At 45.8% G+C, this 144,179-nt stretch overlaps 2 protein-coding genes across 5 annotated transcripts in view; one reads left to right on the forward strand and one right to left on the reverse strand.

Annotated features, from left to right (window-relative positions):
• Positions 1-9,943: 9,943 nt before the first annotated feature.
• NFYC (nuclear transcription factor Y subunit gamma) lies at positions 9,944-80,180 on the reverse strand. Of its 4 annotated transcripts, none has more exons than XM_066269504.1 (10): positions 79,110-80,180; positions 40,011-40,123; positions 32,376-32,447; positions 30,952-31,065; positions 27,132-27,227; positions 21,927-22,100; positions 18,244-18,402; positions 14,489-14,596; positions 12,125-12,184; positions 9,944-11,150 (listed from the first exon to the last, which is right to left on the reverse strand). In XM_066269504.1, exons 2-10 carry the CDS (start codon positions 40,113-40,115, stop codon positions 10,719-10,721), a joined length of 1,320 nt encoding a protein of 439 aa, XP_066125601.1. In that variant the 5' UTR covers positions 40,116-40,123; positions 79,110-80,180; the 3' UTR covers positions 9,944-10,718. The 4 variants fall into 4 exon arrangements, with proteins under 4 accessions (XP_066125601.1, XP_066125605.1, XP_066125604.1 ...); XM_066269508.1 differs by having other exon boundaries at positions 9,944-10,838; positions 79,110-80,161; XM_066269507.1 differs by lacking the exon at positions 79,110-80,180 and adding an exon at positions 78,628-78,782.
• A 24,833-nt stretch (positions 80,181-105,013) lies between these two features.
• Positions 105,014-144,179, forward strand: part of RIMS3 (regulating synaptic membrane exocytosis 3) — a 39,983-nt gene continuing 817 nt past the window's right edge. The window contains exons 1-8 of the mRNA XM_066269509.1: positions 105,014-105,292; positions 120,672-120,846; positions 126,234-126,487; positions 131,861-132,002; positions 134,809-134,921; positions 137,099-137,200; positions 137,542-137,681; positions 139,037-144,179. The exon at positions 139,037-144,179 is cut by the window's right edge and continues 817 nt beyond it. Of these exons, the coding sequence (XP_066125606.1) occupies positions 126,265-126,487; positions 131,861-132,002; positions 134,809-134,921; positions 137,099-137,200; positions 137,542-137,681; positions 139,037-139,249 (933 nt within the window). The 5' untranslated portion in view covers positions 105,014-105,292; positions 120,672-120,846; positions 126,234-126,264 and the 3' untranslated portion in view covers positions 139,250-144,179. The remainder of the gene's footprint in view (positions 105,293-120,671; positions 120,847-126,233; positions 126,488-131,860; positions 132,003-134,808; positions 134,922-137,098; positions 137,201-137,541; positions 137,682-139,036) is intronic.

Here is a 144,179-nt window from a genome sequence, read left to right on the forward strand (position 1 = left end):
CTGCCCTCACTGGTAACTGGGGAGGGTTTCTGGACCCCAGGCCCCAGCTATAGATGGAGTGCCCCCGCTGAATTAACCCATCCTCTCTCTCTATGAGCTGAAGCTAGCCCACCCTGGACATGCGACAACACTCTCCCAGATTCTATGGGAACTAATCAGGGTTTGTGGGGGTGAGACTAAGATCTGGGGACCTGAATGATGGAAAGGAAAGCAGTTGCAAGGAATCTGGGAGGTGTTTCTTGGGGTCTTTTTGAGGCTCTTCTTCTGTGGCAGAAATGGCATTTGAACCAAGGTTACCCTTGTCAACACCCAGAATATCTGAAATTGGGTTTGTTCCAGGAAATCTGATCCTTAAGCTCACCCCACACCTCCAGCCCATTTAGGGGGCTGCAAAAGTCCCTTCCTCTCCCTGTGAGGAAACATTAGTGGGGAGTGGGCCTCTTATCATCTTTCCCAACTCCAGCTCCACAAAACCCTAACCAAAGGCAGCAGGAGGAGGAACGAGACTGGGTGCAGCGAAAAGAATGGAAGTTAGATCTCAGGAAGGAGTTTTATAAGGTACAGAGAGGCCAGTTTCTCCTGCAAGTGTATGTGTAATAGAGGGTCAGGGCCACTCCTTTTTTTTTCCCCCCATTAATGGGGGGGGGAGGCATCAACTCGTTTCTCTTAGTTGTGCACTCACTGGTTACTTCTCCTATGTGCCCTGACCGGGACTCCAGCCTGCAATCTCAGCAGGCTAGAGTGATGCTCTATGCCAGGGGTCCCCAAACTTTTTACACAGGGGGCCAGTTCACTATCCCTCAGACCGTTGGAGGGCCGGACTATAAAAAAAAACTATGAACAAATCCTTATGCACACTGCACATATCTTATTTTAAAGTAAAAAATAAAACGGGAACAAATACAATATTTAAAATAAAGAACAAGTAAATTTAAATCAACAAACTGACCAGTATTTCAATGGGAACTATGCTCCTCTCACTGACCACCAATGAAAGAGGTGCCCCTTCTGGAAGTGCGGCGGGGGCCGGATAAATGGCCTCAGGGGGCCGCATGTGGCCCGCGGGCCATAGTTTGGGGACCCCTGCTCTATGCACTAACTCACTCCCTTTATTTATTTATTTTTAAAGATTTTATTTATTAATTTGAGAGAGAGAGAGAGAAAGGCAGGGGAGAGGGGAGCAAGAAGTATCAACTAGTCGTTGCTTCTCATATGTGCTTTGACTAGGCTAACATAGGGCTTTGAACCGGTGACCCCAGGAGCATTCTAGGTTGAAGTTTTATCCACAGTGCCACCACAGGGCAGGCAAGCTCACTCCTTTTTAAAGTGGAGACACAGAATTCTTCCTAAGGAGTGAGGGGATGGGAAAGATGGTTCTAGGAGGCCCAAAGTAGTTTAGTTGTGCGTGTGTGTGTGTGTCTGTGTCTGTGTGTGTCGGCATGCACACGAAATGGAGAAAGTCTGGTTCCACCTCAGCCCTTAGTGACAAAGACACTTTTCCAAGCTGACAGCTGTCTCAGGCCTTCTCAGTCAGCCTTGCTGCTGGAGGGAGTGGGGAAGGAGGAATTTTGTAATGTCCCACCCCTTCCCCTCACCTCTTCCTCAGCAGCTTTCTTCCTACCTCCAGCCCTGACTTCTCTCCCTGGTAACACTGCCAAAATGTTCCTGTCCTGCCTGGACTCACTCACTGTCCCACCTGGGAAAGTCCCTTCCTGGCTCTGGGTCTCAGCTTCCCTATCTGTACACCAAGAAGAGGCAGGGCTCCAGGATCTCCTGTAATTTATCACTGTCACCATCATCCATCAACGGAGCAAGTATTGATTGAGAAGAAGGGTGGGGATGGCGAGAGCTCCCATTTGTAGGGCATCAACTGTGTACCAGGCCCTGGCCCTTCTGGGGCCTAGTGGAGCCCTTTGTACTTAAAAAAGGCTGAGGCTGAAAGGTATGGGGATTCACCTAAGGATACACAGCCAGTGGGTGTATGACCTGTCCTCTCCTCTGGCTGGCACCTGCCTACTGCACATGGGGTCCTGGGATCAGTGCTGGGCGCTGAGAGGAACCTCAGATGGCCCGATCTTTGTTCTCTAGACTCACTCCTAGCAGGGGCAGAGACTCCCAGGTCTGAGAGGGTTGAGCTCTGCAAGTGACTGGGCCAGGGGCCAGGTTCACACCTGCCATTAACTCCCAGTGTGACAGGTCAACCAAGGGCTTTCCTGGAGGGGGAAGGGGTGGTTTAAGTCAGTAGTTTGCAGGCTTTATTGGCAAAGGAATCCTTTTTCAGACAGCATCATAAGGTAGCACCCCAACATGTAGAAAGTATTCAATCAGAGGTGCTTTGGTTAAATTGGGGTGAGCATGTCAGGGTTCCACCTACCAGACTTCCTCCTCCTCCCCCCTCCTACCCATACCCCAGAAACCCCCTGGGTTTTCTTACAGCTCTTAGGGAGACATCGCAGGCAATGGCAAAGGGAGCCTTCCGGGCACAGAGATGGGGAGCGCTTGCAGAGGTATAGAGAAGTACGACCAACACTGTCTGCAGCTCCTGTTGCTGAAGCCCTGCTAAATGCTAAGCCTCATGCAGGGGGCTTTATCTGTCTATTTCACCATCCCAACAACCCTGTGAGGTAATACTTGCTCACACCCCATTTTACAGATGAGAAGACAGGCTCAGCGAGGAACTAGTACAGCTCTCTGCCTTTGTGCCGCAGGGTGCGTGTGTACACACATGCACGCAGGTGGGTGCGGGATGAAGAGATGTTATAGAACATGGGGAAGAAAGAGCAAGCTTGGCAAAGTGGACACAGTGGGTCTTGAATACAAGGCTGAAGGGTCCAATTTGGCCTGATCGAAACGAGTGAGCTTGGCCAGAGCCTGAGCTTGGGCATGCCGTACGGGCTGGGGCTCTATAGGAGAGAGCTCAGTGGGGTGGAGTGGGAAGTACCAGCTTCCAGGGAGGTTGGCAGTGCCAGGGGCAGAAAGAACACTGAACTACAAGTCAGCTGGACTCCCTGACTCTACTTTGGCCTAGCTAGTGACCTTGGGCAAGTCATTCCACCTCTGCCCCACCTTCCCTGGCTGACAGGAGGACTGAAAGCAATAATGCACAGAAAAGTCAGAATCATGCTCGGAGCTGTACAAGTGCGAACACTTGATCTTACTGCTCTTCAGGTGTGTGCGCAGTGGAGAGGGGCGATGCGGGAGGATGCCCTAATCCGCCCACTCTTCTCCATTGGAGGAGGGGATCAGAGTGGAGGGTGTTCATGGAGTGATGGCATCACATGCATTGTTTACCTCTAGGGACCCACCTCCACTGAGAGCAGGAGGAGGAAGTATGAGAGAAGGATCAGGCCTGCTTCCCTGTCCCAGTGAGGCCAGAGAAGACAGGAGAATTAGGCCACCCAGCAGGTGAGCGGTGCTGGAGGGGCACCCAGCTCTTTCTCCCTAGAGCTGGACATGCCACTGAGCTCTCCCCAGCCCAGGCCACGCTGGCCTGCTGGGCCAGTCAGTTCTGAGCCACAGGACGAACGTGGGGAGGAAGCGGTGTCACTGAGCTCAGCGAAAGTGAACCCCCATTGATTCTCAGGGCTGGAGGGGGGCCCAGAAGGAGACACTGAAGGAGAAGGGAGTGTGGAAATGAAGGGCAAAGGCATCCCTCCTTGCACTGCTCCTCTGCCTTCAGGGCGCTTCTTCCTTGATCCCTGCTCTTGGAAGACCATGCAGAAGGCAGCACGGCTGCGGTCCCACTAGGGGCTGCCTGTCTCAGTGACAGCCACTGGCACAGTGGAGTTGGTTAGAAAATGAGGAGGAAGGACTTTTCTGGTTGCTGAGAGAGCAATGGACGAAAGCTTCCCTGCTCCCCACCTCCGTGGGGGAGACCCAGATGAGGACTCAGGATGGGAGATGGTGTGAGTAGGAGGGGCTGACGCCTGAGTGGCAGGGAAGGAGGTTCAGACAAGGGGTGAGCCTTGGTAAAAGAGAAGTTCAGGGAAGAGACTGGGGGCCGGAGGTCCAGAGAGGGGGCAATGGCAAAGGGAGCCTTCCGGGCACACTTGATCAAACCAATATTGAAGTTCCTTCTCCTTAAAAATAGTAAATGTTCAAGATAAATGCTGGATAATTAGAAACAACAACAACATAGCCAAGCTCAAAAACAAGGAGGAGAAATCCCTATGGCCAGAAATAAGAGAGAATTCCAGTGGTGAGCAGTATTTGAAGCTGTACTTCTGAGGAGGGATTCAGCCTTCCAGCAAAATGGGAAGTATGTTTGCAGACCCCACCAGTGGCACAGCAGGCTCCCTGCTCAGAGCAGGGGCTGGGAAAGTGCCAAAAATAGGACCAAAATAGCTCTGACTGCTAGCTACCTGGCCTGCCTAGGCTTTGGGTTGAAAGAGTACCCATGTGAGTATGACACGGCAAGGCTGTCCACATGGGGTGTGGGCTCAGGACTGGATATTCACACCCTGAAAAATCGTAAGCCAAGACAGTAATATAAAAGCAAGTTTTGGGCTGGTGCACTTCCACATGGCTAGGGCAGATACAACTAAGAAATCCCTTAGGGTGGCCTCATTATCCCATGGCACAGTGAGAAAAATGTGCTGAAAATAACTATTTCAAGAATAAACTTTACAACATATAAGAAGAAATACAGTATTTTGAGAGACAACTCTCTTGGGAGAATTCATACTTAAAGACCTAGAGATAAAGAAGCAATCTAAGAGAAAGTTTAATATAGTTAAAAATCTTCCAGAAGATAAAGGAATAGCATTTACAACACCAGAATAGAAAGGTATCAAAAAAGGAACATGTAGCAGACATGACAAAAACTAGAAATTTTATCTTTTTTTAAATGAATTTTTAGATAGAGAGGAGAGAGAAACATCGATATTTTTGTTCCATTTATTCATGCATTCATTGGTTGATTCCTGTATGTGCCCTGACCGAGGATCAAACTTGCAACCTTAGTGTAGCAGGACAATGCTCTAACCAAGGTACCCAGCTAGGGCCAAAAACTAGAAATTTTAGAAATAAAAATAAAAGTCACTGACATTAAAAAAAAATCAGATGGGTTAGCAGAGTAAAGACAGCTGAAGAGAGAATTAGTGAATTAGAAGCTAACCCTGAGGAAATCCTTCAGAACAAATCACAGAATAATAAAGAGATTAAATATATGAAAGAAAAAAGACATAAAAGAATGAATGAAAAAAATCTAGCATATACATGATTAGTTCTAGGAAAAGATCTGAAAAGAGAGACTAAGCTCTTTCTAGAAATAAGACGTGAATTTCTAGATTTCAAAGGCCCATAGACTGCCTAGTAAGACATCTTTAAAAACAAAACAAAAATATATCTAGACACCTTATAGCCAAAGTGTAGAATATCAAGTATAAAAAGGAAATTCTAAAAGCCACCAGAGAGAAAAGATAGCTTATCTACAAAGGTCCAATAATTGAATTGACAGTCAGCTTCTCATCAGCAACAACAAATGCCAAAAGACAACGAAATGGTGTCTTCAGAATGCTGAATATAGTAAATATAGTAACTGTGGACCCAGAATTCCACACATTGCCAAACCATCATTTAAATACAAGCAAAATAAAGACATTTTGACACAAAGAAGATCTTAGGAAGCTTCTGTCCCACAGAGCTTCACTGAAAGAGACGCACAGGGCTTGGAGGAGGGGCTGGGAGCTAGAACCATGATGGGGCTCAGTGGAGGGCCAGGGAGGGGAGGAGGAGAGAGGCTGGGTTCTGTTTCGGACCTCTCCTCAGCACCAGCCAGCCACAGAAGCCCAGCCCAGCCTGGCCCAGCTGGAGCTCAGCTCAGGTTCTCCCCTTGAGTGGCAGCCTTGCTGTCCAGCACACAAGCCTAGGGGATAATGCTGCCAGCCCGGCTCAGGGGGCCTTGAGGAGGCCACACTCAAGTTGTTCATGTGACCAGGCACTTGACCTTTACCCTAGAGTCCTCTCCTCCTGGGAGGTCGGAAGCCACCTTACAGGGGCCTATGGATAGCTGGAGAGGTAGGACGAAGGCTAGGTCCCTACCCAGGAGTTGGGAGAGGGGTGGGGGCTCTCATTCTCTGTAAGAATCATGAACAGCAGGGACAAGACCAATGGGGCTGAGCCGGCTGAGACAGAAGGCTTCTTGGAGCATCCAGCTCCACCTAGTCAGCTGGTGCCTTTGGGTAACTTCTTAACTTCTTTGAGCCTCAGTGTCTCACTTACAAAATGGGGAGAATACCTATTTAATGAGGATGCGAAGATGAAATGAGATAATCCATTCAGGTTCTGAGCTTTAGATATATTTTCCTTCACAGAATTTTTTTTTAATTCAGTGAGAGGAAGGGAGGCAAAGAGATCCCACATGTGCCTGGACCAGGATCCACCTGGCAAGCCCACTAGGGGGCAATGCTCTGCCCATCTGGGGCATTGCTCTGTTGCTCAGCAACCGAGCTCTTCTTAGGGTCTGAGGCAAGGCCATGGTGCCATCCTCAGTGCCCAGGGCCAACTTGCTCCAATTGAGCCATGACTGTAGGAGGGGAAGAGAGAGAAAGCGAGAGAGAGAGAGAGAGAGAGAGAGAGAGAGAGAGAGAGAGAGAGAAGTGAGAGGGAGAGGGGTGGAGAAGCCAATGGTCACTTCTCCTATGGGCCCTGACCAGGAATCAAACCTGGGACATCCACACGTCAGGCCGATGCTCTAACGCTGAGACAACTAGCCAGGCCCAGAAATTTCTTCAAAGAATAATCTCCATCTAATTCCACTCTAGCATATTATCAGTTTTCAAAAAAATTGTTAAAAAAAGCAACAGTGAGAGTTGAGGTGGGAATGTGTGCGCTGTTGAAGGCTGTCAGCAGGGAAGGTTCATGTTCATCTACTTAATCATCAGTTACTGTGACTCTTTTGGTGCCAAGCCCTATGATGGGCTCAGGAGGCGCAGAGATGACCTTGAACTGGAGGAGAACCATACATAGGAAGACAGCCCGAACCAGAAAATTCCAAGAGTGACAAGAAGTCTACCTTTAGGGCCTAACTTGTGCTTATTGTCTAGCTCTCCTCATCCCTCTCCCACCTCTGCCCCCAGCCCAATATAAGCTCCATGACAGCATAAACCTCACCCAGTTTGTTTTTATCTGTCTTCACAATATCCAAAACAATGTCTGACACACAGAAAGTGCCAAAGAAATATTTGCTGAATGACTGTATTTGAGCACTAATAATAGAGACTGTAGAAGTTGCTATGGGAGCATCGAAGAGGTCTCTGCTAACTCTGGCCCAGGAATTGGAGGTTTCTCAGCAAGGGCCATTAAATTGGACCTTGATGGATGTATAGGCGATCAATAAGTAGAAAAGGACACTCCAGGCATTGGGGCCAGTACATTCCGAAGACATGGGAGTAAGTTCAGAGGCCAGCAAGTAATTGAGTGTGGCAGGAACATAGAGTGCAGGAGAGGAGTGGAAAGACAAAGAGCTGGGGACACAGGGCCTTGAATGAACTTAGGCTGTCTGAAAGTTCTTATTAAAATCTAACCACATACTTTGATGTAATATTCTAGAGAGGGTAGTTTCCAGCCCTCACTGTTGTCCTAGAGAGGCCCGTCCCTTCAAGTTAAGGGTCTTACCAGGAAGGGGCCACAGATTTAGTACCCATTGAAAAAGGGGCATACTCCCCCTAGTTCCCAGAATTGTCTCAAGTGGATGAGGTTGGGACATGGCATCTCCCAGGAAACTTGGGTGAATGCTACATGCTGCCCCCTTGTGGCTTCAAATTGAGCCGCAGGTAGGCCAGCCAGGTGGTCTGTTTGTAACGTAGGTGCCTCTAGTCTCTTGCATCAGCCTCCAGGAAAGTTATCCCAACCAGCAGCTGTTCACAGACAAGATTCAATCGCTTCCGTTATTCCACATATACTAAAGGCTGGGCCAATGGGTTTGAGAAGGCAGAGCACAGGGAGTCAGTTCATATTTAGTAAAGCCTTGTCTTCTCTTACACACAGATACACACACACACACACACACACACACACACACACACAATCTTTGGCCAGAAAGCAGCTGTGTATGCTCAGGGGATCAGGAGACCAATGTGTTGGTTTCAGCTCCACCCCTATTCATGGAGTAACCTTGGGAAAGTCACTGCACTTCATCGGCCTCCCATGTCCTCCATCTGCAACAGGGATCATGATCCCTCTTCCTGTCTCCTGCAGGGTCACTGTGAAGATCATCCGGAGGACAAATGCTGCAAGTGCTAGGAAAAATGTTTAGAGTGCTCCGGATGTAAGTGGATCGTGCTGGGTATTAGATAGGGGCTGTCTTGGGCTGCACTGAAGTGTTTGTTTACACCCAGATGGGCCCTGCTGGCGGGGAAATTTAAAGGGAACGTGCTCAGCAAGGAAGCTGCTTGTCGATCACAACTGATCGAACATCTCCAAGTAAGAATGGAAGTCTGCAGTAAAATGGAGACCCAATGACTGGCCTGCGTTTCCAATTACGCTTGGATTTTCAGAAATGAGTCAAAGAACAACAAGGTGGGACAGTTCAGTGGCCTTAACATGGTGGTTAGCCAGGAGACGAAACAGCTGAGCTTCTGCCTTTTCTCGAAGGCCAGGACCCCTTCTGTGCCCTTGACTTCCCGCTCCCTCTCCCCATCCATGTGGGGCCCGGCACACAGCTATCAGTGAATACTTGCATGTCTGGGTACAGCACTGGGGAAAGGCCAGTGACCTCCTTGAGAGAAAAGTCCTGAACTAGAATGATGGTAACTGCATTGAGGAGGAGGGACACTCAACGTGGGAGTCAGACACCTGTGGGCTGCACGAGGCTATCTTATGGGGGAAGGCTGACTGACTTCTTACAGTCATAGTACCTACCATTCACCTACCCTAATGACACTGGAGATGGACCATGGCTCCCAAGCCTTAAAACTCTTCTAATTATGTAAGTCTTTGCAGCCAGAATATTTCTTGTTTTCTATGATTCCTACTCAACTATATTCTTTCAAATTGTCATATTTTAATATTTCATTGTGTATGTTTTCAAATACAAGCCATCCTAATTTTTCTTGTGGAATAAGATGAAGAACTCTTTGGTAAAATACAAAATAAAATAGATGACATAGATGCCCAAGCACTTGCCATGGTTGACATCAGGGGATATTTGGTGCGGGAATTTATGAGGGCATCAGGGTCAGACTTGAAATCCTCTAACATTAAAGACTCTTCCCCATCCCCGCCTCACACCTTGAGACAGTTCCAAAGAGAAGGGAACTGCCCAAGGTTTTATGGCATATTACTGTCAGAGAAGAAATAAATTCCTACTTTTCCTGGAATCCAGTTCTCTGATCATCCCAGACAATGAACCTCGTTCTAGTTGAAAGGATGGGAGGGTGAAGGTAAGCAAGACAGCTTGCCACTGGCCACTATGGTCAATGAATTAGAATGCTGTTTCCATTCCTGTTTCAACTCACAGAATACACGCTCTGGCTGTAGACCTCTTGTGACCTGCTGACTGACCAGGGACTTGGGCTGCCCCCCCACGGCAGATGTTATTAAGGGTATGGCCCCTGCAGGCAACTCAAAGTGCCAACCTGTGCGAAGGCTGGAGAGCAGGGATTTACCTGGGCTCTGGTTTGAAGGAGACAGCTTTCTCAATGACAGATGCTCTCTTGACCCTCAACCAAACAGGACACAACTGAATCTGGTCCACAGAGGTAGCCCAGGAAGTACAGTGAGGAGGGACCTCTGAGGAGCAAATAGATCCTGAAGTTTATTTTTAAAATCAGCTGAAGACTTCAGTTTGAATCAGATATGTAGTCTAAGTTTCCCTTTTTTTTTTCAAAAGGGTCCCCTTTTTTTTTAGACATTCAACCTGACAGCAGACAAACCTTTCCAAGCCTTTCCCAAGCAAAGTGGCCCCATGAATGCTTCTAGATACAAAAACTCAGACTCTTAATTATCTAAAATGAGATTTATTGCATGTCATGCTGTCTGAAGTCCATGCAGTAAAGGAGACTAGCATGGTTTTTTTAATGCATTTAAAAAATAAAATAAAAAACGGGGAGGCATGTAAACGCACAAAGTTCTAGTCTCCTTGGGTCCCTGGGAGAGTAGGGTTTGGGAATGAAACCGTCCACTCTCCTTGGCGAATGAGTTCATCTCCTAAACGCAAGGAATGTTTCCATGGCCTCTGGATGCAAATACCGAGCTCTAGGGCAAGAGCAGGGACAAGGACAAAGGACCACTAATGAAAACGAAGCTACACACATTCACCAAATTTAATCTGAGGACAGAACAAGGTGGAAATCCTGCGGGCAGCAGCCGTTCCAAGCATCAGGGGATAACATACACCCATTAGGACATGTGCTGCTATAAAGTGGCGGTAAGAACCAAAACCAGAAAAACAAAAGAAATCTCTCTTCAACCACACTCTTCAAGAAAATGCCATAAATACGTTATTTAATATTTTCATTTCATAGCATTGGACACACAGCTCAACATACTGAAATAGTGATTCCTTGGAGAAAAAAATAGAAAAAAAGTAAATAAAAAATATTGCATCTTTCTGCTGGAGACTCTCGGCCCCTAGGCGGGGTGCAGCGCACCAGTGTCCTAGCCCGCAGGAGGCGCTGAGGTCGGCGGGGTCCTCTGGGGAGGAGCGCTGTGCCCACTGCCTGGGGCTGCATGGCAAAAATTGTGTTGGGTGTCCTTGGCCTTGCCAGCTCAGGCCCTCAGTCTCCGGTCACCTGAGGGGCCTGCCCGTCGGAGGGCTGGTTGGCCGACTGGATGAACATGGGCTGGGCGAGGTCCTGGCCGGCAGGCATGGTGACTTGCTGGATCTGGTAGAGCTGCTGCGAGGGGTGGAGAGGAGAGAGTGAGGTCACCCCTGGGAGAGGGGCAGGCAGCTCCCTATGGGCCTCGAGTTGGCTGGGGGCCCCGGATACTTCAACCACCACCCACTGCAAGGCGTCAGAGGGAGGAGGGGATGTGGAGCTCTGCTGGGGCTGGGAGCAGCAGACACAGGAGGCACCAGCACGGTGTGAGGGGGTGTGTGTAGTGGGCGGGGAAGAGGTGCAGGGAGTTGCATTTCCTGTGGCTTTCACTTCTCTGGGCTCTGCCTCTCCCGTTAGCTCAGAGCCTCGAGCTGGCTGCACGCTGTTCCTCTGTGACAAACACAAGCAATTCGAACCACTGTACCAGCAGCTTGGAAGTCAGCATTTCCCCAACTCTCAGTAATCCTCACTGGCAGGGGCAGCAGGATTACCCCTCCCTGCCTCTCCTCCGAGTGTCTGGCTCAGGTGGAGGCTACACTGAACCTGCATTTCCTACACGGGCCCTGCGGAGGAGGTCGCCTGGGATTAAACACGTCCTAGAGCCAAGGCCTGCGATGGCTGAAGCAGATGCTCACACAGCCACTTTGGAAGGTTAGGGCCAATTGGATATTTGGTTTCTAGGTGTCTCAAAAGAAACCAAAAGCCAAGCCCCCTTGTCACAGGAGCCCTGGCATGTGAGCCAAACACCTGATGCTGGCAGGAGCCAGAGCTGGGCGACGTAGCTCCTCTCCCTTTGGGCAGCAGAGAACACAAGCTCAGGCATGTCATCTCGTGTCCTCAGGGGTGTCTGACCACAGATGAGGGGAAAGGCCGAGGGAAAAGGGAAGATTCTTTTCTCACAGGGTTTAGAATTACTGAATTCCAGGAACTGAGAGGTTAAGAGGTCACATGTTCTCTGCATTTCAACTAATCCACGCTGTTAAAAAGCAGCATGGCTTAGAAAAAAACTACATATAGTTCTAGAGGAAAACGGGAGACCTGTGCTCTAGTCCTGATTCTGCAATGAACCACTGAATGAGCATGGACAAGGGATTTCCCATTTCTAGGGCTCAGTTTACTTATCTGTAAAATGGAGATTTGGGCTACATAATATCTAAGATTATGTTCAGCTCCCACAAGTCTATATATAAATCTACAGGATGGGCACCCTGATTTAAAAACTGTACTTGTTTTAACAAGTTCTGTCCACTCATTGTTAACACAAGACGGGACAGCTGCCCTAACCATCCAAACTCACAGATGTCATCCCCTAACCCCCACCCCCAACTCCTCCCCTCTGCCCCTGCCCAGGCTGGGTGTCCTACCTGTCCATCTGTGAACTGGCTGAACTGCTGCTGTCCTTGCTGGACTTCTGTCTGTGTGATCTGTAGGAATCAAGATGGCAGAGCAGGCAGGTCAGCTGCAGGGTCTGGCCCACCAGCCCACCACCCAGAAGAGGGTCGTGAAGAGCAAATGAGACAATGAAACAAAGTGCCCACAAGAAGACATGGTATCAAACAGGTACTTGATGAGTGGCAGAAACGCAAGGGCTCCGCCCCACCCTCTAGCACTAAAGGCTGCTTTGAGTTGGCACCACACACAGGACCCTGGAGCACGTAACATTAATGGCCGCCTATTGCCCTTTCTCCCCAAGGTCTTCCTGGGGCCTGAGGCTCAACTCAAACAAACATCTAGCTCATACATGCTGACACGAGTGGGCATAACACTTACGGATTACGCAGAAACCCTAAGAGTCTTTCAGCCAGTGAAGGCAGTTTGCAAAACACTGGGCAAAGCAGTGAGTGGTCCCTTTCATTCTTGGAAGGTGGGCTCCAAACCAAACCCGTCTCACCCAGATTATCTGACTGGAATATGAAACACCCTGGCGAGCAGGTGGCCTTGGCCCTCGGAGCACTTGTGGCAAACCTATGAAGTACTTTTTCCGACAGTGGCCACATGCAGCCCTCTGGGCCAAAGGGGACGGGGGGGGGGGGGGGAGGTTAAGGAAAATACTTATTACATGTACTTAAAATCTTAGGTGAGGATGTTAGAAGAAATTTACTGACATGTAAAAATGCATCATCAAATGCCAGCTACTGGAAACCGCTTGGCAGACTAGAAACAAGACTGAAGCATGCTGGTGTGCATATGTGTACCTACGGAACATCTACTAGTAATGTCCTCTGTATACCATCTCCTGGAATCGTTACAGCCAACCTGCCAGGACTGTCCTATCAAGTGTCCTCACGATGGCCAAAAGCAACCCATCAGGCCTACCATGAGGCTCTGAGGAACATGAAGGGTACAGTTGTGGGAGGGCTTCCTACAGCTTCCTTACTACTGTTCCTTATTTTGGGTTTCTCTCCTCCTACCCGCCTATCAGCTGCTTGAAGGCAGAAGCTAAGTTTTGTCTTTAGACCTCCCAGTGCAAATTAAGTATTTAAGATGTGTCTGCGGAATAAATGAATGACCCTGAGACAAACAGAAAATATTCCTCACAGATGAGGTTAACCGTGCCCTGTAGCCAGCAAGACTGCCCTTTACATCAGCTGAAAAGGAAGTTTCATTTTTCTTTAAATTCCATTTACATACTATTTACTCGGCATTCACTCGACAGACACTCACTGAGCACCCACTACCATGCAGCTGTCAGGATGAAGGTCTGTTACGGACTCGGGCTACCCTCAGGAGCTCTCTTCTGAACACTCAGCTCTCCCACCTCCGGGCTTTAGTTTCTGGATCCAAAACCCCTCTCATTTCCCCCACCCCAGGTCATAACGAGTTTTTGGATCCCTGGTTAAAGTCTTTTTCTTTTTAAAGGGGAGGGGGAGGTACCCAAGGGTGTGCCCGGTCTTGATCCCATGTCAGTGAGCCCCAAGGAAATGAGGGAAAGCCCAAGTCCTTATGAGAGCCTTTAATGACCCCAGAGACAATCTGGAACTCAGAAGCATTATTTTGGCTCATTCCTCCTCTTTTCCCAAACAAGATCTTCAGAGACCTGCTCTACAAACTCCGCTGTCACTGCTGTCAATAGATACATCATCAGAAATGCAACGGGGCCAGACAGATCCAGTTCTTAAATGACTGCTGCTTTCTTTGGGTCTGAAGCAAAAGAATCCATTAACAATGCCTCCCCTTGACCAGCTGCCCCCCTCGCCGGCAGATGATGCCCACAGTGCCGTCTCCATGCCCAGGGAGAGGGCCCCTTGGCACCTGTGGCTCACACCCTGCAATACCCCAGGGCATGAGAGGAGATGAGGGGGCAATCTCTGGTTCAGGATGCCTGAGGAGGTGGGGATAAAATCTAAGTAAGCTTTCTGAAGGGCACAGGAAGTGCCAGGACACAACAGCTACTCGGTTTTAAAGTTTGAAACTCAGTCTGACGATGAAGCAGTTTGTCAATCACTTTCTCTGGTTAGATATGCATGCAGACCCATCAGGCTTTCTTCAAGTATCGCAGAGACTTCCCTGCCTTGCACTTCTTTGTCCATCCAGAATAAGATGATAAGAGACACACTTTGAATAAAATTCTTAAAAAAAACCCCACCTGTCCCTTGGGGTGTGGGATAGATATGCAGAGTGTGAAGCTGGCACATGCTGAAGGATAAGGTGGCAAGACAGCCATGTGCTGAGCACTCCCTGCCGGCCAGAAGCCAGCTCCTGCTGGTCCCCAGCGCTGGGGCACATACCTGTTGAGCATTGGTGGCAAGCGTCTGGATCTGTCCCTGCACAACTTGGGTGCCTGACACAGGCTGGGCTAGGCGGATGTACTGCAGCTGGCCCGCATTCAGCTGCACCTAGAGCAGGGCAGACAGACAGACCACAGGAGACTGAGTGCGACTCCCGCAGGTGAACTGCTCCTGCCCCCACCCCACTGAGCCCTCCAAAGAAGCCTACCCTGAAAAGTTCCTTTTCAATACAGGTCAAAACAAGCAAAACCATAACATCCCCACCCAAGTCATGCAAACATAAAAAAGCATATGCTCCCTAAATGGATTTTGAAAAAAATCCCTGAGGATCTTGTCACATGTGTGGGAACAGCATGGCTGGCTGTACCCTCCACATTCGCTGGCTCTTACCTGTTTGCTCAGTTTATCCTAGGATTTTATCCTAAGGCTGACTAACACGATGAGACTGTTTGTACCTTAAGTGTGGGCCTTCTTCCCCTCCATCTCCACACTGCTCCACCCCCCTCCCAGAATGGCTGAGCTAATGCTGAGAGCAGCTTCTGTGTCTGCCAGGAGCAGGGAGCAGATGGCTGTCACCCCGCACCACAGCCCTAGCACTGCCCATTGCCAGGCTGCACATCATGGAAGAAAAAGCTGGCCTGCTTTACTATCTCTGTCCCCAAGAGCCAGGCCTAATGGGGGACTGTGGGACTTTTAGGATCTTTGGTGATCAGCACTAGCTTCTGGCCAAACACCTCCCAAGGGGAAGCTGAATCAATAAACCTTTCACAGAAAACCCCATCATGGGAAAGCAAAGCTACAAAAATGCCCTTAGAGTCCCTCATGCTTAAGATTAAGTCTCAGATAATACAATAATACCACATGCCGCATTTAATTGTGTGCTAAAAGCCTTAACTCAGGCTCTTAACGCTCCAGCGTACCATGAAAGTTTTAGTGCTTTGAGTGTGGGGATGGAGAGTGGACCGAGGCAGTCACAACACAGGAGAAACTGTGGCCCAGCAGAGGAGAGTCAGCAGAGGACCGCAAACATCCACAGAGACCTGGTGCTGAAGAGGTTCCAGACCAGCAGACCTGGTTTCTCCCTCAGCATCGGGCGCCCAGACACCACCCTCTCTGGCTGCCCAGGCCTTCCTTTGTTGCCAGGGTGAGCTTGAGGCTAACAGGCCTCTCCGTCCTGGAGCAAATGTTCCCCTAGCCTTCAAGAGTTAATGTCACTGAAGGGAATTTTACTTACACGAGGAAAATGCTGACAGGAGGAAGCCGCACTCCTGCGAGTGATGTTAAATCAAACTGATTCTTTGAAACTGCTAGCCTCAAAGAGGACTGGGACCACCAAGAAAGACTAATTCTGAAGTTTTGGTAGACCATTCCAGAAATGTCCGCTTAAGGCAAGATGGAGGGCCTCAAAATCTAAACCGGTTAAGAATTGGTTCAGAGGAGACAGGGCACAATGTAGTGACCAGCAGTCCCTAGTTCCTGAGAATATGCCAAGAGGAGCTGCCGGGAAGCTGCGATGCCAAGCCTCAGCTCCGACCTCAGTCCCACGATGCAGCTTCCGGCGACAATAAGATGCTTGTGGGGATGAAGGCAGCTGTATGGAGGCTTAGGAGACCTGGTCCGCTGAGACTGACAGTGTCTGGTCCCAGGAGTCATGAGAACCCCCACCATGGCACACAGGATGAAAGACTAGAGCCTTGTCCCAGGGGTGCAGGACGGTGTACTGACGGCTGTCAGGATTTTCCACGTCCTGGCTGAGAAGAGCGCTTTGCAGAAACTCAAATGTGATTGAATAGCCAGGAGCCAAATAGTTCCAAACAGTTCTTAGAAGCAAACTCTTCTTTTAGGCTTAGGTTTAGACATCTGGTGAGATCCCTCAGTCCTCTACCACAATGATAGGTTTGGGGAACCTCAAAGTCTTTTTTTTTTTTTTTTTTTACAGAGACAGAGAGAGAGTCAGAAAGAGGGACAGATAGGGACAGACAGACAGGAACGGAGAGAAATTGAGAAGCATCAATCATCAGTTTTTCGTTGCGACACCTTAGTTGTTCATTGATTGCTTTCTCATATGTGCCTTGACCATGGGCCTTCAGCAGACCGAGTAACCCCTTGCTCAAGCCAGAGACCTTGGGTCCAAGCTGGTGAGCTTTGCTCAAACCAGATGAGCCCGCGCTCAAGCTGGTGACCCCGGGGTCTTGAACCTGGGTCCTCCGCATCCCAGTCTGACGCTCTATCCACTGCGCCACTGCCTGGTCAGGCCCTCAAAGCCTTTTTATGTTAATTACAGAGCAAATTAGCCTACCCTCTGGGCTTTCAAAAGAGAAGAAAAGTTTCCTTCCTGAAGGTCATCACTACTATAAGCATGCTGATGGGTTTAGAAATTCAGACACCTGCCTGAGAACAGTGAAGAGGAGGCCCTGAAATCCCTAAGAAATTTGTGCTAAAGCTCTGTGCCCCCTAAAACCACCCAAGTAAAGCTACTACAAAGTGGGAACCCTTCTTGGGCTTAAACATACTTGTTTTGGTGCATCCACGTGAATAAAAACCATTCAAGAGAGGTCTTGGGGTTGGTGGCTAAAAAAGTGAGGCGAGACCCCTAGAAGTGATGGGTAATTTTGTATGTGTGGCGGCAGGGGCAGGAGAGAGGGGGAGAGAGTGCGCGCACGCACGTGTGCGAGAGAGTGAGAGGAGACAGAAAGTGGCACAGACACAGAGACACACTCATCCCACTGCCCGAGCTTCCTCCTGGCCAACTACTCTGTGAATAACAACAGCTCTTAAAACAGTTGAGGATACTTTTTGAGCTTTTTTCATAGAGGAAGTGATTAATCAAGTGCAGGTGAATATTTAGATCTGCCTACATTTCATTTACAACAGGAAGGGCGAGGAGCAGGAAATAAAAGGATGCTCCGTGTCACTCACTTTCTACATTATTTTAAAAATGCACTGACTGATTTTAGAGAAAGATGAAGGGAGGAGACACAAACAGCGATCTGTTCCCATATGTGCCCTGAGGATCGAACCAGCAACCTCTACGCATCAGGATGACACTCTAAAAACCGAGCTATCCAGCAAGGGCTCTACATTTTTTGGTGGTAAATGACCAATGTATAAATGACAAGTATTAAGACAAACGTTTTTAACAAACGAACAAGTACAAAAGTCCAACAAATCTAAGAAATGAAATCCCTCAAGGCACACAGGAAGCAGCAGTACACAGAGGAGGAATGGCTAAGTTAAATGAAAGCCAGAAATACACTTTGCTGCAGGCTCCACTGGGAACTGACTCATGAATATGCAACAAGTGTATTTATGGCCTTCCCCATACCTCCCTCTTATTCTCTGCTACTCAATTCTCTTATTCTCTGCCTCACAGGGCCTTTGCGCCTCGGCATGGAATAGTGATTACAATGATTCCTCTGCCAAAGTGGAATGAGGGGAAATTAAGAGGAGTTGCCTCACAATGTTAAACTTGAACCTGGATTAAAAGTAAGCAGCATGCAGTGACCCGAGTTATAATGTGGGGTAATGGAAGTACAGGTTTCTATGTATGTATCTATGTATGTATTTATGTGTTTATTTTTGTCTGTATGTATATATCTGTGTGATAAACACAAGCACACAAAATATACACGTGCGCGCACACACATATACACATAATATTTTTTATTGTGTATGCACATATATAGATATAAACTCTTTTAAGTATTTCCTGTTTAACACCAAGCAGAGTGCCACACAGGGAGGGCAGGACTTACCGGGATCTGCTGGATCTCTCCCGTGTTCGTGATGATCTGCTGCATCACCTGCATCGTCTGTCCAGTGCTGCTCTGGGCCTGCTGGGCTTGACCTTGCGGCTGCGCCTGGACAATCTGCACCTGCTGACCTTCTCCAACCTGCATGGTCACTGGTGTGGTCTGAAAAGAAGAGTCAGGAGAAAGTTGGTTGAGCTCTGGCTCACAGTCAATAGTCTTACCAAGGGACGAATAACGAGTGGTTACCTAGGGGCAAACCCTCTCCATGAATGCCTGAACTGATCTCAACACTTACAGTGACACAGGTTACAGAGTCCTTCGGGCTCAGAGCACTGGGAAAGTTACTCACCAAAATAAAAGGTGAAAGCCAAACAGATTTTAGGCTCCTAGTACAGAGTATTTATTTGCCTAGGCCCAAAGCATCTCTGTGCTTCAAATGCAGCAACTCTGCACAGTGACTTCAATGACAGAAGGCACATATGGCACAAAAGAATCAAAAGCAACCATGACAGATCACTTGAAAAATGGCCAAAAATCAAGTCTGGAGCAGGTGAATTTGGAGGGTAAACTAAAAAAAAGTGGGCTCAGTATGAATTTACTAAATTCAGGATCCTGGACTCCTAAGGCTGGCAAGACTAAGGAAAATAACGTGCACCCCGTTATAGGAGCAGAACGACCCCAGCCCACCCCGCCAGCGGCTGCTCTGCATCCCCGCACAGTTTCCCACAGGAGGCGCAAATGGGTGAACACACTGGACACCGGATGCTAGGAACACCTACCTTAACCGAGGCTATCCCTGAGAACAGGATCTAATAAAGCAAGAATTTTAACTTCCCAGAAACTGGAGTCTCAGATTTCAGTACCTTCTGTCTAATGTGTGTGACCTGGCAGATTCTGCATCTCTCACACACACCCAGTGCAGTGCAGTCCCATGACACTCACTCCTTTGAGAAACTAGACATGAACTGTCAAAGGGTCAATCATTTCGTCAAATCTCAAAACTGTAGCCCCAGATGTGACCTTTATATCATATCTTGCTCATCTGGTGGTGGTAGGGGTGTGTGGTAGGGGTGGTAAGAGGAGGGTAGAGCCTTTACACTATACCTGTACCCCAAACCCCTGGTCTGGATATGCTCCCCCCCTTCAGTAAGAGGAACCTGGGAGTCCCAAGGAATCATGGGCTTCCGTCAGTGCTGCGGCTCGGATGCTCCTTACTTTCTGACTGCACAGGTCTGGTATGCAGCTAAAGTTACAAGGCAAGGGGCTGTGTCCTGGGAACTACAAATGAGAATCAAGGGATTACACAGTAAGGAGAAATTACGACGAACTGGAGAGCGGGGAAGAAAGATGACAGAGGGCCCTAGGAAAAACACAAGCTGTGGAGAAGAATAACAGAAAACATCTCCTATTCTCAACTGTAATTTTCAACTCAGCCTATTTCCCAAGCCTCCAGGAATAAATTTCCAACTTTATGACAGAAAACACAGGATTCACTTTATCAAAATGTGTTCCTTCCAACTTTAGTATGTATTCTGTTCTGCAAAGGTTATCTGCACTCAACTTGAAACAGCCATTACTACAGACATCCAGAAAGTGTCCCACAGCACAAGGCCACCCTGAACCAGTAAGACAGCAATACACCAGCTGGAAGATGCCGGGAGGGATGCACCTCACCATCCTACAAGCCTCATCAGCTCAGTGATGAGCACGTCCAGGTGGCAAAGGAGAGGACACATCATATCCTCGCTGACTAAAAACAAAATGCACACTGGCAACTCATCACTGTACTCACTAAACTCCTTTTCCTGAGAGGGTTTCCAAAGTATCTATTTCTAATCACTTCAGGAAAATGAGGGCTTGTGTTAGCATGGCAGCTGTCAAATCATGTATGGTGCGCCCTGCTATCGGGGCACAACAGCCCTAAGCTTCTTAGGAGGATCAGCCAATCAGAGCCATTCCTTAGCAGACTCCCTTGAAGCTGGCTTTGTAAAGGGATAAAGCCTTTGGCAGGTGAAGCTCTCACCACTGCAGAGGCACAAGCAAGAGCTGAAGAGGGTCCCCTAGGCATCCCAGTGCAGTGAACTTCTTGAAGCAGGGACTGGGCTACAATCATCTTTGAATCCCTCCCACCTAAGCATGGTGTCGGGCAAATACCAAGCACCTAAAATTGTTAGATAAAAAAAATGAGCAGAAAATAAATAATAAATCCAAAAATCATAATTACATTTAAATCTACCACCACTCCACCTTTCTTTCCTCTGGGCAAATCCAGCTTCTCACTAGAATACACAGGCAGTCCGGGATGTGGGCTCTCTTTTCAGAGCTGCCCAGATGTTCCCCCATGCTGCACCCTTTCCCTCCCTGCGCAATCTCTCACCTCCAAGCCTGTGCTTGTGCTGAGCCCTCTACTGGGAGAGCCCTCCTTCCCCTTTGACTGATTACCATTATTCCCCATAAAGCTCATATTATTCCCTTAATTGAACCTTCTCTGACATCCTCTTCCACCACCACCTTCATATCTTTCTTAGGTTCCCCGTTTAATGTACTCCCATAATACCCTCTACACCAGTGGTAGTCAGCCTGGTCCCTACCGCCCACTAATGGGCGTTCCAACTTTCATGGTGGGCGGTAGCGGAGCAACCAAAGTATAAATAAAAAGATAGACTGAACTATAGTAAGTTGTTTTATAAAGATTTATTCTGCCAAACTTAGCAAAAATCTGACATAAAGTACTTTGTCAGATTTATTATATGCTTTAACTTGCTGTAACTCTGCTTTATGAATTTTATAAAGTAAAGTTACTTCCCTACTTTATAAATCACCACTACTGTGGAACCAGTGGACGGTTAGAAAATTTTACTACTAACAGAGATACAACAGTGGACAGTAGGTTTAAAAAGGTTGACTACCCTTGCTCTACACAATTCTAATATCTTACCTTTCCCACACGGTGGGATAATCTTTAGGTATTTATAGCCCCAACTAGATTGTGAATTCTTAAAAATATAGGGACTGTTTTATTCATGCCTGTGTCCCCAACACATAGCATAGGACTCTACCTACAGAGGATAATCAATGTTTAATGACTGGCCAGGCATTTGGATTCAGAGCTCAGAGAAGAGTTCTCTGTAGTCCCTCATGATTCCCAACAAACATGGATGTTACTGCTTTCCCAACAATAGTATTGGAGAGAGAAAGACTCCTCTGATTACTATATAAAAAGAGGTCACCTGACACAAGTATGGTAGGACAGAGAAATGATGGAGAGAAGGGGAGAGAGGTATGCGTGCCTGATGGCCCCTGAAGGGCACAAGTCCAATGCCGGCAGAGACACACAGACAGCAGGCACCGCGTCCACTTGAAATGCCTTCTACAAAGACACCACTACTCTTCATGGCAGCATTAGACAGTTTTTCCTTCTAAAACTGTTTAGCTCACAAGGATCCTGAAGAATGTCTTGTCTACTATACTTTCCTCATCTGACCCATGAGGAAACCAGAGCCCAGAGAGATTAGGATGACAGGACCCTTCGGGGGCTGAGTCTGGGGGGGGGGGTCCGGGTTTCCAGACTTCAAATCCAGTGCTCTATAATGATGTGAGTGCCTCTCTGCCCCGGTCAGGCTTTCACCACCCCGAACCTAAGAGGCACTATCCTGCTGGGCGGGCACTCTCTACAGCTCACAGACCTGGCCCTGCTGAGGCTGCGCAATTATGATCTGCCCAGGCTGGATGGTGGTTGTGGAGCTGGTGGTCTGCTGGCCTTGCTGCTGCCCCTGGACTTGGACGGCTGTGGGCTGCTGAGCCAGCGTGAAGTAGTACTGGACGGGCTCGGCAGGAGTCACAGACTGGCGCACCTCCTCCTGCGGGGTAGAAGGAGAGGCAGGTAAGAGAAAAAGAACCAACTCAGCAGCCGCCAGAGTGAATTTCCATTCTTCCCCTAACGGGCTCTGTGCAGTTGCCTGCTGAATGCTGAGCTCTCCACATTTGAAGCCAAGGGAAAGTGGAATTCGAAGAGACCAGTTGTGCTAAATCAAACTAAAAATAACAGATTCCATAGGCTTCACAAAACATATAGCCAATTTTCTGAAGTACAGAGTTATCGCCCATTGTGTGATGAGTTGCAAATGGGCAGACAATTCCCTTTACTCAAAGCCAGGCACTAGCAGCGCTTGTCAGTCAACGCTGTCAGGCCTGTGACCTGAGGACAGTGCTAAGTGAGAGCACTGGAGATGATGCACAAACGTGTCCTCGGGCTGGTTCCCCACCTCCCAAATAGGCAGCACTCGCCTTATGTTGTTCCCACCACCTCAGGAGGGACAGAGCAGGAGAAAGGGACACAGGGCTTGTCCGGGGTTGAAATTTCAAAATCAGATGTTAGGATCAAGAACACCAGTAGGCAAATGTCGAGCTTTTCACAGCAGGTCGAGAGCTCAGTGGTCACTGAGAGCCACATCTAACCAGTGTGACATCTGGTTCTGGTCGTACTTAGCCACAGAAGCGCAACCCAGGGGGCCTGAGGGACAGCTCTCCGCTGGGGTGCTGCCTTGGCTGACTAGGGAGGTCGCACTCTGTCCGATCTGCCGGGTGAAGAGACTTCCTTCTTCAGCTGACGTTTTCCATGGCAGAAGGAGTAAACAACCCTCTCCCAGCCACCTTGAGCTCACAGCTGAGAGTGTAGGATGTTTACACACACTACGGCATGGTCACAGCCTGAGGGTCCAGGGTTGGTTGACCCCTGACCACTGACACAGAGATCGGCATCTGCTCCGGAGGGCCCTGTGACACACGGTGCCCCTGCCTGGGACAACAAAAACAGCAGAAACATACAACTTGGGCTGGCTAAACAAAAAATTAGCTAAATTTACTCACTCCTTTGTTCTGGGTTAAGTTTGCCAAGTTCAAGAAAAGAGGAAAAGACACTTATTCAAGGTATAAACTTCGAGGCGGACTGCCTCAAAGCTTCCCAAAGTGGCAATGACAAAGTTGGTATTGACTCCTTCCCTCATTAAGGAAGGTGCTCTAATCTGTGCTTACACGGTCCTTTCCTCTTTATACGTTTTTGTCCTGGTCAAATGCCTGCTTTCCCTGTTAGAATATAGGTAAAACCTAGCTCTCTCCTGCTCTCCACTGTCCCTACTATTCAATCCCTTGTAGGCACCCATAAGCCCCTGCTGAGTGAATGGGGTTAAAGAGCCAGTCAGACAGACACAGGAAAGAACAGGCACACCGTGTCTCACTGTACTTTGCTTTGCTTCCCAGGTGTTGAGTTGGTTTTCTTGACAAACTGCACCAGCAAAAAATATTACAACTCACTTTACTGAGATACTTGCTTTACTACGGTGGTCTGTAACCAAACCTGCAGTATCTCCCAGGATGCCTGTACTCTTTATTGTGGTGGCCTGGAACTGAACCTACAGTATCTCTGAGGTATTCTTGTACTTTTTTTTAACCCATGTTGGTAGTAGAACAAATTCTCTTGAACACAACATCTTTTACCAAAAGAAAAGTGTCCTTAACCCTCCTTGCTACCTCTAGGATTTTGTGGCCTAGTGTGGAGAGAAGCTCATACGCCCTGTAGAACAGGGCTGGGGGTAATCCCAGGATCCTAAAACTAGAACTGCTGATATACAGCCTCTGAGAAACTTGGGTCTCTTCATGACAAGGTTCCCGGATGGCCATCCACTCAGTCTAGGCACACTTGCAACATTGTGGGTTTCAGAGCTAGTCCTCAAACATGAACTAACTTTTTTAGGGTAATGTATTCTGTGCTTCAGACCCAAACAGTCTGAACCCTGAAAGTGGTCATGCTGAGGCAGGAGGAAGAGGAGAAGGTCCTCTCTTATTTGCACCTAGTCTTGGTTACCAGAACAACTTAACTGTGACAATGTCACCTCCACTTCAATTCCAACTTACCACTATTGTAAGTAAAGGTCAGTCCTGTCAACTAGATCTTGGCTGTGAAAGGGATAAAATACTGATACCCTCCCTTTAGCCAAGAAAGTGCTCTTTTTCGAAGCTCGTGAAATGACTTCAGTGTATTTATTTTCCACTGAGATCTCCCTTCCCACTTTATAAAAAACACCAATCACTAAAGTCCAGACCTGTCTTGAAAAAACTCTCAGGTGATAAGAAGGTACTGAGAGCCTCCCCGGAACAAACCTATGGGAAGTCAGGGAGTAGAGAGACATTGGCATTTCCTAGCCCTGGCCTGTGATTGTTTCGTATCCAGTGACCCCTGGCTGCAGCTGATGTACAAGTGAATATGGTCTTTTTGCCAGACAAAAAGCAAACCCTTTAAATACTCCTTTCAGAAGCCAAAATACTTTTTGCCAAAAGCTATCAAAGCAGGTAGAGAGCTTCTCCTCTGCTGCCCACTACAGCCTCCTCACTTGTTTACAAACCAGGCAGTGTCCAGGACACTCAGTCTAGTAGAGGTGCCTAGCTTCGCATGGTGACGGAGGCATGACTGCTCTCAAACCCCTGGAACAGAAGGAGGCATAGCTAAGGCTCTTCAGCGCTATGAAGACACGTTCGGCCAATGGAGGTCAAGCTAGCAAGGGAATGATTATGCTTAGTTTGAAGAGATGAGTGAAGAGAAAATGGTATTTCAATGGGCAGAACTTTCAACTCATAGCTTTAGTGGGGTAGAAGTCAGGTCTCAACTTCTGCTTCCAAAGTTTTTACTTGCTTCCCTGAAGAACAAGAGAAATTCCCAAGCACCTTTGAGAAGTCAAGGGCCTTAGATCCCCAACTCAGTATCTGTAGCTCGTTCCTTTCCCCAGCAGGGGAACATCATTCCAAGTGCCAGAACAATCTTGGAATGGCTGGATAAATTCAAAACGGGGTACTTGCCCAGCTTGAAATGTGGCCTCCCCAACCAGAGGGCTTGCTCTTGGAATGTGTTCAGAAGTGGAGACTGACAGACAAAGCCAGAGAATGAGCAGCATCACCTTCTAGGGCCATCACTACAGTGTCATGCAGCTAGCCCCAGACTGGAAAAAAAGGACATTCACTTCAGTAGCAGAGTGAACTGCTGCCTCCTTCTGAAAGGGTGAATTTTGGAGAGTGGTGCTTTTAAAGGATTTAAGGAGGTACCCGCCAATTTGGAGCTTGGGAAAACTTCATGTCTACATAGGAGTAAAAGTGCTACCTTAGAATTTCAGACCAGCCTTTGGCAATCTCAGCCTTTCAAAGGCAGGCAGCAACTGTCTCAAAAAGGATGCCAATCAGTGGCTTGAACCCCTAAAAAAAACTGAGTCCAGACAACAAGAAGCTGTTTCAGCTAGACACTTTAAAAAGAGACGGATAACAGCATTTCAGTGAAGGTAGGGTGGAATAAGGAGCTGTAAGACACTAAGAGAACCAAGGACTGAGCACTTCGGAGGAAGGGGCAGGACATGACCCTTCTCTCCAAATCCTCTGGTTCAGCAGGAAGCCCACAGAGGACAAGCAGGAGTTAGCACACAGAGCAGGAGCAAGGCCTGACTTTGTTACACATCTCACCACCTTGATTTTAAAGGTGGCTTCTAAAACAAAACAAATTTCAACAAGAGAGCATGTGTGTCGCCTCATTTGTTTTGGAGGAAGAGAAGTGGTCTGAGTTCTGGTTGTAGTGACTCCTCAGAGGAGGGAAGCACCCCAAGAGGAGGGACTGAGCCCACGGGCACTAACCTGCCGTGTTTCCCAGGCGAGGTGCAGCTGGGGACGACCGTGGCAGCCTGCCGCTGTAAACATCCGACTGAAAGCTCCTCTGAACACCTTACAGCTTCCAGTCAAGGATGTTTACAGTAGCAAAGACTGCCCAGAAAGAACGAAGACACAGTGAGGCTCCCTGCTCTAGTAAGGAGGTGACAAGAGGGCTTGCTAATCCAAAGGCCCCCAGGCAGGGTCAGGATTACAAATGTCCTTTAAGATGCCCACTTCTCCTACACTTCTGGACTGGTTATTAATATGAGACAGCATGGGATCGCTGAATGACTGTTTCTAAGGATAATATACTATGAAATAATTCATTAAAACCACTTAAAATTTTATTAACAAACCAAGGTAAGCAGAAAAAGGCATCGCTTTGCCCCTGCCAGACTCTGCCACAATTCCCCAAGTGTCTCCACTATCACCCGGCAAGTCATGCAACCTGTGTGCCTGAGACTGAGTTACACAGGACATGGGTCTACTACTATTGCAATTAAGAGCTGAAAAAAAATAATAATTGGTGTGACCTTTGGAGAGGGGCTGACGGAGACAGGGAAAGGCAGACAGACGGACATTTACATTCTTTCTCATGATTGCCTAGAGAACAGTTTAATGGTGGTTCTCAAATTTGGTTGCAAATTAAAAGCAGCTAGGGAGTTTTAAAAAGTGCTGATGCCTGGGCCTCCCCCTCTCAGCTTCCAATTCAGCTGGTATGGGGGGGGAGCCTGGGCACTAGCATTTTTAAAACCCTAGCAGGTGATTCTAATGTGTAGCCAGAGTACTACATAGAGAACCACAATCAAGAGTAAGAGAAAACCAAAGTCCACTCACTCTGCAAATACTGCTGTGCACACAGAGAGGCCATTTTTTGAAAATCTAATATCTGTAACTTGCTGGGCATGTTTTCCCATCCCAGATTAAGAACTCTGATAGAATTCCTAGGATACCTTGAAATGAGCTACACTTTTAACTGTTTATAACTAAAGTCTTTAATTTTCACTGAAATACTACCTCAGTGGCACTGAGTTAAAAGTGTCCATAAATGAGAAACAGAAGATGTTAAAGATGGATCTGGTCTAGAGAAGGAGAAGCAAAAGAAACAGCCAATGATGTGTGCTGAGAGGGAAAGGAGCATTATCTGACACCCACACACACGGTGCTCTTCAGTCAGCAGCAGCAGCTACGCCTTCCCAGCTCACCTGACGCTTTGGCGGTTTCAGCTCATCTCTTGGAACAATATCGATGAGAAAGTCAAACTGATCAAATTTTGTAATTGCCATGGCGATATCATTCCTCTGTAACAAGGAAAACAAAAGGTGAAAAGTTAGTCTGGGAAGAAACTAGTTCACCTGGCTTTATACCCTCCACATTATAAGAGAAGACGATAGCTCCTAAGCCAAACTAAGTGTCCATAAATAATAGATATAAAATATATATATATATATAATATTATAAATAAATAATACCTTGCCTCTTTGGTTCACAAGTAGTTAAAACCTTTTTTGAATCTCCTGGCTGAAATCTTAACTCATTAATTTTTGCAATTTTTTTCTACTCACTGGTCTGTAGCTTAGTTTCCACAAAACTGTAATTTTTATTTTGAAATTCAAAATCGCAATATTAAATCCATGGTTTAAATCTTGTTTAATGTAATATAAATACTGGATGCCTGAAGTTACTAGATAGAGGCTCAGGTGGGCAGACATCGGAGTCTGTGAACTAATGATATTGAAACCAAGGCCCACTCTGAAGGGAGTTCTTTCTGAGATTGACACTCCCTTTCTTTAAACAATAAAATTAGAGTTTCTTCTTTTTTTTTTCTTTTTTTTTTTTGTTTGTTTTTACAGGGACAGAGAGAGAGAGATAGGGACAGACAGACAGGAACAGAGAGAGATGAGAAGCATCAATTATCAGTTTTTCGTTGCGACACCTTAGTTGTTCATTAATTGCTTTCTCATATATGCCTTGACCGCAAACCTTCAGCAGAAGCGGACCACGTAACCTCTTGCTCAAGCCAGCAACCTTGGGTCCAAGCTGGTGAGCTTTATGCTCAAGCCGGCGACCTCAGGGTTTAGAACCCGGGTTCTTCCGCATCTTAGTCCAATGCTCTATCCACTGCGCCACTACCTGGTCAGGCTCTTCTTTTTTTTTTTTTAACTAAAAACCAACATACTAACACTTTATGAAAATTTTAAAGAAAAAAAAAAAACAGAAAAAAAGGACTGAACTCTAGTGAAAGATATGCATGTTGAAGTATTTAGGGAAAAGTAAACTCTGACATTCATTTAAAAATAGAAGACAATTGATACAGCGGGACAAAGAGATATGGGGATAATATAAGTAAAATTTTAATGGTAGGATCCAGGTGGTGAGTGTGCAAGTGTTCACTATAAACTCTGTGCTTATATTTCAATTTTTTCATAATAAAAAGTTGGGACGGTCATCCTACTAACAAAAATCCTTAGCAACCTCTACGTATCACATCTTAAGAGGTGACTCATCAGACAAAATAGAAGGGGATGGAAATTTTCTGTTTTTTCCTTTCCTTGTCTGTGATGGCCCCAAGCCACTGAAATGCAAAACTCCAGTCCACCATTCTTGCCAACTACCAGCTTGATAATAAACCCATCCTACCGAAGCAGGGAACATCTTAAAGCTGCCAGGACTAATTTAAGATTAGTACGATATAGTATCACATTCTTGATGATGTCACCTACTCAAAGCTATCTAAATGGCTCATCTAAGGATGGAATGAGGGAAGAAAAAGAAATAATAATCACCTCCAAACACACACCAAAGTGTTCTAAAGTATTTTGAAAACATATATATATTTAGTCTTTTTAACATTTTTAGTTTGTCCTTTTAAAAAAATGTTTATTGTACTGACTTTAGAGAGAGAAGAAGGGAGAAACGGGGAGAGGGAGAGGGAGACGGAGAGGGAGAGGGGGAGAGAGAGAGAGAGAGAGAGAGAGAGAGAGAGAGAGAGACAGGAACATCATCCTGCTCCTGTATGTCCTGATCAGGGGTCAAACCAGCAGCCCCTGCCCCTTCGGGACGATGCTCCAACCAACCTAGCTATCTGGGCAGGGCAATTTTGCCTTGTTAAGTGCTAATTTTTTACTGAATTATTACTATTATTCAATAAAATACAGGTATCTAAAGTACACAGCTGGATGAATTTTAATAAATATATATACCCAGGTGACGATTATCTAGATAAAAATATTACCCTGCCCCACAATCTGAGGTCACCACAACTTTGATTTCTATCACTATGGACAGTATATGTCATCAGGTGCTACATAATTTTTTTTCTCTGGTTTCTTTTGCTTAACATAGTGGTTTTGAGCTTCATCCATGTTGTTGTATGGATCAATAGTTTGTTTCTTTTATTGCTGAACAGTAATTCATTTTATGACTATATCAATTTTTTTATATATTCCTCTCTTGGTGGATACTATTATAAATAAGATCAGTATGAACATTTTTATACAAGAATGTCCACACTTTTGACTGTGTAACTAGGACTGGAATGGTTGAATCATAGAGCAGGGATATGTTTAACTTTACTAAAAGATGCCAAATAGTATTCCAACATGACTGTACCACTTTACATTTTTGCAAGCAGTATATGAGTTTCAGTTACTCCACTTCCTTACCAACACTTGGTATTATCAATTTTCTTTTGGATTTTAGCCATGTTAGTGGGTATAAACCAGTATCTCATTGTGGTTTTAATTTGTATTTCCCAGATGACAAACTATGTTATGCACCTTTTCATATGCTTGCTGATCATCTGGAATCTTCTTTTTTGAAGGGCCCATTCAATTGTTTTGCACACTTTATTTTTTAATCTTAACTGATCTTTTTTTTTTTTTTTTAAGTGAGAGGAGAGGAGATAGTGAGATGACCCCCACATACATCCCCACTGAGATCTACCCAGCAACACCTGTCTGGGGCTGATGCTTGGACCAATAGAGCTATACTCAGTACCTGGGGCCATACTTGAACCAATCAAGCCACTGGTTGCAAGAGGGGAAGAGAGAGAGAAGGTGAAGAGTGAGAGAAAGAGAAGCAGATAGTTGTTTCTCTTGTGTGCACTGAGTATCAAAGCTGGGACATCCATACCCCAGAGAGATGATCAATCCAATAAGCCAGCCAGCCAGGGCCAATCTTAATTAATCTTGAAAGTAACTTCAATTGGCTCTCTACATCTACAAATCTTCAAGGCAGCATAAGGAAGTTCTTAATGTCTAGCTGCACTAGAATGCAGGCTTCCCAGGGGTAGGGATTTGTTGTTTTGTGTATTAATCCCCAGAGTCTAGAAGAGTGCTCGGCATATTGTGGGTGTTTAATAAGTATTTGTAGAATAAATACATGCATTTTCAACTTTGGAGGTAAGAGGAAACAAGAGGAGAAAACATAATTTATTTTCTTGGCTATGTTTTTAAAATACTGTCGCTCTCTTCTATCTGTCACACCCTTCCTCTTATGTGGGAGAAGCCTTTCCTCCAAGAGCTGGGACCTGGCTGTTGTGGGGAGAGCCCCTAGAGCCAAAGGCCAAGGAGTCTTCATACAATATGAGTGGTGATTTGTTGGATTAAAATAAAAAGAGAACCAAAAAAAAAAAGAGAAAAAGGATTTCCAGGAAAGCTGACAAGAAATAAAAAGGCTAATGAGGTTAGTAAAACAGATTCTTCCTGGGATTGTCCTTTCCTGGAGCCTCCCATGGCTTCCAATCATTTATCTGGAAACAGAAATATCATGCTAGCCTCTTGTTCATAGTGAGGGCTCACCATGTGAACAGTTCAGTCACTGAGTTGTGAAAACCAGGCGAGAGATGCAAATTCTTGTTGGGGAAATACTATTATCGCTATAAGGTATCCCTGCCTCCCAATAGTAGAGGAAGATGCTAATTACACATGTCAGCTTGACAGAGGCTAAAGAAGAACAATCTTTAGTCCAAAGCCATGCAAGAGAAGCAGTCAAGGGCAGCTGCTTGCCCAGTTATCCCATTACCTGTAGAGTCCGGCGCTTATTATCCTCTGTGTGGATCCAGGCTCGAAGAGTCAACTCTGTGATAAAAATCTGGGCTGCCTTGGCAAAGAGCACAGGGGCTTCTGCACTGATCATCTGCAACACACATAGGCCCTCCCTGTCAATCATCAGTAAGTCATTCAAATCAGTTAGTTTGTCCCTTACCTCATGTCCTGCCACTGGACTATGGAGCAAGGGTTGAAAAATGAGAAGGTGGTAGCCTCAGGAGATCCCAAGGTAAAATAAACCCACAAGTAGGACAAAGCAGGTAGAAGGAACGAGGCAGAAAGAATACTTATCTAGCATCTACCATGCCCTTTCTTACTCTCATAATAGCCTTTTAGAGAAATGAAGGTGTAGGAGAGGTGGAGGTGAAGTAACTTGCCCAGGGCCGTAAAGCCAGTAAGTGGTATAATCCAAGGAGAGACAGTGTGGAGAAAATAATGAGTTCAGGAGTCAAAGGATTCAGGCAAAAACTAAGGCTTCCCATCCTTCTGGGCCTTATTTTTTACATATTAAAAAAAGAGGATAACCTTCCAGTGTTGTGTAAATCAAATAAGAAAATATATGTGAAAGCACCCAGCACAGGACCTGGAACGTAGTAGTGCTCAAGTAATGTAAGCCCTTGCTCAAACAAAGCTCCGAATCCTCCGGGAGGCTGTACAGAATAGAGCCATTGGAAGGGCTCTGGGGTTAAGAAAGCAGGAGATAAGTAAAGGGATCTTGGTTTTCCTATCCTGGGCAAGTCATTTTTAACCTTTTTATCTATTTTTCTATCTATAAAATAAAACTAAAAATTCTTATCCCATCAAGTCTCATGAGGATACTATGAGGAGGAAGTAAACTAATAGGAAGGAAAATTGCTGTGAACTGTCAGCTCTCTATACAAATACAAGAGACTTAGTTTTGAGTGGTAGGGAGAGAGTCGCTCTTTCTCTAAGAGGTGTAGGGTGTGGCGGACTCCTAGGAATACAGTAACGGCCACCTCCAAGTATACCCTTCTCACAAGAATTATTCACGTAAAACTTACAGATGCAACATCATTATCAAATATTTCTTAGACCTCAGATCAACAAATTAGAGATTGTAGTAAGATGGCACTGTCTTGCTGATTTGGTGCTACATGTTTATTCTACCTGCTGAAAAGAACTGGGTGATTCAAAGAACACTCAGCATCTTTTCAACATCTATAAAACAGGATATCCCAGGTTCTGAGAAAAACCATACAGTAATTCAAACTGATCAATTTTAACTCACTTAACAATTTTATGAGGAACCAAATGAAAAAGTAACAGACAATAACAATATTTTCATCTTTGTTTAATTAAACTCTGAGCTCTAGAGAAGTGAGCAATAACCTATCCATCATTTTATCATTCATATAAATAAAATTAATGTGAATTCACCTTCACATCTTCATCCAGTTTCATAATCTTCTTAATACGGGCCAGTGGGAGTTCCTGCACTCGGAAATCTTTCTGAAATGAGTAACAGAAGGTGCATAAATGATGGGGACAATCAATAGGGCAAGACACGAAGCACACTGACTGACTTGGTCCCTCCTTCCAGAAAATATGGCAGGAAAGGAGGTACAGAAGAGATGAAATACAAGCTCCAGAGCAAACTTCTTAACCCATGCAGAGCGTTATTAAACAACTGAAAGGTTTCAAGATAAACTTAGGATGGCTTCTAACAGTGTCCTCCTGACAAGTAGCCCCAAACACCAGGTTCTTTGCCAGCACAATATAGAGGTGCATTATGAGTGTCTTTTTCTTCCCAGGAAAGTTTACCAGTATGTAATATGCAGATTAAAATTAGATTTTTGGCTCAGGAGCATTCATTCCTCTAGGTTGCCAATTCGTTCTTCTATTCAGGGATTACAAGGGCCAAGTGCCAGCAGCACCTGACCACAGCGACCCCACAGTTCTCTTCTGCCAGTGTGATATCACTACTTCTGACCTTTGCCAGGAGTTCTCTTCTGCCAGTGTGATCACTACTTCTGACCTTTGCCAGGAGCTCCGTTCTGCTCATAGCAGCAAAGGGCTTGTCTCCAAAACTGGCTTGGGGGAGGAGGCAGAGGGGATAAGAAGAGGGCAAGGGTGAATGTATCAGCCGGCTTTTGGAATAGCCCTGGCACTTTTTTCTTAATAAACAAGACTGAGCTGGGGGGAAACCACATCAATTTCACTCTGAACAGGATTAAAAAAGGGCTTTTTGACCAGTACAACTCAATTATTTGTGATTAAGCCCTTTTTTGTTTTATTTTGATACTACTAGTATTTAACACCTGCCCAATGATGGAGGCAACTCTAGAAATAAAAATCAATTCTGGGTTTTAGAGCTGCAATGAAGACAAAGGTGCAAAGGCAGAGATTAGCTAAATTCAGCAAAATCCCTGCTGGGACTAGGTGTCAAATGATTGATTCTATAAGTGGTCTGAAATGTGACTCACCAAACCCAATATACTCACCCGGGAATTTGCATCATCACATTATAGAAAAGGCAGCTATTATTTGAGATTTGGTATAATCAACATACAAAGTAAACTTTCTTATCCAAGATCAACAGAAACCTCAATTATATGTCAAAGGGGGCATTTTGGAAAAATATAAACAGCCTTCCCAGAATCCATTTTATAATTACAGAAGAGCAACTAACAGGATAACATGTAGAAGACATCTAATTTCCCCATGTAAACTCAACAAGCTCCTTGGCTACTGGCTACCACTCACCCCCACAAACTTCCAACACCAATTTTTCATCTTTTCCTTTTCAAAACTTCCCATGAAATCGCTACTAAAACTAGCCCAGGAGTGGCAGAGGATTAGAAGTCCAGTTTATTAAAATTTCACCAAAAGAAGAAAGCAGAACACATTATTTCTATTCTTATTTTTCTCCTCTTTCATTTCCTCATTCATATAACTCAACTAATATATCTCCTACTAAATAAAAGATGCAAATCTATTCTTACCTTTAAACAGCTTATAGTTTGTTAGAGACTAACATAAAAACATTATAATCCCCTAGCCTATACCAGAAGGGGGGTGCAAAATCCCAGAGGGACAAAGAAAATAATCAGCTGGCAATGCAGGGAGGGCTTGGAATGAGCGGGAAGAGTTGGCACATGTTCCACAGAGAGGCTGACATCTGAATTGTGTCTAAGGGATGCTACAAATTTGCTTATTGGAAAAGTATGAGAATGTTATTCAGACAGAGGGAACAGCATGCACAGAAGCACAGAGACACAGAAAATATGGCCTATTTAGATTTTAAATATATGACCTTAATACAGAGGTGAGCAACAGGAAAGAGAATGCTGGATTGAGGCCAGACCCCAAAGAGATTAAAAAACAAAGCAAAACATTTAACCACAGAAATCAATCACTGCTCTTCCTTCTTGTGTGGCATATCACAGAAAACGAAGCTGCTAACCAGAAACGCCAAAGAGAATGCTGGGGATAATCATTTGGAAGGCCTCCCGGGATGATACACACAGATTAGAACCATAAGATTTAGCTTTCTTGCAAATGTGCTCTAATTTGGCTTGGTTATTGAGTAAAATTTCCACAAGATTGTTCCAAGATTACTTAACCAAAGACCAACGCTGATAATAAAACCTCCTTTTCCTACTGGAAAGAATAAAATACCACTTTTAGAATTTCTGAGACTAGTCTCTAGTCAAAAGCAACAAGAAAGGGTCAAGGATAAAGAAATTATATATCATTCCCACCTTGGAGACGTATGAAATGAGGCAGAAATTTATAAGAAGCTCAGCTCTAAGCCCCACCCCAACCCATTCTTCTGTGAGAAACTTTCTCATAATGCCCAAAACTTGAGCTCTTCAACAGGCAGTATGTGAAAAGTGAATCTTCAGATACGTGGGTTATGTATGTATGGTTGGGGGGGGGGGGGGTCATTATTATTGACAATAGACCAGTTTCCTATAATCTCATCCTAGCTTTCCAGTTACATATAAGGGTATGTGATAAGCTGAATGGAGAGGGGAGCCCCTTCACTATCAGTAGATTGAGGTCCACTAAATTGGCTTTCAATTCAATGCCCCCTTCATCACTGGCAACCATGCAACTGATGTGGATAATAATATGAATTCTCCTGATGCTGATCCAAGCGGAAGAACAACCGAGACAGGCCAACTTTCTTTCTGCTCTTGTTAGTGTTATCGGCAAGGTGGAAGAGCAGATTCCCTCTCAGAACATTTCTGTGTTCCTGACCCTAATGAAAGAACACTTTTAAAATGCTGCCATCTGAAACTGCTGAGTTTTAAGAAGTCTGAATTCACTCAATGAGAGTTCAGAGCCAAAGAAAAGTCAATGGGTCTCAGGCTGCACTAAAGAACATCCCGAGTTTCAAATAATGATGAGAAATCTTTTCCAGGCCTACCTGATCAGGCACTCCGGCAGACAAGATTCAAATCCTCTCAAAAGCGGTGATTCTCCACCTCGGCTGCATGTCAGAATCACCTGGGGAGCTTTGGAAAAACAAGATGCCTGGACTCTACCCTAGACTAAGTAACCAGGCATCCCTGGCATCACGGGTTTTTAAACTCCCCTATGACTATCATCCACAGTGAGGGCTGAGGGCCACTGCTGCTTTTAAAGCCTTACAACTCAAAGTGAGGCCCTTAGTCCAGCAATGGCTTCTCATGGAAACTCAGAAAAAATGCAGATTCTCAGGCTCTGCTCCAAACTTACTAAATCAAAATCTGTATTTTAACAAGATCCTCATGTGATTCATTAGACAATGAAGTTGGAGAAGCACTGCCCTACGGGAAAGGCTCAAACAACACAGGACCTGTTTTATAACAATTCACCAACCTTCCCTCCAAGTTCTCGTTTAAGTGGTTATCTGATTTGACTGTAATGTTAGCAATGCCATTGTCCAATCTGGAGGCACTGAAGAATGAAAAGATGTAACTGGCAAACAAAAGAAAGTGACCTAGGCACTGAATTCCAGTTAACTGAAGGCTGAATGAAATGTAGGGAGTAAGTTAAGGGAAGATTAGATTTTTCTTTTCAAGATTCAGCACTGTTGCCTCCCTAGCTACCCTGCAAAAGACGAACATAGCTTTTTCTTGCCCACTTTTAAAGAGGTCTAGGGGGGTGAAATTCAATGGCAAAAAGTCTGTCGATTATTGTTTCCAGAGCTCTGCTGAGCAGGAAGATGGTATTTTACACAATTATCCTGGGGTACAATCATTTTGGTACAATTTTTAACCAACTTCAATTCCAGCTGAACACCACCTGGATTTATGCACAATTACAAGAGTGAGGAGGGCATGATGGCCACTCTGAGATGAGAGATAAATTACTTTTGCAGAACTCAGAACAGACTGACTAGGGCCAGTATTTACAATACATCATGTAATATGTATCACCTAGCAAGCTTCAACTACTTGTTTTTAGAACAATCTTTGTCCCTGTCTTGAAGATCACAACACCTTGTGAATATTCTCATAAGATTTATTTATGTTTGGATAGTGTGAACATAGAATTTTTTTCTTTTTTAGAGAGGTGGGGGGGATGAGAAGCATCAACTTATAGTCCTGCCACTTTAGTTGTTCACTGATTGCTTCTCATATATACCTTGACTGGGGAGGGGGGAGGGCTCCGGCTGAACCAGTGACCCCTTGCTCAAACAAGCAACCTTTGGACTCAAGCCAGTAACCATGGGATTATGTTGATGATCCCACACCAAGCTGGCAACCCCACGCTCAAGCCAGACCAGCCCATTCTCAAGCTGGCAACCTTGAGGGTTCAAACCTGGGACCTCAGCATTCCAGCTCAACGTTCTATGCACTGTGCCACCTCTGGTCAGGCAAGAACATATGGATTTTTAAGAATTTGTTAGACACATTGATATGTCAACCTAAGAGCCTCTGACATAGCTGAGGAAGTCTAGTTTATGGGGGTTTTTTTGTTGTTGTTTTTTTACAGAGAGAGAGTCAGAGAGAAGGATAGACAGGGACAGACAGACAGGAACGAAGAGATGAGAAGCATCAATCATTAGTTTTTTGTTGTGCATTGCAACACCTTAGTTGTTCATTGATTGCTTTCTCATATGTGCCTTGACTGTGGGCCTTCAGCAGACCGAGTAACCCCTTGCTTGAGGCAGCGACCCTGGGTCCAAGCTGGTGAGCTTTTTACTCAAACCAGATGAGCCCGCGCTCAAGCTGGCGACCTCGGGGTCTCGAACCTGGGTCCTCGGCATCCCAGTTTGACGCTCTATCCACTGCGCCACCACCTGGTCAGGCTAATTTATGTGTTATTAAGTTCTGGAAAGGCAGACTAAATACTAAAATACCTGGCAATGTTACAAAGATAGAGGTGCAGTCAGAGAAGCAGATGTTGTCATGTGTCATAAGGAGAGACAGATAAATGGATAAATAAAATGTAGCATCTGTATATATAATATTCCATATATACATACAGACTGAAGAAGGAAAGAAATCCAGTCACATGCTAGAACATGAATGAATCTTGAGTACACTATACTAAATAAAAGAAGCCAATAACAAAGAGACAAATACTGTATGATTCCACATTTATCAGGTCACAGAAACAGAAAGTAGAACAGTAGTTACCAAAGGTTGGGGATAGGAGGAAAGGGTAGCTGTTGTTTAATGGGTATAGAGTTACAGCTCTGCAAGATGAAAAAAGTCCTGGAGATATGGTGCACAGCAATGTGAATATATTTAACACTACGGAACCATTTTTAAATGGCTAGGATGGTAATTTTTTTTTTTTTTTTTTACCACAATTTAAAAAAAAAATCAAAGCCTGACAAAATACAGAAAAGTTAAGTGCTGAGCTTGAACCTCCGGAGTTTCTCTGGCCACTTGCCTGATTTTGGATTTCTGTTTCTGTGCTCAGCTGGAATGCAGACTTGCTGTACTGACCTAATCCCACACACCCTAGGAGGACACTAATTTTATACCAGGCTAACCTCAGCACTAAAACCTGATAAGCTTCACCATGAGATTATCCTTTTAAAACATGAACAAAAGACCCTGCTAATGACTTCATAATTTCATTTTTTCCTGCCTTCTCTTTTATATCGGAGACAGTGTAGATAAACCACCACTCTTATTACACAAGAGAAACAATGACTTTTTAGTGGAAGTCCACATGTGAACACAGGTGACTAGGAGAAAGGCCAAGTTCAATTTCTGAAAAGCTACCATATAAACAAACCTGACCCACAAGTATATTCAGAATAAGAATTAGTTTTTTATCTGTGAAGTTAGTGGACACTAATCATAATGAGGAGTTATTTTATTTATTCATTACTTGTTTATAGTCTGTCTCCCCCACCAGAATACATGTTCTGTGAGTGCAATGACCTTGTCTGTCTGGTTTGCTACTGAATCCAGGGAATCTGGTATAGCCACAGTGGGTGCATAAGTATTTGTTGAGTATGTCAGAGGTTAAAAGCCAATAACTCTAAGAAATTGCAACATAAGTTCTACATTAGGAAGGAATCCAGTGTCTGCTCTGCTAAGATGGTAATACCTTAAGGGCAGGAATGACACATCTAACAGAGAGCTCCTTCAGTATTTGCTGAAGTAACACCAAATGCACCATTCTTCATTAAGGACATGACACTATATTCCAATTCTCACCTGTCTCACCTCCTGCTACCACGGCTGTAGTCCTTGTTCCTACCTCACCTCCACGACCCACACTGGAACCTCCGTCATTCTGAACTTCCAGTCACTCTGAACTTCTTGCTGTTCCTCTAAACATGAGGCCCTCCCCTTGGGGCCTCCTTACTTTTACAAATGCCAGTCTCTCTGTTAAAGACATACTCTCCCACTCTTTCCATCTGGTGAACTCTTACTAATATTTCAAGACCCCAAAAAAGTCCCCTTTAATTAAAGCCTCCCTAACTCAACCAGGGAGAAACAAGCACTACGTCCTCCGGGTTCCCACGGCACTTTGACTTTTACTGCTTCAGACTCATCACTGTGCCTGACACAGGAGGTATACTGCTCACAAACATTAGGGGATATTTTAGCGCTTCATCTCACATGTGAAGCGATAAAATATCCCCTAATTTTTGTGAGCAGTATATTTAATACACTTATTGAATAATTACACTAGTTATAATTGCTAGACTGTAAGCTCCCCAAGCGCTAGGGTCATATTTGATTCTTTTAAGTTGTGGTTCTCAACAGGGGATGATGTTAGGCCTCAAGAGACATCTGCCTGTCAAGAGAGGGGAGAATGCTCCTGGCATCTACTGAGCAGAGGCCAAGCATGCTGCTACACATCCTACAATGCACAGGACACCCCTCACAATGAAAAATTATCTGGATGAAATGTCAATAATGCTGCGCTGAGAAACCCTAATCTAAGTATATCTTTTAAAACCTGAGAAGAATGCTTAGAACATATCTGCTGCTTTTTTGTTTTGTTTTGTATTTTTTAAAGGAATGGTATTTTTTAAATTTTATTTATTGATTTTTAGAGAGAGGGGAAAGAGAGAGAGAGAGAGAGAGAGAGAAGGGGGAGGAGCAAGAAGCATCAATTCCCATATGTGCCTTGACCAGGCAAGCCCAAGGTTTTGAACCGGCAACCTGTGTTCCAGGTCGACGCTTTATCCCACTGCGCCACCCAGGTCAGGCCATATCTGCTGTTGAATCAATTGTCCAATAGTTTTCATCAGGTTCTAGAAATCTGGCAGGGCCACTAAATTGGGCCTAAGAAATGAGCCGAAGCTACTGAAGGAAAGTCAGAGCTCTGCTTTTCTGCTTCTATAAGAGATATGTATCACATTAAACTACCTCCAAGTCAAAGCATCCACGGCAAATCCACTTGCCTAATAAAAGTCATTAGATGTTAAAAAAAAATCCTTGTAGTCACCTTATCTAAGGTAAATTATATTTTCATTTCCCTACCCAAAGGTCAGGAATAAATTATGCCTTGGTAAGTGTGCTTGAGATTAAACATGCTTTAGTCTAAGTTTTGGTTATTCATCTCTTAGCTCTTTACACTCTTCAAAACTTTCTCATTCTTTCTTACCACTGTTAAATTCCGGATTTCTTCCATGACACGGGGCCAGAAAGACTGCAGGCTTTGCTGGGCATCACTGCTGCTGGTACTACCAAATCCTCCTTCTGTGGACATTTTGACAACTGAAAACAAACACATACGAGACACATTAGAAATAATAATAAAGTCAGATTTTCAGTCCAGGTTATTTATATTTTTTCTTGTGGATGTTTTTACTACTTCATACAATGTTTCAACAATGGGGAATTTAAGATAGAAAGAAGAGGGTCAGAACCTACATTTAATCAACTGCTTTGTGATGGGGGAAGGAAGATTAGTTAGATTCCCAAATCAGCTCTAACTGTAAATAAGACTGTAATGTCTTAAAAGACTTACAGGGGAAAAAGTAAAAAACTCCAAATGGCTTAAATGCTTATCTGGCAAACACTTAAATGCAAGAAACAGTTTAATCAAACACAAAGAACTAGAAACTTAGTGATGTCCTATGAATTTGTATTCTGGGAAATTCGAAAAGGTTTAACAATGCCAGTGACAGGATGCTGGCAGAGAGCTCTGTAAGTCATTAAGAACTAATTCTGAAGGGCTGAAAGAAAAGCACCAAAGCAGGTGTCACATGACCAAACGTGTTCCTTTCCAGACTCCACACGGAAGCAGGCTGGGCAGATCACTCTCCATCAGCGGAGTGGAAGGAAGGCTGATAAATCTAGGGTTAGACTGTGAGAATGTTTGATTCACTTAGATGTTTGCCTCAGATTGTCCTACAGGTCTCTGATTTTTTTTTTTTCCTTTTAAAGGAAATGATGAAAGGAGAGAAATGGAAGGAAAACAAGAGTACAATCTTCAAAGCAGACTTCACTCTGCTATAATGACATTAGTGGGTGATGATGTAATGAGAAAAGCTTTGGAGCCAATTTCTAGTGCTGGAGGCCTACAAGAAGCTCTATACATCAACAGGAACTCTAAGTACTAGGAAGCAATATGATCTTGGAGCTCCTAGAGGGAATTAAAGTGAAGAGGATTGAATCACAGTTGGAAATGACTAGATAAAATCCTGAGTCCTAAGTAACAAACTAAAGTTCTCAACTCGGCTCCCATTACATTTTCATTTCTCACCATATACATATAACCTATACACTATTTTCTTAGATGTACTGAGAACAAAGAAATCAAGGTTGGGCCCTGGCCGGTTGGCTCAGTGGTAGAGCATCGGCCTGGCGTGCAGAAGTCCCGGGTTCGATTCCCGGCCAGGGCACACAGGAGAAGCGCCCATCTGCTTCTCTACCCCTCCCCCTCTCCTTCCTCTCTGTCTCTCTTCCCCTCCTGCAGCCGAGGCTCCACTGGAGCAAAGATGGCCCGGGTGCTGGGGATGGCTCCTCGGCCTCCGCCCCAAGCGCTAGAGTGGCTCTGGTTGCAACAGAGCGAAGCGAAGCCCTAGAGGGGCAGAGTGTCGCCCCCTGGCGGGCGTGCCGAGTGGATCCCGGTCAGGCGCATGCGGGAGTCTGTCTGTTTCTCCCCGTTTCCGGCTTCAGAAAAAGAAAAAAAAAAAGAAAAAAAAAAAAGAAATCAAGGTAATCTATAAGTTTAATTATTTATTTTTATTAATAGTCTTACAAGGTACTCATGACAATGAAGAGAGACTCTAACCTTTTAAAATGGAGCAAATAAAAAACTCTTTCTAGAAATGAAAATAATCATTTAAAAACTTAAAATAAGAAGCTAACCTTTGCGGCCCTGGCCGGTTGGCTCAGTGGTAGAGCATAGGCCTGGCGTGCAGGGGTCCCAGGTTCGATTTCCGGCCAGGGCACACAGGAGAAGCGCCCATCTGCTTCTCCACCCCTCCCCCTCTCCTTCCTCTCTGTCTCTCTCTTCCCCTCCCGCAGCCAAGGCTCCATTGGAGCAAGGATGGCCCGGGCGCTGGGGATGGCTTCTTGGCCTCTATCCCAGGCGCTCGAGTGGCTCTGGTCGCAACAGAGCGATGCCCCCGGAGGGGCAGAGCATCGCCCCCTGGTGGGCAGAGCGTTGCCCCCTGGTGGGCGTGCCTGGTGGATCCCAGTCGGGCACATGCGGGAGTCTGTCTGACTGTCTCTTCCCGTTTCCGGCTTCAGAAAGATAAAAAAAAAGAATCTAACCTTTGCTATTGTATGAATTTATGGACAGCCCTGATGTTAGCAAAATCTACTGTGCATACCGCTAGACAAAGGAGGAATATGCACGATTGCCAGTGTGGTATCTTGTATACTTGCTAATGAGTGAGTTTAGTTTGAATATAAAAGTCTGTGAGATTTAGAAAATTGGTTAACAACATCTGGTTGTCTTCTGATATTTTCCCACAACCATTACAAAGGTGAACAATTCAAGTAGCACTTTTAAAACCATCTCTGCAAAGTCTGCTTTTAAATTTTGCATTGCTCCAACTAAGGATGTCTTGGCGTAATCAGTTCCCAAACATATGGGCAGTCAATAAATCATGAATGACTTTTTGGCTGGCTCAGAGCCACCTACTGTTGGGAGTGGGGCTAGGTACAAAATAGAAGTTAACAAGTATTTTTGGAACTCAAAAATGAATTAAATGTTAAGTTTTTAACTTGAGAGGTCCATCTCAATCAGACAATCACAGATGGATAATGGAAAAAATATATATCAATAAAAATGTCCTTCATATTTTACTGCATTATAGAAGTCTAGGACTGAAATAAAGACATTAAGAGTCACCCAGCCTGACCAGGCGATAGTGCAGTGGATAGAGCGTCGGACTGGGACGTGGAGAACCACGTTCAAAACCCCAAGTTTCCTGGCTTGAATGTGGGCCCGGCTTGAATGCAGTCTCATCCAGCTTGAGCACAAGGTCATTGGCTTGAGCAAGGGGTGACTCACTCTGCTATAGCCCCCCCCCCATTCTAGGCACATATGAGAACACAATCAATGAACAACTCAGGTGTTGCAACGAAGAACTGATGCTTCTCATTTCTCTCTCTCTTCCTGTCTGTCCCTCTCTGACTCTATCTCTGTCAAAAAATAAATAAAATATTAAAAAGAGCCACCGAGGCCCACCCCTCTAAAAGCTGCTCACAGCTCTACTTCAACCCCGCTCAATCCCACCATCCTAAGTGGTCATGTAGCTTAAATATAAGCTCTTCCTTCTCCGGTTCCAGAAAACTGGCTTACTGGTAAGGCATTCTGTTCCATCTTTGAACAGCTCTGACTATTCTTTACATTAAGTTGAATTTACAAACCAAGTTCCATTTGAGCTTTGGATTTAGAATTATAGCTTTTTAATTTTCCCAACCAGAAACCACTTTCTATAAATTCCTGACTTCAAAGATACTCTCCTCATCAGGGACGGAAGAGCCTATCATGAGGTAAAAGACAAAAAAGTTTGGAGAATGTTTTCTAGCATTTTGCACAGAGTTGATTAGTAGCTAATTCTTTCAATATCCATTGGAAGAACACAAATTATTACTGTAAGTTCCTAGAAAACGTAGTACATACTTTGATTCAAAAGGCTTTCCTTAAAGCAGATCCAGTCTTTACATGGTGCTTTAAGAATCAGACCAAATCTGCCTGACCAGGTGGTGGCGCAGTGGATAGAGCGTCAGACTGGGATGCTGAAGACCCAGGTTCGAGACCCTGAGGTCACCGCTTGAGTGCGGGCTAATCTGGTCTGAGCAAAAAAGCTCACCAGCTAGAGCTCAAGGTCGCTGGCTCAAGCAAGAGGTTACTCGGTCTGCTGAAGGCCCGCGGTCAAGGCACATATGAGAAAGCAATCAATGAACAACTAAGTTGTTGCAACACGCAATGAAAAACTAATGATTGATGCTTCTAATCTCTCCATTCCTGTCTGTTTGTCCCTGTCTATCCCTCTCGCTGTCTCTGTAAAGAAAAAAAAAAAGGTAAAAAAAAAGAATCAGACCAAATCTCAAGCAACAGATTTTAGAAAAACAAACTGATGCTTTCAGTATTTGCTGACCAAAGTACAACTTAACATAAATAATAAAAAAAAACCTGCCTGACTGGTGGTGGCACAGTGGACAGAGCATCAACCTGGGACACCGAGGTCACTGGCTTGAGTGCAGCTCATCTCACAAGCTTGAGTGAGGGGTCGCCAGCTTGAGTATGGGATCATTAAAATGATCCCATGGTCACTGGCTTGGGCCCAAAGGTCACTGGCCTGAGCAAGGGGTCACTGGCTTGGCTTAGCTTGAGCCCCCTGGTCACAGCATATATAAGAAGCAATCAGTGAACTAAAGTAACACAACTACAAGTTGATGCTTATCATCTTTCTCCCTTCCTATCTATCTCTGTCTGTCTCTCTCTCGCACACACAATAAAAGAATAAAACCTAATCATAAACAGAAACAACTTTTGCTAACCAAACACCCCAACAAAAATATAAAGCAACTTTAATCTTATCACTTATTTTAATAATTACTATATTAATAGCAATAAAATTGATTTTGCTACAAAAGTAGCCTATATATAATATCTACAGCCCATGTAAAATATGTTAGGTTCATCTTGTAGGAGAGAAGGTATGTATTTAAAAGTAAGAAAGAGATTTGTATTCCATGGTGCTTTTTATCCCATTTTAAAATTCCTATCTCTATCATGGGATAAAGCTATTTATATACAGTTGACAAGGACAAAACTGCCTTAAGACCAAGCCACATTAGCTTAGATCACTCTTATGAAAAATGCAATATAGAATTTCCCAGATTTAATTCATTATTGATATTAGATTTATCATTCATGATCATTAATCACTTTATAAATACTTGAATAAGGCTCCCTGACTATTTAATAAAGACTTAAGGATCACATGAAGTATTGAATGGTTGCTGCTAGAAGCAATCTCAACCCCAATATCTATTAATTTATTTAGTTTTAAAAAGTTTGCTTTCCCCCTGGCCAGATAGCTTTCAGTTAGTTAGAGCATCGTCCTGATATGCCAAGGTTGTAGGTTTGATCCCCAGTCACGGCACATACAAGAATTAACCAAGGAATACATAAATAAGTGGAACAACAAATTGATGTTTCTCTCTCTCTCTCTCTCTCTCTCAAATCAATAAATAAAATTAAATTTTAGCCTGACCAGGCGGTGGCACAATGGGTAGAGAGTCGGCCTGGGATGCTGAGGACCCAGGTTCAAAAACCTGAGGTCATCGGCTAGAGTGCGGGCTGACCAGCTTGAGCGCGAGCGGGGTTGCCAGCTTGAGCATGGGATCAGAGACATGATCCCATGGTCACTGGCTTGAGCCCCAAAGTCACTGGCTTGAAGCTCCAGGTCACTGGCTTGAGCACGGGGTCACTAGCTCTGTTAGATACTCCCTACCTTACCCCTCCCCCCGTCAAGGCACATGAGAAAGTAATCAATGAACTAAAGAACTGCAACAAAGAACTGATGCTTCTTATCTCTCTCCCTTCTTGTCTGTCTCTGCCTGTCCCTCTCTTTCACTAAAAAGAAATAATAATAAAAATAATTAAATTTGAAGAAAGTCTGCTTTCCAAAGCTAGAAAGAGAGAATCAAAGTCCATTGTGAAGAGGCCACTACTCCAATGTTCAATTCAACTGCCACCTCTCCATAAGTCTTCTCTAAAGAGTCCCACCTGGAAGTGATCACTCCTTGTGAATGAACCTAGAGCCTCTGATTTGTATTTCTTTCTGCCTTCACCACATTACCCTGTATAAACATTTTTCGTGTGTCTTATCATATTTCCCTTACTATTTAGAAGATCCTTGTGGCTAGGTCCTGAGTATGATTCATTTCTGAATTTCTCACAGCATCTAGCATGCAGTCTGATAAGAAATTACTCCTGAATAAAAGAGTAGCAAGAGAATTGCTGGGTATGGTCTTTCAGAGAAAAAGAGGCCTCTTGGAAAGCTTGGCCCTGAAATAGACTTATTGGGATTGTTTGAACATTCAAAGGAAGTGGTCATACAAAATAAGCAAGGTTCTCTCTGGGCCTTTAGAGGAGTACAATCAGAAATCCATATGATTGGAAACACACATACAATGCCTGACCAGGCGGTAGCGCAGTGGATAGAGCGTTGGATTGGGACACAGAGGATCCAGGTTCGAAACCCTGAGGTCGCCAGCTTGAGCACGGGCTCATCTGGTTTGAGTATAGCTCACCAGCTTGAACCCAAGGTCGCTGGCTCAAGCAAGGGATCACTCCGTCTGCTGTAGCCCCCTGGTCAAGGCACATATGAGAAAGCAATCAATGAACAACTAAGGTGCCACAATGAAGAATTGATGATTCTCATCTCTCTCTTTTCCTGTTTGTCCCTCTCTCTGTCTCTCTCTCTCTCTGTTTCTGTCACAAAAAGAAACACACACACACACACACACACAGACATACACACACACACACACACACACACACACACACACGGCATACGTGCAGTCCTGAAAACTGCAAGGTAAAAAACATAGATGTGTAGCATTCCCAAATAAAAATCTTTTGAAAGAAGACCCCTCTCAGAAAGGAGACTAGGACAGATAAGCAAAGTTTGAAAACTTTATGACAATAGGTAAGTAGGAGGAGAAGGTCAATACTCTGTTTGGCCACCTATTAGCAGATAAGGAGAAAACCATGGAGAAAATGAGACAATTCAATCATATCACTCAAGGGTGGCTGATCTAGCTGTCACTCTAATCTCCAGTTACTCTTTATTATTCTTGAAGAAAGAAGAAGAGATCTAGGCAGTTTTCAAAACATCCCAGAAGCAGAGTGCTCCTCTTTTAAGATTCTCTTGGAAATCTTTAAAACTCTTGCTTTTGATCAGGTAGCATTCTTGCCAAATCCTCCCTTAGTGATATGCCTGAACATAGTAAGGATGTATCAAAATAATCAACCTTATAAAATACAAAGAAACACAAGGTTTTATTCCAATATTCCCTAATTTCTAATATACTGTACCTTTTGATTTTAGCTCTCCTATTTCTTGGCATTACCTCATTCTCTCTACAAAAGCCCTTAGTAATAATATGCCCACACCCACAATACAATGCTAAACTAAAATCAAATTAAATCATATGCTTTGGGGCGATAATACTTTTTTTTAACTATTATTCATTTTAGAAATAAGAAGGGAACGAGAGAGACAGAAACATCACTCTGATCCTGTATGTGCCCTGACTGGGAATCAATCCACTGCCTGCGTATCTCTGGATGATGCTCTAACCAATCAAGCTATCCAGCCAGGACTTGGGGCGATAATATATACTTTAAAACCTTAATATCACAACAACTACTCAAAAGAAAAAAAGACAACAGAAAGCTCCTTTAAAATTAAGCCCAATCCTTGACCAATGCTGCTTCTATTAAAGTACAATACCTGACTCATCCCAGGCAGTCAGGTTTTACCTAAAAAATAATGCTCTCATTGTCAAATGTAAGCAAGTATCTTAGACCAGCTTTGAATGAAAAACAAATCTAAACACTGGTACCATCTTTCCCTTTAATGGTCCGCCCAGTCCAACTTGCAGCCTGTAGGTTGCTGTGAGTGACCGCAACATTCCCATTGTCTCCAACTTAACATACACCAACCACCATCTCCGAGAGTTCAGAGCACTTATCTTCACTCCCTTTTTGACTTGTATTTTAATCATGCTTTCTTCTGTCATTAGAGGGCAAGATTTTTATTTTAAAGCCCAATTGGCAGCACTACCACATGTATATTATGTTCCAGTACTACTAAAAAATAGTGAGAATTTAAGAAAAAGAAGGAATATTAATATGAATAAATGGGTAAGAAGAAAGGGGGTAGGATAAAAGCTAATTTGTGCTTGCTATTTTAGATACTCTTCCAAACTACAAAGAAAAATAAAAACTAAATTTGAGAACTAGATTTCAAAACAAAACAACTCTACCAAAAGACAATTTAGTTCTCATGTTTGTACAGATAAACCTAAGACGTTGTTGGGCAGATAAAATGTATTATGCTCACTTTGTTAAAGAGGGAGGCCATCGCCCAGGTGATATTAATGTGTGTTGAGAATCCTTGTAGCCTGGGGCTTGGTTTTGGGATTAAGCCTTTCCCACCCTTTTTGATGTAGGGCGGTACAATCCAATCATGCCTCAGAGAAGTGACTTTGTATTAGAGACTTCCCTGTTTTGTATATTGGATTAAGAGTTTGGATTGCTACACTATAAAATGGGGACGAAGTGGGAGCTTGGGCTCTTGGTTCCTGGGATGATTAGCATGAGAGTAGAGCCAGCAGCGGAAGGAGGCCACGTGGAGGAGGCCAGGAGAAGCAGCTAAGATGGCGGAGTGCTGAGTGAGATGCCAGTTTGTGTAGAGTTTGTATCTGGGATAAGGAAGGAGATGGGTAACAGAGGAGAATAAGTCTGGTGAGCTAGAAACCTTTGATTCTAGGAAACTCGGATAAGTCAGTAGCTTTGTGAGCACTGAATGTGAGTGGTTTTTGGAACCCAGTGTGTATTTTTGCTTGCCTGCCGAGTGCAAGCTAGGATTAAAGACTATGGCCCATCAGTTTTTGGCTCCATTGTTTCTTTACCGACTGTCCGAATCCAATGCGAACCTGCATGGGCCAGAAGGTGGCTGTGATAGTGGCCCTGGCCGTGGCTCCTGGCTTTACAGACGTATATACCATTATCAATCATGGCTAGAAAGCATTTCCAGCCTTAAGGAGGCATATGCTCTTCACAATAAAACCAACCTCAAACTGACAATTTAAGAAAAAGAAAAATAGCAGTTCTCTGAATATCAACAGACCTATGTTTGTGAACTGGCCTGCTGTCCGCTGCTAGTGGCCTTGGGCCAGTCACTCCACTAAGCTACTCCAGGACTAATGTATACCGAACACCTATGCTAAGGAGTGTCTGATATAGAAGGCCTACACTTCACTACTTGAGGATGCAGTAAATGAATAATACAAGAGAAGACAGGGTGACTAGACAGAATAGAGAGTTCAACAGTCTTTATTTAAGCTCATCTAAGGTTTCTACTTAGTGCCAGAAACCTCACTACTTAAGTTCCAAACCTACATAAATGGATATAGATGATACCCACTACTATAAGAATGAATAATGTAGCCTTACAGGAGACCCTTTCCTGATTAATGCCAAGTTTAGTGTTTGAGGGTATGTCTGTTTCTAGCTCCAAGAGGCCAAGTATAAAGTTTTTAAACTGCCTATTAGAAAAATTATGCTTTCCAAAAGGCTAAGGGCTGGAACTGGCTGCACATGCTCTCCTAAAGATCTGCTCTCAAGGACACATTTTTACATTGGCAGCAGAAATACTTTTCCTTCAAAAACATAACATTTCTGTTTGCAATCTACTACAACATAACCTTTTAAATAGAGGCTAGATCATAATATAGTTATAAATAAAGGCAAAGCAACTGGAATAAGCAATGAAATTGATAGGAAGGCATGAAGAGAGTATTTGCAAACCTGTTTCTCTGAAATTGAAATGATATGTAAACATCCTACTTCATATACCTTCTTCCTCATTCCTTCATTAATGCTCAACTTAAACCATCCATGCATATATGACAGCAATAAAACACTATCAGTATTTGGTACGATGGAGAAAAAATACCAACTATTTTATTTTTTTTCTTTACAGGGACAGAGAGAGAGAATCAGAGAGAGGGATAGATAGGGACAGACAGGAACGGAGAGAGATGAGAAGCATCAATCATCAGTTTTTCGTTGCGACACCTTAGTTGTTCATTGATTGCTTTCTCATATGTGCCTTGACTGCGGGCCTTCAGCAGACTGAGTAACCCCTTGCTTGAGCCAGCGATCTTGGGTCTAAGCTGGTGAGCATTTTTTATTTTGCTCAAGCCAGATGAGCCCGCGCTCAAGCTGGCAACCTCGGGGTCTTGAACCTGGGTCCTCAGCATCCCAGTCCAATGCTCTATCCACTGCGCCACCGCCTGGTCAGGCAACATCAACTATTTTAGTTAAGTATTCTATAAGCCAAGGTCCATAAACTTAATAAATAAATTAAAAAAAAAAAAAGACCCGCAGCCTCTTTTTGTAAATAAGTTTTACTAAAGACTGCAACACATTCATTTACATTGTCCGTGGCTGCTTTCACACTACAACAGAAACCTTGTGACCTGCCAGCTGAAAATGTTATCTGGCCCTTTACAAAAAAAGGGTTAATAAACATTTAGAAACCAGTTCTAAAGAATGTTGTTAGCCTGACCTGTGGTAGCGCAGTGGATAAAGCTGGAAATGCTGAGGTCGCTGGTTCGAAACCCTGGGCTTGCCTGGCCAAGGCACATATGGGAGTTGATGCTTCCAGCTCCTCTCTCCTCTCTCTCTGTCTCTCTCTGTCCCTCTCTGTCTCCTTTCTAAAATGAATAAAAAACAAAAAACAAAACAAAAAAAAAACCTACAAAGAATGTTGTTTTATTTCATCAAATTCTTCCATGACAGAGGTAGTGTTATTCCCCATTTACTGATGGAGAAACTGAGTGCAAGAGGTTAAGAAGCTTACCCTAAATCAATGTTTTTCAACCACCAGTCTGCCAGAAATTTTGTGCTATCTGCAAGAGTTAACCACCATGATGTTGTATGAATACGATTATAGACCCAATGATCTTAGTCAAATTTGTTCATGTTCTGGCTCATTTGTCTTAGCAGTCCCCAAAATAATTATCCTATTTTCACCAGTCCCCAAGTGTAATAAGGTTGAAAACCACTGCCTTGAATCACACAGCTGTTATATGGCTCCCTCACCTGTTCAGCCACCATTAAAAGTAAGCTGGGCTACTCCTCTGCCCCACAGAAGTATCTGTTAATCTCTTTGACCCTCCAACCTAATAGGAGTAAATAAATTCTTGCAGAAAGAATGATGAGTAACTGGTTTTTCAGGCCCTGAGCCTAAAAGAGAATTCTGACAGAAGCTGGAGACAGAAATAGTACCTGTAGCCTGAGTCAAATTGATCCTAAAACAAAGAGCCATTTTGCTTGCTGGATCTAAGATTCAGAAACTCTGAGAACAACCTCTTGTCCAGCTTCTGGAAGGATCCTATGTTTGTGTATGATCAAGAGAGGCAAAAAGTGTGATTCTGAAGAATGTTTCAAAGATATCAAGTTAAGAGCTTTAGAGTTTACCAACTACTTGTCACATACATTAACCTCAACTGACCTTTACTCAGCTCAGTGATAAAGATATCAATATTCGCCTGACCAGGCGGTGGCGCAGTGGATAGAGCATCGGACTGGGATGTAGAGGACCCAGGTTCGAGACCCCGAGGTCTCCAGCTTGAGCGCGGCTCATCTGGTTTGAGCAAAAGCCCACCAGCGTGAACCCAAGGTTACTGGCTCCAGCAAGGGGTTGCTCCGTCTGCTGAAGGCCCACGGTCAAGGCACATATGAGAAAGCAATCAATGAACAACTAAGGTGTCGCAACGAAAAACTGATGATTGATGCTTCTCATCTCTCTCCGTTCCTGTCTGTCTGTCCCTGTCTATCCCTCTCTCTGACTCATTGTCTCTGTAAAAGACAACAACAAAAAAACCCCAAAAAAAAAAAAAAAAGATATCAATATTCTTCCAATTTTACAGATAAGAAAGCTGAGGATGGGTATTTTAAGTTACTTGCTCAAGATCACAATATAGTAAGTGGTGGAGTCAGAAATGCAAAAGCTCTAAAATTCTGTTCTTTATTTAGTACAGCTTGTTCATTCTCACTTTCTGCACTGTTTTAAGATATATATGTCTATTCATACTGTTCATAGATGAGCAGTCTCAGCTTTGATCACTGACTAAAAAATCCTCAACCCAAAAAGATTATTTTTATTCACTTGCTCCTTGCTCCCAACATCTCTGTGGCAATCATAAAAGAGAAGATGCTAATGGCATTGCTGTCTCCTATCATATAAGCATCTTTCTTTTATTTCTCTGTTGTCTCTTTCCATGCTCCATCACTCTTTTCTATTTTCTCCTTCCCCTTTGCATGTCCCTAGGTCACAGTAGCACCTATGAATACTCAGCGGCCAACAGTGGGGGGCAGTCAAGTACAGGATAAATACATAAAGAACATGTACTAGACCTGGAGCTTCTTGTTCTCTGGCTATGTTTATGATCCTGGGCAAATCACTTAACTTCCTGGAGCCTCTGCTCACCTACAGGAGCACCTCACAGGACAGGTGCAGCACACAAATGGGAAAATACATGTTAGAAGGTCACAAAAAATACCAAGCCTCATATAAGCCAGATGGCATATCATCATCACTGCTCAGAGAATTCTCAATTAAAATCTTGGATGGTGTTAAAAGAATATCAAGATGAGCTTGGCTGTATTGATTTGGCTGTATGGATTCTGCTGATTCACAGAAGCACTTAATTCTGTCCTCTGCTTAGTGTCTTTTATCATTGATTTAAATGTTGAAAGAAAGAAAAAAAGAAAGAAAAGGGGGGGGCAGGCATGAGAAGAAAGAAACCTTCCAAGATGAAGAAACCCTAAGTGTCCTACCTCCATGTATACAGCTGTCAGGAACTGAAAACATAAAGACCACATCAAAGAATGCAAAGCAACTGAGATGGTTACGCTAATCTCTTACATTTGTAAGATACTTTATACTTTGTAAAGTAACTTTCTTTACTTATTTCTTTTTCATTGCAAACAAAGCACAGGTACTGACATTCCCTTTGGACAGACAAAGGTATTTTATCCAGATAGACTGAGGAATGTGCCTTGGGTCACGGGACAAGCCTATGCTAGAGCTGAACTGAAACCCATGTGCCCTGATTTTCAGTTCTGTGCTATTTCACTGCATGTCCTCCCTCTTTAGAATTGACAGCAAAGGAGGGGACCAAATACTTAAGAACCTCTGGGTCTTCTCAGCCTGGAACATACATCCACCAAGCTTTTTGCCTTTAATTTTCCTGATCCTCCTCCTGGAAAAAGTACTTCAAAATGCCAAGATGCCAGCCAGATCTTACACATTCCAAAGCAGAAAGCTTTAAGGTTTTCAAGCCTGTTAAAGCTGCAGTTGTCCATAAGGACTAGGACTTGGGGGGATATTTGGTCACCAAGAGTGGAGATGAAAAGTTCTAGTAGATCAAGTTCAAAGTTCACTCTCTCTAGGGGCCTGGTGATCAAAGGTCAGTGACTCTATCTTTTCATTATATACTGCTCACAAAAATTAGGGGATATTTCAAAATGATAAAAAAAAGAAGCATTTGATTTTTTTTATTAAACAAGAACATCAGAAAAGCAAAAGACAAGTCAAAGAAAGTTGTTCAATCATGCAAATGAGATGTGAAACTAAATTTTATCTCATTGGTGAAAATGCACTATACAAAAGACTATAAGTACTGGAGTATCTGCACATTCCCTGATCCCCTAATTTTTGTGAGCAGTATAGTTCACAGAAATAGCCACAGCCTAGCACCCTCACTAGAGATGGGTTCCATAGCTGCACACTTACAGGAGGAATCATCCAGCTAAATTTATGTAGTCCTACTAAATTATAGCTATTGCTACAATGTGAACATGGTGAACTCCTTTGTTCTAACTACCTCCCTAGGGATAAAGCAAAGAGTATAAATCACAGCTAAGAATTATAAAGAAACTGAGATTAAGAATACCATGGACTCATTTAAAAATACCAATCTCTGTAATTCAAGATAAGAACACAAATCTAGGAGGTACCCAATACTACATACCACAAAGTGTGCATATACAAGGTATGGAGCACCATGAAACACCTAACACAACTCTAACCTATTTATCTGAAAAAGGCCCTTCAACTACTTATCTGACTTGAGTGAACTTAGCACTGATGAAAGACAATTTTCCAACACACTGGTAGTACTTACGCTTTGTTCTAAAAAGAAAGGTGGCTGAGTTCACCTGTCTTGTTCGACAAAAACTTTAAAAATAATTCAATTTGACTGACTATATATTTGATCTTTTTATGGTCAGCTTGTTTACTCATATAATGTAAGATTATATGCAAACTCTGAGAAAGTGTCTATCCCATTTTTTTAATGTATGCCTTTTGGGAGAAAAGAAGCACAGGAAAAAGGGAGGTGGGAGAAGGCATTAGGCCCATAAAATAGACACAGCTTTAGCTTGTTTTTCATACACAGTAACAAGGTGCAGTGCAAAGAGCACAGGGCTATGTCACTAAGGTCCACCTCTTGTTCCCTCACCCACAAAATGGTGTAGTAATCCGGTTTTACCTACTTTAGATAAATTCCAAGTGACAGAGTAAATATAAAATCACTCCATTAACTGTAAAGTACTATGTTTCACATAAACATTACATACTATTACAATGCTTAACTACCTTCAAGGGTAGCTTTATGGGCATCTGGCCAGTTAATTATCAGGAGAGAAATAATCATGGAGTTCAGAATACAAATAATCAGGTAAGAGGGCTGGAAATTTACCATTATTTCTCTAGTACAAAATTTCTTATTGCATCTATTTTAGATTGAGGATAATTACAACATACCTAGCCTAGAAACTAAATATAGGTGCCTTATAGCAAAAATTCTGCTAAATCCTACAGATGTGGCTATCCTATTCCTGGTAATTTACTGTGTGTGCTGCTCATCACTGTTATCATGATCATGGGGTTATAAATTACTTGCTAAACAAGTTTTGCATACTTGCCATATTCCTACATGTGTATTTATGGTTGGTTTCATGCAACACGCTGCCATGTGAGACTTCAAAAGCTAACACCAGTAAGATTAAACCCAATGCAACTCAGAAAAAGAAAACAAACTTAGTATCTGCACTGGATGGAAATATGTGTGTGTACACTTAAAAGTTAAACAAGCTTCAAGTTATACGTACACATATACATAACTAATCTCAAGGAACTGCTGCAGTAACATTTCAAGGAAATGCTTCGTACTGAAGGTCAGTTAATAGAGCAGTATTTCTAATCTTTTACGTATCAAGGCACATACCAAAAATGTTAATGTTAGCTTTTAGAATATTTAACCGACAGGCTGACACTGATACCCTCACTCAGTTCAACTTGTCACATGATCATGCACCATGCAGGGTGCTCTCTAAGTAGTCTGTTTTACCAAACAATGACGCCTTTACTTTGTTACCTATGCCTGGGTAGGGAAGTTACAGACATTAGGTTTTAACTAAACTAACATTTAATAGATGACCAAGTAATTTTTTAAAGTAAAATATACTAACTTATATATATGGGAGCCACATACTCAGGTAACAGACTCCACCATGCTCCTAGATGTCTCAACTTTAGGGCCCGATCGTTTTTGTTTCCTTTTTTTTTTTCTTCATTTTTCTGAAGCTTGGAAACAGGGAGAGACAGTCAGACAGACTCCCGCATGCGCCCCAACGGGATCCACCCGGCACGCCCACCAGGGGCGATGCTCTGCCCACCAGGGGGCGATGCTCTGCCCATCCTGGGCGTCTCCATGTTGCGACCAGAGCCACTCTAGCACCTGAGGCAGAGGCCACAGAGCCATCCCCAGCGCCCAGGTCATCTTTGCTCCAATGGAGCCTTGGCTGCGGGAGGGGAAGAGAGAGACAGAGAGGAAAGCGTGGCGGAGGGGTGGAGAAGCAAATGGGCGCTTCCATCTTTTAACATGAAGCTTTATTCTTCTAGTTTTTCTGCCCATTCTCGTCCTTGATTCTCTCCTATCCATTCCCCAAAGTTCAACTATAATCTCTGGGTTTAAATTTCAAACACACATTACCAATTCTGACATTTCTCCTAAGTTACAGTCCTTCATGCTGACCATCTCCAACTGGAAAGCTACCCAGAACGTATATTCCATGTATCCAAAATCACATCTATCTTCCTCTTTCCCCAAACCTACTCCTTCTAGCGTTTCTGCCTCTATCTTCCAGTTACCCAGGCTTGAAATCTCAGAGTCATCCTGGACTGTTCCTAAATTCTAACCAACTTCTAAATTCTGTAATAACAGTGCCCACCTCATAATCTTCTTCATACTGCCACTAACGTTGTTCAGGCACTCATCACCTCCACCTAATTAATAAAAATGATGATGACACTGATACTGATTTAATACTTGCTGTATTCCACATCCAATTTTAAGCTATTTGCATGACTTTTAACCCTCATAGCAGTCCAATAAGGGCTGTAAACCCAGTATGAGAACTCACTGCATTGTTCCCTATTTCTAGTGTCTTCTATCAAATTCTACTCAGGTAGTCAAGGCTCTCCAACATCTGACCCAACTTAGTTCTCCACACTTGTCCTTAACTCATCTCCTAATGCTCCAAACAATCTGGACCACTTGCTCTCTTCAGCCCACAATGCACTTACTGAACCATGACCTATTCCTACTGTTACCCATGTCTGGAATGCCCTTGTCCCTACCTCCCTGAGCCCAACGTTCAATTAAACTGCCCTCCTTCATTGCTAAGCTAAAAGTTTTCCTCTCCTCTAAATTCTGTGTTCTATGTTTGTACTTTCCATATCAGTGTTCCATATTTGATATACAACATGTGTCTTTCTTTACCAATTTGTTAGGTCCTGGAGTAAAATTTTATTTGTAAATGTATTTAAAGTCTCCACATAGAAGAAATGAATGAAGTGTAAAGCATCCAAGTTTAGAATTTTCTCAAAGATAAGAACTATATACCTTAGACAGATAAAGAAAAAATTCATTTTATCTATTTCCAGTCAAGCAGGTCTTCCCTGCTGGAAAATTAAAACTATGGAGACAGACCAAAATGATAGCACTTTCAAGAAAAAAGGTTGACCACCGGAGAATCAGTACTGCTGTTGCTGCGGTTATTTTAGTCTCCATTCTTCCTTTGAACTAAGGAACACAAGGTCACAAGCTATGTTATGCCTCTTAAAGTTAAATATTTACTAGGCTTTTTTTCCTTTAGTTCTGTCTTTACACTGGAATTTACCTTCACTTCTTATCCTTCAACTGCCCTTTTTCATTGCAGGGTGCAAAACTGTAATTTAATTTATAGTAAACACTCTATTTAAATAGAGAAAAACTCTTCATCAATTATTAAACAGTGGGGTCTGGCTTTGGAAATGTGCCGATGGGAGAGACAGAAAGATAAGAGCGATAATACAAATAGGATCTGACCAAGTTTTAAAGAGCCAGGTCCATTACTGAGACAGCAGAAAAAACAGATTAAAAAGAACACTAAGCTTCTGGGAAATAGACAAGAGGCAGATACCATCCAGATGTGTCTACTATAATTTTCAGTCACAGTATACCTCAGGACTTAAATATTACTAAGTTACACCACCTAAGCTCTTATCAATTAACTTTAATTTTTGTTCAAATATATGAAGGTGGTGAAAAGAAATTCAACTATAAGAGAAAAATTAAAAATTTTCAAGTAGATTATGGCCTATCAGAGAATACACAAAATTAAGAACAAAAACCAAATCCACACTACAGAAACACACATGTACAGAAACACAATGCCACTTTGCTGGCAGTAAAGATTAAAGTTGGCATGTTAAGATATTATTTTGGGAATATACTGACAATGATTTCTATTTCATACTTGCCAAATCCTTGGCATGATTCTGAGATCTTTGTTTATTAAATACAAGTTGGCTTAACGACTCACTTGAAGAACCAGGCCCAAACTTGTTTGGGAATTAGCTTGTTCTTGAGGTGTATTAACAAAAACAAAACAAAGCAAACCTACCTAACTGGCATGCAGGTGTTGTATTTGTATACCTTAGTTTAGTTCCTTGTATTGCATAAAAGTAGCCTATCCCCCTGGGACACCTCAGCCAGGTGGGCACCATTAGCTTCCTAGCTGATTCTCAGCATTCTGAATAAGCAACTGGCTGAGGTAAGAGATCTTCAGATCCCAAAAGGGAAGCTAAGTCTGCTGCGACAGCAAGACTTTCCAACCAACAGATTCTACATGGAGACTTCTGATCCTCTTCCATGGCCCCTTTTCTCTCTGTTCCTTCTGTATTCAAATAGCAAACCTGTACAGATGTACCAAAAGGAAGAGAAATATGAAAATAAAAAGTAAAATCAACCAATGAATTGAATGGGAGCTGAATCTCTGAACACGCATTAGCCAGTCATAAATATAGGGATAGACAAAATAACTTCATGAAGAACATCTATAAATGATTAACTTCAAGAATTCTGGGGGGTACCTGAAGCCTCCACAAAAGAATATAGCTTCTTTAAAAGGAGACCTCATCTTATTTTAGGAACAAAAAGCTCACAGCAACCAGGATGGCTGTTTTTAAATATACACATTCCTGGAACTGGAATTTTATTTGGAGAGGCCAGTGCAATTTTGCCAGGCCTTATTCTGTCTAAATATGATCCTTTCAATGCACAGAAAGAAGGCAGACATCAATGCTGACTGACCATGCCTGAGAGAAAGTGATTTAATATGACAGGAAATCAAATAGATCACAAAATATCCACCCCCACCCCAAGAAGAAAAAACAAAGTCCTAAAATTAGATGACAGAAGGCATGTAAAACGGGTAAGAATCAGATCCACATGGGTTTCCACCACTTACTTTAGAAATGTATCTCACAGCAGGTGGTATCAACTCTGAAATTTATGCCAATGTTCATGTTTTGATGACAGACCAATTATTTTTTTAAACTCTACATGCAACATTTACTTGCTTGCTACTACTGTGCAAGGTATAACTGCCTTCCCAAGCTTAAAAACAGAGAAAGATCATATAACCACAAAGCAAACAAAAACATGGCTCCCACTTTACTTTATAAATATTTGGTACATAAACTAAAAATGTAACCTTTGCTGGTAAACATCTGCAACTATTAACCTTACCTGAATTATAATGCAAATCTCAGTATCATATTGGAACAGGCTTCTAATTGTTCATGAGAGGTTCCTAAATCTAAATGGGTTTCCAAAAATATCAGCATTACCATGTTATCTCATTCTGAGGACCCTAATTTCTGACAAACAGGTTTAAATGATTTCATAGAAAAAATAAAAATAATTTTATAGGAATCTTGGTAAAGGAAGGTTTGATGGTCTCAATGTATGCATTACATAGAGTTATGTCAGTATAAACAGGAATATGCAGGTGGAAGGCCTGTGGAATCAGTTTCAAAGAGGAAAGCTGGCTAAACAAATTCGTTTGTAAACATGTTAAAATACTGGCATTTTTCTCTTTGATGACATACCTATCTTCCTAAGCATTTAAACCCCCAGTAGTTTGAATTGGTAACTACTAATAATATTATGTAGCACTTCATAATGCGCAAAGCACTTTAACATTCATGATCTCATTTGAGACTCTCCACTAAATAGGAAGGGTGCTATTTTTAGGACCTATTTTTACATGTGAGGAAGCTGACACTAAATGGCTGACTTGCCCAAGCTCACAAAGCTGGTGACAGCTGTGTGTGAACCTGAACACACAAGTCTCCTGACTTTAAATAGCCGGCTTGTGCTACTGCACCATGCTGCTTCAAATACTGTACTCAAGAGTACAAATCTCAGACCCCATCTAAGCCTCCCCCACCTACAAACAGCCATCCCTAGTCTAAGTTAGAGTTAGTCCTAGAAGGTCTTTGCTCCCTATGGAAGTAGAGTTTTCATTTCTCCGGGAAACATTTATCTGGTTAAAGTGTAAATGAAGAGGTCATATAAACACCATTTGACATATACTGGAAAATATCTTCGTCACCAGGGCTTCTGCATAGGCAAGCCTATGTGTATTTTCCAGGTAGTAGGTCAGATTCTCAAGAGTCCATGACCCTAAAAAAGGTTAAGAATCCAGACTAGAGAGAGTGGCTAGATATCTTTCCAAGAAGCTAAATCCACAAAGTTAATATAAAGATTTCTATCTAGGCCTCATACTGGGCCAACTTACCTTCTGTCTCCCCTGCTCCAGGCCTTCTCCCAGGGCCAATAGGGCTATTCAGTATCTAGAGCTATTTTTTTTAAATGATATATAAAACCTAGAGCAACTGATAACATATAAATCAATGACTTGTAAAACAATTAATCTAAATAAATTATATTAAAGTGTAATCTTTAACACACACTCCTTTTCTCTTGACATAACTTCCCAGAATGACTGTTTTTTTACAATAAGCATTCCAATTCCCAAAAGAAGTTTCACAAACATTACTTTGAACTCCTGAAATACCATTCTTCACTAAGAAGCCTCTAGATTACAGAGAAGACAAGGTAGCATGCAAGGAATTCCGATTCTGGTAGGCAGTTCACTCAACTACCATACCAAAAGGATTTAGAATTTTTTTTACTGGGGGGAGGGAATGGGTAAGAGTGGGAGAGAAGGAATACAGCCCCATTGTCTTACTGCTTGAAAACTCCTAATTTGAATCTATAACATATTCCTACTAACCACACAACTTGAACATCAAAAGTACAGTCTCTTTTCATCTTAGAGCTTTTCAGTTCAAATCTGTATAAACAAACTTTGTCCTTCGATCTTTCAACTCCCCGGCAGTTTTTCAAGGTCACTTATGCGAGAAACGACAGAACCCTGGTTTTAGCAACTTTGACTTATAACCACTCCAATTCTAAGAGTCCAAAATCTAAACCCCTATCGATCCTCTCAGGTAAATCCTTTACTCAAGGGAAAGAGAGGGAGGACAAATCAACACCTTCCCAACTTCTCCTCTAAGAGGGCCTGCTCCTCCTCTTCCCTACCCGGACACTGAGTGCTGCTGGCTCACTGAGTCTGCTGCAGAAATGTTCCAATGACCTTCATTCCATACTTGCAAATAAAAAGAAAACAACTGTTTTAAAAATCAAGTGCATTATAAATCTTTAGTACATGGGATGGAAGATTTCACTGTTCTCAAAAAACTGGTTAGTTATTGATCAGTAACCTGCATTAGCTTCATAGCCTAAAGAGGAAAAATATCAAGGGCAAAAGACAGGGTGCCTATACTCTTAACTGTCCTATTCACAAATTGCAGGTAAATTAGGCCTTAAATATTTCATACAGAAAATGAAAAGCATTTTGCTCAATTATTTTAAAGAACCAAATCAATAACTGACAAAAATGTGTGAAGTTGGTGGAAAAAGATTTGCTCTTGTCACTGCCAATATAGTGTAGAAGTATGTTTCTAACCAGCATTTTATGCTAAAATGTGCATTTTAAAACAAAGATTGTTACTTAATTAACTGGTACTTATGAGAAATCTAGAAGCAGACAGGTAAATCAAGAAAGTTATGGGAGAATTTCACATTGGCATGTGGGCCTTCATTAGAACCTGCACCAGTGCAAATCATAATTTAACACAAATTCAGAACAGCAATAGCGTTGTTTCCACCTCTGAAAACACAGATGTCAACAAAGTGCACAGAAATAGAAAAAGTCTTACAACAACTCCGCTTATCCTGTAGGAAAGCTTCAGTGCACTTGAACAAAGGAAAATTATTTGGAAAACAGTTAAGTTTACCCAATGCAAAGAGAAAGTGCTTTGCTTCTGTGTGCCCCTGAAAAATGATTAGTCTTTCTTCATGTACCTGATCTTGTCGCTCAACTAGGAAAAGAAATCCCAGTTGAAGGGCATGCAAAATCTAAACAGAGCAAGGTATTCTAGGTGCACCAAAAGGTATGCATGGAATGTAAAGTGGCCATTTTCTGAAACAGTGCAACTTGTCTACACTCTCTGAAGCTAAACAATTTCTACCATTTTAACACAAAACAAAGAATTAAACTTACCGGGAACTGCATTAATTTTACATGTAGTTATTTATATCTCCTCGGACAGGGAGAATTTAAGTCACTCCTATCCCTCCCCCCTAAAAAGGACGGAGGAAACAAAAGGCAGCAGGAGATGCAGAAACCTGAGTCTGGAATGTCCACTCCAGTGAAAACCCGAACAGCTGTCCCCCCACCCCCCAGTAAACTATTCGCCATTTTTCTTTGTCTTTCAGCTGACCCCTGCCTCACTGAAAAACTCCGAGGCTCCAATGAAGCCCTGCAGCCTCCTTCCACTTTAACAGTCAAAGGCATTCAATCTAGCATGCTATTTGACACCAAACCTTGCCTCCACAGTGGTCCCATTGGCTGAGCTGTTTTATCGGCTAAGAACACAAAGCCATGATTGGCTGTTCACGTCATCAGTTACCTCCTTTGTACACTTCCTGTTTTAAAGTTACCTTGAGAAGCAGAACAGGGGTCAGATCCAGACTTCAAACTACAAGGAACTTAAGGCTTGGAAATGCCTGGCAAATGCACACAGCAGATGCACTAGGGCCTCATGTGTTTCCAAAACAGAGAATACTGCAAATTCAGAATTGTTTTTAAAATCACACGAAAGGTTGTTACAGTTCCCTCCCAAAGGATTTCTTATTGGCTGTCTGAGTTCCATTTAAAAATTTAAGGTAATTTAACTGTTTCTGATTGGTCATCAGAGATGTCTGTAAGATATAACCACAGTATCCTATGGCAGTAAACCAGGGAAGCAATGTGCAGAAGGTTGGAAAGTTGTGACTTAACTATCTTCAGTTTTCTGTTGAGCATATAACAGAAGAAGAAAAAGAAAATTGGGTGGGGTAATCCAACGGCTCCAAAGAAAATACTGCTTCTTTAACAGTAACAAAGAGTGATATTAATAGCCATACAATAGTTTGCAGAATTTCTAAAAAGGCGACTGTATTGTATCATGGTAATTTAAAAAGGACATATTAGCACCAGGGAAAACCACTTTATTTTAAAATACAAACTAACCCAAATAGGAAAATCCTGGGGTAATATATAAAGTTAGTGACAGAAACGGTGGCATTTCCAAAAAGTTATTAGGAACCCAAGAGGGAAATATAATGACGGGGGGAGGGGGTGGCAAAGAAGATAGAACATCAGTGAATATATATATTGTTTAAAACACGTTATACATTAATGGATTAACTAATTTATTTAGAGCAGTCACAAAATGTTGCTGATTAGCTTTTTTAAAGTTTTTTAAATTTTTATTTATTGATTTTAGAGAGAGGAGAGAAAGAGAGAGAGAAGGTAAGGGTTAGGGGAGAAGTGGGAAGCATCAACTCAGTTGCTTCTCCTATGTGTCTTGGCCAGGCAAGCCCCGGGTTTTGAACTGAAGACCTTAGTGTTCCAAGTTGACGCTTTATTTACTGCACCACCACAAGTCAGACTTGATTAGCTTTTAATATCACAGAATTCTGATATAGAGGATAAATTTTTCTATGATATTTTCAAGAATAAGCAGCAGGGCTGATCTCAGCCTGAGCTATTATATAATATATACAGGTATCCCCTGCTTTTCAAAGTTCACTTTAAGCCACTTCACTTTTACAAAAGACCTCCATTAGTACCTGTTTTTGCTAACTTAAAGAAATCCAAAGAGGATTTCTCTCTTTTATGAAGGAATGCAAACACAGCAGTCAGTGCTTGTTTTGCAGCAAGCACCCCTAGCAGCAAGTGGCAGCAGCATCAAGCTCCTTCTCTGGGAACTACACTCAGCATCCCAGTATCAACCAGCTTTAAGTGTCTATGAGCATCTGTGCTTCATCTTGAGTTAATCTGGGCATCTGTTAGCAAGATGTGTCCTACGGTGATTGTTTCTTCACTTTATGCTGTTTCGGCTTACAAAGGTTTCATAGAGCCTGACTGTGGTGATGCAGTGAATAGAGCGTCAACCTGGAATGCTGAGGTGGCCAGTTTGGGACCCTGAGCTTACCTGGTCCAGGTACACATGAGAAGCAACCACTCCGAGTTGATGCTTCCCATTCCACCCCTCCCTTCTCTGTCTCTCCTCTTTCTAAAATCAATAAATAAATTTTTTTTTTCTTTTAAATGGTTTCAAAGGAATGATCCACTTCCAGACGGCAAGGGGAAACCTGTAGTATTGTGGTTACTGAAGACATTCAGGAGTCCTGAATTACCAGTGTTGGTCTAAGATTTGCATCCAGATATGGGCTCAACTGTTTAGTTTTAAGAGGAGCTTCCTAATATGGTGAAAATCAGTTAACATGTCTTTTTTCCTTTCTACAAAATATTCAAATAGAAACATCTTACTACCTGAGGCCTTTAACAATCTCCTTAGATCTGCTTCCTCCCATTAAAGCTAAGTATCCCAAGGCTAAACAACACAACTGTTTTGCCAGGTAGAATAGAACTTTTCTAGAAATACCCCAGTTGATCTCACTGGAGAGTTCATTCCCTGAAATGGAAGCAAGGCAGCCTATCCTATCACTGCCATATTAACTCCTCTACACACATTCTACTCAAATCCCACACTGAAATAATTTCTGAACACCAACCAGTGCCAGGTTCTGTGCTAGATGCTTTACCCTTCTAATCCTATACCCGTTTACATGTGAAAGTGCAAGGTTCAGAGATGTTAAACAACTGGCCCCTAGCCATACATACATTTAGGATGCAAACACAAGTCCCATCAAGGGTAGTACTCTTTCCACTGCACTGCACTGCCTACCAAAACATGGAGCACCTTTAGGACCATCCAAGGAAATTCTTCAGTGTCACATATATGTGACAGATAGCATAAGTCACTGCACCCAACTTTAATTTTTTAGGAAATTTGACTAATGTTGAATTTGAGCTGCTGGTTAGAGATCTAGTTAAATACTTGAGAAAGACCCTATATCCTGATACAAATTTTACTTAACTATTAGGAGCAACCAACCAGTAGTAAATCACATTTGTAATTTATAAGGACTTGAAATAACTAAATCATTAGAAGTAGTGTACATTAAAATATTAAGGGATTGCATGGCAATTTCACTATGACATCTAAGTAAGAGTTTTACTATGCTAACAGGGTGTGTTGTGGGGCTATTTTTTTTTTTTTAGAGGGTGGGGGAAGAGATATGAGAAGCATCAATTCATAGTTATGTCACGTTAGTTCTTCAGTGAGTGCGTATCACATGTGCCTTGACCAGGGGGCTCAAGGTGAGCCAGTGACCCCCATGCTCAAGCCAGCAACCTTGGGCTTCAAGCTAGCAACTTTTGGGCTCAAGACAGTAACCATGGGATCATTTTGATGAACCCATGCTCAAGCCGGTGACCCTACACTCAAGCTGGCGACCTCAGGGTTTCAAACCTGGGACCTCAGCATTTCAGGCCAACACTCTATCATCTGTGCCACCACCAACCAGTCAGGTATGTCGCGTGGGGCAATTTCTTAAGCTACACAGAGTTGCAGGTATTGCAGTTCTGTCAAAAGTTTAGATCACAGCCTGACTAGGTGGTGGCCCAGTGGATGGAGCCTCCGACTGGGACACAGAGGACCCAGGTTCGAAACCCCAAGGTTGCTGGCTTGAGCACAGGCAAACCAGCTTGAGTGGGGGATCGGAGCCATGACCCCATGGTCGCTGGCTTGAGCTCAAGGTTGCTGGCTTGAGCAAGAGGTCACTCACTCTGCTGTGGCCCCCCAGTCAAAGCACATATGATAAAGTTAATCAATGAACATCTAAGGTGCCACAACAAAGAACTAATGCTTCTTATCTCTCTCCCTTCCTCTCTGTCTGTTCCTGTCTGACCCTCTCTGTCTCTGTCATTAAAAAAAAAAAAAAAAAAAGTTTAGATCACAATTTCTGAATAGCTACCAGCCCGGAAGAGAAGGCAGAAAGGCCAAAAAGCCAGTTTTGTGCCTTATCCACAAAACAGTAGGGGTCAAGTCAGCTGCAAGGAACCAAAGAAGCACATTTGAGGGGTGAGAGGCAAAGAATAGAAAGAACATTTTCATATCACTGACAATCAGTGTCATTAGGCAAAACAACACTAGGGAGTCAGGCAGAGCTAGATTCAAATTTCGACTTCTCTACTTATTAATTGTATGACATTGGGCCAATCCTGAGCCTTATTTCCTCATCTGTAATATATGGACATCCCCATCTATAAAAAAGAGCTCATTTAAGAACTAAATGAGCTAATAACATATGTAAAGTATACTGTACCGAATAAGCGCTAAAAAAATAAAAGTGCTAAAAGTCATCCAATCAAATGTCCTGTTTTACACAGGTCTTAAGGCCCTTCAGTTACTATGAGGGGATACCTCTCTTTTATCTTCAGCATACTCTGCAACCCTGCAGAAAGCAACTCCTAAGCCATAAAGGGCAGTGTGGGAGGACTACCAACTGCTACAAAAAAATCTTCCCAGTTTTAATGCCAGAAATCCGTGCCTTTCACCACCAATCCTGGCCAAGGTCTGCTTATTGTTCCTAAAGCCTACCCTTTGACTCTGCTTTTTTTTTTTTTTTTTTTTTTTTACAGGGACAGAGAGAGTCAGAGAGAGGGACAGATAGGGACAGACAGACAGGAACAGAGAGAGATGAGAAGCATCAATCATCAGTTTTTCGTTGCGACACCTTAGTTGTTCATTGATTGCTTTCTCCTATGTGCATTGACCGTGGGTCTTCAGCAGACCGAGTAACCCCTTGCTCGAGCCAGCGACCTTGGGTCCAAGCTGGTGAGCTTTTTGCTCAAACCAGATGAGCTCGCGCTCAAGCTGGTGACCTCAGGGTCTCGAACCTGGGTCCTTCCGCATTCCAGTCCGACGCTCTATCCACTGCACCACCGTCTGATCAGGCTGACTCTGCTTTTGATGTAGCAAATTCAACCAAACATTTCTCTTGATATTTTGTGAAGGTCTTTGGCATAGTTTTTATTAGTCCTTGGCAGTTTGAAAAAAACAAACAAACCACACCCTTCAATGTCAATATCTCATCAATTGTCACCTTAGTAGAATTCAAGCCACTAATGGGAAAAGAACGCAAATTATCCTAGGATTTCCATTTGGCAGCCTGATCCATTTGCTTGCTACACCTTTCCCTTCTCTAGCCTAGACTAAGAGTCTCATGGGATCTCTGGGATTCTAATTCCCATTCTTCCCTGGTTCTGGACCTCAGCAGCCCCTATACCAGCAAATACATCATCTTGCCCTAAAAGACACCTAGATCACTATGAGACAAACCCAGTGCCTCGGGTTACATGGTTCAAGCTTTAATGCTCTCTCAAAGAAGGCAGGGTGGGAACTGATGCTCTTGGTCAGAAAATTGATTTTGAATCACAGCACCCTACTTACTAGCTGTATGACCTTGACCAAGGTACTTAACCATCTCTGAGCTCGCTTATTCATGTGTAAAATGGAAAAAATTACACCAACTCACAAGAGCACTGAGGTTTAAGTAAGTAAAAGCACTCAGCATTAATACCTGTTATGTAATTGGTGTTCAATTAATATCTAAATACACATTTCACTACAGCACTTTATTTTAGAGAGAGGCGCGAGAGACAGAAAGAGAAAGGGGGGTAGTAGCTTCTCATATGTGCCTTGACCAGACAAACCCAGGGTTTTGAACCAGCAACCTCAGCATTTCAGGTCAACGTCCCATCCACTGGGCCACCACAGGTCAGGCCACTTGTCACATATTGTAATTATTATTATTTTTTACCATGTCTCTATTACCAGAGAAGGGCTTCTTGAAGGCAACAACTGTCTTGTTTATATCCACATACATCCCCAGTGCTCAGTACAGAGACATAAATCAAATCTAGCCTTAACCATAGTGTCAATAAAATAACAGAAAGTGCTGAGTAACTGAGGGAAACTAGAGAGTGTAATGCATGTCCCATCTAAAAGGGCAACTACTACTCAGCTCCAACAGACAAGGACCATGGAGGAATGCTGGCCCACTGCAGTAAGAGCTTCCAACAGAATAAAAGAAGCAATAACCAGATTCTGGACACAAAAAGCTGATGCTAGAGCAGCTCTTGATTTGGCACCCTGAAGAATGACTGAAGAACCAAAGTTATGGCAGATGTTGGCCTCAACCACCATGACAATTCCTGCTAAAAACAGGGTCTTGCACAGTACTCCAGATTACCTGATCTCAGAGGTTACACTGTATCCCAGCAGAAGCAAAAATAGCAGCAAAGAAACTGGGCTCTTCAGTAGCCTGAACATTTTATTGACAGTGCCCTTAACTAACCTCTTCAGATTTAATAAGTAAACCTGGGGGACCCAGGAAATATCTAGAGAAAAATGAACTTTTAATATGTTGGGATGGGGACACAAAACCATATTCATTTGAATACTAAATATGTTGAATATATTATTATATACTAAGCTAATGAGATAGATGTACATTGCAATTTGTTTTGTACTGATATTGTTATAGGTTAGGGGATGAGGTATCTTTATAAACACCTTTAATCCAACCACCAGAATCAAGCACTGTTAGTATTTTAGGTTATATACTTTTAGAGATTTTTCTTATGTAAATATATATGAAGCTGTTAGTCCCCTGCAATATTAGAAAATACTATAAAGTGTTTTGTGATCTTTTTTCACTTAAAAAACTAATGTGAATAACTTGCCATATCAAATATAAATCTTTGTCATTTATAATAATTGAATTATAGTCTATAGAATGGATGTGCCATAATTTTAATCAGTTCTATATTAATAATTTTGGCATTTTCAATTTAAAATATTGTAAATAGCATCACAGAAAACACCATTATACCCATTCCTGTACCACTACCCTCCATCAACTCTTTCAGAACCATTACAACTTCCTAATTAGTATAATTTTTTCTAGTTTTATTTTTTTTAAAGGAAGCCAAATCATTTTAATGTTAAATCTTCCCATTTTCAATCTTGGTCCAATTTTCTCTTTTTTTGAGAGAGAGAGAGAGAGGCAGACAGAGACAGACAGGAAGGGAGAGAGATGAGAACCATCAACTGGTAGTTGCAGCACCTTAATTGTTCATTGATTGCTTTCTCACAAGTGCCTTGACCCGGGATAGGGGTGAACGGTTTCAGCCAAGCCAGTGACCCCTTGCTCAAACCAGTGACCTTGGGCTTCAAGCCAGCAACCTTTGGGCTCAAGCCAGTGACTATGGGGTCATGTGTACGATTCCATGCTCCAGCCGACGACCTCATGCTCAAGCTGGTGAGCCTGCACTCAAGCTATCGACCTCAGGGTTTCAAAACCTGGGTCCTGCCTGACCTGTGGTGGCGCAGTGGATAAAGCGTCAACCTGGAAATGCTGAGGTCGCCGGTTCGAAACCCTGGGCTTGCCTAGTCAAGGCACATATGGGAGTTGATGCTTCCAGCTCCTCCCCACCTTCTCTCTCTGTCTCTCCTCTCCTTCTCCCTCTCTCTCTCTCTCTCTCCTCTCTAAAATTTAAAAAAAAAAAAACCTGGGTCCTCAATATCCCACACCAATGCTCTATCCACTGTGCCACTGTCTGCTCAGGTAGTCCAATTTTTTTTAATGTTTATTTTATTGATTTGAGAGAGAAGAGAAGAGAAGAGAAGAGAAGAGAAGAGAAGAGAAGAGAAGAGAAGAGAAGAGAAGAGAAGAGAAGAAGGAAAGAATGACAGAGACAGGAACATCAATCTGGTGTTGTATGTGCCCTGACTGGGGATAGAACCAGTAGCTTCTGCTCTTCCGGGCGATGCTCTAACCAACTGTGCTATCTGGCTAGAATTTCAGTCCAAATTTTTAAAAAATTATAGACAGATCAAAGAAAATCAAGGACTGCCAAACTGTAACTTTTGACCCATATTGTTCACTTACCTTGGTCCTGAACAACTATTAGCTATTTCCCAAATCAAATCCACCTTCAAGGTTTAAAAAAAAGTATCAACACATTTTCATAAGAATCTGACAGAAGTCTGAAGATAATTCTTAAACATTTTGAGTGACATCATTAGAATAAGGAACCTGAATGAATAAAATAATGAGACTTTAATTATAAATTCTGAATTACTTGCTTTTAAAAAATTGCTTATATTCTCCAAAGCATAAATTAAGCCCAGTGGATGGGTAACTATTCTAAAGGAACCTATTTCAGCTCTCAGAGCTATCCAAAGATGGCACAGCTGCCTCAGAAGCTACGGATGGGATCTCAGCACAGGCTGTTGGAACACTCGACAGAAATATGTAAAGACAAGATGAAAAAGAACAGCCATGTGGAGAAGCAGAAAAAAAAAAAAATAATAAGCCCAATCTTTGAAACTAGACAGGTTTAGATTCTAATCCTTCCTCGCCTTCCTCACCTCTTTTTAGCTGAGTAACACTGGGCTTCTTTTCTTAACCCCACTGAGGCCAACTTCTTAAACTGTAAAACATCTTGCAAGGCTGTAAGGATTAAGATACTTTCATTCATTCAATAGAGACTTATATGCGTAGGCTAAGACCCGGGGATCTTAAACTAAATAGCCCCCATCCTCAAGGAGATCAAAATCTATTACAACAATCAGAAAAATTAAAATAGACAATCACAGTGCTGTTTGTTAAGATTCAGAACAGGGTCAAATGCAGTGTAGGACAGAAGCTGAGCACCTAACCCAGAGCCTAACTCATTTTCAGGCTGGTCAGAGAAGGCTTCTTGGGAGATTTAAAATCCTAACAACAGGAATTTAACTGAGATAGATAAGCAAAATGCATGTACAAAAGCCTGGAGCTGAAAGAGAAGCATTACATTCCTGGAAGGGCTGTAGTTTGGTATGGCAGCAGGTATGGGGCAAGAGGCTAGAAATTAGGGAAGTGAATAGGGCTGGACAAAACTAAGATACTAAAACTTTATTCTGAAGCTAAAAGTGAGCCACTAAAGAGTTTTAAGCATAATTAGAATTATTCTTTTAAAAGATCATTTTGGGTACAGTGTAGAGAGGGGACAGTAGCGGGAGGATAGTAGCACTCTGAACAGATTAACAGGGAAAAGCAGGACACTGCAGTAATCTAACCTAGTTACCCGAAAATGAAGTAGTGGAGATGCTGAAAAGGAGATGAAAGGCAAATACTAAGATAAAAAATCATTAAACTAGTGGTTAATAAATGCATGGAGGACAGCAATACTGCGTCTGATAAATGGTAGCTGCTACTATTGTTGTTGTTACTGGCAATTGGATTAGATGACCTTTGAAATCACATTCATCCCTACTTTGGAGACATATCTTACGGGTTCCTAGAAAAGTCCTTTCTCACTATTGGTGAAGCTATCCTATACAAAAGGATTCATTTTTTTTTTTTTTTATTCATAAACTCTCTACACCAGAACTGCTCAATCCACTACACACCAGTCATATTAAGAAATGCTTGGCCCTGGCCGGTTGGCTCAGCGGTAGAGCGACGGCCTGGCGTGCGGGGGACCTGGGTTCGATTCCCGGCCAGGGCACATAGGAGAAGCACCCATTTGCTTCTCCACCCCCCCCTCTTTCTTCCCCTCCCGCAGCCAAGGCTCCATTGGAGCAAAGATGGCCCCGGCGCTGGGGATGGCTCCTTGGCCTCTGCCCCAGGCGCTAGAGTGGCTCTGGTCGTGGCAGAGCCACCCCCCCCCCAGGGGCAGAGCATCGCCCCTGGTGGGCGTGCCGGGTGGATCCCAGTCGGGCGCATGCGGGAGTCTGTCTGACTGTCTCTCCCCGTTTCCAGCTTCAGAAAAATACAAAACAGAATTATCTGGTCTAAAAAAAAAGAAAAGAAATGCTTACAAAGTGTTCTCACAAACAGGATTCCAAGGCCAAATAAGTTTGAGAAACACTGCATAATGTATCCTTTCTGCTTTTGAAGGGTCATAAGGCACATCAGTACAAAAACTCTGAACACTAATTCTTCAGTAAAGAAATGCATGCCACTTTGGCCATTATTTTGTCAAAAATCCTTTTTCATCCCCAGAGGTCACTTATTTGCATGTGTATAAGAACTAATAATGTTCAATGCAACAGCCTGGGAAATGCTGCTCTGAGCCAACTTACAAATTTTAGTGGAATGAAAAGAAGACTATAGGTGACTATTTTGATCACTTCCCAAAATGGGTTAGAATTTTACACACATTATGGCATTTATCTTTTTAATTTAACCCTACTAAAAATGGCATTAAATATCACCATAGCCTGACCAGGCAATGGTATAGTGGATAGAGCATCAGACTGGGATGCAGAGGACCCAGGTTCGAAACCCCAAGGTTGCAGGCTTGAGCGCAGGCTCATCCGGCTTCAGTGTGGGCTTACCAGCTTGAGCACGGGGTTGCTGGCTTCAGCGTGGAATCATAGACATGACCCCATGGTCGCTGGCTTGAGCCCAAAGGTCACTGGCTTGAAGCCCAAGGTCGCTGGCTTGAGCAAGGGTTCACTAGCTTGGCTGAAGCCCCTCATCCCTAACCCGGGTCAAAGCACATATGAGAAAGCAATCAATGAACAATTAGGTGTCACAACAAAGAACTGATGCGTCACATCTCTCTCCCTTCCTGTCTGTCTGTCCCTATCTGTCCCTCTCTCTGTCTCTGTCAAAAAATAATAAAAATAAGTATCACCATAAATCACAATCTTCTACCTCCCAAATTACCAAGTATGCTTTGCTTCTTTAAAAGACCCAACTTTGTCATAAGCAAAGTCTATTTACCTTCAAGTTACAGTATTAATTTTTAAGACAGTTAAAAATGACAAAGATGTTAAACTGTGTACACAGCATGCACTTTCTCTGTTCTTTTAAATGAACAGATTATGCCATTGGTGAGGGGATATGTTTTCTTAACACTGGGCAAATAATCTCACTTCATATTGACCACTGGATAACTTGTAACTCCTAAGGACAAGGTTAACAGTAATTAGGACTGTGAAAACCTTCAGTAACTCTAATAGATTTTAACCAATAACATGATACAAAATACTCTATATTCCTGCCTGACCAGGCGGTGGCACAGTGGATAGAGCGTCGGACTGGGATGCGGAGGACCTGGGTTCGAGACCCTGAGGTCGCCAGCTTGAGCGCGGGCTCATCTGGTTTGAGCAAAAAGCCCACCAGCTTGAACCCAAGATCACTGGCTCCAGCAAGGGGCCCGTGGTCAAGGCACATATGAGAAAGCAACCAATGAACAACTAAGGTGTAGCAACGCGCAATGAAAAACTAATGATTGATGCTTCTCATCTCTCTCCGTTCCTTTCCATCCCTTTCTCTGACTCACTCTCTGTCTCTGTAAAAAATAAATAAATTAAAAAAAAAAAATACTCTATATTCCAATGTATTTCCTGTAAATCACAGAAGCATTATTGAAGTACTGGTCAAGATCACTATTTATAGCTCATACCCACAAATGTCTTTAGAATAACTTTCGTATGTTATTTGTAATAATACTGTTGATTTTAAATGGAGAATATCCACTTATATAGGATACCTTATATGCCTTGGACATGGAGATTTGAACTTTTAATTTAAACCTAGTTTACTGGAAACATTCAAATGCAAAGGTTAGACTAGTCCCTCTCTCTAAACTGCACCTGAAGTTTATCCATTAGAAAGCTTTCACTGAATAAAAGAAAAAAACATTGGATTTAGAAGTAATCTGTCTGCAAACAAAAAAGATCTTAAACCAAAATAAAAAATACAACTCCCAATACTGAAAATGAGTACAGGTGCTGCCTCATCGCTATCAGGTATATCACTGCTAAAACATGGAGGAGTGTAGGAAGGGTGCAAATATTGCAACCCAGCAAAAATTTCTGCAGGCAGAGAGATTTTTTCCTGAACCATTCCACAATGATGTCTTCCTGCTTACTTCAAAGAATATGTTACCCAGGTGAGTATAAAACAAACTTACAGTCCTAACTTCAACTGACAATTTCTACAATTGGAAAAAATTTTAAATGACTACAACGCAAATTTCTCTCTGGACAGAAAGATAAAACTGTTTGTTCTGATTTTAATAATTATTCTTATTTTACAAATATGAAACTTCACCTCATCAGAATCATTACTACTCGGCAACTGGGGATTAACTGAGGTGATCAGAAGAAAACCAATTCCTATCTAAACCATAACAGCACAACTAAATTAGGTTATTTCTTTCATAAGTGAGTGCTCCCCCATGTAGAAATCCTACTGCACATAGCAGAGTAGATAATTACAAAAGGCCTCCTCATCAGGAAAGCTGTTGGGACAGATTTTATGCTATTCTAAAAAGAGCGAGCCACTCAGTGACAGTCACCTATAATATGCTATTGTATTCATTTCTCATTATTACTCTATAAGATAGGTATTATGACCACTACTTTACATAGTAAGAAACTAAAGTTCATACCAGTTAAGAATCTACCCAGTTGACACAGAGGGTAAGTGCACTGCAGAAATAGAATTCTTTCCCAGAGCTGACTCCAATATCAGCAACTACACTGCCCTCTCCAAAAGGCATTTTTTGACCAAAGTATTTTAAATCCATTGCCTCCTACAATTAATCTACTTACATTATGCTAGGTGTTTTGAGCCTCGGTGGGAAAACACTAAAATGACCTTGTAGTCACAGAGCACGCATGAAAAACTGAATAAACAAAATGAAAAGAGAGACTGTAAGACATCAGATAACTCAGTTTGCTTTGAGCACAAGAAATAGAATGGAAAAGAACAACTTGCTGGCTAAGGAATGTTCTTCCCAGGTTGTATGCCTGAGGCTAGAATGAACCTCAAGGTCACTTGTGAACCTAATAATGTCCTCTGCCATTCTTCCTCCTGTGAATCAGGCAAACTTGCCAAAACACAAGAGATGCCTTAGAGTCATCTCTGCCATCGTGTCAGCGCTTCCACAGAAGCAGCAATGCTGTCCCACAGAATGAGCACTGGTCTGGGAATCCAGTGTACTGGCCTACACTGGGCTCTGCCCTGGCATAACTAAGTGACCTTGTCAAGGTCATCACACTATTTAGAGCAGCGATTCTCAATCTGTGGGTTGCAACCCCAGCGGGGGTCGAACGACCAAAACACAGGGGTCGCCTAAAGCCATCGTGGCCATCATGGCCTTAGGCGACCCCTGTGTTTTGGTCGTTCGACCCCCACGGGGGTCGCGACCCACAGGTTGAGAACTGCTGATTTAGAGTCTCACTACAAAGGACATTCCTGAAAGAATTAAAGGTCACTTCCTGAACTAAGATTCAAGGATTTTTCTTTTCTCACAATATTCTATGGTCAAGAGAACACTGTTTAAGAGTAAGAACTCCACAAATTGTGTAAGAATTAAGAGTTACAGACCTATGCTTGAATCTGGGCTCTGCCACTTACTGGCTGTGTGACCTTGAGCAAATTACTTAACTCCTCTGCTTCCTCACAGGTAAAAATTAGGGTGGTAATAGTAACTGAGTCATACTGTGTGAGTATAATATTTATATATATAAATACATTTATACCCTATGGTACAATGTAAGCACTCAATAAAAGGTAGTAACTATATTAATCTTGAGTATCTTTAGTTGCTCAGTACCTCTGAACTAAAAGATGAGATGTGAATTTCAAAATTGCCTCAACAAGACAGCTAGAATGGCCCCTTATGCCTCCATTTCTCTGTAAATGAGGATAAGAAACCTCCTATTCCTCCTAATACAATGAATCAGTTTTGACCTGATGGAAAATGTGTAAGCATAAATGAGATATTAGAATTATTTGTTACAAGGATTAAATAAGATGACATGGACACAGTCTGTAAAGTATAAAGCATTAGTATAATTTCTGCTTAGACAACAAAGCTGATGTTCACAAGTTTTTAACATCAACGCTGACCTATTCAGACTTTCAGGGAGTTCAAGGTTTCTAGGGTGGTCAATTCCAAATGATAACAAGGCTCAGCATGTGGCCATGGGTGTAAAGAGCTAATATGGAATGAAGGTGATCACTGGTGTTGAAGAGCAGGTAGTCAAGAAATACCTGCTGAGTAAAAAAAATGTATGTAAAAGTATGTTTTTGTAACCTTGCCCAGACTTACTAAAAAAGAAACTATGTTATAGATACCATAACATTCTTCTTATTTGGTTAGCTTAATGACTGAGCCAAAGGAAGCTAAGATGAGCAAAGTACAAAATGCACGGCAAGCCCTAGTTCACCCTCTCACACTGACTCTATCTTCTACACTGCAGTGTAATTGCAGATAAAAGGGAGGAGACTCTCACCTAAATCACATCAAGAAACAAAGCAATTAAGACTTCCCTCTTGAAACCTGAATTAAAGATTTCCATGCAAAATTGGAATTGCAAATATTTTGTTGTATTAGTCTTAATTTTATGCATCATTCAGGAAATTCATATCCTAGAATCATTATTCCAAAGTTTGGAGAGGGTACTAGGCTTTTGGATAGGTCCCGTATTTGGAGACAAACATCCTCAAGAACTGGGGATGTTTGAAAAGGGTTAGTGAGCACTTTACACTATGCATTGATAGTTTCTCACTGCTTGGCATTAATCACGTCCATAAATAGAAACACTATGTCAGCAATATTCTAAAGCCTGGTTCTAAAGAATGCAGGTTCTTAAACTTTCTGTACATAATTTTTAACCATGATCTACCTGGGTTCAGGAAAACTTCAGCAGTTTACTTTGTAAATCTTTCCCTTCACATTGAAATCAAAGGGTAAGATTTAAATACCTAGCCAAAGAACCTATATTCAAAGGGTTAACCATTCTGTGGTCTCAATCTTTGAAACAGTACTACAAATTCTTATTATATTCTTCCACTCAATATATTCCTAAAATCCACAAATCAAAGAAAGAAGATCCACTTTGAAATATAAAATTATCTGGGAGTTTGACCAGTCAGGTTTATGTCAATAGCATAATGTAACAGAGTTTGGCATCAGGCAACCGGGATTTGAATTCCAGTCAACTACTGAGTGACACTAGGCAAGCTATTTAACCCCTCTGATCCTCAACTTTCTCATTTGCAATATGAAAATAATGCCCTATCTAACAGAAATACTGTATCAAATATGCCCCAAAATGTCAGTTCCCTCCCTTCACCTCTGGAAAGTACTATTTCTCTAAAAAATTTTGTACTCACATAAAACTGACTAAATGTGAAAACCATAAGAATTTCTTGAAATTGCTATGAAAACAGAAGTGTAGCACCCATCTGAAGCTAGAAAGAACCACCTAACACAGACAAGGAAAAGCAAATTAGGAAAATACAGGTTTAACACAAATGTGTTTCCCTGACCCCCAAACCTTGGAAGATATAAATGTAAAACAATCCAAGTCATTACCACTCAATGGAAAAAGAATAACCCCCAACAAGCTGACACTAACAACTCCTAATTACAACAAAAGCTTTCTGAAACATGAACCAGAAAGAGCTGACAAGTCCTGTTACTTAAGACAAGAGGCAAGAAGCTATGTACTAGTCTATTTTCATTCCAGCTGCTTATGTTTTTAACAAATGCTACAGAGGGGCCCTGGCCGGATATCTCATTTGTTTAGAGCATCATCCTATCACGCCAAGGTTGCAGGTTCAATCCTAACCTAGAAATACAGAAGAGTCAGCAAATTAATGTATAAATAAGTGAACAACAAATAAGTGTTCCTCAAAAAAAAAAAAATTTTTTTTAAGTGAAAGGAGGGGAGATAGATTCCCGCATGTGCCCTAACCAAGATCCACCCTGTAACCTGTCTGGTGCCAATGCTCAAATCAACGGAATCAACCAAGCTATCCTCAGCGCCAGGGGCCAACGCCCCAACCAATCGCAAACTAGCTGTGGCAGTGGAAGAGAAAGGGGAAAGGGAGGGGAAGAGAGACAGAAGGGAAAGAGGGAGGGGAAGAGAAGTACATGGTCACTTCTCATGTGTGCCCTGACCAGTATTGAACCCGGGACATCCGCACACCAGACCGACGCTCAATCCATTGGGCCAATCAGCCAGGGCTCAAATCAATTTTTTTTTTTCTTTTACAGAGACAGAGAGAGACAGGGATAGATAGGGACAGACAGACAGGAACGGAGAGAGATGAGAAACATCAATCATTCATCAATCATTAGTTTTTCGTTGCGACACCTTAGTTGTTCATTGATTGCTTTCTCATATGTGCCTTGACCGTGGGCCTTCAGCAGACCAAATAACCCCTTGCTCGAGCCAGCGACCTTGGGTCCAAGCTGGTGAGCTTTGCTCAAATCAGATGAGCCCACGCTCAAGCTGGCGACCTCGGGGTCTCGAACCTGAGTCCACAGCATCCCAGTCCGAGGCTCTCTCCACTGCGCCACCGCATGGTCAGGCTCAAATCAATTTTTAAAAAATGTTTTTAATGCACAAGAGGGTGGGTGTACTTTTAGGTACATATAAAAGAAAATAAACGAGCCAAGATCCAGGATCTCTGCAAGCTCTCTTCCACTAAAGAGGAACCTAATAATACTCATTCAACAAATAGCTGTCAAGTATCTAGTATTTGCCAGAGCTTTGGAAACTTAGCCCTGACCTGTATCCTTCCTAGGGCAGGAGAGCTTCATAGAGAACACCTCAAAACCAGCTGCATGGTCCTGAGCTCCAATAACCTATAATTGCTCTTACGGTAATCCCCAAATCTGAAAATGTATCCAAAATTGCTTCCTACTTTCTCGCTCTTATAGATCTGCCCTACTTAATGCTGTACCACTTCCTAGGCTTAGCATTCAGTTGTTAAGACCGGTACATCTACCCAATACAGTCTCTTCCTTAGACTGAGTCTGTTTACTTCCTCCTCATCCCAAGTGTGGTAACATTGGCTCCACCTAAACCTCAGCCCTTTCCTCCTATACCATGGATGCTCTCAGATCAGGCATCCATGAACTTTAGGGTCACTTCCAAACCGTGTTAACACTGCAAATTTAGCACCACTGGGTCTCGAAGATCCTCTTAGCTGTACACCCTTGGGGCTTGAATGCCCCTTATCCTCGGCCTCCCGCTCCCGGCCAAGCACAGGATACCCCGAAGTACCTGCCAGACCATTATCTTCTCTATCCCCCCTTTAAGGCCTTTAGGCTGGCCCCAGCCTCCACCCCACGCCTGCGCCGTAGGGGGGTCATCACCCTGCAGCCTAAACCCGAGACGCGCTCATCCTTGCAGCCTCCAATTCCTTCATCACCCCCCAGGCCGGAGCCAGCGCGACCAATAAGGTGCCAGGTCCGCGGCCTCCCCGCCACCAACCAATCACGAGCGAGCCCCCCCGCCGTCGCCTTCCGCCAATGGGAGAAAGCCCGCGGGCCGGGCCGGCGAGGCACACGGACCCCACGAGCCCGACGGCCGCGACAGCTCCGGGCCTGGAGAAAACACAACATGGCGGCGGGCATGCCGGACCGAACTACAGCAGCGGCCGCGCGAGGGAAGTGAGGTCTCCGCCAAAGGCGGGAAGCGCTGCCCCTCCCCCCGCCGCCGCTCGCCTCTCACCCACCCTACCAACAGAGCTCCCGCACACTTACACGCCTCTGCTCAGGGGTCCAGGGAAGAGCAGGAGCCGCCCCCGCGTTCCAGCAGCGTACAGCAATGCAGAGGCCTGGGCACCACGGATGGGAGGGGAAGCGTGCGTCACGGAGAGCGGAGCGCGCGCGAAGCGGGGGTACAAACAAGATGGCGGCCACGCCGTTTGCACCGTCCCCCTCTTCCCCCCCTTCCCCTTCCTTGGCGCCTCAACTTCCAGTTACTTGCGGTGTGCAGAAGCTGAGTTGCTGAAGTCTCGCGAGAATTGGGAAGAGGTGACGACATGGTGAAGCGGAAGGAGATCTGAGAGCCTTCTGATTCCGACCTTTTTTAGGGACCGTAGGCGTTGCCTAGTGACTTTTGTAGGGCGTTCTGTACATGTGGATGTCTGCTGTGATGCGCACATTTTTTAGTTTTAAAAAGTAGTTTCTCTGTGTATGTGCATTTTTAATTTGGGAGGAAAGAGGTAGGGGCGAAAGACGACAAGGGATGCCAGATAAGTGTGTTATTGAAGACCGGTAACAGTACTGTAAAAGAAGGGATTTAACGCCGCCTTTTTCAACATTGTAAAAGCTATACTCTGGAATAAAGGACAGCACTTCCCAAGAATGATCAGCTTGTAGCCTTACAACGACGTAGAACGGTGTTTTTCTCGTTTGAATGCAGAATTTAAAACAAAGGCAGTTGGAAACCAAGCTAGAATGAGCATTACACCCTTTTCATACTTTCTCTTTAATCTCCACAACTACTTATTTGGTCCTAGAACATTAGTATTATTTTTATTTTACTGATGACAAAACTGAAGTCAAAGGGCTAAGTAATTTGATCAGGATCCACAATCTAGTAAGTGTCAAAACTCAATTTGAATAGCTCCAAACCATGTAGATAAATTTATCAAATATGTATTGAATGAAATTATCTACAGAGACTATTAGTGCATTAGCTAGCAAGCACAGAGAAAATTGCTCCTGCTAGTGGTTACCTTGAATTTACAAATGACCTTGGAGCCTTTCTGAGACCTGTATTGCAGGAGTCCTCAACAATAAAGCCAACAGACTTCCTTCCTTCCTCTTGAGTTCATGACCCTGGTGATAACTGTTGTGAGAGTGGAATAAATCTTTTGACTTGAACTCAGGAAAATTGTTTTCAAATCCAACCTTAATAAATCTAACTTTAGGCACTCAATAAATAATTGATGAATGAATGAACAAAACCTAACTAGCTATAAGACACCTGACTTCACTGAGTCTCAATTTCATCATCTGTAAAATGATCTAATTCCTACCTCCTGGGAGTGTTGGGGAGATTGAATGAAATAGTGGAAGAGAGAGTGCTTTGTAAATTGCAAATGTGTTCAGTTAGTGATATCGATATTTTCAGACATGAGAAATGGCATAAAAACAAAATATTCAAAATAAATAGTATGTTGAGATAGTAGAGATAGATATAAGCTTAGCTAATGGTAAAAAGCTATGTAAATCTTTCTACAAATATTTACTGAGCATTTTAGTGCACATACTATATTTGCAAAAGACGTCAAAATGTGTAGAAAGCAACACAAATTTGTACTATTATTATAAATAAGTATTGACAACATACAAGGCTGTAATCAGTTTCCCTCCTAGAGCCTGGAAATCAGGTTGCACTCAAAATTAAACTAATAAAAATTTAAATAGTAAAGGAGGAAATTAGCCAAGGGTAGTAGTACTAAACATATTTAACAACAGGTAGTGCTCATGCATTGATCTAGCAGAGTTGAAGTCCTGGAGATACCCTTCTGTACTAGGTGTTAACTTCTCAGTTGCTAATTTATGTATAGTAGGTCCCAGAGGATTCCAGGGAACAGGAGTTGTCAGGAAGCTTGGGACAATAGCTGTGTACCAGCTACTATGAAAGTATTTTAATAGTCAGTATATGGCCCTGGCCGGTTGGCTCAGCGGTAGAGCGTTGACCCAGCGTGCGGGAGTCCCGGGTTCGATTCCTGGCCAGGGCACACAGGAGAGACGCCCATTTGCTTCTCCGCCCCTCCCCCTCCCCCTCCCCCTCTCCTTCCTCTCTGTCTCTCTCTTCCCCTCCGGCAGGGAGGCTCCATTGGAGCAAAGATGGCCTGGGCGCTGGGGATGGCTCTGTGGCCTCTGCCTCAGGCGCTAGAATGGCTCTGGACTCGGCAGAGCGACGCCCCAGAGGGGCAGAGCATCCCCCCCTGGTGGGCGTGCCGGGTGGATCCCGGTCAGGCGCATGCGGGAGTCTGTCTGACTGCCTCCCCGTTTCCAGCTTCGGAAAAATGAAAAAAAAAATAGTCAATATATTTTTTTATCTTATTTTATCTTTAGCAAGAGGGAGAGAGAGAGAGAGAGACAAGGACAGATAGGAAGGGAGAGAAAGATGAAAAGCATCAACTCGTTGTGGCACCCTAGTTCATTGGCTGCCCTCTCATACGTGCCCTGATGGAGGGACCTCCAGCTGAGCCAGTGACCTCCTACTCAAGCCAGTGAACTTGGGCTCAAGCCAGCGATCTTGGGCTCAAGCCAGCAACCATGGGACCATGTTCATAATCCCACACTCAAGCTGGTGACCTCAGGGCCTCAAACCTGGGTCCTCAGCATCCCAGACCAATGCTCTAACCACTACACTACCACCTGGTCAGGCTAGTCAATATTATAACTGTCAATAATTGGCCCTGGCCGGTTGGCTCAGCGGTAGAGCATCGCCCTTCATGTGGAAGGCCCAGGTTCAATTCCCAGTCAGGGCACACAGGAGAAGCACCCATCTGCTTCTCCACCCTTCCCTCTTCTTCCCCCCTCTCCCCCTCCCACAGCCAAGGCTCCATCTACTGAAGCAAAGTTGGCCCGGGTGCTGAGGATGGCTCCATGGCCTCCACCTCAGGCACTAGAATGGCTCCGGTTGCAATGGAACAGTGCCCCAGATGGGCAGGGCATCATCCCCTGGTGGGCATGCCGGGTGGGTCCTGGTCAGGTGCTTGCGGGAGTCTGTCTGACTCCCTCCCTGCTTCTACCTTTGGAAAAAATACAAAAAAAATAAATGTCAATAATCATATTTGGTGCACACAGGGAATGTTAGTTCTTGCCATGGACTATTATCAATATTCTTTGCCCCTCTCTTAAACTCTCTGTTTCTGGCCTGTCCTTAGGAGGTAAGACTTCTCACTCTAATATCATCAAGCTTAACCTTGTTTTAATCAATGAAATGTAAGTAGAAATGCCATGAGCCACTTCTGAACAGAAATGTATGAGCCATCTCGTGATTCTGCCATATTTTTCCTCTGCCATAAGAATAGTATGTGTCAAATAGAGGTACTTCAGCTTTGGTCCCAGGATGAAGATGTGCATAGCCACAGCTGACACACATGACATGTAATATAAGTTATAAACCTTTGTTGTTGTAAACCACTGAGATTGTTTTAGTTGTTATGCAGCATAACCTAGCTAGTCTGAACTAATATAGCCCTGAAATTAGCTATATGTGCAGATGAGCAGAGAGCTTGTCTACAAACCATCAAAAAATAAAACAATCTCTGAACAGGTCATATAGGAGGAATAAGGCAGATGTGATTGTAACTTAATAAAAAAAAAAAAAGCTTGGCCCTGGCCGGTTGGCTCAGCGGTGGAGCGTTGGCCTGGCATGTGGGGGACCCGGGTTCGGTTCCGGCCAGGGCACATAGGAGAGGCGCCCATTTGCTTCTCCACCCCCCCCCTCCTTCCTCTCTGTCTCTCTCTTCCCCTCCCGCAGCCAAGGCTCCATTGGAGCAAAGATGGCCCGGGCGCTGGGGATGGCTCCTTGGCCTCTGCCCCAGGTGCTAGAGTGGCTCTGGTCGCAACATGGCGACGCCCAGGATGGGCAGAGCATCGCCCCCTGGTGGGCGTGCCGGGTGGATCCCGGTCGGGCGCATGCGGGAGTCTGTCTGGCTGTCTCTCCCCGTTTCCAGCTTCAGAGAAAAAAAAAAAAAAAAGTTAAAAAAAAAAAGCTTAAATCAATATTGTCAACCAACCGTTCGTATCCTGTTTGGAGAGTCATGAACCAAAGGGTTTAATTAGCCATGACAGCCTAAAACAAGGCAATCACAGAGGCACACACTAGCATTGCCCCTCTAAGCCCTGTCTCAGTCAAGCCAACCTGAGCATTCAGATTTCCTTGACCATGTCATCCCAGCAGTAGGTGAGAATATTTCAGTCCACCTCAGCTAAGAAATGCTTCAGTATGCTTTCTTAGTGTAATTCTAAGCTCACTCAACAAAGGTCTTACCTATATGGACAGAATTTAGTTATCTGCTAACTAGAGGATTACAGTTCTTTTAATAACTGCATTTTTCATTTAAATTAGTCTGTTGGATGCTCATTTATATAACTATCAGTTTCTGTGAACTTAGTGAATCCAAGAGTTCCCCTGAGAGATAGTTCTACCCTGCTATTAAAATCAGCCTTCTGAGTTTGCAAGGCTAAAGACTAGTTCTGGGATGATGGTAAATTCCTTAAGGTTATAGCCCTGTAGAGGGACCTGTCTAGAGGGCCAGCTGGATTACCTTACTCCACACCTCTCTATCTCATCATGTGTTTTCTTTGATCTAAAAAAAAAAGCAGTAAGTGCTGAAGAGAGAGATGATTCACATGCTGTGGGAGATCAAAAAAGCTAGAGAGCTAGAGATGACTTTCACTTTGTATGAAATAGAGGAGAAATTCAGGAAAGATTGCAAATATGACATTTGAACTGGGTCTTGAAAAACGAGTAGAATTAGAGGAAGAGCATGCCATGTGGTGGTCACTAGAGCAAATAAAGGAAACCACAGATCAATTGAAAGATAGAATATGAGGGAAAGGAAGAAGAATCATCTGGAAAGATATATCAAGGTCAGATTAAAGCACTTGGGTTTTATTTTTCTGCTATGGAGAGTTAGTGGCGGAACATTTTTGGTTTTGTTTCTCTCATGTTTAAGTGTACAGTTCAGTGGTATTAAATACATTCACACTGTTGTACAACCATCTCCAACCTCCATCTCCGGAATTTTTTCACTGCCCCATACTGAATCTCTATGTAGTGAGCCCAGTAGGGTATGAGGCCATGAGTATGCACTTCTGGTGTCTCTTAAGTGGGGGGAGTGTAATTCATGAACAGCCCAGCTGCTAAATTCTGAAATCCATGCTAAACTTTGAAATCCATCACCTTTCACTCCCATATCAACTCATAGTTGCTTCACTTTAGTTTTTCATTGATTGCTTGTCATATGTGCCTTAACCAGCCAAGCCCAGGGTTTTGAACCATCGACCTCAGCATGCCAGATTGACACTCTATCCACTGCACCACCACAGGTCAGGCCAGGTTACTATATTTTTGGCCTCAGTTTCAAAGTCTTGGGTGAAAGCTGCTGCTTGGGCTGGATTTGGCCAGGTGCCTTCCCCTGAACCAATCAACATTGTTGTGGAGGGGGTACTGGGTCATGTACAAAAATGGTTGTATCCACTGTAACCCTGTGAATAAAGGTGTGTGATTGCAAGGTGCAGGATAGAGTAACACTTCCCAGAAAAGTGGTAATAGAGAGTTAGGCAGACCAAACAATAACTGCCCACTCCCTGAGAATAAATAACGGGAGAGAGGGTAAAGAGAAAAGCTCAGAAGATGAAACACTATCTAACCCAAGGCTATCCCATACTTTATCTAAACCAATGCTATTCAGCCTGTCCTGTGGTGGCTCAGTGGATAAAGCATCGACCTGGAAATGCTGAGGTCATCAGTTCGAAACCCTGGGCTTGCCTGGTCAAGGCACATAAGGGAGTTTGCTTCCAGCTCCTCCCCCCTTCTCTCTCTCTGTCTCTCTCTCCTCTCTCTCCCTGTCTCTCTCTCCCTCTCTCTCTTCTCTCTAAAAATGAATAAATAAATAAATAAATAATTTTAAACCAATGCTATTCAAAAGAAATTTCTGCAATGATGGAAATACTTTATATCTGTGCTGTTCAATATAGTAGCCACCTGCCACATGTGGCTATTTAGCACTTGAAGACGGTTAGTGCAACTGAGAAACTAAATTTATTTCCTTTTATTTTAAATTTAAATAGCTATGTATAGTTAATGACTATATATTGGACAGCACAGATCTAGACTGTTGGTCTAGATGTTGCAAAGGCAGCATGGAGTAATGGCTATAGCATGTCCTTGGAGTCAGCCTTGTCTGGATTTAAATCCCAATTCTACTTAGTAGCATAAATTAAACAGATTACCCAAGCCCGCCAAGCTGCAGCAGTGAAATAGGCAAACAACAGTAAATATATATATAAATATATATATCACATATATATATATATGATACCGGAGAGAGAAAGAGACAAAATATCTTCAAAAAGGCAAAGAGTCCGGCCTGACCAGGCAGTGGCACAGTGGATAGAGCGTCGGACTGGGATGCACAGGAACCAGGTTCGAGACCCCGAGGTCGCCAGCTTGAGCAGGGGCTCATCTGGTTTGAGCAAAAAGCTCACCAGCTTGGACCCAAGGTCGCTGGCTCCAGCAAGGGGTTACTCGGTCTGCTGAAGGCCCGCGGTCAAGGCACATATGAGAAAGCAATCAATGAACAACTAAGGTGTCGCAATGTGCAACAAAAAACTAATGATTGATGCTTCTCATCTCTCTCCATTCCTGTCTGTCCCTGGCTATCCCTCTCTCTGACTCACTCTCTGTCTTTGTAAAAAAAAAATTAAAAAAAATTAAAAAAAATTAAAAAAAAGGCAAAGAGTCCTTTGGATTTGGCAATTAGGAGACTCTGAGTGAATTAAAATACAGAATGGTTAAAAGTTAAGAGCCAGACCAGCAATTACCTAGAAATTATGCTAAATTTCTTTCTTCTGGAAGGATATTCCAGGCAGGGAGAGAGAAGGAACAAAAAAAGTTTCTCTTAGTCCTGATGGCCACATGAGGAGCTAGGAATGCCCTAAAGGTAGGGTCCCAAGGTAAATCCAGAAAAACAAAATCAGAAACACTGTTCGTAGGGTCTGGAGCCAAAGATGGGATTGCCTAGACCAGCAGTAGTCAACCTTTTTATACCAACCGCCCACTTTTGTATCTTTGTTAGTAGTAAAATTTTCTAACCGCCCACCAGTTCCACAATAATGGTGATTTATAAAGTAGGGAAGTAGGCCCTGGCCAGTTGGCTCAGTGGTAGAGCATCGGCCTGGCATGGAGGAGTCCCAGGTTCAATTCCCGGCCAGGGCACACAGGAGAAGCGCCCATCTGCTTCTCCACCCCTCCCACTCTCCTTCCTCTCTGTCTCTCTCTTCCCCTCCCGCAGCTAAGGCTGAACTGGAGCAAAGTTGGCCTGGGCGCTGAGGATGGCTCTGTGGCCTCTGCCTCAGGTGCTAGAATGGCTCTGGTTGCAACAGAGCAACGCCCCAGATGGGCAGAGCATCGCCCCCTGGTGGGTGCATGCAGGAGTCTGTCTGACTGCCTCCCCGTTTCCAACTTCAGAAAAAAAAAAAAAAGATAAAGTAGCGAAGTAACTTTACTTTATAAAATTTATAAAGCAGAGTTACAGCAAGTTAAAGCATATAATAATAATTACTTACCAAGTACTTTATGTTGGATTTTCGCTAAGTTTGGCAGAATAAATCTTTTTTTTTTTCTTGGTTTTTTTTTTTTTTAATTTTCTTTTCTTGAAGCTGGAAATGGGGAGAGACAGTCAGACAGACTCCCACATGCGCCCGACTGGGATCCACCCGGCACGCCCACCAGAGGCGATGCTCTGCCCACCAGGGGGCGATGCTCTGCCCCTCCGGGGCATTGCTCTGCCACGACCAGAGCCACTCTAGTGCCTGGGGCAGAGGCCAAGGAGCCACCCCAGCGCCCGGGCCATCTTTGCTCCAATGGAGCCTCGGCTGCGGGAGGGGAAGAGAGAGACAAAGAGGAAGGGGGGGGTAGAGAAGCAAATGGGCGCTTCTCCTGTGTGCCCTGGCCGGGAATCGAACCCGGGTCCCCCGCACGCCAGGCCGACGCTCTACCGCTGAGCCAACCGGCCAGGGCGGCAGAATAAATCTTTATAAAACAACTTACTATAGTTCAATCTATCTTTTTATTTATACTTTGGTTGCTCCGCTACCGCCCACCATGAAAGCTGGAACGCCCACTAGTGGGCGGTAGGGACCAGGTTGACTACCACTGGCCTAGACCAAGTAAGCCACAAGGAAAGAGCATCCCACATCCATGCCCTCATTACACAGTATTTACTCTATGACTAGATTGTAAGTCCTTTAAGGTTCAGGTCCTTGTCCATCTTGGTGTTCCCAGCATCTAGGAAGTTCCTGGTACAATAATAAGTGCTTATTAACATCTGTAGAATGAATGAATGCAAGTAATCCAGTTCACTTCCTGGTGCATGGTATTCATTCTATAAATCAGAGGGAGAAAAATTTGCAGTGAGAAGGTGCCAGAAAATCCTTCTTGGCTTGGAAACTGTAAGATCCTTAGCATCCTGCCTGGCACAGTGGAACTTAAAGTTAGCCAGCTCAGAAATGGCAAGCCAGGGTTGAACACCAAAGTTCAGGTTCCATCAACAAAGATTTGAGGGCCAGGGAGAAGGATTCTCAAAAGGGGAGTTTAAGGAAAAGACTCAAAGGGTTAAAATTCACTTCTGATTTCTATCCTTTCACACAAATCTTGATTCCTTTTTCTCCCTTCCATGCCCACTGCTTGCCTTGCAAAAATCCTCATTTGTCCAACTCTAGTCCACCCTTCTACTTCCTGTGCCACTCAACCATGTCTACTCTGGTTTGGCTCAAGGAAGTGGGAGTTGAAATGGGGTCAAAGAGAGCTTTTTGTTTGTTGATTTGTTTTTGGTTTTAAGAAGAGAGATTCTAGAGAAGTTTTGTAAACTAAATATTCCAGTAGACAAGCAGAATTTGACAATGCAAGAAAGAGAATATCTGTAGATATAAATTCTTGGGGTTCTCAGCACAGATTGTGCAGAGGTTGACCTTGATAAAAGCTGGGACACTGTGACTTTCCCTCAGAACAAAGGAAGATAGAGCACATGCTTTGTACAGAAGCAGGAATTTTAATAAAAGTTAGGATGTTTAAAATCAAGAGTTAGGCCTGACCTGGCAGTTGCACAGTGGATAGAGCATCAGACTGGGACGTGGAAGACCCAGGTTCGAGACCCCGAGGTCGCCAGCTTGAGCACGGCTCATCTGATTTGAGCAAAAGCTCACCAGCTTGAGCCCAGGGTTGCTGGCTCGAGCAAGGAGTCACTCGGTCTGCTGTAGCCCCCCATGAAGAATTGATACTTCTCATCTGTCTCCTTTCCTGTCTGTCTGTCCCTCTGTCTAGAAAAAAAAAAATCGAGAGTTAAGTATTTTAGCAATTAATGGTGGCATGGTACATATAGGGAAGTGTTTTTCAAATTGCAAGTCCTAACCCATTAGTAGATTATTAAAGCATTTAGAAGTTTGCAGCTAGATTTATTTTGTGTGTGTGTGTGTGTGTGTGTGTGTGTGTATGTGACAGAGTCAGAGAGAGGGAGAGATAGGGACAGACAGGCAGAAAGGGAGAGATGAGAAGCATCAATTCTTCATTGCCACTCCTTTGCCGTTCATTGATTACTTTCTCATATGTGCCTTGACCAGGGGGCTACATTAGAGTGAGTGACCCCTTGCAACCTTGGGCTTCAAGCCAGAGGCCTTTGGGCTCAAGCCAGAGACCATGGGGTCATGTCTATGATCCCACACTCAAGCCAGCAACCTTGCACTCAAGCTGGTGAGCCTGTGCTTAAGCCAGAGACCTCAGGGTTTCGAACCTGGGTCTTCCATGTCCCAGTCTGACCCTCTATCCACTGAGCCACTGCCAGGTCAGGCCAGATTTATTTTTTAAATTGAATAAATTGAAAACTTGAATTAATTGCACATAGCAAGAGTAAATACTCTGAAAACTATTGTGAAACTCTGGTATCAGTTATATATACAGTTACATATGTACTGGTCACACTGTAAAATTTATTTTTTCTTGAGGGTACAGTAAAGAATATTTAAAAGCCACCAGTCTAGGATGTGATCATGGGAAAAGTGACTGATTCCTAGAACTTTCACTTCCAGAATTTTCTATGATGCTTGTAAGCTGGTCTTGCTTTGGGACAGACAGAAGTCATATGAAGGGGCAGAGCCTCCTAGGCAGTGGCTACAGCGTGTGGGGTTCCATATTTGCCCCAAATTAACTCCCTAGTCTTCAGGACTACTCTTTTTTTTTTTTTTTTTTGTATTTTTCTGAAGCTGGAAACAGGGAGACAGTCAGACAGACTCCCGCATGCGCCCTACCGGGATCCACCCAGCACGCCCAACAGGGGGCGATGCTCTGCCCCTCCAGGGCATCGCTCTGCCGGGACCAAAGCCACTCTAGCGCCTGGGGCAGAGGCCAAGGAGCCATCCCCAGCGCCCGGGCCATCTTTGCTCCAATGGAGCCTTGCCTGCGGGAGGGGAAGAGAGAGACAGAGAGGAAGGGGGGGTGGTGGAGAAGCAAATGGGCGCTTCTCCTATGTGCCCTGGCCGGGAATCAAACCCGGGTCCCCCGCACGCCAGGCCGACACTCTACCGCTGAGCCAACCAGCCAGGGCCTACTACTCTTTTTTTTTTAAAGAGTTTATTTATGAATTTTTAGAGAGAGAGAGAGAGAGAGAGAGAGAGAGAGAAAGAGGGGAGAAGCAGGAAGCAACTCATAGTTGCTTCTCATATGTGCTTGGCCAGGCAAGCCCAGGGCCTTGAATTGGCAACCTCAGCGTTCCAGATCAATGCTTTATCCACGGCACCACCACAGGTCAGGCAGGCTACTCTTTCTTTCTGGTTCCTGCTTCCTTTATTGCCCCAAGATGACTGCATCAGATCCCAGGGGCTGCATGCTTCATTTATGGTTAGCAAGGAAGAATGTCTGTGTGCCAGCCTCTTCAGCAAAAATCTGGAGATTCACTGACTAGACTGGCCAAATTCATATGACCAGCATGAGCCAATCATTCTGGCAGTAGGACTGACTGATTCAGCCCTGCGCTACCCTGATGGAGTCCACTTCCTGGAAAGGAACTCAGGGGCTGGGCTGCTAGAAAAGGGAATATGAAGAAATGAGGTAATCAACTAATGGCCAGGACATATGGCCTTTAAAGTGCCCAAACTAGTTGAAGTTATAATAGCATTTGTGCTGGTCATTTGCCTGTTTGTTCTAGCCTTTCTATGCTCTGCTTTGTACTGAAGAGTTCTGGGCCCTGAAAACTACATTTCCCAGACCCCCCTTGCCAACTGGCTTTCTGACAGATTCAGCCAATGGGAAGTACAGGTGGGAAACTGTATGGCTGGAGATGGGATAGTGGGAGAAGAGACTAAGCCATTGTTTTCTCTGCATCAACCTGAGACTCTTGCAGCAGCTGGTAGTTAGGGGCACACAGATTTTCAGCATTTCCGGCAGTAGTGGGCAACTGCCACAGGCTCCAGTAGTATCAGCAGTACCAGAGCAGTGCCAATGGATAGCTGTAGGCAGCATCATTTCAAAATTAGTGCTCCAGTAGTGTCAGCAGCAAGTACACTTCTGGGTCTAGTAACACCTTTGCATTTGATCGTCCGGGCCTAGGGGTGGTAGAAGCTTCCTACAGTTACTAATCTCTAGTTTGCCTACCTAACCATATTGTTCCATCAAGCTGACATGTTTCCAACCAGGTCTCTGAAATAAATTTCCTCTGTTTGAAATTCTGAGCACATTTTCTGTTTTCTTGTTGTCATTCCAACAGACACAATGTTGCCCTGGCCACTGGATAGACTGACCAACAGGACTGATCTCCCAGCTGTGCTGTTTGCAGTTGCTGGGCTGGGTGCAAGAAGCATACTAAGCTCTCCACTGGGCCATTGGGGAAGGAGCAGGGGTGGGCCCTGGAGAAAGCACAGATAAAGCCTCTTACTCCTTTTCCTTCCTCACCTACCCCTAACTGTCAGAACTGTGTGATGGAGAACGTACTACTTACCTCCCAAGATAACTTGACTTTGCGTTGTGACAGGGAGGAATAGACTCTGGAACAACTTTGTAAAAGTTGTTTACTTTGGGAGTAAAACTATGAGTATAATTGGCAAGGGGCCCAACAGAGGGGCCAGGAAAGGTTGTCCTTGCTGCAGAGTAGAGTTTAAGAAGGAAGGAAGGATAGGGACTAATTACTTCTGTTTCCTCTTTTTTAGAGGTGCTGGTGGAGGGACTGACTGATGATTCTCAATCTTTCCTGTCTTACCATTCACCAAGCATTCTGTAATAAAAACAAGAAAACTGACTCTTCCAATGGCATTTATTAATTGCCAATAACTGAAGAACTGTTACTAAATCCTACATCTAACCTGACTTATTTCTGTAGGCTCCTGGTACAACCCAAGCCATTAGGGGTTAGTCACGTCCCTGTAGAGACAGAATGGGTAAGATTGTGAATGACTCCTGGAGGCCTCAAAGGTGCAGCTGTGCCAGGAATACCACGAGGCCTCAAAGGTGCAGCTGTGCCAGGAATACCACGAGGCCTGACCAGGCAGAGGCACAGCGAATAAAGTGTTGACCTGGGATGCTGAGGACCCAGGTTCAAAACCCAGAGGTCGCCAGCTTGAGCTCAAGGTTGCTGGCTTGAGCGTGGGATCACGCCACCATGGTTGCTGGCTTGAGCCCAAGGTCACTGGTTTGAGCAAGGAGTCACTGGCTCAGCTGGAGCCCCCCAGTCAAGGCACTTATGAGAAAGCAATCAAACAACTAAAGTGCCACAACAAGTTGATGTTTCTCATCTCTCTCCCTCCCTATCTGTCTGTCTCTCTCTCCCTTTCTCTCTCACAAAAAGAAAAAAGAAAGAATACCTCTTCTAACAGAGATCTTCTGCCATGGCTAGTAGTGTTTTGCAAGGTGGTCTTAGTTAAGTCTCCTCGTAAGTGTGATCCATGACCTTCCAAATCCAACTAAACCATTAACTTGCTCTGTGATCTTGGGCAAGTCCCTTCGTCAAGCTATCTCAGTGTTTCCATCTGTTTTAAAAAGAGCAGGGAGATCATTTTTCTAAATTAAAAAAAAAATCAATTGTTTTAAGGGGGTGAATATGATAGAAGAAATGATAGGTATTATCTACTATCCCTCCTTCTTGCCCATTCTCCCTGGTTTCTGTATCAAATAAGATAATAAGCATTAAAATGCTCTGAAAAGTACAAAGCATTTATACAAAAGCAAGGAAGTATTATTATCAACATAATTGTTAGCTTAGAAGGATGAAGGCAGGGCACAGGCCCAGAGCCAAACAGCTGGAGGGGAGGAGAGCTTAATACCAAAGAAGGAGACTTTCTTTGTTTAAATTCTCCCTGGAGGGGCACTTTCTTTGGAGCAGACCTGGCACCGGCATCCTCTGAAATGCTGAAGCAGGTCCAGGAAAGTGTTAAGAAGGAAGGTAGGGCATTCAGCAACTGAAAGACACTGGACAGACACCAGCCCTGGTTCTTCGTGCCTTTGTGATTCAACACAGGATACAATGGAAGGGGAAGGCGGATTGTGCCAGCAGGGTTCAGGTTCAAAGCCAGGTGTGTGTTGGATTCTCCCATAGGCTCTTTAACCAGCCACCAAGCTATTTTGGGCTTGCTTGGGATGTTATGACACTTTGTAACTAATACTGAATTTAGTTGCCAGCAACCTAAAAAACATTCTCTCTACCTGGTACTCACGGAGAACATTGATCTGAAGACCTTCCAGATGGTCTACTAGTCAAACAGGCCCAGAGAGGGAAAGAAACTTGCCAAAATAACAAGTAGTGTCAGTGTCATTGAGCTGCAAATAACAGAAACCTACTCGATCTATCTCAACTCTAAAGGAGTTTCTTGTAAGGACTGAAACTGAAATGCCAGCTGGAACGAGGCAGGTCTAGGACGCACTTCAGTCTCCCTCTCCTCACACCCTCCGCGTCTGCACGGTGCTGCTCCTTTCTCCCCTACCCGCCAGGGCTGCTGCGGCTTGTTCTCGGTCTCTGCTCCCTCTTATCTCCATCTGCACATGGCTCTACTGGCTAAGGCTCATTTGTTTCTGACCTCCCTATTTTAATTTCCTCTGCTATCTCATAATTTCTTTCTGTTCCTTCATTCAAGAGAGGCTTTATAATTGCCTCTCTCAGATTGTTGTGCTAGGCCATTCGTTGACGGTGACCTAATATATGCAATGGTGACCCTTGGCTCTAGTGCTGGTCCCATTCGTCTGCTCAGATCTAGAGACTGGAGGAGCGACCAAGTGGTCTCAAGCATGGCCCTAACAGGGTTTGTGGTCTGGGTAGGTTTTCTTTAAAGTGGATGTGAGTAAGGCAGACACTATGCCATCACTGGGACTATGTGACTGGAGTCCAAGGCTCCAGATTTTCTGCCACGATCCTTTTCCATGGAATTTATCATTTCTTTCCTTTATTTATGCAGTTGACACGTCTTAATGCCCATTAAATGTCATTCATAAAGATCTTTTTCTTTCTCTTCAATAATTAGAATATATGAGTGCTTTAGAAGAAGTATAAACAAAGCAATAATAGCTACCACTTACAGAGTACCCTGTACCAATCACTGCTGATCACTTTACATACATTTCCTCATTTAATCTTTATTGCTCCCCTGTGAAGTCGGCACCACATTTTACACATGTGGAAACAGGTTCAGAGAGTGGTGCACAGATAATAAACAGCACAGCAGGACTCTGATGCCAAAGCCTGCTGCTCTGTTAACCACTGTGCTATGCAGCCTTTATCACACTGTTAGAGCACAGCAGACCATCTTGGCCTATGGAGGAGGCAGGGATAACTGAGAGCAGTAGACTTCCAGGAGGAAGTGATAACTGAGCTGAGCCCTGGAGCAGTGCCAGCTTTCACCAGGCAAATGCGAGTAGGGACTGAACAGCAAGCAGTATGTGAGCACAGAGCAGCACCTGAGGGCCAGAGTGGGGATGTGAGCGGGGAGCACATTACAGGTTCCCGAGAGCGAGAGTCTCTGAATTTGTGCCCTGTGTGCCTCATATACCTGTCCTCATCCACACCCTGGCGGACAATGTGGAGTTGAGGTCATGAGCAGCGAAGAGGACAAGGATCTAGAAGAAGGCAGGTTCAACAGAGCTTAAGAAATTCTGCTGCTATTTTTTGGGCTTTTTTCCTAAAATGGACTCAAGGCACATGGGTAGAGTCCAGAGCGAAAAATTCAAGAAGGATGAAGATTTTTAAAATAACCATATGAATCACAATCATACTAACAATCATCCTGGCCCAGATTCCTTACACAGGAATGACCGCTGCTTCTAGCTGGTAATGATTCAGGTAGACTGGGAAAGCCATCTGCAGCATGTGTGGAGATGAAGCCTCTGTTCTCCTCTGCCTGGAGAGATGAGACCAGGGTGCTTTTCCCTGGAACTCTGCAACTGTGGCGTGGTAAAGAGAACCTTGAGATACACTAAGCTGGGTGGCAAAGGTAAATTCATAATAGAAGTTGGCAAAAGGGGGAAAGAGAGCTCTAAATTAGGAGTAGGTCCCAGCCTGAAACATGAGGGGGGCATTGAGGTAGGAGAAATAGAGGAAACACGATATATTAAACAAAGCAGCAGAAAATAGGACTATCAACACCCACAATAAAGATCTTCAAGGGAAGAATAAAAAACCTGACTATTCAGGCAAGACATAGTTAAGTGGCCCTTGTGCAAATGAGATCAGTTTACCTGCTTCTTGGAAGAAATACCCTAGGCTTGTCCACAGTGTCGTAGATGGGGCCGACGGCCCTGGGCACCTTCAGCCTTCAGTGGCAAACCCCAGCATTCTGGGCAAGGTTAGGTCATAGGTGGCTGGAGCAGGGCTAGAAGAGACTGAACCCTCCCTTAGAGGAGTGAGGAGGAAACCTACCTTCCAGTGTCCCTGTTTCCTCACAGCAGAGGCGTGTAAGCCTGGCAGGCTTTAGCTCAATGACCTTCCTTTTCACTATTGAAGCAGGACCCAGATGGATTCCTATGAGACCCCTTTGGGGCGTTGGAGCCTTTAAGGGCATATCCTAAAAGCTGGTAGTTCACCTGATCTCTATTGGGCTTTTTCTGCCTCTTGGTGCCTTAAAAGCCATTCTCAGAAGATCTCACTGAGGGGTTTGAGGATCCCCATCCGCCTATATAAACCTTTTCCATATATCTGGAGCTATTTGGAAAAAGATAAAACAGTGTTATTAGCTGGATCAAATAAAAGAAGGTAGAAGTTTGCAGGAGAAAAAGATTTGGCATCTCCTGTTCATCAGCATTCAAAAGAAACTTAAAAATTTTTAAGTAAAAAGCATGATATGGTAGACCCATAGGAGTTCCAGGATATGACTCCCCCATTTTAAATTTTTTTAAATTGACCTTAAAATATTTGCTGGGTACACTTTAATAATACCTTGACTTTAACGATTGTAAGAAATACCCATAATTCGAAAGGTTTCACAAAATACAGTAAATGCTTTTGCTACATATGCAAGAGCATTGTCAGTTTAACCAGTCTAGGAAATCCAATAATAGACCAATGCATACAGACAATGAGCTATAACATGCTTAGCAGCCTCTCCTGTTCTGACAGAGGTTACTATAAATTCAGAATAGGTATCCATTGTAACGTGGACATAGGACTGTTTGCCAAATGAAGGTATATGAGTAACATCCATTTGCCAAAGTTGTCCTGGTAGGAGTCCTTGAGGGTTAACTCCAAATGAAGGGACAGATTGTAATAGTATAGGACCCCTTGGACAGGATTTCCCAATCTGCCGTGCTGCTTCCCGAGAAAGTTGAAACTGTTTACACAGGGCTGCAGCGTTCTGGTGATGAATAGTATGAGACTGAATTGCTCGATCTGTCATGGTTGCTCCAAATAATTTTCTTTTAGGTAGCTTGATCAACAAGGGCATTCCCTTGTGCTAAAGCTCCAGGGAGCATGGAGTGAGCTTGAGTATGTCCTATAAAACATGGAGCTCTATGTTGATGGAATTGCATGTTTTAAAATTTCTTGTGGCACACCAGTTGAAAATCACAAATATGAAACATACATAAGTTTTATTTCTCCCATCAATTCAAAGCCAGAGAGGGCCCTTTGTGCCAGACAGGGTCAAGGAACCAAAACCAAATTTCCAAAGTCAAAATAATGAATCCTCAGTTCTACACCCTTTTTATATAAAACACAATCTACCTCTATACAAAGGAGTGGCTCCCCCCCCCTATGAAAACCACAAAGTTCCTTAATCTGACCACAGCTTGAGCATGCAATAGTCAAAACCACATTGCCATGACAATCCCTTATGTTGCTTTATTGTTGCATCTTGATTTCTTACTCCTACTGATCCTCAGGCCACCTTTCACTCCCTCTTGACAGTCACTATTATGATCTACAACTTACCATGCCATTTCTTCCTCCTGATATTTGCAACCAATCCAGCCCACATCCCTGTTCAGGGAGCAGCATTGACAGCTTTGATGTTCTATATTTGAGCCTATTGGAAGGAAGTAGGGAGAGGCTTTGAGACAGTGTTTGTAAAGTCTACAGTAGTGTACAGTGATGTCCTAGGCCTTCACATTCACTCACCACTCACTCACTGACTCACCCAGAGCAACTTCCAGTTCTGCAAGCTCCATTCATGGTAAGTGCCCTAGACAGACGTGCCATCTGCTTACATTTTATACTATATTTTGCTGTACCTTTTCTATGTTTAAATATGTTTAGATACCCAAATACTTATCATTGTGTTACAAGTGCTAATAGTACTCAGTACAGTAGCATGCTATACAGGTTTATAGCCTAGAAGCAATAGGCTGTACCATACCGCCTAGGTGTGTAGTAGGCTATACCATTTAGGTTTGTGTAGTGCACTCTGTGATGTTCCTATAACGACATAACCACCTAATGATGAATTTTCCAGAATGTATCTCCATCATTAAGCAGCACATGGCTGTGTTTTATAATTGCCCTTTGTCTTGTTTGACTTCCCATTCGGCTGTGAATACCCTGATCACAGGGCTGGGTCTTATTTACCTTCCATCCCGGTAGAGCATGTGGCTCATAGTAGCTGCTCAGTCAAAGACAGTCAGATATAGGAATGACAAATAGCCTCTAAGGAACCTCTGCCAAGTTTTTCAGGCACGTGATTTTTTTTTTTTTTTTTTGTCACTCTGTCTTTGGGTTCCTACCAACCTCCACACTTGGACTCCTACACATGTTAGAGCCAGAAAAAAAAAAAGCCTTAAAAATCATCTAGTGCCTGACCAGGAGGTGGCACAGTGGATAAAGCGTCGGACTGAGATGCGGAGGACCCAGGTTCAAAACCCCGAGGTCGCCAGCTTGAGCGCGGGCTCATCTGGTTGAGCAAGGCTCACCAGCTTGAGCCCAAGGTTGCTAGCTAGAGCAAGGGGTTACTCGCTCTGCTGCAGCTCCCTGATCAAGGCACATATGAGAAAAACAATCAATGAACAACTAAGGAGCCGCAACGAAGAATTGAGGCTTCTCTTCTCTCTCCCTTCCTGTTTCTGTCCTTATCTGTCTCTCTCTCTCTCTGTCTCTCTCTCTCTCTCTCTCTGTCTCTCTCTCTCTCTGTCTCTCTCTCTCACACACACACACACACACACACACACACACACACACACACACATCATCTAGCTATCTCCTTTCCCCTACCACTTCACAAATTGGATGATTGAGGTCCAATTTTCACATACAGTATTTGCCAACAATCTCAATTTATGTCTCCTGCCATAATTTTTCTTCTAAACTCTAAGCCTGATCAGCTGCTTCTGCGGCCTCTCCTCCAGGATGCCCCACAGTTCCAGCATCTGAGCATGTTCAAAACTGGACCCAGCTTCTCCCTCAGGCCTGGTCTTCCTCCAGGCTTCCCTGGGTGAAGAACACCCCCCCCCCACCCTGCTGCTGGGCCAAAATTTTGGGAGTCCCCTTGCCACTCCCTACAGCCTCCTACCACCAATCAAATACCAAGGCCAGTACTTTCTACCACCTAAATCACAAAATTTCTTCAAGTCCTCTCCACCTCTTTAGTGTAAACGCCCCACAACTCTCAATGGATCCCTGCAAGTCTCGTCATCAATTCCCTTGAATCTGGTCTTTTCTTGTTCCAATCCATCTTACTGCAGACAAAGTGACCTTTAAAAATGCTACTTTTTCATTCAACTTCTTTGCTGATTGACCTTCAGTGGCTTTCTACTTTTTTTTTTTTTTTTTTTACAGAGGCAGAGATAGACAGGGACAGTGAGAGATGAGAAGCATCAATCATCAGTTTCTCGTTGCGTGTTGCGACTTCTTAGTTGTTCATTGATTGCTTTCTCACATGTGCCTTGACCGTGGGCCTTCAGCAGACCGAGTAACCCCCTGCTGGAGCCAGCGACCTTGGGTCCAAGCTGGTGAGCTCTTTACTCAAGCCAGATGAGCCCGCGCTCAAGCTGGTGAGCTCGGGGTCTCGAACCTGGGTCCTTCCGCATCCCAGTCCGATGCTCTATCCACTGCGCCACCACCTGGTCAGGCAGTGGCTTTCTACTTTTAAAAAAGTATTAATAGGCCTGACCTGTGGTGGCGCAGTGGATAAAGCGTCGACCTGGAAATGCTGAGGTCACCGGTTCAAAACCCTGGGCTTGCCTGGTCAAGGCACATATGGGAGTTGATGCTTCCAGCTCCTCCCCCCTTCTCTCTCTCTGTCTCTCCTCTCTCTCTCTCCCTCTCCTCTCTAAAATGAATAAATAAATAAAATTAAAAAATCAAAGAAAAAAAAGTATTAATAATAGTTGTTGTTATTATAGCCAACACTTAAGGGAAATTTTATTATGTCCCAGGACTTGTTCAAGGACTTTATACCTATTAGCTCATTTAATCCTCACAATTCTAAATATCCCCACTATACAGATGAGAAAACTGAGACTCAGGAAAGCGCCTTCAGAGCTTTTGCATAAGCTCTTACCCCATCTTTAACTCTTTGATCTGGATGACTGCTATTTAAACTTCAGATGGGACATTGTGGGAGCATTTTGAGACCTCCCTTAGTCAGGCCCTCCTATGGCAAGTATCCCAGTTTGCCTCTGCCTCAGGCACTAAAAATGGCTTGGTTTTGAGCATCACTCCAGGTAGGCAGAGCATTGGTCCCAGACAGGGGTTGGCAGGTGGATCCCGGCTGGGGTACACACGGGAGCCTGCCTCTCTATCTCCTCTCCTCTCACTTGGAAAAGAAGAAAGAAAAAGAAAAGAAAGGAAACTAAAGGATGGGCATGACCAGTGGTGGTGCAGTGTACAAAGCATTGACCCGGAGCACAGTGACCAAGATATATATGGAAACAATCTAAATGTCCCTTGATAGAGGATTGGATAAAAAAAAATGTGGTACATATATACAGTGGAATACTACTCAGCCATTAGAAATGATGACATATGGCCATTTATGACAACATGGATGGACCTTGAGAACATATTATTATACTAAGTGAAATAAGTAAGTCAGAAAAAGCTAAGAACTATATGATTTTACACATAGGTGGGATGTAAAAATGAGATTCATGGACATAGATAAAAGTGATGTGATTACCAGGGTAAGGGGGTTGTGGGGGAGGGGAGTAAAGAGGGACAAATATTCAGTGACAGAAAATTATTTGATTTGGGTGATGGGCACACAACACAATCAACAGTGCAAATGCTATAGATATATTTACCTGAAACCTATTTACTCTTATTGATCAATGTCACTCCATTAAATTTAATTTGCTAAATGAAAAAATTTTAGAACTCTATGCTTTCTTCATCTATACTCAATATGTAACAAATGCTTGCTCAATATTTATTGAATGGATGAATGAAAACGGTTTTTATATCTTTTTTTTTTTTTTTTAAATTTTTTTATTTATTCATTTTTTTTAGAGAGGAGAGAGAAAGGGAGAGAGAGAGACAGAGGAGAGAGGGACAGAGAGAGAAGGTGGGGAGGAGCTGGAAGCATCAACTCCCATATGTGCCTTGACCAGGCAAGCCCAGGGTTTCGAACTGGCGACCTCAGCATTTCCAGGTCGACGCTTTATCCACTGCGCCACCACAGGTCAGGCGAAAAAACGGTTTTTAATAGGAGAGGAGTTGTGGCCATATTTGCTTTAGGAGGATTTCGTTTGTGTAAGAGTTTGGAGGTGGTGAAACCAAGTCACTGCCAGCAGCTAAATTCAGGAGTGAGAGGAGGGCGGTCTGGTTGACCGTGGGGATGGAGAGCAGTAAATGAGCCTGAGGAATAGTTGGGAGGTAGACTGGGAAGATCCTGATAATTAACAGGATAGAGGGAAGGATGAGGGAAGCGTCAAAGATGACTCCCAGGCTTCTAGCTTAGGCAACTGGTACCTTGAACTCAAGCGGGAGCTTCTGGGAGGAAAGAGGCAGGTTGCGTTGGCAGCTCAGCTGGTTCCTGGACCAAGTGAACTGAAACATGGAAAAGTTCTCAGAATCTTTATGTTCAAACTCTTCTGTGCCCAAACTCCACCTTGGTCCTGGTGTACTGTCAAGCCTCACCTACAACTTATTCCAGCCTTAAGGTATGTGGACCACTGTTCCTACCTGACACTCCTTCTTTCCCCCCCCAGGTTTGTGAATGCTGCACACTCCTCCAAATCTCACAAGGCTCAGCTTCAAGAACACCTCTGGGATTCCTCCTCACTGCTCCTACCCCTTCCTGGACTTAGTATGTCCTCTGCTGTCTCCAGGATTCACTGTATTAGAAATGTTTCTTTGCCCTAATGGTTGTTGCTCTGGCTTCTGAATCCCCAGCACCTGAGATCAAGAGTAAACTCAAAAATTTTTTCTTGCCTGACCGGGCGGTGGCACAGTGGATAGAGCATCAGACTGGGATGCAGAGGACCCAGGTTTGAGATCCCGAGGTCGCCAGCTTGAGCGACGGCTCATCTGGTTTGAGCAAAATCTCACCAGCTTGAGCCCAAGGTCGCTGGCTCGAGCAAGGGGTTACTCTGTCTACTGAAGGCCCGTGGTCAGGGCACATATAGGAGAGCAGTTGATGAACAATTAAGGTGTTGCAATGCACAACAAAAAACTAATGATTGATGCTTCTCATCTCTCTGTTCCTGTCTGTCTGTCCCTGTCTATCCCTCTCTCTCTGACTCTCTCTCTCTCTGTGTAAAAAAAAAAAAAATTTTTTTTCTTGCCTGACCAGGTGGTGGTGCAGTGGGTAGAGCATCAGACTGGGATGCAGAGGATTCAGGTTCAAAACCACGAGGTCGCCAGCTTGAGCGCAGCTTATCCAGCCTGAGCACAGGCTCACCAGCTTGAACGTGGGGTCGCTGGCTTGAGCATGGAATCATAAACATGACCCCATGGTCGCTGGCTTGAAGCCCAAGGTCGCTGGCTTGAGCAAGGGATCACTCGCTCTGCTGTAGACACCCCCCGCCCCAGTCAAGGCACATATGAGAAAGCAGTCAATGAACAACTAAGGTGCTGCAACGAAGAATTGATGCTTCTCATCTCTCTCTCTCTCTCTCTGTCTCTCTCTCTCTCTCTCTCCCTTCCTGTCTGTTTATCCCTATCTCTGTCTCTCTCTCTCTCTTCCTGTCTGTCTGTCCCTCTTTCTGGTTTTCTCTGTCTCTGTCACAAAATAAAAAAATTTTTTTCTTGAATTTTCCCAAGGGGTTGGCTTTCTTACAATAAGAGTGAGGTGGTCCTGGCCAGTTGCTCAGCTGTAGAGCTTCGCCCCGGCGTGTGGAAGTCCCTTGCTTGATTCCCAGCCAAGGCACACAGGAGAGGCGCCCATCTGCTTCTCTACCCTCCCCCTTCTCTTTTCTCTCTATCTCTTTCTTCCCCTCCCACAGCCAAGGCTCCACTGGGGCAAAGTTGGCCTGGGCGCTGAGGATGACTCCATGGCCACCGCCTCAGGTGCTAGAATGGCTCCAATAGCAGCAGAGCAATGCCCCAGAGGAGCCGAGCATTGCCCCCTGGTGGGCATGCCGGGTGGATCCCGGTCGGGCACATGCGGGAGTCTTTCTGTCTTCCTCTTTCTCCCCCCAACCCCCTCTCTCACTTTGGAAAAATACAAAAAACAAACAAACAAAAAAGAGTGAGGCTAGGAGTCAGGCACTGAATTCTGAGGCCACTACTCCATTGGACATGTTGCTTTTTTCAAATCTCGTTTCCTCATCTGTCAAATAGACATGATAATACAGTGGACCCACCTAGAAGAGTTGTTTTGAGAATCAAATAAAATACTCTATGTTCAGTGCCTGGAACATTGCTTGGAACATTTATCTCGTCCTCAAAATTTTCGATGTTATTTATTTTAAGGAGAAACAAACAAAAAAACAAAACAAACAAATAAACAAACAAAAAACCCCAAAGAAACCCTCCTTAAACGCGGGGGAAACTGCATGAGCTGAAACCAAGCACTGCAGTTCTCAAGATGGCCACACGAGAGAAGTGGCGAGCAACCTCGGGGCGGACTCTGGCTCCGCTGTGCTAAGGCACCTGCTGTGGAACCAGATGGCCTAGCGGGGATTTCTGGGACTTCCCGGCCCTGGAACAGGTGGGCACTGGCCAGGGTGCCGGGAAAGGCGCCTCAGAGATATGCTCGGCCTCATTCCCCACAACCGTCCCTCCAGCTTGACCGCTTTGTGGTTTGGTGGAGGGACTAGTGGGTCAGAGGGCGCAAGAATAGAAGTCAACTGGGATTGATCCCCTCCGGATTTGCCATTTGTCTTCCCAACTTCAGTATGCTCACTTCTTTTTTATAGAAGTTTTTATAGTCAAATTTATTGGTGTTTTCCCTTTGGCTTCTAGGTTTTATAATGCTTAGAAGTCTTTCATTTCCAAGACTATTAAAACATTGAGTATGTTTTATTGGTGTTATTTAAATATAAGCTGCATCTGGAATTTATTTCCATGTAGGAAAAGGACACAGCTTTCTTTTCTTTCCCCAAAGGACTTGTCAGTTATTCCACTCATTTGTTGAAAGGTCTCTATTTTTTCCCACTTACCTGAAGTGCTATTTTTATCATACATGGAACTTCCTTCTGTGGTTGTCCATTTCTGATACTCCACTTTGTCCCATTGATTCCTCTAGGTCTGCTTCAATGTCACACTGCTTTAAATATATTGACTTCATAATATATTTTATTATCAGGTAAGGTAAATCCTTGTCCATTACTTTTTTCTAGATTATTTTTTTTATTTCTGCCTGTTATTCTATATGCATTTAAGAATCAACCTTGACCACTACGTCCTAACCATTCTGGAAGCCAATATAGAGCTTTGGAGCTCCTGAAATTGTATGGAAAGTGTACATCTGCACATTTTTTCCAGAGGGAAAGTGCAAGTTTTTATCAGATGTGCAAAGGGACTATGATTCCAAAGGAAGTCCCTGGTTTAGATGTCTCTGTGATGGGATGTCTGGGAGGAGTCCAGAATAATCATGGTACCTCCCTTCTCTCCTACATCTTCACAGGCTATGCTCTCCACATCCTTCACCTCCACCACTGGCTCAGCTGCTTCCCTGGCCCTCATTTTGTTCCCCCAATCTAATCTACCCTGTAGAAATTGTTCTATAACACAGGCCTTAGGTCTAGGCCTGATTGATGTAGGTTAGATGATAAAAGTTTAATTAATAAGTGATAGAATTAGGAGTTCCAGTACCACTGCTGGCCAGCTGTGGGACCCTGCTTTGGGCTGTCCACATTGTTGGGTCTCAGTTTACCCTTCTTACAGACCAGATGAGAAAGGATGAGACAGGGTGAAGGGTATGTAGAAGATACAGCTAGTTATCTCAGGAGGGTCATTTAATCCTAATCATTTTCCTTTCCCCACACCTTTCCACTCTCGATTCACATTTTAATCCATGCCCTCAGCAGGGAACACTACTTGTTTTGTATGCCTCCAGCAAACAATTCAGAAGGCAAATAATATTGTCCCCTCTGTAAATTAACGGAATTAAGAACACTGGAGCCCAGAAGCGGAACTGATCAACTAAGCAAGATTAAACATGGCAAGATGGGGGCAGCCATGACCCTTGGAGATACTTTATACAGCATCCTTCTCAAGTCTCTGGTTGTCAAGGAACCCAGGACACAGGGAGCCCACTTGGAAGTTCATTTAGGGGGATGCCAGGTCCTACAGCAGGGCTTCTCAACCTTGGCATTATTGACATTTTGACTTGATAATTCTTTGGTGTGGGGCTGCTGTACGTATTGGAGGATGTTGAACAGCATGCCCTGTCTCTTCTCACTAGATGCCAATAGCAACCTCCAGTTGTGAAACCACAGATGTCTCCAGACATTGCCAAATGTTTCCGGAAATGAAGATGGGGGCAAATCACCTCAAGCTTAAAAGCACTGCTCTAGGAAAAGAAAGGGCAGGAGAGGGAGGTTACCTTGGGTCTCAGGGCAGGAAACTCTACAACCTTACCCTCTGTCTGAAAGGGACACTTGGGCAACTTTTCTACTGTCTGGGCTTTAGTTTTTCCACCTGTAAATTGGATTTAATGTTTGTAAGTCATGTCTCCCCTCTCTCATCATCTGATGTTCCTGGATCTGGTCCAAGTGGGACAGGGGTACTGCCGTGCCATTGAGGTGCCCCAAAGAAAAGGAAGGATGATAAAGAACATACAGAAGTTGTGGTGGAGAGAAGAGCAAGGCTGGAGGCAGGAGTGCCCTAGCCTAGGGATGTGGAGAGGCTTGAGGCACCTCCTAGACCCCACCCCCTTTGAGGCCTTATTAGCATAGGTCGCCCCCAACCAGGCAAACCAAGACTCTCCGGATTCCACTAGGCCCCGCCCACCGTTAAAGAACCAGCCCGTTGGCTCCGCCCTCCATGTGGGCCCGCCTGCCTGTGCCCCGCCCCCAGCAGGCCCCGCCTCCCTCCTCGCCTCCCGCCAGCCCGGGCTTGGGCTTTGCACCCGGCGGCAGCTGAGAACCGTGGCGGTTGCAGAACGGGCAGCGCAGGCGGACCAAGCGGAGCTGCCTGGCCCAGTGGCGGGCGATGCCCCCGTGAGCTTCTCTCACCGCCCCTCCCCGCCCCGCACCCCTACCCCTTGGAGTCCGCCGCCCGCCTAGGACCGGGCCGCGCCTACCGCCGGCTCCGCGGGGCGGGGTCCCGGGGCAGCACCTGCCCCGCCTTGCAGAGCCGTCTCGGCCAACGGAGACCCTCCTTGTCTGGCCCCTGGCCCCACCCCGGGTAAGTCGGTAGGCCTTGTTCGCCTGGGATTGGACGTGAGGAGAAGGCTACGGAGGTCTGAGGGACCACCCGGGGAGGGGAGAGGGGCCCTGGCCAAGAAGCGCCACGTAGAGATCTGAGCGTGCAGGGTATGGGGGGCAGGAGCCCAGGGGTTGAGCACAGTGTGTGATGGCTCTGGGGTGGGGGCTAAGGTATAAGAGGGGAACGTGGGGTGTTTGGGGAAGCCTGGAGATTGGAGTCAGGGGCTCCAGAATCTTGAGTTTTTTGCTGAAGCTCAGAACATCTGGGGCCTTGGTCTTCAACAGCATTGCTTCGCATGGCATTTCTGGAAAGTGCTTAAAATTCTTCCTGGAAAGGGATCTGGAAGGCAGCCTGCCTCCCTCCCTCCTGCCTGTGCCCTGCTTGAGAAGTGGCCACTCTTTCCTCCCAATGAGACACCATTGTGCCTAGAGGACCCCCTACTCTATGAAAGAAAAGGAGTGGTGCTCACTCCAGTTCTAGGGTGGGAAGAGGGGGCTTCTGGGAAGCTGGGAAAGGCAGTTGGTCAATCCACAGTGCAGAGGCCAGGGTTCAGGGAAGCTTGGCAAGACCCTTGGTGAGCGACTTGGGCACCCTCTCAGGGGAAGATATCTTGGCTGGCTGGCCCCCAGGCTACCTGGACTTGTGCCCACGTCCCTTTCTTCGGACAAGCCAACCCTGAGTAGTGGGTTTCTTCCCAGTATCCTGGGCCTGGAAACCCAGACAGAGCCCATAGCTCCTGTGTCCTGGACATGGTGGACAATGCCATACCCAAGGCCAGAGAACAAGAGGTGCTAGCTGGCACTGCCACATGGGGGCTATTTGGATATGGTCCTGTGGAGCTAGGGAGCCTAGAATGTCACTGTCCAACCCCTGCTCCAGGGGTGTTGTCTGGGTATAGAGAGGAAGGCTGCTGCCCCTTTGGTCCAGTGCTCTGCCTATGTTGATTTCTTAAGTCTAAAGTCCTCAGGTTTGAGGCCAAAAGTGTGGGGAGAGGGCCTTTCTGGTCTAGGCCTGGTCACCATGGGGTTAACTAGCCAGCCCCACAGTTGGTGCCAGCCACCAATTAGACTGTAATCAGGCAGCTGCTAGCTGTCCCTGGGGGCATGTAGGCAACCTAATGGGGCATTCTCTTGGGGGGGGGTAGGAAAGGGATCTGTGAAACCTGTTTTTAAACCAAGCATCCTGCCCTTCAGACCCTGTTTAGGACCCACAGAACCCTTTGCTGCCCTCTGTGCCAGGCTACCTAGCTTAGGGATCTCCAGCCCTGGGGTTTGAAACCTACATAACCCTCTGCAGGATATGAAGCCCAGAGTTGGGCAAACTTGGCTTCAAACCCAGGCTGTGCCACTTTTGGCTGTGTGCTATTCAGGAAATCACTTCCTTTCTCTGAGTCTCCTTCAGTAAAACAGACCCACTTCTAGGTCTGCTGGGAGGAATAAATAAAATGGTGGATTTGAGCTGCTTAGCAAAGTGCCTGGAACTCGGGGGAGCTCAGAAACAGAACTGCTGAACTCAGGAGCAACTCTTGTGCCAAGAACTTGATGGGATAGGCAGGCAGGAGTCAGGTGCTGAGGACCGAGCAGGGACCAAGATCCCTCCCTCAGGGCATGTGTTCTCCTGGGCCAAGCACTGTTTCTGTCTTACTATCTTTCTCTCCCTTCTTGCTTACAGACACTTCTGGCCTCTAGACACTAATTGGATTTTACTCTGCAGAACCCAGGGCTGAGCTGCTCCTTTCTGGGCTTCCCCCTATCCCTAACCCAAGCTAAGCTCTGTGGGGTCTGTCAAGGGTCGGGGTGATGTCTGTAGCTACAACAGCAGCTGGCCCTTTAAGGAGGGAAGAAAACAATTATCCAGCTTGGGCATTGCATCAGCTGGAGCCTGGAGGGTCCCTGGGGAGTGGGGGTTGGGGGTGGCAGGCTGGTGGTTGATTTCATTAGTGCCATGTGAGAACTCTCACCCCAGCTTGCCTACTCCCCAGCGCAGCCTTCTCCCCCAGGCAGCAGTAGCACCCCAGCTCTATTGCCTCCTCTCACCCCTAGAGCACCACCTGGGAGGACTCTATCTGTGTACCACCAGCCTATGTCATGGGCCCAGGCAGAGGTGGGTATAGGGGAGTGTCTCTCATTCTGGCCTTTTGCTGACTGGAGGTGCAGGGCGTGCCTCCTGTACCTGCACTTTGCTGACAGTGGGGGTATCTTCCCCCGATAGTGTTTGGCTGACCTGGGGGATATTTTTCCCACACTGGTATATTGTTGACCCAGGAGAGGAGTGACTTCTACGCTGGCTTCTACACTAGTGTTTTGCTGACCCAACAGAGGAGCCGTGCTGCCTGGGGTGTGTGTGCACTGAGGGCATGGGTGAGAAACAGTTGCTCTCTGGTTGGGGGTAGGCTGGCTGGTAACGGTGAGCCACGGGCAGAAAGGACACCAGGTACTTGGGTGACCAACCAGACCTGGGTTAAAATGCTGCGTCTGCCACTTCCAGGCTCTATTACCGTTCCAGGCAGGTGGTCTCTGACACCTCTGGAAAATAGGAATAATTTACACCCAGACCGGAAGGTTCTTGAAGGATTAAATGTCCTACCTGGATGTACAGCACCCAGCCCAGGGCTGGCAGGTAGAGGCTGCATACTGTATCGTGATTCTCTTCCCTTTGCAAGTTTGGGCTCTCACACCTTGGGCTGAAGATACCTGGACAAGAAAAGGATGGTTGGGGAGTAGAGAGAAGGGGAGAGAGTGCAGGGCCCCTGCCTCTGTTGCAGGGGGATGCATTCAGATACCTGATTGACCAAGCGCTGTGAGCCAGGCAGTCCCTGCCTCCGGGAGCCTACCTTCTAGCCAGGAGACGACCCAGAGCGGGTGAGGGATTTAGGGAACCTAGAGTGACAAGGAGTTGAGAAGGAGAAGAGAAGGAACAAGGGAAGGGAACTAAAGCCTTGGCAGTGGTAGGAACAGGCCTGGAGTGGTGGGGGGAGGGACAGCAGTGGAGGTTAGGTAGAAAGTGGGCAGGCCTCAGCACAACCAGGTCAGAGCTCCTGGTCTAGCAGGATCCTAAAAACTTGGGAATTATCCTGAGGCCAAAAAGAGAAGGCAGGGTCTGATTTCCATAGAGGTGGGCTGAAGTCTGTGGCCCTCAGGCAGAACCTTCTCAGGAGTGACCTTCTGCCCTCTCCCAGCCCTTTCCTGTGCTGCAGCCCTGGTGCCCGGGGAGTTGGTTGTTTATGTGGCTTGTCCCAGGAGGGAGGGGGCCAGTCCCAGTCTCTCCAGCTCCCTCTCTCTGGGCTTTGTTGACAAAGTTCATCCCTCGTTATCAGGGTCTTCTGACCTCCTCTAAGCTGAAGGCCACACCCCATCTCTGAACCCCAGTGCCCTCAACTATAAAATGAGATCGATGTTCTCGCTCCACAGGAAGGATAAATGACATTCTAGATGGAAATCACAAAACCCTATCTCGATTGTCAGCTGGCACTTTTACCCTATTGCATGGAGGCTGACACCGACTTGGGCCAGGCCAGGCCCAGGGCTATCTGGGGGTGAGGTCAGGGCTGGTTTCATGAGTATGGTTGCACAGCACCCTCCAATTAGAAGGATCCCACACTTGGTTTAATATTTTGCTGTCACCATCTTGAAATTCTTAATAATTTTGAACAAGGGCTCCCACATTTTCATTTAGCACTGGGCCCTGCATGTCCTATAGCACCACAAATTGGGTAGGGGTAGGAAGAGGCAGGGAGGGACACAGACCTGCCAGTAGTTCCCAAGTGGAGGAGGTATAAGGTGGAGGACATGACTAACCATGTCCAGGTGGGTGGATGTTAATAATAGTAACGTTTATTTAGTGCTTACTGTGTGCTAGGTTCTCTGCTAAGCAGTTCACACACACATCTTCAAACAGCCCTATGAGGTAGGTTACTATTATTATTTGCGTTGTATAGATTACGAAAGTGAAGTTTCATGGCCAAAGTAACACAGCCATTAAGTGGCAGAGCTGGGATTCAAATCCAGGTTTTCAGACTGCAGAGCACATGCCTAGACCAAGGAAGTCTTCAACTAGGAGGAGGGGCCTGTGAGCTGGGTCTGCAGGATAACTTGGAGTTTGCTTGCCAAGGAGGAAGATATTGTGGAGAAGGGAGGGCTGTCTCAGCTGGGAAGTGCCTGTGCAGAGGTGTGATGCTTGGCCAGGAAAGGTGGGGCCAAAGCCAGATGCCTCCCAGGGCTGAGCTAAGTATACTTTGGATTTCATGGTTCTGATTTTCTAAGCTCAGAGCTCCTGGTCACTCTGCCCCCAGGCCCAGCTGCTACCATTCTCAGAGCTGCCCAGACCCCTTTCTTACTCTATTGCACACCCCACCCCATCACCAGATATTCTCCTTTACTTTCTTGACTTTATCTGTTTGGGGCTCAAGACTTGCAGATGTAGCTACTTCCTAGGCCACATATGGATGTCTCACAATCAACCTCAGGTTCAAACCTAGGTCCCCAGCTCCGCCTGCAGGCACCTGTTCTGCCTCCAATGTCCCCAGCTCTTCCCTGCCACCACCATCCACCCACTTGCTTAAGCTGGAAAGCTGGAAGTTCTCCTGGACACCTCACCCCCACATCCCACAGCCAATCTTCAGCAAGTTGTGCTAGCTCTCTGAATATCTCATGGTTCTGTCATCCCTCTCCCTGCCCACCCCCCCATTCCAGATTACCATTAGCCTTCACCTGGACCACTGCGACAGACTCCTAAACTGGTCTCCTTATGTTTCTGTTCTCGCCTCACTTCATTTCATTTTTCACACTGTGATCTTCTAAACATAAATGTTTATATCTTCTCCCTGCTTAAGACCCTTCCAAGACTTCTTGGAATAAAAGCCAAACTCTGACGTCATCTACAAGGGCCTGCATGATCTGGTCCTTGCGTACCTTTCTGTATCATCTTGTGCCATCCGCCCTCTCCCTCAGCTGCAGGACTTCACACATGTTCCCTCAACCTGAAATGCTCTCCTCCTCCTGGTGCCCTGTTAACTCCTACTTATCCTGCAGATAGATACCAGCTTGAACATTATTTCTGCAGCAAGGCCTGGAAACTGGAAGCTAAACACTGCCCCCTCCATAGGACCTTGTCCTTCTTCATGACAAAAACAGTTGAATTGTTTTTTCCTTGTCTCTCTTGCTAGACTGTGAATTCCATGGGGTCAGGAATCCTGATTTGCCTAGCCCCGGCACATAGTAGGTATGCAGCGAGTTGTTCAGTGAATGAAGGAATAAATGAAGCATTGCCTAGCATGCTCACTGGCCTCCCTGCATCTCTCCTGGCCTGCCTTCTCCAGTCCTTTCTTATGGCCCTCGAGCTATCTTTCTAAAACACAGAACTGACCTTGTCATCCCCTGCTACTAAAATACTTCAGTAGCTCCCCATTGTGACAGGAAGGGTCTCAGCTTCTTAGGGTAGGTAGCATGGTATTCAAAGCCCTTTGTGATCTGCATGACTGTCTCCCCTACTCCCCCACCTCACTTTGAACTCCTGGCAGTTCCTCTAACACAGCAGGCTGTTCTGTGCCTCTGTGCCTCAGCGCTTGCTTTTTCCCCTGTCCTGTGATGCCTCCCCACTCTTGCTTTGTCTCCCAGGAGAAAGTCTTTTATTCTTCAAAACCAGCCCAGCCGCCACCTTCGCTGGGAAGCCTCTGAAGAACCCTCCTGGCCCTCCTTGGGCAGACTTAGCCCACCTGCGTCGGCCATATCTGTGCTGAGTCTACATCTCTGCCTCATTTCCTGGTAAACTGAGCAGGCACAGCGAGTATTTTTCTTCGGGATTGTTCATCTTTGAGTCTCCAGCTTCCATCTTCTCCCCTGTCTTAGTCAGGTCTTTGCTTGTATCCAGAAACTCACTCAAGCCAGCTTTGGTCATACAGAGGGTTTATTACCAGGACACAAGGAACTACTGGGAACTGAGGGGAAGAAAAATCGTTAGCCTTTGGGAAGTGGGACCTGTTTGCTAGGAGAAACTGAAGCAACCTTACTGGCTGCCTTTACCTTTCTGTCGCCACAGACTAGGTTTCCTCTGCTTTTCCAGAGCTGGGCCACTTATCGTTCCTGTATTATGTCCCTCAGTTCCAGCCACAGTCAGAGATAGAACCCAGGGCTTGACAGATCCGAGTCCAAACTTCCAGAAGAAGATCTGATTGGCTCTGAGTGGGTCAGGTGTCCACCCTGGTCCAATCAACTAGAGCCTCCTGGGAAGGATCACAAAGTCAGACATGCAAACATGCCTTTCACCTTCCTCAGGGAGAGCAGCAGTCTTTACTATCAGGACAAGTACTTCAAAAGACATCTGCTAGAATGCTCAGAGTGCCAGGGTGGGCCTGGCCCCCAACCTTCCACCTGGACAGTACCTGGAGGAAACAGACTGGACATTGTGACTTAAAGGGGAGTCTACTTGGGGCAGCTATGCCCAGAGCAGGCTATGAAGAATGTGTCAAGTGTCATTAAAAGGCCTGAGCAGAGAGAGGGAGATGAGACCTTGAAATTTGGAGTGGCGAGAGAGGGAGGAAGAGGGCATGAGCAGTCAGGACAGTTCTCCCCAAAGTCATATTTACGCACTAAGACGTAGATCATTTTCTTCAGTGAAGAACCATGCCATGCCTTCTCCGCCTTCCCCTAATCAGTAACTCTTTACCTGTATTCATTTTATCCTTTGTACTTCCCTAGTAATAAATATTTTTGAGCACTTTTTGCCAGATGTTGTGCACATGCATTATTTCATTTAATTCTCACACCCTATGAGATAAGTACTATTATTATACCCATTTTACAGACAAGAAAACAGGTTCAGAGAAATGACATTTGCAGGCTAGGGACACACAGCAGTGTGGTTCCAGAGTAAAAGATCTTAATATCCCTTAACTTCAGCCACTTACTCATTTGCCTCTTTGCCTTTCAGGATTGTGAGAGCCTCAAATACCAGGTAGACACCAGGATACCATCCTCCGGGATGGATGGAGACAGGTAGAGCAGAAAAGGCATTTGGGTGGAAGCAGAGGATCCCCTCCTTGAGAACTAACTCTGTGTAGCTGGGTGACTCTGGAGAAGTCTCTTCACCTTCCAAAGCCTCAGTTTCCTCATTAAAAAATGGGGATGATAATTTCTGTTGTGAGTCTATACTTGATGATGGGTTTAAGGACAATTTGTAAATAGGAAAGAACTGAGCAATTTCTAAGCATTGTCATTACCAGAATGGACTGTGGCAGCAGGGTGCCAGCTGGCCACTGTGCTCAAACTCCTACAGGAAGTGGACAAGCCGAGAGCTTCCCAACGTGGGGTGTGGTACCTGCGGTGAGACCTGAGATAAGTTTCAGTGGCTCGTGGACCTGCTATTACATACCATTGGCTCACATAGTGAGAAAGTGTGTTCCCTTTCAACTTTATCTAATCCAAGGTTGTCCCAGGGAGAAAGTGTCAGTGTAGTGCTATGTGTCTTTACCAGCTTCCCCATGCTTGCTGCCCTCCCCTTCTTAACAAAGAGATCTTAACTCGGCGGTTCTCAACCCGTGGGTCGTGACCCATAGGTTGAGAACCACTGTCTTAATTGGTAGCTCCATGTAGCTAAAATTTAATAAATAGTTTTGTTAATGCTATAGTTATTTTAATGTCATTTTCTAGTTATTAAAAGTGCTATTGGTGCCTGACCAGATGGTGGCACAGTGGATAGAATGTTGGACTGGGACGCAGAGGACCCAGGTTTGAAACCCCAAGGTTGCTGGCTTGAGCACTGGTTCATCAGCTTGAGCATGGGCTCACCAGCTTGAGTGTGGGGTCACTGGCTTGAGCGTGGGATCATAGACATGACCCCATGGTTGCTGGCTTGAATCCCAAGGTTGCTGGCTTGAGCCCAAGGTCACTGGCTAGATAAGGGGTCACTCATTCTGCTGTAGCCTCCCGGTCAAGGCACATATGAGAAAGCAATCAATGAACAACTAAGGTGCCACAACGAAGATTTGATGTTTCTTATCTTTCTCCCTTCCTGTCTGTCTGTTCCTATCTGTCCCTTTCTCTGTCTCTGTCACACACACACACACAAAATGCTATTGGCTTTCTGTTTATAGTATTAACACAAAGTTTCTAGTTAAAATAAATGCTTTCAAGTTAAAAGTGTAAATTTGAAGAAAATAGTAATGAGTACTTCAGGAGTATGTAGATTTGGCAGATACCACTGAGGGGGCACATAATGTTATGTCCATAATGCAAAATTGGGACATGTTGTGGGGGGGGGGACAGAGATGTGGACCAATGGACTAGATAACCTTGAAGGTCCCTTCCACCCACCTGGAGAATGGGGCGGGGGAGGTTCTCCTCACAGTGCTGGCATGAGCCCCTCTCCTCCCTGTGCTCTGGCTTGGCTGTATTTCAGAGAATCCTGCCATGCTTGTGCCTGCGGACAGGAGAATTTGTGTCACTGTTCCTTCAGCCTGCTTGGGGGCTCTTGGAGTTGGGCTGTCTAGATGGGGGTAGGATGTCTTCCTGTCTCTGAGTCAGGCCTTGGGCACTCCTGGGGGAACAGGAGGCTTCACAGTTCTGGTCTCCATGCACAATGCAGGTCTCAGGGCCTCCCCGCGGCCTGGAGTCCCAGGGAGCGCGAAGGCTGTCCCTAGAGCCTCATGCCCAGGAACCCAAGGACAGAGAAGCCAGGGGGATTTGGGGCCCCAATGGTCCCCTTTCACCTGCTTCCCCGTTTGCCACCTCTCTGTGCTGCTGTCTGCTCTGCTTTGGGGAATTGGGCATCGACCCCTGGAGGCTTCAGAGGACATAGTATTTACCCACAGGGCCCCAGAGCTGCCTGTCCCTGCCCCAGTCCCCTGTTATTCTTTACCTGTATTCATTCTATTTGTACTTCCCTAGGAATAAATATTTTTGAGCACTTTATGCCAGATGTTGGACTCAGGCGGGGGTGCCTGGGTAGTGTGGGACAAGTACTTGTATATCCAAGGTGAGTGCCTGAGTGTCTCTGTGAAGGTATATTGTATGTGCATGTGTACATGTGTGAGAGTTTAAGTTTGTATGTATATGTGCGTGTGATGTGTGTGTGTCTGTGGTGAATGTAGCTCTGGATAACATGTCTGGAGGTCTCTCTGAGAGCCTTTCATGTGTGTGTGCACACATGCTTGTGTGGGCTGTGTGATGTCTGTGCTAAAGGCATCTTTGCGTCTGAGTTTCTCTGTGAGGGTTTTTGTGCAGTGTGTGTGGCAGGGTGTCTCATATGCCTGTGTGCGTTGTGCATGTGGGTCTGTGGTGATTGCGTCTCTAGGTAGTGTGTCTGTGATGCACATGGGGTGTGTGTGTGTGAGTCTAGGTAACTTGCTTGCTGGGTGTGGTGTGTGCCTGTTATTCTGTGTACGGCGTCGTCTTTGTATAAGGCGTGTCTGGTGATGTGATGTGTCTGAGTAGCTGCGGGAAGGTGCGTGCTGTGCATGCGGGTCTTTGTGCTGCAGGAAGGCCGGGCAGAGGTGCTGGGGCATGTGGAGTGCACTGAGGGCGGTGTCTGGGCTGGGGCTGTGCTGAGTTGCTGTGAAGGGTCCCCAGAGCTGGTGGCAGGCTCAGGCGGCGCCTTCCGGCTTGGCGTGGAGCTGGAAACCCGAGCCCCTCTCTCCATGAAATATTGATCAGGCCTAGCGGCGCCCTGGGGGAAAAAAAGGCAAAGAAAGAAAAAGAAAAAAGAAAAAGAAAGGAAAAGGCCTGGCAGGCAGGGAGCAGGCCGTGCCAACCGCTGTCCTTGGTGCTGCTGTGTCTCCCCTGACGGAGGGCATGGGCGCTCAGGCTGGGGCGGGCCTGGGAGAGGGAGAGATTTCCCGTGCTCTAGCAGCACCCTCAGCGGGGCTTCTGCCTCCAGGATGAGCTAGCCTGTTCCTACCACCTGTCTGTCAGTTCCACCACCTCATCTAGGTAGAACAAGGACCAAACGGGTATTTTGTTGTGAACCAGTATTCCACAGGGCTAGGGTGACCTCACAGCTGGATTGGCCTGGAATAGTCCTAGTTTATACCTGTTGTCCTTGTGTGGTTGTTAGTAATGTCGCTTGCTCACTCTCAAAAGAGTCCCAATGGACATACATTATGTGTCCCCCCAGCAAAAAGCTTCGTTCCAAAGACCTCTCCCCAACCTTCTCTGCGCTGCTCCACCACCCCAGGGGGCAGGGTTCTGTAGTGTGTGAGTGTGCAACTGCCTTGTGTTTATGTTTTGGTGGATGAATTGGCCTTCCTGTACTTGGACTCCTGTCCTTGGGCTGAGCTAGAACAAGGGCTTGGGACCCCCAGGACCCTTAGAATCCTGCTGCAACCTAAACCCTCCCGGGGGATCTAAGCCCCTATACATTCAATACATTCAAGCTGTGCTCATTTTCAGACCTGGACTTCCCCTGCCGAAGAGAGAGTCAGGGTGGGCAGACCTTGGTCTTGGTGTCTATGGTAGTAGGGTCTCCAGGTCAGCCCTCTGTGTACTCATGGCATTTTCTCTGACTTCTCCCACATATTGTGAGGGAGAGAGAGAAAGAGACAAACAGAGACAGAGAGACAGACAGGAAGGTAGAGAAATGAGAAACATTAACTCATAGTTGTGGCACCTTAGTTGTTCACTGATTGCTCCTTATATATACCTTGACAGGGGGCTCCAGCCAAGCCAGTGACCCCTTGCTCAAGCTGGCAACCTTGGGGTTTCGAACCTGCGTCCTCAGCATCCCAGGTCTACACTCTATCCACTGTACCACCACCTGGTCAGGCTGACTTCTCTCACTTTTAACCACTGATTCTCCACCCTTCAGTGGATTGCATTTTCCTCCTCCCCCTAATTGTGGGTCTTACCTCTTGCTCTCCCCTCACTCTACTCTTCGCTGGGCATTCTCCTTCTTTTCCATACCCCACGTTTCCCTCTGGGGAACACACCCAAATCCTGCCTACTCATATTGCTCTTCTGAGCTCTACTGAATCTGCTTACCTGCCCAATGACTCCATGTGGGAGTTGCAGTATTATCTCAGACTTATATCTAAAATGGGAACTCATCTTCCCCTTAAGCCAACTTTTCCCTCTGGGACCTCAGGCTCTGCTGATGACACTTCTCAGCCCCTACCCTTCCCGTAAATCACTTTGGATTCTGGGTTTTTTTTTGTTGTTTTTTGGGTTTTTTTTGGTTTTATTTCCCTCTCTCCAACCTTGTCCCATCACTGACTCTGTGCAGCCCTCCAGGTCCTCCCAGGACTCCTGGCCACCTTTCCCTCTCCACCTGTACTATGTGAAGCAGTGCCGCCCTTCTTACCTGCCTTCGGACTGCTCTTCCCGCTGTCAGGCTTTCTTCTGATTTTGCCGTCAGTGTCAGATTAATCTGTAAAACATTGCATCTAAGTCATGAGATTTCACTCCCTTCAGGATTAAAGCCAAGCCTCGTAGCCCTCATTCGAAGCCCTTTGTTGGATGTCCCCAGCCTGCTTTTCCAGTTGTACTTACCTCCTGCTCCAGCTGCGCTGTTCTAGTCACCAGGCTCTGAACAGAGAGTGTTCTCTCAGACCTTCCCAGGTAGTTCCCACCTCTTTCCTGCCACCTCTACCTCTCCAAATCCCCCCTCTCTCTTGAGGTGCTCTGTACTGCCTTTCCCTGTGAAGCTTCCTCTGGTCTCCCCATCCTGAAGAGGTCACTCCTTATACAGAACAACCAGAGTACTTATCTTTATCTCTCCATGCCTCAAGTGGTTCATGGACCAGCAGCATGAGAGCTTGTAAGCAATGCAGAATCTCAGGCTCCACCTGGGACCCGTGGAATCAGACTCTGCATTTCAACAACATGCCCATGTGATTCGTGTGCATATTTAAGTTGAGAAGCACTGGGTGATCTACGTATTGAGGGCAGGAGATTGCTTTTGTTGGGGAGTGGTCTTCAGCCAGGGCTGGTGGTATTCTCAAGTGCCATGTCTAGCAACCCCTGACAAGTGACAGGTGCCACATCTGGCCAGATCCGATGAGCTTTGAGAGGCACTGTTTAGTAGAGATGGCCAAGAAGCATGCATACACACTCTGCCTGGACCCTTCCCACTTGTAGTCTATGTCCCACAAGGCCCCAGAGCTCAAACTCTGTAAATCCAACTCTGGAAAGCACTCTAGCAACACAAGGAATCGATTAATCAATAACAAAGCAGTTATCAAGCATATTGCAGAACTTTTCCCTCTTCACAAAAAATACAGTGGTAAAAAATGTCTGTTACTCTAATGTATGTTTTGCAAAGAAAAATATGTATTTAGTTCTTTCTTATGATAACATTAATACAGTTTCTAAAGAGGTAACTTTAGAAAACACAATATGCCTCATGAAGAAAATTAAAATGACTTACCATTCTACTCTCCAGCTGTAAATATTGTTAATTGCATAGTTAGTTTAGATCACCATACATTCATCAAATATTTACGGAGCCCTACTATGTGCCAGACCGGTGCCAGGTACTGGGGAGTCAGGGTGGAGAAGACAGATGGCTCCTGTTTCCAAGCAGCTGACAGCCAGGAGGTGGGGTGTGGGAGACAGGCACTGAACAAGTTAGGAATGGCAGTGTATTCATTTCCCAGGGCTGCTGTAACAAAGTACGACGACTAGATGGCTTAAACAATATAGCTTTATTTTCTCACAGTTCTGGAGACTAGAAGTCCAGCATCAAGATGTTGGCAAGGTTGGTTCCTTCTGAGATCTCTGAGGGAGACCCTGTCCTATAAGTCTCTCCTGGACTCTGGTGACAGCTGGCAGTCTTTGGTGTCCCTTGGCTAGTTGCTGCACCACTCTAATCTCTGCCTCTCTCGTCACATGGCATCTCCTTATGTGTTTCTGTCTTTACATGGCCAGCTTGTTATAAGGACATCAGTCATATTGGATTAAGAACCCACTTGACTCCAGAATGACCTCAACTTAACTCATTATATCTGCAATGACCTTATTCTGTGGTCATATTCAGAGATACTAGGGTTAGGACCTCAGCTTATCTTTTGTGTGGGGACAAAATTCAACCCATAACTGGCAGGGACAGTACCGAGTCTGGGGGAGCATGACGTGGGACTAACCTCATCTGGGAAGACTCTCCTGAGAAATGACATTCAAACTGGGCCTAAGTGATGCGTAGGGACCAGCCAGGCAAAGGTGGTTTCATAGACACGGGGGTCTCCAAACGTGAGGGTGGAGGCAGGCTGGAGAAGAGCACTCAGGCTGACAGTTGACAAAGTGGCACTTTTGAGGAATGAACAGAAGGCCAGTGTGACTGGAATACAGAGGAGTAGCAGGAGCAGGGGCGAGCTGTGTCACTTGGCGTGGGGGCCATGGTGAGGGTTTTGCTCTCTCCTGAAGGCATCAGGGAGCCACAGGAGCCAGTCACGCAGGAGTGATTCATTCTGCTTTGTGAGCTGTCTCCTCACCAGACTGAGCTGCCTGAGGGCTGTGACGCTCCTTTGGGACCCCAGTTCTGAGGAAAGACGCATGGCCACGTCTTCAGAAGCTGAGAGGAGACCCTTGGAAGCCCTGTCCCAGAATGAAGGCATGGCCTTGCCCCGGCAGCCCTTAGTCTGAGGAGGACGGACAAGCCCTGCCCATAGGAACCTCATTCTGAACAGGACACAGGGCTCGCCTAGCCCTGGGTCTGCCTCACCCATGTATGTCTTGAGTCCTTGGAGTCTGGGGACACAGGTTTGGGCCTGGCCACCCACCCCCTGCCCTGCCATGAGGACTGTGTCTGAGGATGTGTCCACGGTAAGCATATGATCCATACAGGTCCCTGAGGCCAGAGCCCCCAATGCTGGGGGAGACGAGGGGCTGGGTCTTGCAGGGGCCATTTTCTCAGTGCCCTGCTCTCCTCAGAGGATGTCTAGATGTTGCCTTCCTATGCAGGACCCAGCCTATCTGATGCTCAACCCATCCCTGACAGCACTCTCAGAAGGCCACTCCTTACTATGTGTGATGGGAGAAGGCGCCTGTGCCCAGAGCTGCCTGTCTGCCCTTGCCTGAGCTGGGTGGGCCACGCTGGGTGGAGGAGAAGTGGGTCAGCTCGGTAGCCATGGTGACAGCAGCTGCTCCCTGCCAGCCTTCTCATCTTCTCACCACAAACCTCACCGATGAGCTCTTTTGTCCGGCTTGCTGGGATGGGGGCCAAGAGAGTGAGATTGGGGACTACAGCGTGTATGAGTGTTGTGTTTATGGGTGTGTATATGTGTTCATGCTCACACAGTTGCCTGCTCAGAGCTGGTCTGTGTGCCTTGGCCAAGGGAACCCACAAATTCCAGATGAGACACTTCCCTGGTTCCCTGTCCACTGAAGAAACTGGCCTCTTCCTGCCTCTTTGGGGTGGACAGGGCCAAAAATGGGTGTGTGGAGGTGTGAGTGTGTGTGGGTGTGTGAAGGCCTGTGGCTCACACTGTCACTGCTTTACCTTTGTGTGGCTGAATATCTTAAAGGTTTGTATGCATATCTGAGTATGCATGTCATTGTGTCTTTAAGTGTGTATCATCTTTGTGGGTCTGTGGTGTGTGATCACACATTTGAAATTCTGTGCCTTGTGTGTCCTTGTGTGTGAATTTGTGTGTGAGCCTGGTTTGGGGGAGATAAAGTTTGTCCAAGCAGGAGAGGAGCTGGCACAGTGTTCTCCGGCCAGGCTGGGTGTGCTCCTTCAGCCCACCCCACCTCTTCCGCCACACAGCAGCCCTGTCGCAAACCAGGATGTCCCTGAGGGGGAAAAGGAAATCTAGAAACAACTTCTCTCACCTTCTGGGGATGCAAGCACTGACCTCTGACTTGGGCACAGAGTGGCATAGGTGATGTGGTGGGCATCCCTGGTCCTGGATCAGGCTTGGGGCAGGAGTCTCAAATTCCAGGCCCAGCAACCAGTGAGGGGGTTAGGAGCTGAGATGCTGGCGGAGAGCAGAACCTCTTAGGGCAGCACCCACCCCAACCGGGAGCTGCAGGGACCCAATTCCCACACTTGCCCTGGGCTCTGGATAGAAAGCTCCCAGAGCTGGGTGGGCAGTGACCCTGTTGGTCTCTGAGCCTTCTCATGAGGTAGTTGCACCTGGTATGTAATCCAGCAGTAAGCACTAATACCTGTACAGTTCTTTACCATTTTCCAAGGCACCATTATGAATAGTAATAATGTAACTGTCTGAGCATTTAGCATGTACCAACCCTTATTTTGTAATATTTCATGTACAAATCCTAATGCTGTTGTTATTCCCACTTTAGAGATGAAGAATAGTAGGCCCAGGGGTTTGTTAAGGACATTTCCCTGTGTCATACAGCTTATAAGTGGAAGCCCTGGAGGACAGATGTCTTCTCTAGCCCCTCCTCTAAGCTCTCTTCTTTCCTTCCAGAGTCTTATCACATCACATCCTCCTGGGAGCGACCCTGATTGCCTTCACTTCCTCTCTTGAAAACTGGTGTCCTGAAGAAGTTAAAGGAAGCCTTGTGTCAATGCCCTAGGGGAGTGCAGTTGGGAGGGGCGCCGCCCCTGTGATGTGGAACACCACGCTCAGATTCCTCAGCTCGGTGAGTCTGGGTTTTCTTCCAGGTGAGAGGTAAGGAAGAAGCACTTGACAAGTGATGTAGAATCTGAGTTGGGAGACTTGGGTTGGAGCTCTGATTTTTGTCACCAACTTCCTCTGTGACCCTGGTGTGTCTCCCATTCTGGGCCTTGATTTCCTACTCTGCACAATGAAAGGCTTAGGCTGGAATAGGGATGGCAGATCAGTTTTAACTTCTTCTGAGCTGGTTCTTATCAGTTGGTTCTGGAGCAGTGTTGAGGGATTCTGAGGTTAAACCTGCCTCAATGGGAAAAAGATAGATTAATGATGTCTGCTGTGGGTGGAGGATGGGGAGAGGTGGTACGAGCCTCAGTTATTTGCCATTCCTTTCAGCCTAATAGCCCACCGTTCTGTGATTCCTTGGTCTTTTCTGTTGAAGGGTTCACCTATGTGGCTATGTTCACCTTGGAAGCTCTCATTGACTCTCAAGAAAAAAACTCATATCTGGTTAGACACATGGTCAAAGGGACCAAGGGGCCCAGGGTGGCTTGGCAGAGCCCTGAGACCCGCTGTTGTCAGGATTCAGTAGGTCATTTGGGGAGCCCTTAGCGTACTGAGACCTCAGGGTAGAGGCCAAACATCAAGGGCCAAAAGAAAACAAGGCTTGCTCCTTAGGTAACGTGGAAGGTTCTATGGCCATGTAGCTTTGGCGGGAGTCAAGACAGCAGCTGGGCCTTCAGCTTTCTCCCTAGAGCCACCATGGCAAACCTTTTTATAAAAACCGCCCACTTTTGCAGTGCTGGTCAACCTGGTCCCTCCCGCCCACTAGTGGGCGTTCCAGTTTTCATGGTGGGCCAATCGCAGTGCTGATGGTTGCTCCACTACAACTGGACCCTGGACCGCTCACTAGTGGGCAGGAAGGACCAGGTTGACCAGCACTGCAAAAGTGGGCGGTTTTTTATAAAAAAGGTTCGCTATCACGGCCCTAGGGTAAATCTAAGCTGTGGTTGTAGATGCTGCTGTAGCCATAGGGCAGGGTCAGCAGGAAAAACATGACAGTGAGGTCCCTGTGACCCAGTGACATCAGGGCAGAGTTCTCTTCCTTTGGGTGCCCCAAACCCATCCAGGAAAGACATAGCTCTGCTTAGGGTGGGAAATTGTTGAAGTGATTTTTGTGGAAAGGCTGTCTGTCATTCATCTAGTGATCTTTTTTTTTTTTTTTTTTTTTTTTGTATTTTTCTGAACTTGGAAACGGGGAGGCAGACAGACTCCTGCATGTGCCCTACCGGGATCCACCTGGCATGCCCACCAGGGGGCGATGCTTTGCCCATCTGGGGTGTCGCTCTGTTGCAACCAGAGCCATTCTAGTGCCTGAGGCAGAGGCCACAGAGCCATCCTCAGTGCCCAGGCCAACTTTGCTCTAATGGAGCCTTGGCTGCAGGAGGGGAAGAGAGAGACAGAGAAGAAGGAGAGGGGGAGGGGTGGAGAAGCAGATGGGTGCCTCTCCTGTGTGCCCTGGCTGGGAATCAAACCCGGGACTCCTGCATGTCAGGCCGACGCTCTACCACTGAGCCAACCGTCCAGGGCCATCTAGCGATCTTTTAGAACCACCAGAATGCGAGGTGCTGTGTTCTGTGTCCTGTGGCCCCTCTCCACTTGCTGTGCCTTTCCTGTCCCTATGATCTGATGGCTCAGAAGTTGCTATGCAGTAGGACTTCCCTCCTCAGAGGGCCAGTGGCCGGCTCTGTGTCTCTGTCATGTCTAGAGCCCCAGTTCTGAGCCTGCCACTGCGTATGTGGTCAAAGACTGCTATCTCAGGCACAGGGGCTTTTAGAGATCACCTAATCCAAACCCTTTGTTTTATACACACATGAGGAAATGAAGGTCCAGAGAAGGTACCACAGGGGATCTGTATGCATTCTAATCCTACCTCCTGATTCTTCACCCTCCCAGACTGCCTACCCAGTACTCCCATACTGGCAGTCAGGCCCTATGACCTTGGGTCCAGTGCTTTGGGTCTGGCTTCTCCTGTCCCCTTGGGGGTGGCAGGCCTGACCAGCCTCTCCCATGCAGTCATCAGTTCTCCAGGCCCCTGGGTGGTGAAAGATGACAAAGTGGCTCTGGATGGCACAGAGTCCTGGATGTCAAACCATCCGCTTGTCGGTGCCATTCATTATTCATGAGGAAATATGAGTCCCTGGGTTGGCAGGGTCAGGAATTTTGTCCCTTACCCCCTTGCCTTCCCGTTCCCTGGGAGTGGTATTCTTGAGCTCCCTGTAGGCTGGCTGCTCTGGGCAGTTTTCTCAAAGAGCCCAGAGACTCAGGGCAAAGCCTGAGCAGGAGGGATGCACCTACATCTTTGGGTAGGTTCTGGGTTGAAGGGGCAGGGGCTGCAGAGTGCGTTTGTCTCTGTGGAAACAGGAGACCTGGCTCAAAAGCAGGTCTTACCACTTCTTAGCTGAGTAGGATGGGCTGGGCCCTGACATCTCTGAGACTCCGTTTTCTCATCTGCGACATGGAAATAGCTACACCTGACAGAAATTCTTCCAAAAGTAAGTTAGGCTTACGCTACAGCAGATTCAAAGTATCAGATAGGCGCCCTCCCACCATCCACCAAAGGACCATGCAGGTGCCCCAAAAACATACCAACTGGCACTAGAATTGGAAAGTAAAGAGAAGAGAACATCATAGGCCCAAGTCCAGGGGACTTTCCATTAGCTGTGAGGTTAATGGGGGATGGATGGAGAAACACAATCCGGGGCTCTGCACACATCACAGGGTGAGTGAGAACAGTTCCAACAGCCACAGAGAAGGCAAGACATGGCTTTGACTCATCGCCACTGTCAGCCTTAATTCACCAGCCCTCAGGAGCCACGCCGACCAGAAGACTAGGCACCCATTTTTGGCTGTCTAGGGACTGTCTTCCTTGTTAGCTGGAGGGGTGTATTCCCTTTCCTACCTCTACTTTTCCACCCCTATCTTTGTTCTTTTGGAAAGTTGGTTGTTTTTTTTTTGTTTTGTTTTGTTTTGAAAGTTGGTTTTTTGCCCTGGCCGGTTGGCTCAGCGGTAGAGCGTCGGCCTAGCGTGCGGAGGACCCGGGTTCGATTCCCGGCCAGGGCACACAGGAGAAGCGCCCATTTGCTTCTCCACCCCTCCGCTGTGCGTTCCCTCTCTGTCTCTCTCTTCCCCTCCCGCAGCCAAGGCTCCATTGGAGCAGAGATGGCCCGGGCGCTGGGGATGGCTCTGTGGCCTCTGCCCCAGGCGCTAGAGTGGCTCTGGTCGCAACATGGCGACGCCCAGGATGGGCAAAGCATCGCCCCCTGGTGGGCAGAGCTTCGCCCCTGGTGGGCGTGCCGGGTGGATCCCGGTCGGGCGCATGCGGGAGTCTGTCTGACTGTCTCTCCCTGTTTCCAGCTTCAGAAAAATGAAAAAAACGAAAAAAAAGAAAGAAAAAAAAGAAAGTTGGTTTTTTTCAGGGTGACAGGCCTGAAGGCAGAGGGTCAAGCAAAGTGCCCTTGAGCCCTGGGGTGGGGAGCCACCCTGGGAAAAACACAGTGCACCAGGACAGAGCCAGGAAGTGCACAGGCAGAGCATGCTAGAGCAGCCTTCTCTCCGATACTTGGCCTGAGTGGTGGACTTTTGGTAAATTGTAGGGCTGATAGCCAGAGATCCCGCCTCCTACAACCCAGCCGTAGATGCCTGCTGCCTGGCCCCTCCCCAAGTGGCTCCCAGTGCCCTCGGTCCTCTTCCCTACCACTCCTCCGAACCATCACTAAATATTTAATTGCGTAGTTAGTTATTTACTGTCTGTCTATCCTCCTGGACTGAAGGCTATAGGAGGGCAGGATGAAGTTGGCCTGGCTCACTACTGTATCTTAGGCACTCAATACAGGCCTTGGAATTTTAGGAGTTTAAATATTTGTTGAATGCAGCTAATGAAGAGAATCTACTTGTATACTTTGGAAAGAAATTTAGCAATTTATTTCAAGAATCAAAAAATGTTTATACTTTTGATATTAGGATGATTTTGGATATAACAGAGAACTCTGATTCAAATTGGCTTAAGCAAAGGAAAATACATTATCACATATGACGGGAAGGCCAGAGAAAGGCAAGCTTCAGGGCAGCGGCAGCCCTTTCTGCCTCTGTTCTGTGCTGCCCTCAGCAACACGGCTTCATCCCTCCCTAGTAAGCCTAGGGCCCTCCCTAGGGGGAAGAAGAGAATAAGGGGGGGAGAGAAAGAGATAGAGAGAGGAGCGTTCCACTTCTTTTGTAAGCATGGAATCCAAATCTTCCCCTGTAAGTCAGATTGGGCCAGCCAGGAATTACCAAGGTAAATGACACTCACCGACTAGCTTAAACTAATCAGGGCAGGGCAGTGCTGGATGCAACCACTGTTCTGTCAGGTAGCAGGGAGAGAGGATGAGTATTAGGGAAGCTACCAGCAGTGTCCACACCCCTTTAAACCAATCACTCCATCTCTGGGCGTCAATCCTAAGGTAATAAGCAGATAAAATCTGTGTAGAAAGATGTTTACTGCAGAGTTGTTTAAAAGATGGGTGGGAGGGAGAGAGATGGAGAGACAGAGAGAGAGAAAAAGTTAGACCTGATCTGAGAAGTAACCTTATTGAAATATTTGAATTAATTATGCTACCTCCATACAATGGACTATTATAGTGGCATCGAAACATTTATACAAAATGTAAATGACATTGGGAAATGCTTTTAATATAATGTTAAATGAAAAATGTCAGGATATAAAATTGTATTTGCAGTCTGAGTTCAATTATTTTAAAAATGCATAGGAAAGAGATTGGGAGGAAATAGGTTTAAAATGCTTCAGCGGCTGCCTCTCCGCGGTGCAATTAAGAGTGACTTTGCCTGCATCTTTCCATGTCTCTGTGCCACCCCTTCCAGCAGGAGGCACTCTTCCACAGCCACACAGGCCAGGGCCAGTTTCATTCTCCCTGTTCTCAGTATTGGCTGGGAAATAACAATCACTAACACTTAGTGATGCTGTTCTAGGCACTTCCATGTGCACTGATTTAATCCCTACAACAATCCAATGGGGTAAGTGCTTGCATTTCTTGTTTTGCTGAAGTCCACTGAAACTCCAGGCAGTTTGGTCACAGGTCATGCAGCTAGTGTGCAGAGGCCTTAGGAATTCAAGAATGGGCCATTTGATCTACCGCCTCTGCCTTTATCTCCAAACTCAGTCACCTGCCAGGGTAGCCATGTGCTAACAAGAATAATTTAATTTACTTAGCCAGACTCCGTGCATACTCTTGAATCCTCACAACCTCAGAGAGGCCAAGTGACTTGCCAAGGCCACACAGCTAAGAAGTGGAGGCTGCAGTAGAGCGGCCCTGGGGTCTAACATGGGATCCTTTTGTCTCTTCATCTCCCCCACAGAGTTGCCTGAGGCCCTGCCGCCCCTCAGACCATGTTTAACGGGGAGCCAGGTCCGGACCCAGCCGCAGGCTCCAGGAATGTGGTTCGGAGCTCCAGCATCAGCGGTGAAATCTGTGGGTCCCAGCAGGCTGGGGGCGGGACCGGGACCGGGACCACCACTGCCAAGAAGCGGCGCAGCAGCCTCGGCGCCAAGATGGTAGCCATTGTGGGGCTGACCCAGTGGAGCAAGAGCACACTTCAGCTCCCCCAGCCTGGTGAGCGGGAGTGGGGCACCGAGGGCCGGGGTGGGTCGCCTTACAGCCAGGGACTGTCCTCATGAATGTACGTACCCATACCCACAAGCACTTATGTAGCACTTACCTTATACCAGGTGCTATTCTGGGTCTAGTACATGTCCTGACTCAGTGAATCCCCACGTAACTCTATACAGCAACTACTGAAGCACAGGGAAGGGAAGTACGATGTCCCAAACTGCATAGCTAGTAGGTGGTGGCACCTGCACTCAAACCCCAGCAGTTGGGCTTCCAAGTTCATGCTCCTAACCATTGCACTCTGCTGCCTCCATGCAAAAACTTGCACATCATTCAACAATTGCTTACTAAACAGCCATCATGTTCCTGGTCCTGTGCTAAATGGCTCATCTTCACAGATACACATCTACAAGATTCGGTCTCACCAGTAATCTCTGAGTTTCCTAACTCCAAAAAGCCACAGAAATGAAGTTACATAGTCATATGCATATAGCATAAAGTCACAAGAGAGACTCGCACACAAAAATACACATGCCTTGCACATTTATATAAATAGTGTGCTCAGTTGCTTAGGTAGTCACTACCCTATTGCCAGGAAGGGGCAATATAGTCATTCACACGGTCTGTGGTCACAAATGAAGCCAGTCAGGCAGTTCATACAAACAAAGTCCTCTGATAGAGACAGACCCAGATCACAGACACACTATCTCTCTTTCTCTCTCTCTCTCTCTCTCTCTCTCTCTCTCACACACACACACACATACACACACACACAATGACCCATGGTCACAGAAACATGTCACATGTGTATGCACATACCTCACACACATTATCAACTAACATTTCAGCAAATATACTTTCTCAGACATCTAGTTATAGAATCCTAGTTATGCTCAGCGGTGGGCAACCCACTGTATCACACACACTCACACCTGGACCTTACATCACAGAGGAGCCAGCCCTCCCCACCAGGACCTCCTCACTTTGTGGCAGCAGCCCAGACACCAGCTGGTTGTGTATTAAGATCTCTTCCTGCTTATTTTTCTCAGAGTAACAACTTCCCCAAGAAACCTTCAAATAGGCAGCTGGATGGGGGTGGCGAGGGGGCGGGGGTGCCGGAGGATCTGGGGAGAATGCTCATCAAGAGTCCCAGTTGGGGCTGAGGGTGGGGGACTTTTCCAGTCCTTAAAATAGCTTTTACAAAGCCCTGCACCGGAGCAAGTGGGATGGTCTTTTCCAGCATGCAAGCTGCAATGTGGGTTCTGGTTCAGGGAAATGCTACATGAGAAGGGGGCTTGTGGTTATCGGTGCCCCAGGGCGGGCATGGCCTCTGTGAATATGCAGTGTAGGCCTGAAACGAGGGAGTCGGGAAGATGGGGACCTGGGGATCCAGGACCTGCGCTGGGTCAGGACCAGGGGGCGGGGTTGAAGTTAGGGGGCTGAAGTGATGTTGGGACCCAAGGGCCTGGCTTGAGGAGACCAAGCCCTGCTGACCTTCAGCCGAGTTAGCTTCAGAGCCGAAGGCTGCCTGGTGCCCAAAGTGATTTGGAAGAACAGACTTTCAAAGCCAGGCCCGGGGCCCGAGTCACTGTAGGACGTTCCAGTCACATGCCTCACGTGTCCACCTACCCAGACCATCAGTCAGCAGGCAGGGATCAGAGCAGACCAAGGAGACCTCAGCCTCGAGGGAGATGGTGATGAGAGGGCTTCTGGACCACCTGTCTCTGTGCTACACGAAGGCACGGCTGAAGGCCCGAGGGCTGAGTCAGGGGAGTTACACAGATGCTCTTCTGACTGAAGGTCTCTGAATCCTCCAATCACTAAATGTCAGAGCAGGAAGGGCCCCTTGAGATCATCTTGTCCAATTTTACTGATGAAGCATCTGAGCCTGAAGAGGGGGAAGGCACTTTCCTGAAACATAGCTTCAAGGTGGCCTTTGGAGCCACACTGCCATTTACCAGCCAGGTGACTCAGGCGAGTTACTTCACCTCTCTGAGCTCACCACCTCATTTGTAGAATAAGGACAATAATCCATACCTTGCAGAGTTGTCCAGGGGATTAAATGACACAGGAGATGCAAAGGCACCAGTCTTGTACATAGTAGACACGTGGTACATTGTTGTGTTATTATCATTACCCACAGTCAAACAGTAGGGCCAAAAAATAAGTGAGATCTCTGGCTTTTGCAGCTCTGTCCCTTGCTTGTACCATACCCCTCTCCCCTCTATAATTCCTTGTCCTCATTTTTTCTTCCAAGCCTTGAGGTTGCCAGGGTCCCAGCTTAGAACCCCATCCTGGGGAACAGTCCAGCTCCAAAGGGATGTATGGGGCTGACTCACTTTGGGAATCAGCCCTGGAAACTCCCTTCTGGGAAAAGATCCCAGCAGCATGTTCCCTGTTGCCCCCAGGTGGGACGGCTCAGTTCCCTGAAGGGCTAGGCTATGTGGGTGGGGAATAACTCTTCTCCTGGACCCAGTCTTCCGGGCTCTGGGTCTACCTTCCCAGGGGCCTCATTCCTCCTAGTTTGTCCATACCCTGCATTGGCCCGAGCTCTGCCCATGCCACCCTCCTTGTTTCAAAGCCTGAACTACTACACCAGCCTTCCCCTAGTCCCCTTGCCTCCTGCCTAACCCTTTCAGTTTATTCCTCACATCGCCCTGGAGTGGCTTCCAAAACTTACCTTAAATTTTAGAGCACTCGGCCTGGCTCTCGCTCCTCACAGGACCTTGGGAAAGTCACTTTCCCTTTGGGCCTGTTTCCTCTGAAAAATGGAGCTAAAAAGACTCTGACTCTCTCCCAGCTTTCTTCTAGATCTAATATCTTCGAAGTTACAGGAGCAGTGAGGGGGTGGGGTGAGAGAGCTTTGGGGTCACAGGACACAAGTGGGTTCTGGCCTTGCGTTAGACTGGGTCTACACAAGGCCACCTGGGCTGTCCCATCCCCTACCCAAATGGAACTCTTTTCAGCACCAAGGACAGCAGCCCCTCCCTCTGGTCTGGGCTCAGGGCTCAGGTAGTGGAGAGGGTTCAGCACCATTCCAGGAGCTGCCACCCAGAGTGTTGTTGGGAGCTGTAACTGCCTCTCCCTTGGATGTGGCCAGACAGATGGGATGGTTCCTGGAGTCTTTCGGTCTCCAGGGACCACAGAATTATTATTGTAAGCAACTTGGCCCGGTTCTCTGGAGAGAGAGGCTATATAATGTTACTCTCTAGAATCAACAGGGTTCAGAGATTGGACAGCTGTGAAACAGTAGAGGAATTTTCTCTAAGGTTGCAAGAACCTTTCTCTCCACCCAGAAGACATGGAATTTAATCTCTGCTGAATCACATCTCAAACCAATGTGGAGTTGGTGGAGAAGAGTGAGAAGCAGCATGTCAGGAGGCTGGGAGTCAGCCTGGGCCTATGGATGCCTGGACCTCAGGCGCCCCCTCTGTGAAATGGCAGGGGGCTAGCCAAGGTGTCTCTAACATTTTAGGGTTCTGTGATTCCCGTACCAAGGGATCAGGCAGGTCTGATCAAAGAGGGTAAGTTTTCACTCCAATGGGTCAAAGCCTTCCCAAGCTCTAGAAGAAGGTGTTGGGGTCACATGGAGGAGAGGCTCTGGCTTCAGCTCAGAAGGTGTGTTATGGAGGGGTTGGGGGGTAGGGAGGGTAAAGTGCAGCTCCCACAGGCCTATCTGTCTTCTAACTTAGAGGGTGTTGGCAGTTAGGAGTCAGGGACAGGGTGAGTCCCTGGACACCCACCATATTGCCCAGCCCTCAGTGTGGGGTGGGTCACACACACATAGTGGATAGGTTCAACCGCAAGGGTTATGATGTGGACGTCACATTTATGTGGCAGATTATGTCACGTTTATGTATGATTAAGACCTGGTAGGACCATTTGTGACTCTTGTATGAACGTAAACATGACCTTGAATGTGAGATCACTGTCTTCATAAATGTGATTGTCAGCACTTGTGTGTGTTTGTGTATGTCTGCCAGTACAAAAGAAGTATGAATGAGCTAACATTACTGTGTGTGTAAGACAGAGAGAGACAGATTGATTCCTGGATAGTTAGCTATTCTAATATCCCAGAAGCTGGGATAGTTTCAAAGAAGATATTCCTCCTTACCACCTGCTAGTGATGTGAAGCTAGCCCTTTTAGCCTTTCCAGGGGGACTTCCTGACAGATAAGTAGGACAAAGCAAGAGGAATAACCCCACCGCTTCCCACTTCCTGGGCCAGAGTCTTGAATATCCTCACCATTGGATATGGGTGGGAGAGGGGGTTGCCAGAGTAACCAGCTCCCCCTCCCCATTGCCTTTGGGGTGCTGCACTGCCTGTCCCACTTTGGCCTCTCCCCATCCCTATAGGCAACTTCATTCTTAATTTGCCTGGGTCTCTAACCAGCAATAGCAGATGGCTCCTTGGTACAGTCCCTATGTGAGCACCACTGCCCTCCCCATCAAGCTCCCTGAGCAGCCAAGCTTCAGCAGGGGAAGTCTCTGTAAACCCTCAACCCATCTTCTGTGCCCCTTGACCCCCCACCCCCACCCCAGGAGGAGAGGGTGTCTAGAGGGACCACACAGCCATGCTGAGGAGGTTGCCATAGAAACCCAGGCAGGCTGGTGCGCTGCTAGGAGAGGCAAAGTGCCCCATGTTCCTTGCAAGGCTGAGCAGGGGGGCAGAGTGAGGGCAGAGGGCCCTGTGAACAGGAGGCACGGAGACAGAGGGAGCTCTCACCATGCAGCTTCTAGGGTTCTTCTACAGACCTCCCTCTCTCAAATCCAAAGTCAGCGTAAGCCAAACTAGCTGTCTCTCCCTGGTCTGCTTCCGTAATTGCCTCATCATGTCTAGACCCACCTGAGAATGCATGTTAGTTTGAGAGTGGCCTCACATGGGGTTTTTATAGGGCCTGTGATGCTATCAGAGAGGTGGTTGTGAGGTCTGAGCGAGATGGGGTGCAGGAAGGAGAGCAAATATGGGAACCCCACAAAAGGCAAACTTTCCAGAAAGGAGGCAGGAACACAACCTTTTGAAGCAAGGGCTGAAATTGAGCAGTGTAGCCATCAGGGGAGGCTGGCAAGGGTGAGGGTGAAGTCAACGGCTGCAGGGCAGGGACATGACCTGGTGACGCCACCTCCCCTAGCCCTACCATTCGACTCTGCCTCCAGCCATCTTTCTAGTCTGCTTTGTCTGTCACTGCCCTGAGCGGGGCCAGGGGTCAGGCTGTAAACGGCGCTGGAGGTCATCTCAGTAATACCCCCACCTCCTGTCACAGCCTTGCCCATCATGCCCCTCCTGAGAGGGTGACTTACCGGCAGTGATTTCAGAAAAGCCTCATCAGTGAGCTAACCTTGTACCTTTTTTGTGCTCTGGGGGACGGGGCCACAGAAGGGGCCACTAAGAAGCTGCGTAGCAACATCCGTCGGAGCACTGAGACGGGCATCGCAGTGGAAATGAGAAGCCGCATCACTCGCCAGGGCAGCCGGGAGTCCACCGACGGGAGCACCAACAGCAACAGCTCGGACGGCACGTGCGTGTAGCCCACCCTCCATGGTCCCCTTCCTCCTCCATGGCCTCTAGTCACACAGCCAGGGACGGGCAGGAACATCTCCAGTTGGGTTTTCAGCCCAGATGTCTGGGTTCCTCCGTATCCCTGCCTTCCTCCATTCCCCTCCCCTGGAGTCTGATGTCTGGGCCCCAGTCTTCTGATTGCTCCAGGCTGCTGTTCCCATCTGAACGCCCCACTGGTCCAGCAGTGCTTCGTCCCTTCTGTGTGTTTCATGCCTCCCGCCTCCCAGCACCTACATACTGCCCAGCTCCAAAGGAAAATGTGATTCAAAAATCCTTTAAATCTAAAATCATTGTTATGGTTCAACTAAACAGAGTTCTCACAAGTGGCCTTGCTTGGAGTTTAGGAGATGAGATTGGACTGGATTACAGTTTTTCAAACTGTGGGTGGTGACTCATAGGCAGGAGGTAAAATCAGTTTAGTGGGAGAAAACAAACATTAGAAAAAGAAACGGAAATTCAATTGTATCCTATAGAGTAAGGATGAATTACCTTGTGAACTTCTGTTTTAGTTATTTTTTGTTTGTTTGTTTTTGTGGCAGAGACAGAGAAAGTCAGAGAGAGGGGCAGATAAGGACAGACAGACAGGAAGGGAGAGAGATGAGAAACAGAGAAACATCAATTCTTTGTTGCAGCTCCTTAGTTCATTGATTGATTTCTCATATGTGCCTTGACCGGGGGGGGGGGGGGGGGGGGGGCGCTACAGCACATCCTAGTCTGATGCTCTATCCACTGTGCCACTGCCTCGTCAGGCTGTTTTAGTTTTTTAATGTATGGGTGCACATAGGTCTATGACATTAAGTGTATTTCTTATATTTGCATGTGGGTTACAGTAAAAAATTTGGAAGTCTCTCAGATCTCTTCTAATTTATGAAAGTATGGTTATACAACTAAGATGTTCTGATTTGACCTCATTAAGATGCAATGATTTCAGGATTCTTTTGCTCTATTATTTACGATTCTGTGATCATGTATCTCCCTGCTATGCCTTTATCCATGAGTGTGAGTAGCCACTAGCATTATTGTCTTACTGTGTGCAGGGTATCACTGGGCACTTCAGATCAGTTCTTCTTACTCTGGGATCTACCAACCTCTATCAGACCAAAAACTGTCTCATTTAAACACAACAATCCTAAGGGATATTGGTTCTACCTACAAAACTGAGACACAGGAGGAGAGTGATGTACCTGATCTGAGGCCACAGCCATTAAATGGTGATGGAGTCAGGATTTGAATTAAGGCCATTTGACTTTATGACCTTTGTTCACAATATCTATACTCTCTATACCAAGCTCCTGAAATTCTCTGGCCTCCAGAGTATATTTCTTTTTTTCTTTTTTCCATTTTTATTTATTGATTTTAGCAAGAGAAGGGCAGGAGAGAGAGGGAGGGAGGGAGGGAGGGAGGGAGGGAGGGAGGGAGGGAGGGAGGGAGAAAGAGAGAGAGAGAGAGAGGAATATCGATCTGTTTCTGTTGGTGCCCTAACTGGGGACCAAACCAGCAACCTCTGTACTTTGGGAAGATGCTCCAACCAATTGAGCTGTCTGGCCAGGGCCAGAGTAGATTTCTTTATTTAACCTTTTCAGAACCTATTGTCCTAAGAATACGCTATTAGGCTACCACCGACTGTGGCCAGTAAGAGTAGGTGAGCCTCAAAGCCCCTTCCTGGGGGGTGGAGGAGAGACACACAGGTCCACTCTAACAAGAATATGCAGCCTGTCTCCTCCCTGACTGTCACTGGCCAAGAGGGACTCGAGGCCAAACTGTCCAACAGGGCATTTGTTCTGAGGCACACTTTGATCTCTAGCCAGCAGCCTGAGCTGTTTCAGATCTTTGGGCTTTCTCTGGTCCCTTGTAGCCCATGAGTAGACTTGGGCTAGCTCTTCCCCACCTGTCCTTTCTCTGCTGTCACATCCAGAACACCTCGGCTTGAGGCATGAACAAGTAGCACTCTTCCCTCAATGGTTACCACAGCAACGATAATACTGTATATTTTCTGTTTATCTGGAACTTTTCGTGCAGCATGTGTCCTAATTCTCACCATAAATCCACATGAGTTGGGCACTATATCTGTTTTATAGGCAAGTCTCTTACCTCTTGAAGCCTCTGTTTTCTCATCTGTAGAATTGGATAATAGCTTCTGCCACGGAGTAATTGCAAGGATTAAGTTATATGATGCATGTAGAGCATTTAGTGTGCTATTGGCACCTGGCCAGGCTTCTAATCACTGTCAGTTTTTCTGGTTGCTATTTCCAAGCCCCCCACAACCACAGACCACCTACTATCACTTGTTATTAATTGCAACCCTACAATTGTGTTATTTTGGACTGAGTTGCTGTTTGGGGCGCCACCTCATGTTATTAACTTAATTTCAAACTTAGGGTCAACTAAACATCAACTCTTGAAACTTGCTTCAGGCACTGAAACTTCTGGCCTATGTCTCTTGTTCTTGGCACTTATACCTCCTGGTGAGGACACAGGTGTTCAGTAAGCCCTACCTTTTAAGAGTCACCTTGAACTCCTGGAGCTTGAGGATTAAATACCATTATTATGTTAGGTTTTTTAGTCTCCTTTATCAAAAAATATCAAAGTATTTTTCTTTAATGTGCAAAGATGAACAATTCTGCCTGTCCCCAGCCAAAGTAGTACACTCACACTATGTAGAGGGGAAACTGAGGCACAGGGCGGAATGCCTAGTGCTTCAGAGGCAGAGCCACGGCTTCTCACCAGCCAGCTGCCCTCACATGCTTCTCTGCCTCCTTCCCCAGGTTCATCTTCCCCACCACCCGGCTCGGGGCCGAAAGCCAGTTCAGCGATTTCCTGGATGGGCTGGGACCAGCCCAGATTGTGGGGCGACAGACGCTGGCAACTCCACCAATGGGTGAGTCTTTCTGAGGGTAGGACGAACGGGCTGATGGCGGCGACACAGCAGAACGGGTGAGATCAGTGGGCGCCTTGTGTGACCCAAGCGGCAGAAAGGAGCCCTCACTCAGGCTCTGATGCTAGCGAGCAGGGATGAGCACAGCACTCATGAGTCCCCCCTGCTCAGAGAGGGAGGCCACCCGGCAGCAGCTCTTCCAGTACATTCCCTCCCTCCCTTCCCCACACACAGCGTGCCTGGCACTGTCAAGTGCTGGACGTGAAATGATAAACAAAATCATCAGGGCATTGACTTACATGGAGTCTGCCCTGTCTCTAGTTCTCTGTGTGGCCTTGGGGAAATCCCTTCTCTGAGCCATTTTCCTCATCTGTGAAATAAGAATAAATATAGCTGCCTTCAGAAAACCAAACAAACAAACATACAAACAAAAAACCAAAATACCTGTCTTCATTCTGCAATCTATCAACAATTTGAGTTGGGATTTTTGGGTTTTTTTCATGCTTTGCATGAAGTATTTCATTGACTTCTTAGGAACTGTGTCTTATCTGACTTGTTACTTTGGATGGTATCTGGCGTCCAGGTGCCTTATAGTAATTTTCTCACCCTCCTTTCTTGTAGGTAGAAAATCCTTCCCGAAGTCTGTCCATGGTCCTCCTAGTACCTAGCTGCAGCCTGGCTCCCCCCTGTCTCCCTCAGACATGCATGTGTTGGCTTCAAGCAGCTCCTCCCAGATCCAGCTTCCCTCTCTTCCTTGTTCCGCCGTCTTCCCCATCAGCCTGACTCAAGCAGTGTCTGACCCAGACATCTGCACTGACCTCACAGCAAGTGAGGAAGCTGAGTGCAGACAGTGCCCCACTGTGAGCCACACAGTGAGCTGGCATTTCATTCCAGTCCAGGACTCTTCCCACCACTTAGCCCTGTCTTCCTTAGTGCTCACACAGGAGACTCTCTGCTGGAAGAAGGGTCCATGGGGATGCTCAGAGGGTGAGCGTCAGCTCTTATCTGGCTCCTGGGTTGGATTTAGCTAATTCTCAGCCCTTGTTTTCAGACTCTTAAGGGCCTGGGAAGGCTGCTTCTCCCAGCCCTGGACCCAGCCAAGGGCTGGGAGGCAGTGCGAGGAGTCAGCTGTTTTCATAAGGCTAAATGCGCCATCACAGCCTAGAACTATGCGTGTGGTGCCCTCTGCTGTCCCAAACTGGGAATGATAGGTTTGTGTTTGCCCATCTTGGGGATGTTACAGTGAGACAGGGAGATTAATTCTTGGGACATATACCCCTCCCACTTCCCCATGGGGAGGTCAGGAATAGTTGGGGGGAGGAGAATGAATTCCAGAATGCTTTTGTTTGTATCTGCATCTTCCCAAGATGCAGATACAAACAATTGCATAATGGCTCAGAGAATCTAAAATGGGTAGCTGAACCCACAGTCTGGCCTATTTTAATTTTTCTTATGATTCAGGCTTATGATTTTGCACTCGTTTGAAGGCTGTTCCAAGTGACTAACGCATAATTTCAAATTCTGCCTTAGCAGAATTTGAACAAAGCTAACACTTTTAGAAATCAGAAAAGTGACAAGACTCCCCACAAACTTCCCCCAGCTGGATAACCCATTTCATGGGAGCATCGTGAGGAGTTCTCAGTCCTCTGCTCCCAGGAAGTCTGCTGGCCTTCCCTTCATCCTCGGCAAGGATGCAAGCAGTTCTTTGTTTCCTCATGGCCCAGACAGGCTCATATCTCAGCATCACTTCTAGCTGATATTCTTTGAATATCTGTTTGATGTGTATTTAGGGGAGTGGCTGGGGGCTGCCGTCTAGAAGGTGAATAAGAGCCACTGAGCCCACAACCTCCATCTTCCTGACACAGGAAGCTGTCCCCAGGCTTGCCTGTTCTACTCAGCAAAACAGAAACTTCTCCTTAACCAGGCTTAGATGGGAGTGAGGCAGACACTTTTGGTCCCCAGGCATGTCCCTGAGGGTCATGCCCCCGCCCCAAGGGACCTGGTAGAGCATTTCTTAGCTGCTTTAAAGTGGTCTCCTGAGGGCAGTCCTTACACATGCAGTTTTTTGTCTTGTGTCCTTTCCAGTGTTGTAGCGTCCTCTGCAGACTGGCGTTTTGCTCCGTGGCTGGCCGGCCTGCCCCGGTCTGGCTGTGCCTGGACTGTCCTTCTTCTCCTTGCAGGGGATGTGCATATTGCCATCATGGATCGGAGTGGCCAGCTGGAGGTGGAAGTGATCGAGGCTCGGGGCCTGACCCCCAAACCTGGCTCCAAATCCCTCCCAGGTGAGGAGGCTGAGCAGCTGGAAGAAGGATTTGGGAACTGGGGTCTTGCCAGGAAGGGTATGCAGCTGAGCTCCAGGTCCAACGAGTCCTCAGCTCTCCACTGGCCTAAATCAGTATTCTCAACACTGGAGTCCCAGGTTGCCTGGAAGGCAGAGAATAGGGCTGGGTGTAGGGGAGGATGAAGGAGTCAGCATTTGAGTCAGTCTCTTCGACCTTTTGTCCGCTGGTTAGTTCGTCCTACTCACTCTGCTCACCTCCAGGGTCAGCTGGTGTTGGGGACAGAGTGGGCCACAGTAGTCTCTCCTGGACCCCTCCCCATCATGCTTTCTCCCACCCCTCAGCCACCTATATCAAGGTTTACCTGCTTGAGAATGGGGCCTGCTTGGCCAAGAAGAAGACAAAGGTGGCTAAGAAGACCTGTGACCCCCTGTACCAGCAGGCTCTGCTCTTTGACGAGGGGCCCCAGGGCAAGGTGCTGCAGGTGAGTTGACAGGGCAACTCTTAAGACTGCAAGTCATAATTTAAAATTTGTTTCATTTATGGCTCATCCTATGCCAGGCACTCATGCCAGGTACATTGTCCATTTATTTTTGCTACTCAGTGGGGTGCTGTTGTCCCTGGTTGATTCATAGGGAAATTCAAGGTTTGGAGGGTAACTGGATTGCCCCCCAGGTCCACCTGGCACTGGTGTTCACTGCACACTGGCTCCACCCCAGGCTCTGTGTTAGTTACTTACCATTTGTGACCTTGCTTCATCTCTGAGATGACCCTGTGGAGCAGGCATGGTTCTTCCCATTTTACAAATGAGAAACAGCCTCAGAACAATGTAGTGTAGTGACTTGTGTGAGGTTTCAGCTCGGACTTACTGAAACTAGACAAGCCCAGGCTGGGGGACTCTCACCCCAGTCCCCTGAGGGCAACAAAGCCTTCATCGTGTCTGTTTCACCAATAAAATGCCTAAGGTGCACAGAGGGTGCATGGGGATAGAGCACAGGGCTGGTCGGTCTCTGGGTTCAGTCCTGGGTTTAAGTGCTAACTTGATGCCTTACTAGCTGTAGTATGTTGTGAAGATTAAATGAGAGATGCCAGTGGAGGGCCTCACATAATTCTGGCACAGACAGCTACTCCTTAACTCGTAACAGTGGTGGTGGTGGTGGCTGTTGGCCATGCCTGAGGCCACATGGGTGGCAGAGGAGAGGTTTGAGCCAGGGGCTGTCTGGGCTGTGAGACTTCTTGTCTAGGGCTATTCCTCTGGGCAGAAGTAGTTCCACAGCAAGGGCACCTGGAGTTGCACACAGTAAGAACTGATGAACCCTAGGGTTCTGTGGGGGTGAGTTCACTCTTGGTTGTCCGTTTTTATATTTATTGAGATTCCATGTTGAAAAAAGAATTCACCAGTAAAAGGGGCCCCACTGTGCACCAGCGGCAGAGCAGGAGCTGTGACCCAGGTCCTGCAGTCTGCTCCTTCCTGGAAAAGGCTGTCACCTGAGCAGCCCCAGAAGTCAGACCCAGGGTACATTCCCAGCTCTGCACCCATTACTGTGCAACTCTGGGTTTGTTAATTAACCTCTCTGCGGGGCAGTTTCCTCTTTGTGGAAATAATACACAGCAGTTCTACTTGGATGGTTGCAACAATTGAGATGATATGTATAAAATCCGTAGGATGGAGCCTGGCACTTCTTAAGTGCGCAGTAAGTTGTTGCTTGAGATCAGCCCAAGTTTCAGCTCTTTCTGCCCCATCTGAGCCCTGGTGACATTTGTAGGTGCCTGGGCCCACCGCCCAGCCCTGGAGTCGGGGAGGTGGCTCAGCTCCTCTCTCTTCCTCCCCACTGGTAGGTGATCGTCTGGGGAGACTACGGCCGCATGGACCACAAGTGCTTCATGGGCATGGCCCAGGTCATGCTGGACGAGCTGGACCTGAGTGCTGCCATCACCGGCTGGTACAAACTCTTCCCCACGTCCTCCGTGGCAGACTCTACACTCGGATCCCTCACCAGGCGCCTGTCCCAGTCCTCCCTGGAGAGTGCCACCAGCCCCTCCTGCTCCTAAGGACCTCAGGAAGAGGCTGGGATGCAGTGTAGGAAGGGGCACCTGCTGGCCCCCCCATCTCCCTCCTGTACATAGTCGTCATGTCTTTCTGGCCCCCTCGCCCTACTGCATGCCTGTTGGCTACTGGGCCTGTCCCAGCTGGCAGTGGAGAGTGTAGTGTGTGTGTGTGTGTTTGTGTGTGTGTGCATATGCTTGTGTATGTGTGTCTGTGTGTGCTCATGTTATATCTGTTCATGTGTCTGAGTATAGTCAGTCTTGGTGACTATGTAGGCTGAAATCCGTGTCCCTCTGTGTCTTGTTGAAAAGAAATCCAAGTGAGTGTTGTGTGGACATAACTTCCCCCTTGTCCAGGGATGGAAGAGGGGAACGTGGCCATTGGTCTATCCTGCCTGGTCCCAGGCCCGGGGCAGAGCCCATGTGTCCCCACCTGTGCCTCCTCTTAGTGGTCCCTGCTGAGTTTTCTGTCTTGTTCTTTGTTTCCACTTTGCCTCTCCCAGCACTGCTGCTTTTTTTGAGGAATGTAGCATCCACTGCAGCTGGCCACACTGCGGCCCCTCTGGGAACCCTGACATTCCTCCTGCCACCCAGCACTCTGGCAGCTTTTCCCACTGAATGCATCTGCAGCATGTAGCATGCTCATCTAATGCCCTGGCCAGGGCCCCAGGAAGCAAGGATGCCCAGGGAGCTAAGGGCTTACAGATTGCTTCCTTCCTCGGGCTGGAGCCACCTCCTTCCTACAAGTGAAACATGAGGAGGTCTTAGTTCTCAGGGTAGCTGGCCAGATACCTTAGAGGGAAGTTCTGGTACCTCTTTCAGCACTCTTCCCTCCTGTCTCCCTCCAAGCCACCTCACCTCCAACATGCCAAAGGAGCCCTCCCAGTGGACCCCAAGAGGTGTGCACAGGAGGATTTTGACATCTGGGAGGCTAGCCTCAGAGAGGATAAACTCTGCCAAAGCAGACAGTCCCTGGAGGCACCTCTGTTCTCCCCAGGCTCTGATGGTAGCCTGGTCCAGGAGGAGTGCTGAGGGCAGGGGCTGACTTGCTCCGAGCCACTTTGAGCATCCTGTCTGACCTGTTGGGGTCAGCTGCCTGAAGTTCATCATTTGGGGCTCTGCTTTTTGCTCATTTCTAGATCAGGGTCCCTGTCTGTGAGCTCAGACTCATGTGGGCTCCAGCCTCCTGGCTCCACAGACAGCCTAGCTCTGGACTCTAGACTGCAGTCACCAGCTCTGTACAAGCAATACTCATCCTCTCGCCCTCCCTGCCTCCTGTGCTCCACCCTGCGCCCCGGAGAGCGGCCTGGCCTGCTCTGGGCGCCGACCCCGCCTCTGCTTTCATTCCACCCACCTGGCTGGAGCTTCCCAAAGCCTCTCAGACTCTGACTCGATCTGACAGCTGGGCCCTGTGGGTAGGGACAAGTGCCTGGACTGGATCTTTTGAGATGTCTGCTGGGGGCCCCAAAGTTTGGCTCAGGAATGCCCAAATCTGGCCCTTTCCCTCTTCAGGTCTAGGGTGAAAAGTGAAAGGTTGCCCAGGAGATGGACACAGTGGCCCCTGGGTCCATGTCTAGGGAGGAAAGAGGTGCTGAAGGGGTCACGGTATGGGGCAAATTCTCTCTCTTCCCCAGACTTCCTCCCCAAATGCTGCAGTGACTCTAATCCTGTACACCAGCTGGGGCAGTTGTCCAGGGAGCAGTGCAGAGGTCTCAGATGCTGTGCTTGGATTCTGTCTGTAACTGTAGCGGGGCAGGTGTGGAAGTGGAAGTGGAGGCTCTCTGGAGATACAGCCTTCTCCACCAAAGGGCCTGGTACCTTTCCTCTCCCGAAACAAGGGGAAGAAACCAGGACGCAGGCAGTCCTGCCCGCAGACAGAGTAGGCAATACGGGCAGTAAAGAAATGGGACACGGTGAGCCCTTGGGCTCCGGGCTGCTGTCGAGCCCCCATTCTTATATCATGGACAAGAACCGTTGTGTGCGTGGAAGAGAGGGAGGAGGCAGCTAGGTTTCATGTTCTTTTTCTGCAGAAATTCTCTCCCATTGTAGGGACTGGTTAATGCATGTATTTTTCATGTTTCTAAAATGAAGCAAAGGGCTCTGTACTCTTTGATCCTAGAGCAGGGAGAGGGAAAAAACTTGCTTATAGAAGGGTATTTTTATGTTCTGCCTGATGTGTTAAACTCTAGAGAGGTCACCCTCCAGATGGTGTGAAAACACAACCTGAGTGGTGGGCTTAGTCAGAGTGTAGACGTGTGTTGATGTAGCACCAGATGTCTACATGCAGACCACGCAGTCGCCCCTTGGGAGTGGGAGAGTATCACTGAGGGGTATCACCCTCATTCCTCGAAAGGCCCAGAAAGACTATAAGAGAAGATAAGGGCTTCCGGCAGATAGGCTGCCACTGGGTGGTGGAGGCTGGTGCCCCTTGCCTCTGGGGGAAGGTTGGTTGGCACAGGGGGAAGCTCCAGCCAGAAGTGGGGCCTGACATGTTGGTAACTTGGGCTGAGCTGCCTACAATCCCCAGCTGCCAAAACTGCCCAAGGGTTGGGCCACTTCACAATTCCACCTTTCTAATGGGAGATAATTTCCCCCAAGTTGACCTTGGTAATTATTCTTTTTAACTCAGTGTACCAAATAAGAGACTAATCCCCACCTAGATTTCCCCCCATGAGGGTGAAGTCGTGTGAGGCTGATGTGTGTGTGTGATGGTGACTGGCTGGATTTGAGGGCCTGTTCTCAGCATCCTGGAGGCAGAGGCTTGTCTGGAAAGCTGTTCTGGACTAGCCTGTCTCAGGAGAGGAGGGAGCTCAAGTGTGGCTCCTGGCCATCCCTGGGCTGAGGAGCGTCTGTCCTTTGAAGAGGGGGTAGTGGAAGAGGAAGGAACATGATCCCCCAGAGTTCTCCCTAACATGGAACCAGCTCATTGCCAGGTACAGTATCCTGGCTCCAAATGCCCCCTCCACCCAGGTGAGACCTGGAGCTGGTTACCAACAGGGGCTCTGTTATTCCATCTTCTTCTGCTCAGGCAGGATTCATGGAAGATGTGGCGGAGACAGAAATGGCCCTGCAGCGATGCTGGGCTGTGGGCAGGAACTGTGACAAATGATTCAGAGCATCTGTCTTCACATTTCTGATCTGTTCAATCTGTCCCACTTCCTTCATAGACTCCTTCCCTACAGGGAAGTCTGTGATGGGCCTTCAATATGAATCAGCCCCACTAAATAGGCCAAGTCTTGGTTTGACAAAGGGGAATGTGATCCGTCAGGGAAGAACACTCTCCAAGACTACTCCCCATCCAGTCTCTTCCACCACCCAGCTCTGCTAGGAAAGGAGCACTTAGGAGGCTCTTGGTGTACAGCAAGTCCCAGGCATGGCCAGGATTGGCTGAGGCAGAACCTAGGAGCTCCAGAGAGGGGGTGCCCATACAATGCACCACTTGTGGTATCACTGTCCATTATAGCACTAAGGTCAAGCCAGTTCTCCTGGGGCATAGCACCCAGGGCAAGCATACCTGAACTCTTCTTTACTGCCAGCCTCGAAGAGAGCAGAAGCCCCCCCCCCCTTTTAAAGACAATAGAACCCTCCAAGAGTACTTCTTTGGAAATTAAATGTAGCACAATCTTAGACTGCGTTATCAGGAGCCCTGATGCACAACCAGGGTTCTTGCTCTTTACCCTGCTCCCCACGAGACCTGCGCTCCCCACTTAGGGCTCCAGAGCTCCTAATACCTCTGACCCCTGATCTTCCTCGGCCCAGAAAGCAGCCGGGCTTCATTTAGTAAGGCTGCTCTTCTGTGTCTCTGATTGCTCCCTGCACTGTGCAAACCCTGTGCAAGAAACTGCTGCCTTTGCTTGATGTTGCAATGAGTTGTCCTCCACCTGGGTGGAGAGAGATGGCATGTTTTTGAGGGGCAGGGTGGTCCTGCAGTATCTCTGCAGTGGCTGCGAGCAGATGGAAAAGAAGAGGCCCGCTGCCCTACCGACCCCTGCCGTTCTCTGCCCCCCTCTGCGTTTTCTTCTCCCATATCCTGATCCGTGAAGAGGGTCTTTAAGATGCTGCTCCCTGTACTGCATCACCTTCCACCAGATAATCAGGGAGGCGAGACTGGACTCGCTGTCCCCTGCCTTCTCCCTCAAGTCTGCTTTCACTCAGGACAAAAGAGATTGAGCCGAAACAAAACAAAGATGACTGAAGGGCAGGGGAGGGCTGATGGGGGCTGGATGGACCTGGTCAGACTGGGAAAGGGTTATTCTGAAAGAGTGCCTGAGCATCTCAGAGCAATGTCAGTGATGCCAAAGAGAGCGACTTGGCCTCCTTGGGCACCAACTCTGCTGGCCTGCCCGATGGTGGAACCTTGTTCTCTGACAAAGGGCTTAAAATTTCCATGTAGCAAAGCAAACCCCCCCACCCCCTGCAACCCTAAACACGGGCTTTTGTGGGCCCAGATGGCTATGCCTGTGAGGGAAACCACACCAGAGAGAGAAACCTGCATCCTCTGAGGGGCCGAGGCTGGCTGGGGGCAAGTGCTCATTGAAAAGCATAAGTGCTTTGGCAAAACCTTCCAGCACTCTGGTTGGAAACTTGGTCAGTAAGGACAGGGGCCTTGAGCCTCCTGAGGAGTTCACTCCAATGTCAGGAAGGGCCCCTGGGATTGGGTTCCAGAGAGCTTGGCTAACAGCAATGAGCCCTGGGAATTCCAGGAGCACCAGAGCATCCATCCCGTTGGTCAATGGTCTGGATAGGTGGCTATAGAGCAACCAAGGCTGTCATATAAAGTGTGCCAGAAACAGTGACCATGCGCAAGACTCCTCACTTTCTGGGCCTCAGCTTTCTCATCTGCAAAATCAAACCATGCTAGCTGCCCCATGGCTCTCCAGGTTTTCAAAGTCTGATCTGGAGCCGATGAAGGTTGTGAGCCTGGTCCCACGGGCTG

Source organism: Saccopteryx bilineata, chromosome 3, assembly GCF_036850765.1.
Source record: "Saccopteryx bilineata isolate mSacBil1 chromosome 3, mSacBil1_pri_phased_curated, whole genome shotgun sequence".
NCBI classification, from domain to species: domain Eukaryota; kingdom Metazoa; phylum Chordata; class Mammalia; order Chiroptera; family Emballonuridae; genus Saccopteryx; species Saccopteryx bilineata.

What these genes read in the sequence shown, in the direction of transcription:
- NFYC (XM_066269504.1), bottom strand. Translation starts at nt 40,115, where the DNA reads ATGTCCACAGAAGGAGGATTTGGTAGTACCAGCAGCAGTGATGCCCAG. An exon ending in AAATCCGGAATTTAACAGTG is followed by an intron (nt 32,448 to 40,010) that starts GTAAGAAAGAAT and finishes TACTCATTTCAG; the next exon opens with AAAGATTTCCGAGTGCAGGA. An exon ending in TTGCCACCAATGCTCAACAG is followed by an intron (nt 12,185 to 14,488) that starts GTATGTGCCCCA and finishes TGATTCCTACAG; the next exon opens with ATCACACAGACAGAAGTCCA.